Source organism: Musa acuminata, chromosome BXJ2-9 (genome assembly GCF_036884655.1).
Source record: "Musa acuminata AAA Group cultivar baxijiao chromosome BXJ2-9, Cavendish_Baxijiao_AAA, whole genome shotgun sequence".
NCBI lineage: Eukaryota > Viridiplantae > Streptophyta > Magnoliopsida > Zingiberales > Musaceae > Musa > Musa acuminata.
Window position 1 is genome coordinate 43,196,627 of NC_088346.1, and position 142,000 is coordinate 43,338,626.

Genomic DNA, 142,000 nt, shown 5'->3' on the forward strand with positions numbered 1-142,000 from the left:
TTATACCACATCCAAAGTCTCTCTCTAGCCTTTTCAAACGGACAATTTTTCTAGAAAAGAGGATTATTTTAGTGTTTTTTTCCAACAGTATAATCTTTTTTTTAATTGCATCACTTAATTCAAAAAATATTCAAGTCATATTTCAAAAAATATATTTTTTTATCCGAAATAGTGTTTTAATTTATTATAATATTTTTGGTTTATTATAGTATTTTAGCTATCGTAATAAAAACACTATAAATAAGTCAAATGGAATCAAAACATACTAAAAATTATTTTATATATGATTCAAATAGGTATTTATAATAGATTACGAATAATGTCACTCGAATAGAAATAAAAAAATAACTTATTATAATATTTTGTCCATGATAAAAATACTGTAAAATATATTTAAAAATTATTATAAATGATTCAAATAGACTTAAAACCTCAATTAAACCAATTACAAGCTTAAAAATATAATATCATAATAGTTTACGGGCAATGAAAATTAGAGAGATATAATATATTTATAGTATTTTCAGTATATCAATAGACATATTATAAATGTTATTAAAAAATACTATAAATGAATCAAATGAAAACACTCTAATGGTTCAAAACAAGCGAAAAAGAGGTGAAAGCACCAAAAATGAGAATATTTTCAAGATAAATGGCCCCTTTTGCAAACTCCTTGTAGCCACATTTTCAAACGGTTGACAATTCTCTTCCATTCTCCAATCCTTTAGAGCTTGTGATCATCAAACATATTCTTTTACATAAAAAATCAGAAACAAATTCCTAATGATATATTTTTACTTTTGTACTTTTTTAATGAGCATTACAAATTAAGCCATAATATTAGGCCACGTCTGCTTGTATTGGGTCCCAGAACTTGTGCCCAGTTGGCCACCGTCCCCACCTTCAGGGGTATTACTGTAATATTATTGCTCAATGGAAAACCCTAGACCGACTCCTTTCGCACTACGCCATATAAAGCTCCAGAGAAACAACGGCCGTTGCCGAAACCCGTGGTCGCATCGCCTCGCTGCTCGAGTTCTTCCAAGATGTCGAAGCGAGGTAACCCTCCCATCTCCATGTCGATCGATCGATCGATCGATCTCAGATTGTTCAATGATCTCCGGTGGCTTTTGTAGGGCGCGGAGGAACGGCGGGTAACAAGTTCCGGATGTCGCTGGGTCTGCCGGTGGCGGCGACGGTGAACTGTGCGGACAACACGGGGGCGAAGAATCTCTACATCATTTCCGTCAAGGGGATCAAGGGACGCCTCAACCGCCTGCCCTCGGCCTGCGTCGGGGACATGGTCATGGCCACCGTCAAGAAGGGCAAGCCCGACCTCCGGAAGAAGGTCATGCCCGCCGTCATCGTCCGCCAGCGCAAGCCGTGGCGCCGAAAGGATGGCGTCTACATGTACTTTGAAGGTTCGTTGGATGATCTCCATTTGCAAAATGCATGATATTAATTTAATTCTCCAGTCATATGTTACATTTATCGTTGCTGTTAATTAGTGAATAACATGTGAGTACGGGTTATTATATATGGAAAATCATGTCTCTTTACTGGGGACTGATAGAAGCATTATTCGATTTTGGGTCACTCCTCATAGTTGGTTTAGCTGAAAATTTTGTTCAAACGTGAATTTGCTGTGAATTCGAGATAGTTTGACTTGACCTGTGAGCATGGCATGTGTGTAAAACTTAAATCACTTTTACTGGCCAATTAATTCATCTAATGTTGGTAGAATAAAATAAGTATTTACTGGTTTTGTTGTGTTAAGAGAAAGAGAAGCGGTTAACAAAGTGCTAACACTATTCATAAACGCATGATCATATCAATTTATATCTGGATTCTTATTTTAAACTCCACAATGCTCTACCTGTGAGGATGAGGATGATACGGCACATGTGAATGATCAATGAATGACCATTATGGTTTTGTGAACAGCCAATGGCAATTAGCAATAAGTTACGTTTTATTTGTTTTCCTGTTTATTTTGTATTATTTTCCTATTTGATCAAGATACCTGGCTGCTGCTTGGCTTGCTAGTAGATGAAGCAGCTGTTTTTGCTTGCCTAAGTGACTATTGATGTTGCTTTCTTGGCTGGTTGCTGTTTGCTTGCCTGGTCCAGCGACTGTAACAATGGCTTTTGTTGCTCACACAACTAATGACTGCAATGGCTGTTTCTCTATTTTAGTGGCAAAGCAGGAACTTCAACTTTTCTTTATTTTTCTTGACATTTCAACTGGTTTTTTCATATATTTTAGCCATTTAATGCTTTATCTTTCATATGATACAGATAATGCTGGAGTGATTGTTAACCCGAAGGGAGAAATGAAAGGTATGTCAGATGGAATGTGGGAAATTTTCACTTTGAAAGATGAGACATCTTAAGGACAATTACAAACGAAGCTGTGTCATCTTAATCACTTTTTGAAACATATTGCTTATTGGGGCCTGAGCAGTAATGCCATCAGACGATAGACATGTGGTTATTGTTAAACCATGCCACTCATTCAGCCTATAATTGTTTTCGGGGTCTATCACATTTATGATTTTTGTTTCAAGTATTTGATCACATTTATGCCACTCATTAGAAATTGGCTTGCTTGCTGCAGGATCTGCTATTACTGGACCCATCGGGAAGGAATGTGCCGACTTGTGGCCAAGGATTGCTAGTGCAGCAAATGCGATCGTGTAGGGTCATGGTTCTTGGGGTCAAGAGCTGAGGTTTTGGTTTATGTTTATTTGTTTCAAGAAATAGTATGTATCAGTGTTGTTTGAGTTGGTTACCCTGGTTAGTGATGTTTACTAGAGTTCTTCATCTTATGGATTTGATGTTCTGCTGTTGGTCACATTTTAATTTTAAACGGTCTCTTTCTATTATTTCAAGTCTCAAGTGCATCAGGCAACTGGTTGTTGGTAGTGCTGGAAGATATGCTGTTTTATTGGACTTCTTAACGTTTGTTGTTCTAGTTAATCTAATTAGGACTCTAGTCAACACTCTATGGTTGGAATGTTTGGTGCTAAGAAAAATTATAGTTCTTTTAGATCTTACAGGCGCTGTTTGACAAATTTGAGGAGCAATGTGAATTATCCATGGGGCTTATTGTGAATTACATTCTGTAGCCATTTTTATGAAGCGTTGTAATTTCTCATGATATTTACTTAATTTAATATAGGAAAGCATGTTTATGTATACTTATATATGCAAGTGGAGTGTTTTCCTATATGAAACTTTGGAAGTAAATATCATGAACATCTTTGAGTTTCAGTGATTGGGTTATCGGGTCCATAAATTAAGTGATAAGGTGATCGGGTCCATAAATTTTACCTTCTTTCGATAGAGTTTTTCTATGCAGGTATCATGCACACTAGGGGTAAGACGATCGAAGTATATCATATTACACTTGCTTATCAAAGATTCAATGTGCCAAATGTTTTCCATAAATTTTACATATAAAATATTAACTCGATAATAATATATTAGATATATAAAATTTTAAAATATTATTTGATAAATTTTGTTACTGAATCCATTTACCAAATATTAAAGATTCAAAACTTCATCCAGCAAATCTTTATATTTAAAATATGAAATATGCGACTAGTGTAATATATTCACTTATCAAATATTAAAAACTTATTGTTAAAGGTGGAAGACCTCATTCAACAAATCTTTATATTTAAAATATTAATATGATGATGATTCAACGTATCCACTTACCAAATATTAAAAGGTTTTAAATCTTCTTCGATAAATTCTAATATTTAAAATATCAGTCGATGTCAGACCCAACTTGAATTACTTATATTTTATCAAAAAAAAATCCGAGGAGAATCGAGAAACGAGAACAGAGTAAACGGGCACGATAAAAAAAAAATTAAAATTAAAATTTCAAACGAAGGAAAAAAAAACGGGGGAAAATGGTTTCGCCGTCGAGAACCCTAATTTATTCCTGGTTTCCCCGTTTGATCCTTATTGATTCACGATTCCCTTTCGTTCGGCCTCACCCTTCTGTCGATTTGGTCCATTACAGGGTTCCGATTCGCTCCCCCTTCCAATATCTAGGGTTTCTTATGCCCCTCCTCTGCGATCACGCCACCGATTGAACCCCTGGCCTTCCATGTCGAAAGGCGACGACGCCTCCACCGTCGAGATCCGCGATGTCTGGGCCAACAACCTTGAGGCTGAGTTCGCCGTGATCCGGGAGATCGTCGACGATTTCCCCTTCGTCGCCATGGACACCGAGTTCCCAGGCGTCGCCGTTCGCCCCCTCGGCGACTTCAAGACCGTGGCCGACCAGAACTACCACATCCTCCGCGCCAACGTCGACCTTCTCCACCTTATCCAGCTCGGCCTGACCTTCTCTGACGCCGACGGGAACCTCCCGACCTCCTCGGCTGCCGGCGGACACCCTGTCATGTGGCAGTTCAACTTCAGGGAGTTCGACGTCGACCGCGACGTCAGCAATCCCGATTCCATCGACCTCCTCATCAGGTCCGGCATTGATTTGGTGAGAAATCGGGAATTCGGTGTCGACGCGATACGATTCGCCGAACTCCTGATGTCGTCCGGCGTCGTCCTCAACGATTCCGTCAGTTGGGTGACCTTCCACTGTGCTTATGATTTCGGGTACCTCCTAAAACTCCTAACTTGCAGAAGGCTTCCCGACACCCGAGAGGGGTTTTTTGAGCTCGTCAGGACGTTCTTCCCGGTTGTGTACGACATTAAGCACCTGTTGAAGTTCTCGAACAGCCTCCACGGGGGGCTTAACAAGGTTGCCGAGCAGTTGGAGGTCGAGAGGGTCGGCATCTGCCATCAAGCGGGCTCAGATAGCTTGCTTACTGCTCGCGCATTTAGGAAGTTGATGGGCAGTTACTTTGATGGGTCAATTGAGAGGTATGCTGGGGTGATGTATGGTTTGGATATTGAACATGGCATAAACACACGGTGATGTTTGCTGTAATTCATCAATGAATTTGAAAAAGAAAGGAAAAAAAAAACTGGTTTGGTGAGTACATGTTGTTGTATGCGTTGCTTCTTGCATTTCATTTGTACTTGCTTGGCTTTTGTTTTTTTCAACTTAGATCATCTGCTACTGTTTTTCCTTTTTACATGCTGTGATTTCATACTTCCATTGCATGCTTTATTCTGCATATTTCTGTTAATCATTTAACAAAATGTGCTGATGCATTTTTTTTAAGAATGTCGCAGTCTTGCTTCCTATTCTACTATTTTCCTGTTAGCAAGACGTGTGATTGAATTTAATACAAACTTGCTGGAGTCTGTATTTGTATTTTTATAGAAAAGGTAAAATTTTGCAATATTAAGTATGAGTTCTTCTTTATCCATTCTTTTAATCTTATTAAGTCTCGTTTCTAGTATATCTCAAACTTTGCACTATTGATTCGGTGGTTTATAACTTTATATGGTATGAACTTATTCTTTTCTTCATGTTTGAAGTCTGTAAGTCTCTTTGCCTAGTTTACCACATAACCTTTCTCGGGAAATTTTTACAACTTGAGCTGCTTTAATTAGATTCAGAAATATGAGTAGATGGTGAAAAAAGGGCACCAGTATTAAATGAATGCTAAGGAAGTGGGGTTGCCTCGTACGAAGGTATATAATTTACATTTTGACATTGTTATACTCATTTGTTGTTCCTAATGTAATAACTTTTTAGTTTTTGTTTTCATGAATTCTAATATGGTTATGGAAAATGTAATTAGTTTCTTTTAGTGTTTCTAAAAGCTTGTATGTACAGGGTTGCTCCCTCTGATTGTTTGTAACTTTGTATATCAATATATATGTGATAAGTGAGGAACTAATGACACTGTCAATCTATGGCTGAATACATTGGTTGATGTGGAAAATGGTTTGATAGAATCCTGGAGTTTGGAAATATATTTATTTAGGAATTGGTTTAATATACATTTATGAATATTTTGCTTTTAGTCAGCTGTTTTTTGATAATTCTGAAACATGGAAGTCTGAAGAACAAGTCATAAAACACAAAATAGATTGTAGCATTTTTGTAGTTGCATTATTATGTCATAGAATTCACGAAATGAGGTCCTAGGTATAATAATATACTGTTGTCAGAAGGAACAACACGTAGTACAAGAAACCTGGATAGAAAATTTGAGAAACTTATAATAATATACTGTTGACAGAAGGAACAACACTTGGTTCAAGAAACCTGGATATAAAATTTGAGAAACTTTGGTTAACGATGGTGCCATACGTGCTTCTAATTACCTCTGATATGGCTTTAAGCTCAATATTAGTGTTGGTGTGACATGGAGATATCACTGGATCAGCTAATGGAACAAAATCATGTGCATTTGTCTTTGTTACTACTTTGGGGCCTCAGGATCATCAAGTCCAGTTTATGTGGCTCAGTGTTTGTGAGCTTAGGTTTTCGTTGGATTGAAACTTTGAGCATTACAAACTCAGGGTCAATTTCTGTTGCTGGAGCTGCCACATCTTTCAGTTGAGCTTATCTTTCTGTTGCTGTGAGCCTTGGTTTTTCTCAGCTGGGGTTTATTTGAGCTCATCGGGAGGCTCGTCCCGGTTGCTCGTTTACTGCTGCTGCATTTTGGAAATCGATGGTAATTACTTTGTTGAGTTGTTCGAGACATATTCTGGAGTAATATATATTCTGCTCAAATTCTCTTATTTGTTTTAATAAGAAACGTTTATGCTACATCAAATTGTAAAACGTTATTCTGCAGTATCCTTGTATTGAAGGTTTATCTACTTTTGTCTTTGTTATTGTCTGATTCATCATCCCTCTCAGTTTGCTTTGCCTCTTTAGAAGAATGGAATAGTTCAATGCAGTATCAGTGGCTAAAGGATATCATTTTGTCACACAATGAGATTTTGGATGTACAACATGTTGATTACTTTAGAAAGTTGAAATAGTTCAACCACTTACGGACTTATCTCTTTACTGCCTTCGATTGTGACTTAAAACATGTATTCTAAGGTGGTACTGACGTAACATGAAGCTTGGAAGATCATTTGTCTGCATGTTTGCTGATGGTGCCATTTCGCCTTAGCATTGGACAGGTTCAGATGAGGAGGCAACTGCAATGCCACAATGGATCTTTGCATACGACGAAAGCTACACCTGCGAGCTGCTTCCTCTTCCTCCTGTAAATTTGTTATCGATTCGGTATGTTCGATAAACCATACCTTTGAGAACCTCATTCTTAAATGGGATTAAATACGGATAAATGCTGATTCAGATGGAAAAATTTATAGCCACGGTTAGTATTATGGTCGTTAGATGGTGTCAAACTCACGATCTAGGCCGCATAGTTGGTTTGCGAGTGACACGGGACTTGGGACGATTCGCGAGTCGGCTTGGTAAAATCACTAGACTCATCTATGTCTGACTCCAGCTTGCAGCGTTAGAGGGGCTAATTATAGATTAGCTTAGATAGGAGATATATTGACAGCTAATTATCCAATACGACACTGTCACATGGTGTTATAAGTCAAAACTTTCTTTTTGTCGTTTATTAAAGACAATTGCAAGTTTCCTTCATCCTCTTTATGATCAAATATAAAAGCTCGTCTTTAACATAGAGTAAAGAGAGATGACTACTCACATCCATACTCATATATCTCGGATTAATAACTTAAGCGTCGGAAAGACCAAGTCGGGAAACCTCGATCTCGGTCTTCATGCAGGTGACACATCGAGAGCACGATGTTTTCACCTTGGAGATACTTCAAACAATCCTATGCATACGAGTTTGGACCATGTCGGGTTGACCAAGACATCAATGATATTTTTTCCTAATACCATAACACTAGAGGGCATGATGTTGCAGGAACATCCACATGCCAAATGCTCTAATGAGGAAGCATTACCTCTAGCCTATAACACTTTTACTCAGGAGGGCAACTGTAATCCTTTCCACATGTGAATACGTTCACTTCGGTCTAGATGCCGACGAGGTACTATCATATGTTCAATAACCAAAGTCCCTGAGACGAACTCGAGCCACTTGCTCGTCTCAACCAAGGTGTTACTAAATCTCACCCATTAGGTACAAACGCTTGTGGGCATGTTGCATGTTATTGTAGGCTATCGTCCCTCTCCTATCTCAGTTAGTCCAATAAGCAATGCTACCATCTCAACCATGGTCGACACCTCAACTGTCACTGGAATTGGCATTGGCACTCGCCAGAATCTTCCCAACTGACGCAATGCCAACATCTCAGGATCACCTAAAGTTAATGAAATTGCCAACCGAAGGAGTGCCCCGCTCCCCAAGATGGAGTTCAACACACCACCGCTCTGCTCTGCTTGAATATAAAACCTAATCGATGGATTCAATGGATGACTACTTGAGGATCCAATTAAGGCAAATGGACCAACACCTAGATGAGATGCGGTGGGAGTTTCAACAGTCTAGGGGGAGAATCTGGTCGATCCCACCTCGGGTCAATTCCCATTCACCCAGAACATCCAAGAGTAATCAATTTCGACCAACTTTTGCACACCCAAATGTATCAATACGACACCTCGGATGCTTTGATGTGTCGCATGTTCCCAACGATACCGAGAGGCTCAGCATGGGAGTGGTACACTTATTTAAAGCCACTCTCGGTCGGCTCCTTCGCTCTACTTGCAAAGGAGTTTGAACTCTACTTTCTCAAAAATATATATCTGAGGTCATTAGTGATAATGTTACTTGGACTCAAGCAAAGGAAGGAAGAGACACTCTCCAACTTTGTCACTTAGTTCACCAACGAAATCCGAGGTGTGCAAGGAGTTCATCAATCACTCGTGATTCAAGTTTTCATGATGGGGCTTAGGCCCTCTCCCCTTTTCTATACTTTAGTAGGGAGGTCATCGACAAATGTACTTAAGGTCCTCTAGAGGGCCAACCAATAAATAGCTATCAAGGTAATGGTCATAAGAACGAGGACGCATAAGATGCTACAATAGGAGCAACCACCATTGGTTCTAACCTCAGGTCACCTCAATGAAGAAAACAAGATTGACTCAAGTTAACCCCCTTAATATAATGAGAATCGAGGTCTTCTTACAAATAAAAAAAAAAAAGATTCTCGAAGGACCTTCAGCTAATGAAGACACCATTAGAAAGGAGGGACAAATCTAAATATTATCACTTCCATCATGACTATAGCTACGACACGAATGGTCGTCGTGATTTAAAATAACAAATCGAGGAGCTCATTCATCGGGAGCACCTCGGGAGATTTGTTTGAAGACCTTGGGAACTTTCGCCCCCACCTCAAGACTCGGTAAAGAGGTAGATCGATGTTATCCTCAGGGGATCTACCTTAAGAGGGGATAATACTTTGAGTCACAAAGCTTACGACTGAGCCATCATCAAGAAGTGCTCGAGGTCAGAAGATAACTCAGAAATAACCTTCAAGGACGAGGAGATGGAGTACCTCGACTCAAACCATGATGATACCCTAGTGGTCTCCATAAGAATAATTAACGCCAAGTAAAGAGGGACATGATTGATATAGATAGCTCTACCGATATTCTCTACTTTGATGTTTTTCAAAAACTTATTCTATTAGCTAATGATCTCACTCCTATGACTTCTTCGTTGATGGGGTTTATGAGTGACTCCATCTCCCCTCTCGAGATTATGAGCTTGCACATTACGTTCGGTGATGAACCCTACTCCAAAACAATGATGACTAAGTTTATGGTAGTTGGCATCTCCTCGAAGTGCAATATGATCATAGGTTGACCCACACTTAATAGGTTGAGGGCTATAGTGTTGACCTATCACATGGTGATGAAGTTCCCAACAAATGCTATCTAATGGTCATTAGGGAGCTGAAGAGCGATCCGAAGGAGTCTCACTAGTGCTATCTAATGGTAGTCTCCTTACTGAAAAAGGCTCGACCTGATGTATTATTGTTGGACCCCTGAGATTTCACTAAGCCCCTTCCATATTCGAAGCTAATGGAGTCACTAGTTGAGGAACCTTTAGACAAGGTCTGTCCTAATCTGGTCGTCAAGGTCAAGGCGACACTCCCTCAATAGAAGTGAGTGTAGCTCGTAAACTTTCCCAAGGAAAACATCGATGTTTTCAGATGGTCATCGAGAGACATGCTAGGAATAGACCCCCACATGGCCTAGCACCACCTGAACATCTCCCTCGAGGTTAGACCTGTAAAGCAAAAGCCTCGTAAGTTCTTGTATGCTAGTAGACGATAAGGGAGGAGGTGAATAAGCTGTTAGGGGCAGGGCTTATTACCGAAGTGTAGTACCTCCAATGGCTTACTAACATTGTAATGGTTAAAAAATCTAATGAAAATCAAAGAATATGTATCGATTACACTGATCTCAACAAAGCATGTCCGAAGGATAGCTACCCTCTTCCTTGGATTAATTAGTTTGTTAATGTTGCGTTGTACCATAAGCTCCTCATCTACATGGATGTGTTTTTGGGATATAACCAAATAAGGATGATGCTTGAGGATCGAAAACATATTTTCTTTATCACGAACTGAGGTATATATTATTACAGAGTTATGCCATTTGGATTAAAAAATACAGGGGCAACATATCAAATGACGATGAATAAAATATTGAAGCATTAAATCGGGAGGAACATTAAGGTGTATGCGGACAATATGATAGTCAAAAACAGAATAACTAACTCGCATCTAGCGGACTTGGCCATGACATTTTCAAGTTTTGATGAGATATAACATGCGCCTCAACCTGTCTAAGTGTGCTTTCGGAGTTAGCCCGAGAAAATTTCTCGGATTTATTGTTCATTAGAGAGGAATAAAGTGCAAACCCCTAAAAGGTCCATGCCATATTGAAGATGCATCCATCTCAGTTGGTGAAGGAAGTGCAATAAGTAACATGACGAATAGTGGTGCTTAGTCGGTTCCTATGCCAGTTTGACGACAAGTGCCTGCCCTTCTTTCGGGCATTGCATCCAAAAGATTTCCTATAGACCGAGAAGTGCCAAGAGGCATTTGAGAAGCTAAAGCACCACCTCGCCAAGTTACTGTAGCTCTCCTTCATTCCGGGTAAAGTACTCAGCCTCTATTTCACTACCACCAAGCAGGCTATTAGCTAAATATTAGTGTGGGATGATTCGGGAGTCCAAATACCCATTTATTATGTTAGACGTGTACTAAGCAAAGTCGAGGAGCAATAGCCCCCCATTGAGAGGTAGACTTTTACACTAGTATTGGCGACAAGGAAGCTTTGTCGTTATTTCCAAATGTATCCTATACAAGTGATCACCGACCAACCATTTAGGTAGATCCTTTTGCGATTTGATGTCTTGGGCAATCTTGAGGTGGTTGATAGAGCTAGGCGAGTTCGAGATCTGATATTTTCTAGGGTTGCCATTAATGCTCAAGTATTAACGAATTTTATATCAAAGTTGACTCCCTCGCCCAAGGTCAAAGCTGATGAGCACATCCCCTTGGCACAGACCCTATTCATAGATGGTTCCACCACATCAAAAAGGGAGTGCTAAACTTATCATGAAAGGTCTAGACAAGCAAGTGCATAAATAAGCTCTACGATTCGAGTTCAAAATCTCCAATAACAAGACCAAATATGAAAATTTTCTCTTAAGGCTCCAACTCGCCCGAGAGCTCCAAATGCAAGACTTGATGGTTTTTATTGACTCACAACTGGTTACGAGAGAATTTGATAAGAGCTTCGAAGCCCAAGATGGGACTATGGTGAAATACCTTACCCAGGTGCGATAGTTAGCTCGAAGCTTCTCATGACTTAACATGTTGCGGGTACCTTATGTAGAAAATACACAAGCTGTCGCACTAGCTAGGTTAGCCTCCACCCGACCTTTAAGAAAAGACTAGTAAATAGTCGATATGTTGCCGACTCGAACTATTGAAGTGTAAGGAAATATAAGTGCGACATCACATGCATAGTGGAAAAACAGAAAACAAAAACCCTAAATTTTCAAAAAAGGTGTTCATCATCGTGCGAAGATTGGTGCGCAAAATCCACGAAATTGAAAATCACACGTGAGATAACTGTATTACCTAGGGAGATCATATATCCCTGAATCCCTACAGATCTATAAGAGAGGATAAAAGAGGTCAAGTGTCCTCATCTCTAGTGGTGATCCATATAATAGGGCTACAATGATGCTCCTCAAATCACTGCCTAAATCTCCACACCTCCTATCTGAGGAGGAGAAAGGGAGAGGAGAATATGAGATGACAACTAAGAAGCCTATGTCATATGGGTCTTTGGTTCCCTTCTATTTATAGAGGTCCCTTATTAACTTAAACCTAATAGATCCTACCCTATTGGGTATTGGATCTCCATCAAACTACCCAAGCCTCTTAGATTAGTGTATCTCTATCCAATAATCTCTCATTGGTTCTTATTGTATCTCATACATAGGATCTAATAATTTATGAGCTTATTAGATATCCAATAAGATATGGGCTCCGGCGTATATCTCATATATGAACCTCTATTCGTCTCAACGCTTACCATATGTGTATGACTCTCTAGGCCCAATATTAAGTTGGTTGTGAGTCATATCTATCAGAACTCATTCTGGCTCATTTTCATTGGACTCATCGACTATAGATGTACTAGGCCACTACATCGTAGTCCCCAGACGATATAGGAGAATCCAATCGTTTGGACATATTTATCCTCATTTACCGTATACCTATAGTCCCTCATCCATCTAATATCCTAGAGATCGTATACCGAGCATGCTGTTGTTAAACACATATGATTTCTACTCGAGTCTCACTCTAATTGGATTCTACCGGAGAACTCTTTCTCTCAATCTGAACGACCTTGTCCAAGGATTTGTCTGAGCAAAAACACATGAGATATTCCTCTCATGACACTGAGAGCGGATGATCCTCTATCGACACTAAATAGCCCTCGTAAGGTTGACTATCACTCCCGATGACGGACTGCGCTAGACCTAGAACTTCTAAACCTATAAGTCTGGTATTAAAGAGTGGAGTACTCATACAAGATATCCTTGATGTCTCAAGTCGAATGATTAGTTATACCACTGGGACAACAAAATCCTTGCCTAACAATAAAGTATAATTAATCATTCAACATTCTATGAATGAATCAATCAGTGAATTCATTCTCCAATGAGCACCTACACAGTAGCCCTAGTGTCCCCACACAAGCAGCTATGAGACCAACTGCCTCCATCATATGGACGGGTATACAACACACCAGTATGTTTGGTTATCTCAATGTTCCTCTCGAGTAACCTATGACCATATTTATTTAGAGTCTGTGTTTAAAGGTGAATCGGACTCATTATCGTGATCTCATCACGGTCCGATTCTTATTACATAGATCCATGGACATCACAATATATATATATATATATATATATATATATATATATATATATAACAATATAAAGTGATAAAATATCAAATTAAAAAAAAAATGCATATCATGTCACACATGTCATCACTCACGTGATTGGCTTGCAGAGCACCTATGACTAGCATGAAGGGCATGACGTGGCCATGGTCGAGGAGGAACTGAGTTGGATCGACAAGATCTTATGCTACAAAAGATACGGGGCACTCCCTATTGACCCCAAGGTGGCTTGAGGGTCAGGCATCAATCATCAAGCATGGTATTATGTAATTAATGATCGCTTATATCGTAGGTCATTTTGTCAACCTTGTCTTAGGTGCTTGACACCGTATGAAGTCGAGAGAGTGCTCGCTAAGGTGCATAAAGGTATTTGTAGGGGGTATATAGATGGATGAACCCTTACATTCAAAGTACTTTAATTGGGTTTCTATTAGCTGACGTTATGTAAGGACACAATCACCTATGTTTGGAGGCCACCAATGTCAAAAGTTTGCTCGGGTATCACACTAGCTGATGGTCTCTTTGAGCATGATTGATTGCACATAACCCATTGCCTAGTGGGGCATGGATATCTTGGGACCCTTGCCACTAGCTTCTAATTAGAGGAGGTTTCTCATAGTGAGAATATACTACTTCATGAAGTGGGTGGAGGTTGAGCCGTTAGCTTTAATCACCAAGAAGCAAGTCAAGGGATTTGTATGGAAAAACATCGTTACTCGCTTCAGAATCCTTAAGGCCCTCATCACCGATAATGGGACTTAGTTCAATAATGCAAAATTCAAAGAGTTTTGCAAGTCTTACAGGATTCAGTTAAGGTTTAGCTTAATATTTTATCCTTAAACTAACGGTCTCGTCGTGGATATCAATCGAGCCATCCTCAAAGGATTGAAGAAGAGGGTAGTCGAAGTGCAAGGTGCTAGTCATAGGTGCCTTGCAAGCCAATCACATGAATAATAGCATGTATGATATGATATACACTCTTTTTGCTTATTATATTATTTGATATTTTATCACTTTATATATATATATATATATATATATATATATATATATATATATATATATATATATATATATATATATATATATATATATATATATATATATATATATATATATATATATATATATATATATATATATATATATATATATATATATATATATATATATATATATATATTGATCTGTGCAATGAGAATCAGATCGTGATGAGATCACGATAATAAGATTAATTCACCTTTAAACACATCATAAATAATACCTGTCATATGTTACTCGAGAGGGACAATGAAATAACCGGATAGACATGTGTACTGTATACCTATCCATATGATAGAGGCGATTGGTCTCATAACTGCTAATGTGGGGATGCTCATTGGAGAATGAGTTTGATCCCTCACGAAATGCTGGATGATTGATGATGCCTTATTATCAGACAACGATTCTATCATTCCAGTGGTGTATCTGGTCCTTAGACTTGAGACACCAAAGATGTCCTATATGAGTACTCCACTCTTTGACACCAGACTTATATGTTTGGAAGTTCCAGGTATACTAACACAACCGATCATCGGGAGTGATAACCAATCTTATGAGGGCTATTGAGTGTCGATAGATGATCATCCTCTCTCGGTGTCATGGGAGGAATATCTCATATGTTCTTGCTCAGGCAAATCCCTGACTAGAGTCATTCTGATTAAGAGAGAAAGAGTTCTCCGGGAGAATCCAATTAGAGCGAGACTCAAGTAGAAATCGTATGTGCTTGACAGTACTATGCTCGGTATATGGTCTCTATGATATTAGATGGATGAGAGACTATAGATACATGGTAACTCTTGTATCGTCTAGGGACTACGGCGTAATAGCCTAGTACGTATGTAGTCGATGAGTCGAGTGAATTATTATGGAGATAAAAATTTATTGAGTCATAATAAGTTCTGACAGGTATGACTCATGGCTAGCCCGATATTAGGCCTAAAGGGTCACACATATATGGTAGGTGTTATGACGAGTAGAGGTTCAGATATGAGATATCCAACGGAGCACCTATCTCGTTGGATATCTAATAAGCCTCTGAATTATTGGATCATATGGATGAGATCTAATAAGAGTCAATAAGAGATTATTAGGTAGAGACCTATTAATCTAATAGCTTTGAGTAGTTGGGTGGAGATCCAATACCCAATATGGCAGGATCCATTAGGGTTAAGTTGATATGGGGCCTCTATAAATAAGATGGAATAGACAATATAAAGTGAGAGAATACCAATAATAATAATAAGCAAAAAAGACTCTATAGTGTGTCATACTTATTATTACTCATGTGATTGGCTTGTAGGGCACCTATGACCAATAAGGAGCTAGGTTGATACCCTCGTCGACCAATCACTCCTCATTTATCTTTCAGACTATCTCAGAGGAAGACAGTATCCTCTCAATTAAAGCATTTGATCCATCTCCTTATTCGACAAGGAGGGGTGTTATCAATGCAACGTATTAACCAAGTAAGGCTGAACCGTAATCCTGACTTAAACTCATGAGAAAGAAGCACTCCTTCCAACCCTTGTTGTTGGAAGGGGCACCGTTAACCTTGAAAAACCCCCCTCCCCCCGAGCGACTAAGTAGTAGCCACTTCTCCCCTTACACAATCGAAAATAAGTGGCAAAGAGGGTGCGAGTCAAAGTAATGTCGGCATGCTGATATTCCCTAATGAACATTATCAGATAGTGCCACGAGTTAAACATCATTTAGGAAAACGACATTCTCTATTATTGAAGGCATGACACTATCACTAGGTAAAAAGAAAGATGAAAGCCCATCTCAAGGACATAATAAGACAAGTAGAAAGTCCCTGGATAGCATCGAAGGGCGTTGATCAGGTTGGGAAACTTATAGGTTGAACTCGATCGAGATAAAATACCTAGTTCACAAATGATCCAAGAGAGGTGTGCTCACCATCGAATCACAGCCATGAAAACTTATGGACTCCAAGTTCCAAAGAACCCTTAGGATCATGGGAGAGGTCCCTTTCGATGAAGAGAACTCGACCTCCTTCATCCTCGGACTGTCTGAAGACAAACCCCAAACCTCGACCAACTGATGGCTAGAGGATCGAGAAGAACTTATATAAGAGAGGAGAGACATCATAACCTGAGATAGAAGAGTAAAACTGACGTCGGGCATATGAATCATCTCATGGTGGAGCGAGAACTCGAAGCCCACCATTACAAGAAGATTTAAAATCTGTCACGGTGGGGAGAGGATTTGAAATTTGTCACGATAGAGACATAAGATCAAGTGTACCTGAGGTATGTGAGTCGAGCAACTCGATTCAATCTTCATGTAGGTGGCACGTCAAGAGTACGATATTTTCATCTCGAAGACACTTCAAACAATCATGCGTATACGGGTCTGAACCACATCGAGCTAACCAAGATGTCAACGATATTTTCCCTTAACACTTCTGGTAGTTAGACCCTCTTAGTATTTCGATCCCTAGATTTAAAAAATTTATATTGACATCCATATATAGTTATAAAAGTGAGACATTTAACCTCATTTACTGCAATGTCATCGTCTTTACTAACGAAAGATATATTACAAAATAATACATGCATAATTATTGATTTTACCGATGGTAAAATGATCATTTAAGGCGTTATCGATTTTGCCATCTACAGTGATACCTTCACGTCATCGGGTAGGTTTGCCAATAGCCTCCATGCCCCGTCACCTTCATCCAGTAGTACCTCCATCTACTTCTCTTGCTAGTACATGCACATGCACATTGTCCTGTCTCCGCTAACCACGCACGTGCATTGGTACCTCCTCTCCGCCAGCTTCCCCTCCTCCATGTCATCTCACCTCTAGATAGCCACGTTGAAGGCCTTCGCGGTTCGTGAGAACTATGCATGTGGGCATCATAGGGAAGCCATCGAGGATGCGGAACACATCGCATGCAAACCCGCGACACTTGTCGCACTCCCAAGCCATGTCGAGCAGGTGGACCCACATGTCAGCTGCCACGTCATAAGCTAGCATGGACCGCAGTGTGCTCTTTCTTTCATCGTGCCCACCAACCACGAACGTCATCCGACACTCCTTCGACCCAACACACATGAAGGAGGAGTGCTGCATGCTGGGAATGGGAGCCCTATGGCACTAGACTCTCGACACCACGTCATATATGTGGACGATATCAGTGAAGGCCCAAGAGTGGCGATCCAATTCGTCGACCATCGCTAACTCCCTCTCGATGATGGCCAGCCTGCAGGAAAGCACGAGGCCATGAGAGCGAAGGGAGATCAATGGCAATAAGGTCTTGCTGAGGGTGGAAGAAGAGCGACTCGATGGGATACTATCATTGGTAAAATTGATGATTTATGAAATGATTATTTTGTCCTTTGATAAGATTAATAATTCTACGGTGTAATGTATGAAATAAGAGGAGAGAACAACTCGATGGGTATAAAGTAAGTAAAAGAACCGACAGAAATCGAGGCGTCGTGCGGCGCGCAGTAGGCGACGCGATCCCTTCTGGTACCGCTGCCGACGACATCGTCGGCCGACCACTCTCTGCTGGTGCTGCAGGCCGCCACCTCGCCGCTCCCGTAGGTACCGTTCTCTCCTCTCCTCCTCTCTCGTACTCTCTCGTCCCTTCTCTTCTTCTTCCGTTTTCTCTCCTCTCTTCTCCTCCCCTAACATTTGTCTGAAACCGAGTTCACGAATAATCACCTGATGCAACACAATTTTGCAGCAACAGCTTTCGGAACCACCAAAATCCCTCTGGTCGCCGGCCCGGTCGACCAACCTACGTCGAGATCACGCCGCCTCGGGTAATCTCCAACTCCCTCTTTCTTTCTTACCCTTCTTCTCACGATAGTTTTTGGTGAATGAGAGTCTTTGGCTTGTCGGATTTGCGATTCGGGCATATTGGTGGCTTCCAATGGTAACAAAGCCATCTATTAGATGTGGAGTAATTTGGATCTGTAATGGGAAAGGGTTATATTAGGTTTTGAAGATTCCCCTTCTTCTAGGGTTTGGTGATTGCATACTTTTGTTGGTTTCAGCGAAACAAAAGAAAAATATCACCTTCCAAAAGATCAAATTTTTGATGCAGATGCTATTCTTTCCTCTCGAGATACATTGACCTTCGGAGCAGATGCTTCTTTGCTGCATTTTTATTGCTCATATAGTCCTCTGGTATATGTGCTTTAAGCAGTGTTGCTCAATCACACAAAGTTGTGGTCTTTGTGGAACCCCACGAAGATTGCAGCTCTGTTTTGTTGGTCTGCAAAGGCGGCTAAATGCCATATTTGCGTTCCCAGGCGCGCCCGCCTGATTTAACTCAGGCTGGGCTGTGCCTGAGTCGATCCCGAGTCTCCCCAATTTGGTCTCTCGTTCGATCGAACCAAGCCTCGGTGCACGGTGGCTGACTTCGTCTCCACCAGCGAGCTTTTGTTGTTGCGGCATTTTCCTCGGCAAACGGCGGCAGCGGCGGCTTATTCCCCTCTTGGTATCTCTCGCTTTCTCCTCCTCCTCCTTCGCAATCACACACACTCGCTTCTTGTGTCTCATCCTCTCCTCTGATCCCTCCTCCCTCTTCCCACCTTGCCATGACACCATCCTCCCACTCCTTTCTCACCGTCGCAGCCCCTTTCCCCCTCCCACACTCCCACGTACTTCAGCCCCCTGTCCTAATGAACAATTGACCAAAAAAATTAGGAGTCTCCCACAGCCACCTTCTCTTACTGTAATATTTTAATATTTTTATTAACATAACTGTGAATTTTATATCCGTTAGTATTAATATAATCTTTTCATCAATCATGATATATAATTTTTAAATTATACCATTTGAAAGCACTTCATAAGCTTGCAGCATTGGATATTTAAATTATAATATTCAGGAGCGCTTTGCATATTTGGGCTTTATCTTGGCGCTAAGCGCCTTTGACTACATTGCCCTAGGATTACCAATGCTTTCAAAGATCGTTGGGTGCACAAGTTTTCATCTTTCTAATGGATTTCTGTCCTTCTTTTTGGAAGGTGAAACGAAGTTGAGAAGTAATAGGCTGCAGGAACATCTCCAAGATGAAGTGAGGATATTAACTAGGAAGATGACATGGCTTCTCGGACAAAGCTCTCTGGCTTGCAAAGGCAGGTGTTAGGGCTATACAGGGAGTTTCTTCGGGCAGCTCGTCTAAAGGAACCAGAAGAGCGTTTAAGGATTGAATCTATTGTCTCAGTTGAGTTTCGCCAGAATGCGATGAATGTCGACCGCAAGAATTTCCTATACATCGAGTATTTACTCCGTCGAGGCAAGAAGCAGCTTGAGCAACTGAAGAGCCCTGATACTCTGAGATTATCTACTTTGGAAGTAGGGAAAACACCTCAGTAAGTAAATGGTTTCTCTCGATAAGTTTTTGTCGTAAACCTTTTGACAAAGAGGACATGGACATTTGGTGATTCTATTATCAACTAGTGTTGTTACACTTGCTCACATGGATTAATGTAGTGATCTTAATGACTGGAAAGAGTTTTTACATGAGAAATCTGTTTCAGCTTACAGTAGTTTTCTTTGTGAATCTAATTACCTCTATGGCTATTCCTCCGATGCATCATGCTTTTCTCCTTCGGCAAAAACCATACGGCCTAGCAGTGACTACAACACATCAGGCTTCCGCGAGGTAGAGCAGTAGCTTGGCATGTCGGAGAAACAAAACAGTGAGCTACAATAGTTGGCCGTGCTTGAACAAGGCGAAGAGATAGGTTATCAGCAACTATTATCATGCTTTCGCAAAAGCTAAGGATACTTTTTTATATTGACTTCAAGGAAAAAGAATATCTCATAAAGATCTTGTAGGGAAGACTGTAATAGACCCAAATTGTCTTCTAATCTTTTAAGAATATTTCTACTAATATTTCATAGGAAAACTAGTTCATAATCGACCCGAACTACTTTTTAATATTTGAAAAATATTCTTATAAAATATCCTCGTGGATATGACTATGTTGACCTAATATGATGTTAATGACTAATTGATTACCGAGAAACAATATCAAAGAAGCTTCGGCAAGCGAAGGGGCACCTCAGCATGGGTGAGCAACAACACCGAAGATTGCAGCTGTGTTGCATCCCATGTCCGAAAAGGCATGTTGAACTGCAACATGCGACCGATGGTCTCGGAAAGACAAGATTTGGCCAGGTCGTAACTCGGCAAGGCTCAGCACCAATAACTCGTTCACCAAAAGCTTGGTGCCTTACTACATGATGCTACACCTAAATCACGTCATACCACCAAACCAACTGCAATTGCTTCTCGAGAACGACCATTGATGTTGTGGGGCTTCAACTTAATCCCATCTTCAAGATCCCATTTCTAGCCACAACAAGCCAAGAATCTTGCTTTAACGCTCTGTTGTAGGTTGTCCAACTCCTTGTGACCATGTTTGCTCGTAGCACACCGAGTAGTTCTCTCATTATACTTCTTATGAAAGCACGACGAACTCTAAGCTCATTCATTTAACACTACTAGCTATGGCTATTTCGTCAATGAAGCAGTTCGCTAAACAGAGCTTTAACCATATCCACAAGACATCCGAATCAACCCATGACATTGTTGTCTCTGACACAACTGAATCAAAAGCTATGAAGTGGCCTGTTATGGCCATATCCAACCAGAAACGTCCTCTATCTTCGACAAGGCTGGATCAAGCCATGAAGCATCCATTGATAGTGACGCGAATGAATACAATCTTGAAACATCCTATATCTCCAACATGACCAAACCTGGCTCTGAATTATATCTACAATCTTGAAACATTTGTATCTCTGACACACTCGAAACCAACCATACAACATCCCGTAGCTCCAACTCGATCGATTCTGGCCATGAAGACATGAAGCGAAGCATCCCTCGCTTCTAACATGCCAAAACTATAATACTAAGGTCCTGCATCCGCCATAAGTGACATGGCTACAAAACTGACATGTGAAAAATTGAAGACAATGTGTCACTATCAACTTGATACCTATTCAGACACCTGGATAATCCAACACATCAACCAAAGTATCTCGCGAAGTTGAAATGATGCATATTGCATGCCAATATTAACTACAAAACTTGATGATTATATCGACACTTCACGTCTAAATAACACCCAACAATCTCCTTAAACCATTCTCGTAAATTAACTTCACATTTAATCCCAACCATTATATTTAAGTTACCAACTTAAACATCACAAGGATTTTTGTTAGACATACTTTGACTTGGTTTTCAGGATCCTTTGTCACCCACTTAACAACTCCTGACACCAAGCTTACAACAAGCTATAAAGAAACAAGATTTGCTCCATGACCCAACACTTCAAACACTCGGACAAGATATCATTTGACATCAAAAAGTTAATTTATGATATATCCAATTATTCTAGCCTCCGATAATAATTTACATATGATTTCTAAGATCTTATTCATCAACTTTCATTTAGTAGAGTTAAGCTACATGTCTTTTTTTTCTTTTTTACTCTTATAAACTTTTAATTATTTACAAATAAAATTTTTTGGCAAAGGATAAGTGAGGATCCAAATCCAAGATCTTACTATGAACTATCAAAATATACCGGCTAAACTGATACCTTCAAAATATATAAAAAAAATTGAGAATTCAAACCCTCAAGTGAATCTTATACGATTTGCAAGTAAGTTACATAATATATGATATGATAAACAAGCAAGTTAGATGATATATGATCTGACAAAACTGTACATGATATGATACGACTCACAATCATATTGAAATCTTACATGTCAATTAAATCAAGAAATCTTAAGTGCCATGGAACTAGACAAAAAGGACATTTAGCTTTAGAAGTTCAGTACAATTACACCCAATGAGACCAAAACAAATTATGTGCGTACCATTTTGATGTCATACCATCACAGAGTCCAAAGCTTTTCAAAAATAATTAAAATCTCACAGGCTGCAGGCTGTATACTGTATCAGTGAAAGGTTTTGGTTTAGGGAACTCAAAATTGGTGGTGAGAAACTTGCAAATTATACACAGCTGATAACAGTTCTCAAGTGTAATTAGTCAATCTCATGATAACTACCCCAGGCATCAACTAACATCAATCATTTAGCCCAAACAGCTGTTGCTACTCACAAAGTGTAACATATATATATATATATATAGCTCTCAACCCACATTTTAAGTGCAAACAAAATGCTTTGGGCTTGAGCTATGTTTGGCTATGTCATGAATAATGAGTATTGTTCTAATTTGAAAGGATCAGCAGAGTGATGGAAAGAGCAAGAGCAGGGGATAAAAGGAGAGAGACTTAAAGTATATACCCAATATGCCTTAGATACCAGAGTGCACCTTCTGCAGCATGGTCTTGGGCGGCTTTCTTTTGTGGCCTAGGTTCACTGAAGCACTCCAAGCACACAGAAGACTCATGTTCGACTTCAACAGTAACCTTGTAAGTAAACCTGCATATATTTCAGAAACAATCATTTAACCTTACCAAGAGTCCTGCTGTAAGGAACAACAAAAACAAAGAGTTTGGGAGTTGATCCTGTTGAAGCATATTTTAAACAGATTAGCAGACATTTTTAGCTCCTGATGATGTTCCAGTCATCTGTGCATTTACTAATACATGCTTGAGAGTTTTAGCACCAATAACAATACATCAGTTCCTAACAAAAGCTTAGCAGAAAATATGGCTAAGAAAGGATGCTAATAACTTACATTTTCAGATGGCTAGGACCTTCTTCCTTACAGCATTCAAACAATGGATCACGCCAGTGGTTAGTAGCACATATCTCCATCAGCCGTGACTTGGCTGTTTTGTGAGCCAAAGCACCTTTAAGACAAAGGTTAGAACATTCCAATTGCATGTAAAATTCAATATTTCCTCTACAAGTACTAACTAGGATCATACCAGCGGTCTCCGTATGATTGCCACCTGGGGATGTTCCACTGATCTCAACATAATCACTCACTGTTTGTTGAATTTGGCCATGGTTTCCGTTACAAGACTCGCTGGCATCAGCTCTAGTCAATTCCTTTCTAGATGACCAGGAATTTCCACTGCAATTCAACAAAGATGCACCATTTGCTTTTTCAAGACCTAATGAGTGTGGAGTCTCTTCTGTAGTCTGGATTTGCAGTTTCTCCAAAGGAATGGAATCCAAATTGTCAATTACTATAGGTTCTTCATCATATCCTATTAGTTTGGGTTTGTCTTTTTTAGCTGACTGCACGATATCCTCCAGTGGTTTACTTTTAAGCTTGTAGCCACGAGCCTGCATGAGAACAAAATAAAAGGCTAATGAGTTTCAAGACTAGTGTGACTTTCATTACGAAAATAAGAAAAGTCATACCTTCAACATAGAAAGTACTTCTTGTGCAGCCATTCTTCTAGCAGTTTTTGAGTTTTTGTTAGTTGATGTGAACATCAAATGTTCATCTTTTACATCAGCTTCTACTTTGACACAATAATCTCCTCCAACTTTAACTGGATCTGGGAGCCTCATTGCAAAATTAAAATACTGACAAAGTTCACGAAGTTCTCTAAGAGGATTTATCTGAAAACTAGAAAAATCCAAGACAGGTCCGAGTAGGCTAAGCATCAAATTCCAGACAATCTTTAAGTTAAATCCAGTGTCCAGAAGTACAGCACCAACACAAGATTCAACAATATCACCAAGTACCTATATTATTTAAATCATGGTGAAAAATTGATCACACGAGAAAAAACAAAAATAACCTATTGAAAAACATCTACTAGAGGCTAAAAGTAAAATCTATAAAGAGTAACCTATGACAACAAGTGGACAAGCAAACTGAGGATGCATGTATTGAAATGATGTTGCTTATTTTACCTGGCATTGCATCTTGTAAGTTACTAAACACATGATTTCAATCTCCACCAGCATGCCTGTTCTGCTGACATGCCAGCACAATACAGCACAAACTGGAACTATACAGCAACTGAGTCAGCTAGCCATAAACCAGCATCATGAATGGTTCGTTGATACTGTTCACATGGCACCATATTGGTATGTAGGTTTGCCCAAAACTCAGAAACTTATTGTATTAAATGCAGATCAACTAATCATGAGAAATCTGCCTTTAATAACAATTCCAAGCATGGATCTTGTTTTTCAGACACAGAGAACTACAAACACGCATAAAACAGCAACTACAATATTCCGTAGGTTTCCCTAGAACTCTCCTTGAGCCACTAACCCTGAAAAACTCAGATCATCTAACCACAACGTCTATGTATCTCTTTTGAATATTTCCAATACCTTTCTTAGATAAAATTCCCCTTATTTTATCACCTGATGGGCTACAACTTATTATTCTTGTATAAAAACACTCCTCACTATATCTTTTTTGGTAGCTCCACGCATCCACCTCCACATTCTTATTGCAGCTTCATGGACATTTTGCAGTCACATGAATATCAAAATTGTCAGGTTGACACTATGAGGATAATAAGAGAAAGGCCATCATAGATTAATGTTAGGGCACTCAAATAATGAAGTAGGGGAAGAGCTAATAATATTGAAGTAGGTGAAGATCTAATAATATTCATTCAATGAAAAAGCACTCAAGACATTCACATTTTTAGTGAGACAACAAAAGCCCCAAACTATCAAATCTTTACCACAATTCTGATTCCCAATTGGAGAAAACAAGACCTTTCTTGTATGCTTATTAAATTCAATAGATAAAATAATTCTATTTCTTTTCTCATTATCTACCAGTCTTTGTGGTTTTGCAAGCAGTCTAAAAAAGTAAAAGAAGAAAATTCCAGATCCATAAAATGAACATCACTATATAAGTTCATGTAAACTTAAACCTTAAAAAGCAATTGATCATCAAACAACACAAGGTCCGATTTTACTCTTGCCAATTAATGCTTCAGAAGTTGGCTTTATCATATTCTTCGCTGAAATTTAGCATAAACAAGAAACGCAACAAAATATACACTACACAGTCAGAAAATTATTGTCCAAAGCAGTTTCTCTTTTACATTCAACAAATTTTGTAAACTTACATTGTCCACAGAAACAGAGGAAAAGATTGTATATGATATCAAGAACTAAAGTAGATGCAAGTCCTTTCGATTTAGTGGATTTAGATTATTATGGTAAATAGATACCAACAAAGAAAGCATAAGCCAAATGGAATACCTATAATATATAAAAAGTCTGCAATGAAGTGGATATACCTTCGGACATGCTGGTTCCTCAATCAAGTCCTTTTCTAGATCAGACAAAAGAACAAAACTTTCAAACTTATTTATGGCCTCATCGAGACTCCTTGCATCTTTCATTAGATACTTATGGAGGGACCGCCAAACTGCTACATTTGCAAAAGAGTTGTTGTTGACTGTTATTGACCGTAAATCTGTTATTTGACCTGGCTTCAATTCTGGGAAAACAGAATATAGGTATGATGTAATCAAGTACTCCAAGACAGCATCTCCAAGAAACTCCAGTTTCTGATCAGAATGATAAAAAGGCATATCAAATATCAAAGCAAAAAACATTTAAATAACTTTTAAACCTCTAAGTGAAAATTTTAATGCAGTCTCATTTAACAGCTTTGAACCTGGTAACATCCGCCAGAGTGCTTATTGTAGGAAGCATGCACGAATGCTTGAAGCAGAAGGCCTTTACATCGAAATGTATAACCTAGAATTTCTTCCAGCTCATTGACATTTCTATTACTGATGAGTGAAAGATTGCTATTACTTGACTCCCAAACTCTATAAATATTTGATACATCAAAATCAACTGATATCCCAATCCAGCGGAGAAATGCAATTGCACCTTTGAATCCACTTTCAACAAGGAAAGCTCCAACAAGAGCTTCGACAACATCTGCAATGGTTTTCCTGTGCAGCCAATGGTGGGATTTGGTGCATCTAAAATTATGTCCTTCAGCTGCAATATTCAGATTCTCATTTTCTTCTTGATGAATCACTGATTTTGTATCTATATTGCAAACCATTTTACAAGGACGGCCCAATGCAAAGAATTGTGTTGGATCAAACAGCTCGTCACGAATGTAGACCTGAAATTTGAAGAAAGATATGCATATGTCCAAAAATTAGAGATAGTTACCTTTGTTGGCCTACCAAATTTGATCACTACTTCATCATACTAAAAGAGCAATGAGTCAATTTAAAGTGCACATTTAGAATACAACAGGGAAGATGAGAAGTTTGAGAGCCAAGGATGAATTTACCTGATTACTTATGTTCTAATCAAAATTTTACCAGATAAGTTATGTTGAATTTTACCAGATAATCAAAATCGATGAGTTATGTTCGAAGTTTTACCTATTTACATATAAATAAAGAGAGCAAAGAAAATTTGCTCAATTTGTGTGTGACCATGTAAAAGCTGATTCCAGGACACAGAAGTGACTCCGAAAAAGATATTTTACCTGTAATTTTTTTGCAATTGCTAGCTCATACAGATTTGAATTATTCACAATACTAGATCTCCTCCTGGTCAACTGTCCTTCATCAAAGGCTTCATAAGTAAGAAAGCTGTGACGAGCAACTGCATACTTCAAGAAAGAATCACCAAGCACTTCAAACCTCTCAAGAGAGAGGCGTTCCAAGCACTTTTCTGTAGTAAGTGCTTCTAGTATCTGAAATTTGTTTGTTCTTATTAAAATAAAGAAACTTCAATATGCAAATGACAACAAATATAATAAATTACAAATTTCAAGCCTATAGATGTATACCACAATCAATCAAAATTATGAAAACATCTTACACGGTCTGCTCTAACTTCAGATGCCTCTGGGAAAGATGAGGATAGTACTTCCTTTAGTTCAATAGCAACAAGAAGATTTTCCATGCGATGCATCAGAGATGGCAATAAAGACAAAGTACTCCCAATGTCTTTTGAGAAGCCAACTATTTTTAAAGAACAAAGTTCTGGAGGCAACTCCACAAAATGCTCCACTAGTTCACGGGCTTCTGCTTTTGCAAACAAAGGATCAAAATGATAATCCTATGGAAAGTAAAACAACAAAATTATTTGACTAATAGGACAAGACAGGATCATGGAAGATAGGATGTTACATTCTGAGTACTATTCTTTAAGGGAAGGTGGTAACTTCCAAGTGACACTACAGAGGAGGGAGAAAAGAGGGAAATTAAAGAGAGAGAAAGAGTAGAGAGAAGAAAAACAAGAGAAGAAGAGAGGAGACAGAGAAGAACTGTAGAGTGTTATAATCTTATGCCTGATTTTAGCCTATATTTATGGGCACTCCTATAGTCCTATCTACCATCTCCTATTCCTAAATACAGTAGGATTTAACAGGGCTTACAATTATACACACTGTATGAAAGAAAGTACCAAATCAATTATGACATAATACTAAAATACATGCATGATTTTTCAAGACAGAAAAATATGGTCTAAACTCAAAAGATCTTGGACATCTGGAGGTAATACAAATTACTATTGTGTTGCTTCGTCAACCAAAATTGCAATATAATGTACCAATACATCTTGTACATGCAAAAATACATTTTCTTGTTCATTAATGTCATCTGCATCATCATTATATGATGAGAAAATCCAAATATCTAATGGATAATTGAAGTAATAGTTCTTTTAACTTTCCTTCAATCTCATGATATGCAAAAGACTTTAAACTGCCATTGAGTGCAAACTGCAGACCTCTTGGATCACGAACAAGCCATTTAGCATTAGCATAACTAGCACTTCCTCTGGTCAGAATATTACACGTCTAATCTACATTCTTTATTAAATGCATATATCCTGTTTGAGGAGAACCATCCACATAACATAACATAAACTGTATACTTCCTGTTTCAGGAGGAATTTGCAAAATAAAAATCAACAAAGAAAAAATCATACAGGCATCAACATCACATAGATACTCTAGAAGATAGCTTCATAGCTCAAAGTTGATTTAAATTTTAACAAAATTTACAGAATAAGAAACAAACTAAGAAAAGGAATTTGACATAGTACCTAAATAATCAGACAGAATAATCCAACTTCTTTAAAAGTATTTCCAGTGCAAATAATATGTATACATTGACCTGCAACATGAACAATGATAGAGAACATAATTATAGACAACTAAGTCACCTGTATTTGCTTGTACTCTGTTATGGAGTAAGTTCCGGCAAACAAAGAGCTGTTTGGCCTTCAAGAAAGGCTGTTCTGGATATGAAAGCTTGATATGGAACCTAAAATTTCAACATTGTAATGACTAAGTTAAATAAGCCATGAATTTCATCTCAACTATTAGACAGTATTGGAGTAAATTTAATCATAAACGAAAATTACAAGAACACAACAATGAGAACTAAGTGATAGGCAAACCAAATACTAAAGATCTAATCCATGCCAGGTGACCATTAAAAAAATGTGGGAGAACTCTTTAAAAATGAAAGGAGATCTTTGGACACATCAGTTAGATGAGATTAGCCAATTAGGATTAGCAGGGAGAAGAAAAGGGTTGATGAAGATAAGAAAACATCATAAGGAGGAACAAAGATATTTGGTGGCTCTACGTGTGACTGGTGACATTGCCCTTAGCGCAGGTATGATGGGAAAAGGAACACAAAATTGTAGGGATCTGATGGCTAGTTGATGATTATGAACTTGCTTTGTTGCTTACAAAGAAACATCTACCTCTTTAAGAAAATAACTTTGAATGCTTTTTAAACAAATAATGATTTCTATATAAAACAATGAAGATTATGAATCAATGAAGATGGTGAGCAATCAAGACACCCTATGAAAGAAGAGTCCACACTCATCTTGATTTTAGATAATGTGTCCAGATATGCTACAGCATCAGTGGGCATAGTTTGATTGATGAGGCTCAATCGGCTTTTGGTTTCTATTTTCCCTCTGATTCCATTTTAAAATTCTCCTCAAGTATAAAATATGTAAATAGGAGGATGGGATTTAGTAAAATTCTGAATCCCTAAATTGTCAATGGTAACCAATATAAATATCAATTGCAAAGCTTCTATAGCTACTCAATCAGTTGCACTAAGCAAGGAATGCAATTTCAATTTTCAAATTTCAAGTACCAGAACCATACCCATTCAATATGGATCCGGGCCATGCCGAGTACCAACACACCATTTACCATGTACTGTGGTATCATTTTGCTGGTAAGGGGGGAGAAAGAAGAAAGAGGAAGACGAACAAGGAAGATGAAAGAGCAGGAGAGGAGAAGACATGCCAGTTTGGCGACGAAAAGTGGAACAGAGATAGCAATGGGGATCATCGCGGAGATGGTGACAGAGAGCACAGTGGCGCTAGGGGCCATTAGCGTGCTCTATAAGCTCCACTGCTGCCTTTAAAAGTATAAAGCAAAAAACCGAGAAGTTGCTAAAAAAAATGGACTGGACCATCCAAAATGGAGTGGTCCACATCCCAGCTCATAATCGAACTGGTATTTACCAGTCAGGGTGAAATTTAAGTTTTCGCACTAAGTGCTTCTTCTGTATCATTCAACAGTAAAACAAGGACAAATAAGATATACAGCACAAAACATGCAGCTCTTTTAAGCGTCTTATTTGCCCGAAGACATAATGTCAATGTGACCACACAAATTATTGAGGTGTTCTCTCTCTTAATACATGAGCAACACTAATTTTTTATGTTGTTCTTCTCCGTATGCAGGTATTGCAGGGCTAATATTCAACCAGAGGTCTCTCATTATCCATCAAACTTACTAAAACATATTACCTCAAAAGTTTTTCCATGAAGAAAGCACGTTTTATCAGTCTCCTCCAGAAGGCACCTACATACTAAGATTATGGGTTTTCTAAAATTTGATTTGTCATTGTTTACTTACATGCAAGAATAGAAGTGATGTTCATCAAAGGTGAGTGGATTTTGATAGTACAGCTTAGTTACCTATCCCTGTAGTATTCTGCATAGCTTTCACATTTTGTACCCTTGTAGCAGCTATTAGCATTTGTTTCATAAAGAATCCCGTCAACAAAAAAGAACAGATTATTGTGTGGAGTGAAAACCAAGCTGTTCACGACATCAGTTTTATTTACTGAGCCATTGATAAGTTGTAATTTCTCACTTGTGCGACAAGGATCTTTCTCAAACTTGGCTGACACATCTATAAAGGCTGGTGATGTTAAACAACATCTCACAGTTGTCCAGTCAATCATCTTCTGTCCCTCGTAAAGTTGCTCAATGACTGGGAGCAAGAGATATGACTTTGATGAGCAATCTTGACTTGCATTGCACTTTCCCAAAGGAACAAGGTCTGAGTAAAATTCTGATCTGTCAAGTATAATTTTGAGAAACATCTCCTGGAAATTTTGTGCAAGCATAATCTGCAACAGCATAAGACGATGCCAGATAAGAATCTAGATGCAAAGAACAGAATATACCCACAAATTTGAGTAAGAGTCTTCTTTACCTCCTCTTTGTCAAATGTTGTCATCCCTTGAGGAGTGAGTGTTGTCTCAACAATTCTACCATGGGTAAGATGTAAATCAACTTTTAAACTTTCAGCTTCTTGAGGAAGAGGATTCTTGATAAAAAGACCAAACATCCGGTACTGTCTGTCTTTTGGCTTAGGGATAAATCTAATATAATAAAAATGCAAATTTATGTTAGTATCATCATTAGACCATGATCTTCTAAGAGCAGCTGGTACTAGCAACTCATAAAGCTCCTCTCTTGAAGATTCATCTGGACCAAAAAAAATTAGAAGTAAATGGTTACTGAACACCAATAACACTAAAACTTCAACAAGCTATGTGAATTAAACAGTCAAACCTTCAATGCTGTTGCTATTATACTCAGAATGGTGTGTTGCTGGTCCAATCTTTCTTCGAGGATTTATATCAGGCAAAAGATAATCTGTCAAAGCACCTCTCTCATGAAGCTCTTTACATGCTTTCAAACATGCATTTCTCTTAGCTTCATCCTTTGAGGAGCAGGGTAGACCATCAACCTGACGCAAGGGAGCATTTGGTGGAAGAATAATTCTGCAGATAGTCCCATTTAGGTCATCGACGTAATAAAACTTAGGTGAAGGAGTGAAATATCTGCAAAATTAAGTTACTGTGAAACAACACAGACTGCAAAATTCGCAGGAACTTCAGATGGCCAAATCTGGTCATGAAAGATTCAAAATAGTTACGTACTTATCCCGCGGAAGTTTGTCACAATAACGATGGAGGAGTGAAACACTACAACCTGTATTGATTGAGGCACCAGTACTACTGACTTTATAGTTAACCTCCTCCAAATCATCAAAGGTTTCGCTTGATGTTCTACTGGTAATTTCCTTGTTCATGATATCCTCACCAGCCATAAAATCATTCAGCAGTTTTCCTTCACGTTCATTCCCTCTGAGATAGTGAGATCACGGAAATTAAGGCCATACTATTATCAGTCTGCAGAAAATATATCAAATGCACAGGATTCAGAAAACATTTTCAGCCAAACAGATAAAGCACCTCTCTACGAGAAACACATATTCGGATATTGTCATCCGAGCACGTCCTCTAGACTGTATAAAACTTGCTACAGTTTCGGGCAGATCAAATCTCACAACAAGACAACAGGTTTGAATATCAAGTCCTTCTTCAGCTACATTAGTAGCAACCAGAAGATTCACCTAGTATGTTTATCAAAGCAACAAATGAAATCAAAACTTATCAGCTAAGGTACATAATAGAATAATATAAATTCCAATACATCACATAAAAGGTTCTTTTCAAATTTTCTTAGAATTTTGTGCTGATATATTTGCTATTTCCTTAGCATAGAATGAAACAGATAGTGTTTACCTGTAAGTTAAACATACTTGCTTAGTGAAATGTTAAAAAAAAAGGTTTTGCTGCTGAATAGATAAGTGGTGTATGGTTATATGCAATTTATACATTACAGATTAGATAAGTGGGTATTTTTTAAAGAATTGTCTTTTCTAGTTATCATCAACTAAATCAAGTACTGCAGTGTTTGACCATATGGTTCACAAGTTGACACATCCAGCAAAATGTAAGTGAAAGAAATATGCAGTAATACTTTTTTTTCTTGTGATCTAAATAAAATGTTCTCACAGAATTCTAAGGCGTACATATGTTATGTTCACAACACAATCTTCGCTCCAATTTGAATGCATAAAGTTCCAGAAGAACCCACTGGCCCACATGACTTAAGTATATTTTCCAATTACTTCGCACATAATTGCATAATACTATAATCAACTGTATGTGATAGATCAGCATATCCTGTAAATAACATGCACTACAAAAGTTTTATCAGGGAACATTATCACTAGGAATCTTCAGAATGGTACCTCCCCAGAAGAAAACCTTTCAACAATGGTGTTCATCTTTCCACGAGACATGCTCTCTTTTCCACCATGACAACCCACAAGGAACTCACATTTCCAAAATTTAAGAGACTCTAAGCTCCCAAGGATATATGCTAACGATTTTGCAACAATAATTCTCTTCACAAAAATTATACATTTTGCGGTTGCTTGTAACCTATAAAAAACACAAAGGTTTCATAAATTTTCAGATAGAATATCATAAGAAAACTTCAACAAGAAAATTTTTTCTCTTACAGAGTAAATAATCTAGTCAGACACATGCTCATGTAAGTTCTTGCAAAGATTGAAAGATAGAACCATCATCAATGCACCCAAAAATCTAACAATGTCCAACAACCCTGATTTCCAAGTTGATCACATTAATCAAATCATGCCTTGAAATTATAAAGCATGTGTCAGTCACAAAAAACATGCAGTATAAGATGCACATCAGAATGGTGCTAAAGAAAAATATATGTAGTTGGCCAGTGACTCAGGCCTGTTGGAACTAAACATTACTAGGCTCAAAGCCCATTAGACTATGGTTGTAGTTACGACAACATAAACTAAGACCAAACAGGAAACTTATATATAACCCTTGCAACCATCAATGTCTCCTTACTCTCATTTTCTCACAAGCAAACATTGATTGTGTTGGTCAACTATGTTTGAGTGGTAGAATTCATCATGAAGTTGTCCTTAGAGGAACATGTGGAGTTGTGCCTCAATAAAGATATGCTAGGTGAGATCAATGAGATGTAAATCATTATCATGTTGTTCCTTGATATGTTTTCCTTAAGATGCGCCAATCATGACTTTGTTATTTAATTGATTGTAGAATCCATATTAGGAGGTTTTATGCATAAACTCATTGAATTCCAAACATAGTGGCATTGGTAGATGCATGTGCACCCTCGGTCTTCCTTTACACTCTTCTCTTCTCTTTCGCGTCTCCTCTTTCGCAAGTATACTGTTAACAGCATGGTATACAATTTCGAATGGTACCGCCCGATACGGGCAGTACGTACCGGTCCGACAGCATACTGGTGCTACAGTGCTACAGTAAGAGGAAGAAATATTTAAAATCGTTCGGTAAGCCCTAGTGTACCGCTCGGTATGCCGGTACCGTACCATACCGAGCCAACCTCGAAACATCGGTACGGTACAGTATTGCTTACCTTGGTTAACAGTATACAGTATAATATATTTTATTTAAAATTTAAAATAATTATATTTATTAATTATATTATATATTTTTATATTTTAGCGTCTCACTTCGCTCGGGCGAGGGCCTAGTGCCTCAGGTATTTTTGGACCTTAGCGCCTTGCGCTTTTTAAATCACTAGGTATAATATATAGCTGGTACCTGAAGTATCTTTCACTCCGAAAACTTTGAACATTAACAAAGAAGACAAAGATAGGAGTCATGAAGCATTCCTATGATCCACTATAAAAATTAATAAAAAAATCAAGCATACCTATAGGATGCAAGAATACCAACAAGAACTGCCAACTTATTTGAGAAGAATGGCTCCTCTAAAGCTCCGATGGTTAAAGAATCAACATCATTATTACCTAATTAATTGCAAACAATACTTCGTTACACAAGTATAAATCAAATGTATGAAAATAAAATAATTTGCATAATAAGATTAGCAAAATTATCTCGGAAAATTCTTTTTCCTGTTTTATTTACTTGTAGAAGTATGTAGATAAAAAAAATTTATAGAAAAACTAAAAAATTATATGAGCAACAAAAAAAACCTGACTCCAATCCAATCAAAATCGTCAAGAAAGAACAAGTACAATGGCCAAAGGTTCTGAAGAGTCTTACAGTGTATAACGAACCCTATTGATTTATGTCTTCATTACTAGACCATGTTCTGTCATCAAGTTGTTCATATTTGTTTTATACCAAATGAAACCAAATAACATCTATTTTTACCACAATATTCTAAAACAAATGCAGTATCCAGGTGATGAAAGGTTGTAGCACAGTAGTGAACATTATTGCATAATTGAAGGCAGCAGTATATATTACACTAAGAAATGCAAAAGCAACTGAAGCCCAAATTAAAAGTTCATGTAACTTGGAAAGAATTTTATCAACTATCTAAAAGGCACGTACTACTCAATTATAAGGTACATAGATGATTGCAGAATCATAGCCCGAAAGTTCCATTGCAAGTTATGGCATGAAAGAGAGAATCCTCAGCTTTATGTTCCTAACTAAAATTGGCAACAGCCAAAAATTTCATGAAACTTCGAGATAGTTATTGCAGACTGTCCAGAAATTCAACGACAAGACAACACCAAGTAAAACATAAAGGACTGTCACTTGGAAGTATAAAATGAACCACACAACATAAGCTGTATCGAGAGGATATCAACAATGATACTGAGTACTAAGTACTAACTAGCTTCACCTCTTTCTATGCCATTTTCTAGTCAACCAACCAAAGTTATCCACTGCAGGATATGAAGGACTCTCTCTCTCTCTCAAGTATTTATACCATCTGCAAGTTTCTTAAAATCAACCATATCACTCATGATTAGTAAAATTCTAATCATAATTATACCAATACCATGATGAGAATGCCCTAAAAGTAAGTCTGCTCATAGTGTCATCAATAAATATTCCAAAAGAAAGACTGCCCATGAAAGTTCTCAAGATTATACCACAACAACAAAAAAGATATATTGAACAAGAAATATATGCAACTTAAAAGAGAAGAAGGGAAACATACCATCCAATAAGTCACCAATTAAAATAGACAATGCCTTAGTTAAATATTGATCTATAAGGAAGTTGTCATTGTTAATACTGACAATCTCTGTTTCTGGCATGTCAGCTTTTCTTGCAGCCTTTGTCAAATAATAGAAAAGAACAGAAAAATTAATCTTTCATCAGCATAAAAATAAAGAAATCTTAGATGCATGTATGCATGCAACAATTATATAGAGTTATTACAAGAAGAGCAGACCATATCATACATAAATATAAACAAAAATTGAGCACAGCAGTTTTATCAAAGAAAAAAAATGGATTTGTATGCTAGTAAATATGGTTTGTTGAAAAAATCGGCATCTAGAAGTTCAACAGAATTAAATATTGCCTACATTCCTGTCAATGTAAGTTCTCTCTTTTGTTGGGTTGGAGACCAGCTAGCTGATTCATGCAGAATGTCATATACCAGGAATCAGGCAATAACAATGTATTGGATATGCATAAATCCTTGATAACAACTGAGCTGATAGACCTAGGAATTGTTACCTGCTCTTAAGCTAAAACAAGAAGATCGAAGTTCAAAAACCATTTTCTATCCTTTATCAACAAGAAGGTGCAATTTCTAGTTATTCTCTACGAGTGATATCTAAAGGCGCTCAGGCGTGCCGAGGCTCGAGTGCCTCAAATAGGGGTTGGGTGAGCACCTTCAATTTGGTGCCGCTTAAGCACATGCCTAGGTCCAGATGCTAGGCGGCCCAAGCGCTCACCTAGCCCAATTTGAAGCCTAATTGAAATAAACTTGGCTTGAGTTGAACCGAAATGTTACAAATGGTTCAACCAAGCCAAGTCCCACCACCCAACCTGTGTCGCAGGTCCGTTGGAGGAAGAAACCTATTCTCATTCTCGTGATCACTCGCTTTTCCTTGTCGTCATCGTATCCCCTTCACCCGCGGCCATAGCTCCTCACCACCACCTCATCTTCAATAATCATTTTGTCACTCCTCCCTAAGGTCAAAGCACCTCGCCATCACTTCTCCCCACTACCATAGCTCCTTACCATCGCTCCTCGCATCCATGCGTAGCCCTCGAGCATTGGTGATACCTCCTCCTCTTCCTTTCTCTCTCTCCCTCTTGGTGTTGTGCCTCACACCTCTCTTTCTTGTTTGCTCTCTCTCCTTCCTTCGTTGCTGCTGTCATCCTCGTTAAGTCTCCTCGACACCCCTTGCCTCCTCCGTGCTTCTCTCGCTTCCCACCCCTCCTTCCCTCCCGCTATCTCTCTCCCTCCTTCGTAACTGCCCCGTCAACCCTCCTTGATATACCCCCCCCCCCCCCCCCCCCTCTCTCCCAACCCCGGCCGCTCCTTCTCCTTTCCTCTTGTTGTCTCTCCTCCACCATCACCCCTATTGAGTGCCCCCGACAACCCCCTCCCTCTTCCCTCCTCCTTCGAGCTTCTCCCCTTCCCCGCTATGCTTTTTTTTCACTATCATTCTCCCTTGTTCTCATCATCCTCTTACGTCATTGCCCCTAGCCTTCCTGACAACCTCCCTCTTTCGTGCTTCTCCCCTCTAATAGTCCTTTGCTACAATTAGCCATGGCTGACATCCTCACCCCCTCTCTGCATCTCCCTAGCAAAGCCGCCGAGCCTTCTTTTTCTCTAATTTTTCCTCAACTTCTTTCTTTCCCCAACAGTCCTGATCACTCTTGAATTCAATAGTAATGTTAATTATAGCCCACGGATTGTTTAAAGCATGGTATGCAATACCTAATGGTACCGCCCGGTACGGGCGGTACGTACCGGTCCAACAACATACTGATACGTAGACTGCCCGGTACCGCTACAGTGCTACAGTATTATACTGTAGTAGTGCTACAATGCTACAGTACAAAGAAAAATATATAAAATTATTCGGTATGCCCTGGTGTACCGCTCGGTACGCCGGTACCGTACCATACCAAGCCAACCTCGAAACACCGGTACAGTATGGTATTGCATACCTTGGTTTAAAGGATTAAATTTGTCATTCCCAATATTTTGAAGTATCACTATAGTTAACATCTTGAATCATGGCAAATAAAGTTTTAAGTTTGTTATTTGATTTGAATAATATAGTATTTTAGTGCTTAATGGATGGTTAAATGAATTTATTGGGATGTATTAGTGGTGATGTTTTGAATATGAAATAATATAAAACTCATATTATCCAATTTTAATTTTAATGATTGTTTTTCTCCTTAATTATATTTTTTATAATTTTTATATTGGTGAGTGCCTTGCTTTACTCAAGCGAGTCGGGAACTTTGAAAGCTTGGCGCCTTCTAGTGCCTAGCGCCTTTGACACCACTGGTCTCTATATCATGGAAATATATACAGTTCTTGAAGTTTTAAAGGTATGGCCTATAACATCAAACAAATAACCCTCGTCAAACTTCCAGAATAGGACCAGCAAATATTTGGTTAAAAGTGACCATATTCTAGCACCACAAGTCACTTAAACATAGTAAAGATACCATCATAGATATGCTTACATAGCTTACATGCAACAGAAACTGATAGATTAAGCAAAGGGATGATGAGTTTCCTAGATATTCCACAATGCTTCCTAGATAATATGCATCCTGAACCATGCCCATGCCTTTTTTAGCAATTTCATCGTTGGTATTACCAAGCCAAGAAAAGAAATCTCATAGCAACGAAGGGTTCCCAAATTACATAATGATGTTCTGGCATAAAACCAACATTTGCCTTCACTTCCTTTAATTTAGCATCAAATTCTGCCTACATACTTTCAAAAGGTCAATCTAGAACTGATTTTCAAAATTTGGTCTTTAGCTTGAACAATAACTACATAAAAACACTACACTTTTTACCCTTTTCATTAAGAATCATCTCTACGGCTATGTTAACTTGCTGATCTGTCACCAAGATAACAGCAAAGCCATTATGTCCCAACTATTTGGGTCGACTACAAGATCTTTTTCCGCCATTGAACCTTGTAAAATATCATATCCTTAGTTAAAATTAAGATTATTTAAATATTTATTTATACTTTCTATGTAGTCTTTTTAGCTTTCCTTCTATCTCTCCTCTCGTACCATTAATAATGATTGTTTTACCTCTTCCAGTTACAACATATAAAGATCTTCTTAACAAGATTTATAATACCACCTGGTATAGTACGATTCAATCTGTATTTACCTGTCCTGATACACAAACCAAGATAAACCAAATAGTATGCTCAATATGCTTAGTAGAGGACTTATACGAGCATCGGACAGTTGTTTTTTTTTTTTATTTCTTCAGATTTTTCTGAAACTCGGTACCAATGTTCCAACACTAGGAATGAATCTAGGAACAACAATGTGGACTCAAATGGTACCGGTCCAAATCCTTATCGACAAACTACCAAGTGAAATCAACAAGCACTCTGACGCTCGCCTAGGCGCCCAGGCGAGACGAGGCCCGAGTGCCTCAAATAAGAGTCGGGCAAGCACCCTCAACTGGACGCTGCTTAGGTGTGTGCTTGGGCACAAGTGTTGGGCGGCCCAAGCACTTGCCTAGCCCAAATCAGCTTTAAACAAGCTTGAGTTAAACCCGAAATAACTGATTCGGTTCAACCAAACCAGATAATCCAGCTCACTAATCCCCCATCCCCAGCCCCCCTATATTCGTGTGTGACCTACTCCTCTTGCTTTAACATAATTGTCGTGTTGTCTTCGTCTGTGTACAAGGCAACCGAATCAGCTCTTTCGAGCGAGTGTGCAAGCTGACGACTAATGTTTGTGTGCGAGCCGGCAATGCCTCCCCTCGCGAACGAAGGTATCTTCTCCTCTTTCTACTCTTTCCCTCTCCCTCTTTCCATTCCTCTCCACCTTCCATCAGTGCTAATCCTCGTGCTCCTGTTGCGCTATCCCATCCACATCTCATGGTCGTACCTCCCTCTCGTCTCTCTCTCTCGTCATGTTGTTCCCTCCACCTCTTATGGTACCTCTCTCTCCCGATGATTCCCAACAACCCCGAAGGCCAATGCACAGTCCCCTTCCCCCTCCCTCTACTTCTCCCTAACAGTATCACCTCCCCTCTCCCTTCGCTCTCTCTCCTTTTGACCCCCCTTGTCTCTATCTCTCTCTCTCCCGACAACTCTCAACATCATCGACGACTGATGGTACCGCCTCCTCCGTCTCCCCCTCTCTCTCCTTTTCCTATTTATCTCTTTGCTTCTTCCCCTGCCCCTTCCCTTGTTCGTAGCCAGCGTTCCTCTCCCACCAATGCCTTCTCCTCTCCTACTTATTTCCCTCCCTGACAACCCCATTAATTATTGAATTTACCACTACTAGAATTTTAAATTATCATTGTTATAATTCTTGGACTTTTTGTGTTAATTTTCTTTTGTTTTGTTATTTTTGTTATTATATTTGGTAAATTTAATACTTTAATGCTTTATATATGTTAAATGAATTACCAATGTTCTAGTGGTGATAATTTGATTGTGCATTGATATAAAATTTATATTTTGTCTAATTTTTATATTAATCATTATTATTCTTAATTATAAGTAGGACTTACGGTTTTGTTGTTATTGTTGTTGTCGTCGTCGTCTTTCTTTTTTATTATATTTTTCTATTGGCAAGTGTCCTGCATCGCTCAAGCGAGCACCTAAGCAAGCGCCTAACACCTCGAGCGTTTTAGAGCCTTAACGCCTTTTAGCATCTGACGCCTTTAACAATACTAATACACAAAATGGCAAACCTTAGTACATAGCTCATATCATATCATATCATCTTAAATGATTTTATTTCTCATTTTATCTGATATCGAAGCTACATCTAATTATTCATGAACGAGAATATCTCTTATCTTATCTTCCCTGGTAACTCCACATCCCCTCAGTATTCTCATCTTAGCAACACAAAAAATTTGAATTTATTATTTCTTAACCACCCAAGACTAATTTCAATTTAACAGGTACTCGATGATCATCGATCAAACACAAGACACCTAACAGTATTTTTCCCATGTTCATATGCATTCATAATAGTAAAAAATGTTCCAACATATTTTACTATTTTGTGTACATGAGTACACATATTTTTGAATATTTCGTGTCCATAGGCATTCATACTAGAAAACAGCCCATGAGCATTCCTAATAGTAAAAAGTGTTCTTGAACATAATGCAAATAGAAAGTATCCTTCTTCCTAGTTTTATCAAATCAATATAGAAAAATATCCAGAAAAGATCCCCTGAGATGCTTACCAGTGATATTCACACCCACAAAAATATCAAAAAATTCCTATGTCAGGGTTGGTGAAATTAATCTCTTACAATTTGGATGGCTACTTTGTCAACCTAAGTAGTTCCATTTGATTGATTTAGTTCTATTGGTCAAATAAATACTTGAACATTACAGGAATCAATCATTTGAGATGCAAGAGCAACTTGGAGGTCTCAGGATGAGGCATGTAAAAGAGAACTCCAAACGAGAGAAATAGGAAGAGCATATAATAAGAACTCTGTAATCTGTATAATATAATGTAACAAAGTTCATTAAAAATAGGAGAGACAGAATACCAGTACCACTTCAAAGAAAAGAACTTCAGCAGGAGAAGTCGGTGACTCGGTAAGAGTATAAATGGAAATATAATAAGAAAATAGTCAATGTATGATACTAGAACCATATAGTAAAACATAAATCCACTAAAAGCAAGACCTTAACATAATGAAGAAAGATTATAATAATGCTTTTAAGAAAAATATTTGCCATCTTAAAAAATGTTTTCTCAAAGAATAAATAAAGGTAGAAAGTAAAAAGCAACTAACAAAATTAAGCAGAAAAGTAACAAACAAACAGACTCACTCTTATAGCTCCAAAAAGTCCAATCTGCTCAAGACAGAAAATGATGTTATCATGCAACCTATGCAAAAGCTTTATCTGATTCTGACACTCTCTAAAATCACATAACTTGTCTTTAAGCATGGATATGCACTGCCAAAATCAGAAATATATATATACAAGTGAGTCCCAGTTGCATGTCATGAGAAAACAGATATTTAACAACTAACCTGGACTTTTATATCCTCAAGCTTTTTACTGTAAACGAAAGTGAGACTTGAAGCAGTGTAGAAAAGTGGACCATAGTAGTAGACCTTAATATCTGGAGAAGCAACAAAACCTTCAAGTTCCGATTCATCATCAACAGAGCACACCTATTTACCCAGGTAGTGACATCGACAACATTAGCACAATAAATCAGAAAATACTGGGAAAATGTATCCAAAGTCCAAATTTCATAACGATGAATTTTACCTTCGCATCAAGTAAATTCTCAAGACTGTTAATGCATTTGGTATAGTTTGATAGATCGGTTCCTCCTGTAAAACATATAAGTATCATAGAGAAAGCAAACAAAAACAAATCAAACATAACAAAAACAATCCTAATTGGCAGGTAATCAAGTATGAAATCAGCATTTATATTTCATAGAAATGATTGTTTGTATAAGAGACTTTTTGTCACAAATGCTCATGATCTTCAGGCAGTTGATCATGTGAAGCCTAGTAATTCACTATGTACTTCATTTTGACTTCGTTACCATTTTACTTGCTTTCTGGCTAAAAGGCTAGTCAAATTGTCCTCAGATTGGTATGGAGTGCGGCATAATATTAATAAAATGTATGTATTGGTCGGGGCATAAATCAAGATGCAGACAGCTCAATTCGCATATGTACCTTTTTTTTTAACCTCTGACTTACAGAAAGATACAGGAATTGTGGCAAGATCCTAACAAATCTTTCCCAGAATGTGACACCCCTAGTGCTTCTTGCCACCACAGACTGTCCGTGTCTCCTAGTACTCCTCTCCTCCTCTCCATCTCTCCCCCTAGGTACCATGGTATGTCAGCATATTCTGTATCAGTACGCTGGTATGGACTGGCCTCATACCAGTCTGACTGTGGTCTAACATGAGTACAGTATTGAAACTGCAAATGTTGGCACGTATGTTCTACGGTGCCAAGTTCAAAACCAAACTATACTGGTTGGTGTACAAATCAGTTTTTACTGGTCTTAGAAGTGGTCAGTATGTGAACTAAACAATTTCATTAAGACTGGGTTAATCAAAATTTGCTCAGTATATATAGATGTAACATAAAATAAACAAACCACCTTGTCATGAACTGTTCATAGGGAAGGTGTTCAGTGTAATATTCATGTTTTTCCTTTTTTCATGCATTAGACAACATCCAAGGGGCTTGCGGTAGTCTTGGCAGCCTCATTTTGTTGCCTTTTATGGCTATTCCTGGCTTGTAATTATAGCTTGCATGTGGTCAAACTCTAGGGTTTTTTTTTTCGCTTACATACACTCTATTCTTATCTAAATGTAATTTATATACTAATAAACTAGTAAGAAAAGACCCTCAAAAAGGGTTTTTTTTTATTTCTCCCATTTTTTCAAAAAACTAATATATTATTTTCCTTCATAAGAGGGATCCGCATGTAACAATAAAGATGGCATAACTCGACCAACCCCACATCGGAGTTAGTGATTGGCAAATCAAAACAACATTCACGAATCAAAATTTGACTACTCAACAGCTAACATCAAGAGACCAGGTAAGGGTTAAAAGGTGTGATGCAACAAAACGAGTAATGAATATGTAACAAGCAAGGAGATGCATGACAATGGCATTGAAGGAATAAGTGAAGAAGAATATTATGGATTTTTTATAGCAAAAGTGTTCGATGTAGCGTTTATGCTTTTCGATTATGTTCATGTCATAACATATAAGGGGCTACAAGGCTTGATAAACTCATTTTAATTGGCTTTTGATTGTTTTCGGTTTGTAATTACAAGTTGTGTGCGATCATTGTATGAAGAAATAACTAGCCAAAATGAAGCCTCAATCACGCAACTTGCTCGAAGTGTCTGGGGCAGAGATGCAGTGTGAAATGTCAACCATCTTAGACCTCTAGAACCTGGGCGGCACAAGCTAGATCGATCTCCGGGCTAGTTTCTAAGGATGATCCATTAGTTGGTTCTGTAATAGTGTCACATGGACACTTGTGCGTGAGGAATTGTACATCGAGAACTGCCTTGGATCCTTTGTTGCTCAATCGTTTAAAGCTTGCATAGTCTAACATTGTATTTTGTAGTACCTAGAAAGTGTTTGTTTTAATTTTTGCTTGCAAGATCCCAAGTTTATGCTTTGACAAATCGAAGATGATAGTTTGCTCGCATGTTCACTTGTTCACCAACCTATTTCTTTTCTTGCATGTCCTTAGGGGACCCTGTGAGGTTGTGGGGCCTCACCATTCACCGTTCGCCCAACATTGTTCTGCTTCTCATCTGACCCCAATCTCCTATTCTATGTTAGGATTCCAATGACTTGAAGGATGCGCTCAGGTACTCAGTGCTAATGCTATCGAAGCTATGGACCTCTTTGATCTCCCCACACAAATTCTACGAGCTTTGAGAGTTGGGATATCTATTTGATCTTGCTTGTAGTGAATAATGCTTGTGTAGAAGCTGGATCTTAATGTGTTTCTTTTTTAGGGACTAGGAAGATATGCGGGCCTTTCAGCCATACTGTTGGTATGCCTTGGTACGTACCGTACCAAGTAAGGCTCGGTACACCGATATGGACCAAAATTGCGAACCTTGCTAAAAAGTATATTTATCAAAAATATACAGGAGCCTAGCTTTATATGCTAAGAGTAGTTACCTTTTCCAATGATAGGGGAAGCTGTCATGCCAAATACACGGGGACACTTTGAACCATCACCTTTAGTTTTGTAGAATTCCTATGGAATTGCCAACACAAATTTGAAAACCTTGTAAGTTACAATCACCTAAAGTAAATGCTAACACTAAATTTAAGTGCTCAGTAGAAATACCCTCATGATTTGTGCATAGGGATGCCTCGTGGGTGCTTGTGCATGATGACATTCATCAAAAATGAGCAAAGCAACTAGATCCATCCTAATGAAACAATGGCGCAAATTTTGCAACAATATCTGTGGTGTCATAACAAGCACCTGCGAAGATAAAGAAGCAAAGATATGTCAAGTACCTAAAACTTCTCAAACCAAAGCATACACTGCATTGAAAATTATATAATGAATTATTGAAATTCAACATGACGAGAAGTAAATGATTGAAAAAGCCACGACTATGAGTTCTACAAATGACATAATTGCCAAGTCCATATGGTTTACACGAACCCAAGATTACCATCTACATAAGCAGAAACCACTTGGAAATGGTTGATCCAGAGTTAAAACACCCTCTTTAAGTTTTGTTTACAATTGATATGAACTAAAGTTTTGTGTTAATAAAAATTTAAAAAATTATGACTTCTAGGACCAAAATTCCTGAACTTAACTAAATAATAAAATGGCAAGATTACTTATTGAAACAGGATCATAGGCAGATACTTTGACGATCAGATCATTCAGATTCCAACAACCATTCTGAGAAACTCATTCTTTATTCAGATTCCAACAACTAAACAAGGAGTATATGCTAGCATAAAAGTGATAAGACTAAAAGGAGAGAGGTTTGCTTCTATTCTAAATACTAGTTAAGAGCTCTACCCCATCAACATTCATGGATTTCTTAAGCATGGCCCACCATCAAATCTGGACAAGCAACCACTGACTCAAAAATCTGAAGTCTGCATTAGCAAGCTGAAAGAGGTTGGAATCTTGATTTCAAAAATCTGAAGTCTTTGCTGGTCATGTGATCCAAATAATTTTGATTTCATCTAACCTATCATTGTCACTTAAAAGTTCTAAAATCGGAAGTACAACAGTTTGGAATCTTCCAGCACAAGACAGTTCAAGACAATACATTCAGCGCACACAGCTAAGATACGTCGAAAATAGGCACAGCTCGGCATCAAACCCCTATCAAAACTAAGATTCCAATCTTTGCTTGCACTTTCCAACAAATCAAGAAAATAATTTGCTAATCCATCCGCAATGGTTTCATTCCAATCTCTCACATTATGTGCCCTCTTCTAAGAGGACTAACCTCACTACTGAAACTAAGATTTCAGTAGCTGCTGGATCCTTCAGTTTCTTAACTATTGGAGCTCCTTAATAGAATTGAAGATTTCAGATAACACATGGAATGATCAAATCAAATGGAAATCAGGTTCAGACAGAATTTTCATTAGTGCCTCCTATTAGAGTCCAAAATTAGTGGAGTTCTTTTCCTTATCTCTAAAGCTTTATGGAACGTCCATCACATTGTATAAATACCTAGACCTAGTTCTAATTTACAGAATGCACTCTAGCCAACTGCTAATTAAGAAAAATTATAAAAAAGTTGGTACTTGTAAGCAAGGTTCGCAATACCGTACCGTACCGGAGTTTCGACCTGGGCTCGGTACCGGTACGATACGGTATACCGCTCGGTACACCCAGGTGTACCGAGCAGTATATTCAGGCATGCCAAGTACTGTAGCAGTATAGTGCTACTACAGTACCGGACCGGTAACATGCGGTCCGCGTACCGGAAACCTGTCGGACCGGTACGTACCGCCCGTACCGGGCGGTACGGACCGGTACTGCAAACCATGCTTGTAAGCAAGGTATGCAATTTATCAAGCGGTACGTACTGGTCCGTCAGCTGACCGGTACACGGACCGCCCATTATCGGACGAAACGGAATATATATATTATATATTAATAAATAAATAAATAAATATATATATATATATATATATTTATTTATTTATTTTATAAAAGGCGACGTCGCGTAGCCTTTTTCGGCGACATCGCCTTTTATAAGAATATTTATATATAAATATATATAATCTTATATGTATATATACATATATATATATATATATATATATATACATATATATATATATATATACAAACGAGGCGACGTCGCATCGCCTCGACGACATCACCTTGCTTGGGAGAAGGAAAAGGCAACGTGACGTCGCCTTTTTCGGCAACGTCGCCGAGACGACACGACGTTGCCTTTTATAAAAATATTATATACAAAAAAAAAAAAAATATATATATATATATATATATAAACGAGGCGACATCGCCCCGCGTGGGAGAAGGAAACTCGACGACATCATCTTTTATAAAATATATATATAAATATATATATATTTATTTATTTATTTATTAATTTATATATATATATATATATATATATATATATATACCAAGCGATATACCGAGCAGTATACAGTATCGTACCGTACCGAGTGAACGTCGAAACTCCAGTACGGTACGATATTTCAATCCTTGCTTGTAAGTATATTTATTAATCTAAAAACAAAAAAATAATATCCTTCTAAACTACCCCTTTGCAGAACAAAACTGGGGATCTTTGCCAACATCAAATTTAATCATCACTCCAGCAAAGTGCTTTAGTTTGGAACCAAAGGAGTAGGATAAGGATAAAAGGAATTGAAAGATTCTATAGCCAATATCAATATTATCAAAGGTGATAAGTGCTTAAAGGCACCAAGGTTTCAAAATACCCGAGACACTAGACAATCGCCCTAGTGCAGCAAGGCGCTTATAAAATTATAAAAAAAAATTAAGATCAAATATAATTATTAAAAAATTTAACCAAACTCAGCTTATGTAGATAAATTGTGTTATTGATGAGATGCTTCATTGAATCAGGCCATAGATGTTGGAGGTACAGAATAAGATTTGCATGGTCTGGATGCTAATCATAGGTGCCCTGTAAGCCAATCATATGAGTAATGACACGTGTGACATGACACGCACTCTTTTTGCTTATTATATTATTTGATATTTTATCACTTTATATTACTTGTTGCATATATGCACATATATAATGTGATGTCCATGGATCTATGCAATGGTAATCGAATTATGATGAGATCACGATAATGAAACCGATTCACCTTTAAACACAGATCCTAAAAAATCCTTATCATAGGTTACTCGAGAGAGACATCGAGATAACCGAACAAACTAACGCACTGTATACTCGTCCATATGATAGAGGCAGTTGGTCTCATAGCTGCTCATGTGAGGACACTAGGGCTACAGTGCAAGTGCTCATTGGAGAATGAGTTCACTGATTGATCCGCTCACAGAATGCTAGATGATTAATGATACATCATTGTCAGACAACGATTTCGTTGTCCCAATGGTGTACCTGATCCTTAGACTTGAGACACCAAGGATATCCTGTATAAGTACTATACTCTTTGATACCGGACTTATAGGTTTGGAAGTTCCAGATCTAGCACAGTCGGTTATCGGGAGTCACAGTCAACCTTACGAGGGCTATTGAGTGTCGATAAAGGATCATCCATTCTCGATGTCATGATAGGAATATCACATGTGTTCTTGCTCAGACAAATCTCTGGCCAGGGTCATTCGGATTAAGCGAGAAAGAGTTCTCTAAGAGAATCCAATTAGAGCGAGACTCGAGTAGAAATCGTATGGGTCTGACATTACCATGCCCGGTATACGATCTCTGAGATATTAGATGGATGAGGGACTATAGGTACACGATAACTGAAGACAGATATGTCTAAATGATTGGATTCCTCTATATCGTCTGAAGACTACAACATAGTGACTTAGTTCGTTCGTAATCGATGAGTGGAGTGAAATATTATGAAGATAATAATTCACTGAGCCAGAAGGTGTTCTGACAAGTATAACTCACGGTTAGCTCGATATTAGGCCTAGAGGGTCACACATATATGGTAGGTGTTGTGACGAGCAGAGATTCGGATATGAGATATCCGCCATAGCCCCTATTTTATTGAATATCCAATATGTCCCTGATTTATTGGATCCTATGGATGAGATCTAATAAGAAATTATTGGATAGAGATCCACTAATCTAAGAGACAGATAGTTGGAGGGAGATTCAATACCCAATAGGACAGGATCCATTAGGGTTAAGTTGACGGGGGACCTCTATAAATGGGATGAAACCAAAGACCCATAGGCTAAAGGCTTCTTGGTTGCCACCTCCTATTCTCCTCTCCCATTCTCCTCAGATAACAGGTGTGGAGATTTGGACAATGATTTGAGAAGCGTCAACGCAGCCCTGCTATGTAGATCACCGTTAAAGAGGATGACGCTTAGACCTCTTTTATCCTCTCCTACAGATCTGTAGGGATTCAGGGATATACAATCTCTCTAGGTAACACAACTATCTCACAGTGATTTTTAGTTTCACGGATTTTACGCATCAATCTTCGCACAATGATAAATATCTTTTTGGAAAATTTGAAATTTTTGTTTTCTATTTTTCCGCTACGTATGTGATGTCATCCCTAGATTTACCTACACTAGAGAATTCAGAGATCTTTGTGATATTTATAAATAATACCAAAGTGTAGATGGACAAGGATTGCTTGTTAAATGTGGCTCTGTCTGTTGTAAGTTCAGCATTCAACATATCCTAGATGAAAATAATGCAAAAAATTATGTTGTCTTTGTGGCAAGAATTAGAACAGGAAGTAGCAAAATAATGGCACCAATACATTATCACAAGATAATATAGACAAATTCAAGGCTCAGGTCACCTTGAATCAAGTACTTGGTGATGGGGGATAGACAGGCAATTGATAAAACAATGAAGAGGCAGTGAGCCGACAACAAAGAATTAGAGATTAAGACTAGCACAGCTGGCAACAACTCATAGGAGTAGGAGAAGCTTATAAATTGAATATTTGTCAACAAATAGAACAAGGTACCAGTTAGGCATGGTTCGGGCATGATGCAAGTGTGGATTAGGCGGTCTAATACGGGGCCTAGGCTGTGTAAGCGGCAATCAAGGAAAGGCACCTCGCTTGGAGAGGTTTAAGGTGCTCAAGCCTCACCTCTCCTTGCCTAAGCACCTAGGCAAGCACCGGAGAGCCTTTTGACAACACTAGTTAGCATTTTGAAGCAAAAGTAGCAAATCCCCCAACATACGCGAAGTTCTAAAGATTCTCCAAGCTCTTCCAACAGGTAAGGCTTGTCTCCAATGATTAATATACCAGCGAGGAGACTAAACAACTTTGAGATCACCTGTCTCTTGCTTCCAATTCTAAATCGTTCAAATCTACTTTCTAGCTCACCTCTATATGCTCCTTTTTTCTTTATTCTCCAATGTACTTCTTCCCCTCATGATGTTACACATTTTTCATATCCATGGTGAAACAATTTAATAAGCTCATTTTGACCTTTGCATCAAAAAAATAAATAAATAATCACTCAAATTCTTTAAAAAAATGAAAAATTATTGACCAGATTTGGGCTATGAAAATTACTCAGATTCTTCTAGAAAAAATTGAAGATTTGTTGACCATATTCTGTCCATGGCATCCCATGCCACCAGCCATGCATTGCGTATAATCATGGTCAATAAAACGATTACTAGAACCCATAATGGTTTGGGGTGATAAAACTAAAGACAAGGACTTGGAATCTTTGGGCATAAGCATTTTGTAGCACTCATGTATAGCAACATGTGGTGAGGCTCAAATGTTGCCCTATACCAAAACTTAAAGAGGGGTTTAGGGGTTTGAAACTTATTGAAGCTTCCCATTATTTACAAATGAAATGGTCAGTCTTTGAAACCAGGCTAGTCCAGTTAAGTGCTTATCCTTGTTATTTATTTTAATGCCTCCTATCCAGGTATTAGAAAACCAAGCAGCTTGTGTTGCATGAAACATCCCAAGATTCTCATCCTTTCCTATGCCCATCTAAGTAATACAGCTATTGACATCATGCACTTGTATACTATAGGAACCAATTCAACAATTAACTTGGATGACTCATTGTTAACCCTAAGATTTGAAAATAAAGAGGAAAGACAATAATATGCAATGGAGAAGTACCACAATTTTGGTACCACAGGATATCTAAGGAATGCTGGAACTTGCACAATATTACTACAGCAAAACTGTAATCAGTACTGGGAATTGTTAACTAGGAAGCCACTTACTATCATCAATTTGTAAATATTGTGAGACAAAAACATCGAAGCTACTGCATGTCATCTCTTCAAATAGGCAGCCTGTTATTGTCACTACTGACAATTTAGATTTTGCACTATGTACTTTTGGTGCTCTCCTAGTATAACTATTCAAAAGAACTTATCTGCTGTAAACATAGTGATTTTAAAACCATGCACAGTTATTAAAGATCCAACTACAATTTTTATATATTGGCAAAGCATTATATAACCATATCCTCTGAAGCTTAGTGCCCTCAAATAGTATTCTTGACCAGAAAACCAAGCCTTTTGATCAAGCAAGATCAGAGGTAAATATTAAATTGAATATCAGGGGATAACTAACATACAAGCGAGTACAACAACTTTAGAAATACTAAATAGGAATTGTGATTATTGACAAGATATTTGAATTCAGAAACCAAGAAGAAACCTATAAAATGTGACAAGAACATGATTTTGTGCTTGCAAGATATAAAGTTACAAGATACAGAAGTGCAACGTAGAAAAGATAGGACCCTTACCTTGTAAGTGTGCAACATAACTCACCTCAGATTGGTCAATTTCCTTATTCCAGTCATCATGGTCCTTTAAATTCTTCTGACTTCCATAGTGACAACGAACTTTGAAATCTGTGGAGCTCTCTATGACCATTGCTTGCTATAGAAAATAATAAATATTATATTGATCAAAATTTAAGTTGTATTAATTTAAAAATTGTGCTAGAAAACTTAATGACTACAAGAAAACTCACAACTGAATGAACATCCTCATAGACATTACAATGATATTACAATTACAATTTGATTTTATGGCAACCAAAAACTCAAATTACTACTATTGGAATAACATTGCCATGTTTACCCAGCCTAAAAGGCTTCAAGGGGAAAGTTCCTAACCAGAATATGGGATTTATTTACCTGTCTAACTTCTTCATCATCATGAATTAAAAACCTGATTAATTGATGTTATTGGCTTATTGGACACAGACATGTATCTAATATTCCCCATCTATGTATTTTAATTGTTTCTGTCTTGATAAACTATGTGGAGACAGATGGATGCACATGAAAATCAAAAAATAAAACGAAGGATTAAACAATTACCATATATTGATAATCATGTAAGTGTTCTCATTTTTGTGATTCTTCATTATGTGTGAAGTCTTAATTATAATCAAATGGTGATGGTAGCCCAGAGTTGTCTTCGGCCCATGTAATCAAACCACCAGTGTATAACCGAAACGTTTAAAACGAATGAATATCCAAATAAAGCAGAACACGAGCAAGGACAAAATAAAAATAAGAAAAAGAGGATATTATCTAATGTTAACTTATTATGTTCACTTTAATAAGAAATTCTGTCAAAAATGGACCAATGCTCTTACACTAGGATAATATATATTGAAATTTCAACAGTAAGATTACAACTCATTTCCGCTGCATACAGAACGCCAGGAAGTAAATATTTCAGATCATTGTTAACCACCACAGTATCTTCAGTAAAATCTAAAGATTCTCAAATATCTAGGACGATAATGTCATGTCAAGGTCGTCTTTAACTCGAGTAAGACCCAGCAACAGCTGAAGCAGCAAGGGAGGCCATAGTCACATTCGCCCGCGTCCCCATTACTAAAAAGAGGAAAAAGATCAAGAAACTGCAACGAGCAGAAGCGCAAACCTGCCGGACGAGAGGGACGGTGGGAGCGAGGAAGATGCAGATGCTCTTGCTCGGCTTTCGGATGAGATGACCGAGCTCGTACATGAGCAGCACGGCGATGTGCGTCTTCCCACACCCCGTCCCGAGGTAAACGATGATGTTCTCCTCCACGGCCCTCTTGCAAAGGTCCATCTGGTACCTAAGAATTCACCGAAGGACCAAATCGAAAAGAGAAACCCTCAGGAGATGATCAGACTGAAAAAACAGAGACGATTAGGGGTGGAAAGCCTTACTTTCTTGCTATGGTTCTCGGATCTTTGACTCTATTTGGAGCTGTCGAGTTGCCATCCATGGCAATCGAGCCCCGATTCCGCAAAACTATCAAGCAGACGGTGAAGAGACTGAGAGCAGCGAGCGAGAGAGAGGGAGAGCGGCGAGCGAGAGGAGACGCACTCTTACGCACGGTATACGAGGGGTCAAATAAATAGTCTTGTTCGCGTCGCTTTTGCCCTTTCCTTGTCGGACAGGGGAATAACTTCGGGCTTAAGTAGAGGGACTATACGCCGGGAGACCGAAGGGAATATAGCGTATGGAGTAGTGACGCGATGATAGCGCATACATACTAAGGCGGTTAATCTCGGATCTACCGTCCATTGCCGCACATGTGCAGAAAATTCTTATGAACGGGCGAGATGAATTTGATCAAGTTCCGCATAATGATTTATATGAGGTCGTATAGAGCCACGTACTCGCCCGGTACGACGTCCCTCGAGTGCAGGTGAGCGGACGTGACGAAATGGAATCGGATACGGGAAACGCACACGGGGAGGTTTGCGTCATAAATAAGCCTTTCGAAATTTGAATTGTAATTTTATTGGAGGAAGCAAAAAATTTGTAGTGGAATTGACCAAAGAGTGATTTACTCTCATAGAGATACTTTTAGATTCACCTACAAAAAGCAAAATCGTCTGAGAACTCACTGATTATAAATCGTCCCGACTCCTCCATTATAAACTTCGATAAGATCATATTTAATCTCATATAAGTTGAATAATTGAAGAATCAATCTCCGATTAAAAAGACCAAAGCCAAGTCATAGGGATGGTATTGCAGCAAAATTTGTATCGATATTCTAGATTGGATATGAAATATGTTTAGGATGAATTTGTCTCGGAAGGTAGGTATACTAACCTTCACCATCCTCTCTCTCTCATCGGGCATGAATGCAAGAGATTTTAATGCTCTTTGCTTCCATGAATGCGAGAGATTTTTTGGGTTGTTTTGGGTTCCGATGTTTTTGTTCGTGTGCTTCCAAAACAAAAGCCCAGCCTCTTCCAACCGGTTTCCCCCAGCCGGTTCCCAGCGAATATTCTTGTTCGCTTTGGTCCACTCTCGGACGAGAGGCGTCACAACACGTAACCGTGTGGGTGGGAAGGAAACGTGGGGCGCGCACGAAGGCGCACCGAGTGACAATGGGACCGTCGAGAACTGTTCTTCGTGCAATCCGCGCAGACGTTACGATCAGATACATATTCATACATACACATTCACACGAACTTGACACAGAGAATGAATCGATGAATGGAAGAGAAAGGGGGATCGGAAGCGCTCACGAAGCAACCGGGCGCGGCGGGGAGGGCGGTAGGCGGGACGAGAAGTTCCGGTACCGGTACGCATCCCCGCCGCCGGGGTGGCGGTCGTCGTCGTCGTCGTCGGGCCCCTCGTCGAAGTTGAGGGCGTAGCTGAGGGGGTCGTACCCGAAGTCGCCGGATCCGCGGCGGGCGTGGTGGTGGGGGTGACGGGGCGCGATCCGCGCCACTAAGTTCCGGCACCGACCCCCGACCTCCTGCAGCTCCTGCCCCCTGGACCGCAGCCAGATCGTCGAGGACCGGATCACCGACGCTGGCCGCTCGTCCACCTCGTCATCGCCGGCGGAGCCGCCGAAGCAGCAGGAGGAGCAGAGCGAGGAGCGCAGACGCTGAATGAAGGAGGGTGGCTCAGAGAGGGGAGAGGAATCGTGGAATCGGTTGTCCGATTGCATCGCGAACGACACCGGATAAGGGTTAGGGTTTCGGTGGCTGGAGTCGAAAGACGCGAGGGAGAGAATCGGGCTTCGGTGGTTGCGAGTGTAGCGGCGCGTATATATACAAGTCGTACAGAGTTGGCGGATAAGGATAAACGCGGCCTTGACGGAGTGACGGGAACGAAACGGCGACGTGTTCGCGCAGGTTCCGCGTCAAGTGAGCTGTTGAGGGTAACTTGAGCATTTCAATCAACTCGTTTTAATTAGACGATGGTGATGGTGATGGTGATGGTGATGATATGTCACGGAGGATGTTAAGCTTAAATTAGAACATCTTTTTCTTCATTAAATAGTATATCGTGCTCACGTCGGTAAGAGAACGAGATGTCTGTGTAAGCATAAAAATCTGTAATTATGCTAAATCAATTATGCGGAATTAACCTATATGTCAGGATTGAAATTCAATACATAGATCTAATTATACGATGTGTACCTTTTGATGCCATCCGTTCAAAGATCTTGTTTGATCTGCTTAGCACACCGTGATCCAAGATTGCTGCAGGCTCCGTCTTCCGTCTTTAATCCGATCGCGCTGCGGAATCTACAGGGAGTGCGAAGAGTAGACCCTTTCTCCTCTCTTCCTATCCTTTCACAGGATCACACAGATTGATGGATTTGGGGAGAGGGCTTTTGGGGAGAGAGACGAGAATAACTGAATTCCTCAACGGAGAGATTGATGGATTTGGGGAGAGGGCTTTTGGGGAGAGAGACGAGAATAACTGAATTCCTCAACGGAGAGGTGCGACGCTCTAACACACTAACCACGCTCTAACACACTAACCACCCACTCAACCACTAGAGATCCTGTCCGTTTATAGGCGAGAGCAGAGGGTCTACGATGAGATGAGATCTCAGAAGATTTCCTCCCATCAAGGATATCTCCGAGGAATCGTTCCGTAGTGGACTTAGTCTTGGCTAAAATATCGCAACGGAACCCAATTCTATTATATATCTTATTCAATAAAAGGCCACATATTCTAACATTCTCCCACTTGGCCCATTAATTGATAAGATATAAAAGAGATACAAAATCAAAACAAACAAAACAAAATTTGTTTGAAAACAATTTTACCTAATTGGATTCCAAAAATTTTGAAAAAACATTTTATACATGGTCATGTTTTTAAAAATAAGCCAATAAGTCCAATAAATACAATAATACTATATTAAGTCCAACTATCAATGCGAGTCATAGCGGTTGTATTTCATCAATGTCATACTCCCTTCTATGTACCACAACATTGTTAGTCTTTCCTAACATAGTCCATAATGACCCCTGTAATTTGTCTTGTCAAGACAATCCTGTTGTTACATTCAACCATAATATGCATAAACATAAATGTAAACAGGATAGCAGAAACAGATAACTTTTATTAAAAATGTCAATAATAGCATCCACATAAACATGCATCACCGTATCCTTTATGACTTGCTCACAAGCCCCATTCTAAGAACATGTTCTTTGAATATTTTGCACTGTAAGGCTTTTGCCAATGGATCAGCAATCATCATAGTGGTGCTCAAGTTCTCAATAGACACTTGCTGTTTCTGGACTCTTTCTCTAACCACCAAGTACTTTAACTCAATGTGCTTGGAACCACTAGAGTACTTGCCATTCTTAGAGAAGAAAACTGCTGCGGTGTTATCACAAAATATCTTCAGCGGCTTGGCAATTGAGTCGACCACACCAAGTCCTGAGATAAAATTTCGCAGCCATAAAGCTTGATTTGTGGCCTCAAAGCATGCCACAAATTCAGCTTCCATTGTTGATGATGCAATAAGCGATTGCTTTGCACTTTTCCAAGAAATTGCCCCACCAGCTAACATAAATACAAATCCTGAAGTGGACTTCCTGCTGTCGAGGCAATTTGCAAAATCAGCATCTGAATATCCAGTTACTTCAAGCTGATCAGATCTCCTGTATGTGAGCATATAATCTTTTGTCCCTTGTAGATATCTCATTACTTTCTTTGCAGCTTTCCAATGTTCCATTCCTGGGTTGCTTTGATATCTTCCCAGCATTGCAACTGCAAAACTGATATCTGGTCTTGTACAGGTTTGAGCATATAGTAGACTTCCAACTGCGCATCCATAAGGAATATTCTTCATTTGATTCTTTTCTAAGTCATTTCTTGGGCACTGGTTTTGACTGAATTTTTCACCTTTAGTAATAGGCATATCATTGGTTGAGCAAAGCTGCATATTAAATCTCTCCAAGATACGATCAATATATCCTTTCTGAGACAATCCTAATAATCCTTGAGATCTATCCCTGAATATCTCAATGCCAATGACGTAGGATGCCTCATTCATATCAACCATCTTAAAGTTCTTGTTGAGAAATATTTTGGTTTCGTGCAATAAACCAAGATCACTGCTGGCAAGTAAAATATCATCCACATATAAGACCAATATAATAAACTTGCTCCCACTTACCTTCAGGTATATACACTGATCAACAGTGTTTTCCTTAAATCCGAAGGAAGTAATGGTATTATGAAACTTTATATACCATTGTCTGGAAGCTTGTTTAAGGCCATAAATGGATTTCTTAAGTTTACAAGCCTAACTTTCTTTTCCCTTTTCTATGAATCCTTCAGGTTGTTCCATATAGATTTCCTCATCCAGATCCCCATTCAGAAATGCTGTTTTCACATCCATCTGATGCAACTCAAGATCATAATGAGCTACTAATGCCATAACGATTCTCAATGAGTCCTTTTTAGAAACAGGAGAAAAAGTCTCATTATAGTCGATGCCTTCCTTCTGAGAAAAACCTTTGGCCACAAGTCTGGCTTTATATCGTTCGATATTACCCGTTGAGTCACGTTTTGTCTTAAAGACCCATTTACAACCGACTCTTTTACAATCATTGGGCAATTCAACGAGATCCCAGACATCATTTTGTACCATTGATTTTAACTCTTCTTTCATTGCATCATACCATTTTTCAGAATCGTTACTTTCTATGGCTTGTGAAAACGATAAGGGGTCTCTTTTTATTCCTATATCATAATCTGATTCTTGTAGATATACAACATAATCATCAGAAATGGCATGTTTCCTTTTCCTTTGAGATCTTCTCAAATCTGCCAATTGTGATTGTTCTACAAGATCATCAGCGGCGACATCAACATCATGTGAGAGTTCTTGGATGTTATTTTGTTGTTCACCCTCATCAATACTCTCATTGATTTGAGGAACAACAATCTCTCGGACAGGAGATGATATGGGAGAATTAACCTGAATCTCCTCAATATCAAAATTAATCCTTCGAGATTTTTCACTCCCACTGATTTCGCCATTTTCTAGGAATTTTGCATTACCAGATTCTACTATTCTCATACTATGATTATGGCAATAAAATCTGTATCCCTTGGATTTTTCTGGATAACCAATAAAATATCCTGAAATAGTTCTTGGCTCCAATTTCTTTTCATGTGGATTGAATACTCTTATCTCTGCAGGACATCCCCAAATATGTAAATGTCTCAGACTGGGCTTCCTACCAGTCCATAACTCAAATGGAGTCGATGAAACTGACTTGCTAGGAACCCTGTTCAAGATGTACATAGCTGTCCTAAGAGCTTCACCCCACATCGACTCAGGTACAGAGGAATAACTCATCATGCTCCTAACCATATCCATCAGAGTACGATTTCGCCTTTCAGCAACACCGTTCTGCTGTGGCACACCTGGTAATGCATATTGAGCACAAATACCCCGTTGTTCTAGGAATCTAGCAAAAGGACCAATATTCTGACTAGATCCATCATATCTGCCATAAAATTCACCACCTCTGTCAGATCTGACAATTTTAACTTTTCTATCTAATTGTCTCTCAACCTCATTTATGTATACTTCAAGAGTATCAACGGCTTGAGACTTTTCATGTATTAGATAAACTTTGCCATATCTGGACAGATCATCTATAAATGTGATGAAATATTTTTCTCCACTAAAACAAGGAATGTGGAGTGGTCCGCAGATATCAGTATGAATAATCTCAAGGAGTTCTTTGCTTCTTGTGGCATTTTTCTTTATTTGTTTAGTTTGCTTTCCCTTAATGCAATCTATACAAATATCAAAATCAGTGAAGTCTAAATGTTCCAAAATATTATCCTTCACTAATCTTTCAATTCTTTCCTTGGAGATATGTCCCAATCGTCTATGCCACAATATGGAAGATCTTTCATTATTGAAACTACGTTTCAATCCAACATTTGATTGCAGGGTCATTAGTGTCTTTGCAAACTCAAGATCCAAATTAATTCTGTACAAACCATCACACAGAATTCCAGAACCAACTTTAATTGAATCGTAAAATATGCTGAGTTTGCCACTACCAAAAGAAATACAATATCCCAACTCATCAATTCTAGAAAGAGAAATCAAATTTCTAGAAATTGTAGGGACATAACATGTGTCAACAAGATCCATCAAGTGACCCGTCTCTAAGCGTAGACGATAAGTTCCCATTGATATCACTTTCGCTTTAAGACGATTTCCCATAATGATGAATCTTTCATGTTCTTTTGGTTTCCGAATTGAAAGGAATCCCTGCATGTTATTTGTAACATGAGTTGAAGCACCGGAATCTATCCACCAAGTGTTAGAAGGAACTTCTGTAATGTTTGATTCGAAACATACAAAGGTCGAGTTAATACCTTTCTTTTCGAACCAAGTCTTGCGTTTAATGCAATCCTTCTTCACATGTCCTTTCTTGCCACAAAAGAAGCACTTTACAGTAAAGGCTTTCTTTTCATTAGTCTGTTTAACATTTCCAGACTTAGCAAATCTCTTTGATGGATGATGCTTCAACTTTCTTTTCTTGTTACCACCTCCTTGAGTAGTCGTCATGACATTATATGAATTTTCCTGCCTTAATCTCAATTCTTCCTGAACACACATGCTAGTCAACTCATTCAAGTCCCACTTATCCTTATTTATATTGTAGTGAATCTTGAATGGGCCAAACTGAGAAGGAAGAGAATTGAGAATAAATTGCACAAGGAAGGATTCATCAACATCCATGCCTAATGTTTTAAGTTTTGCAGCTTTGTCAGCCATATTGAGGATATGATCCTGAATTCCTCGAGTACCATCATACTGAGCTGTAGTCAGTTCTTTCATCAATGTGCCAGCCAATGACTTATCAGCAGATTTAAATCTGTCTTCAATAACCTTTAAATATTCCTTTGCGCTAGTTGCAATCGGTAATGAAGTCTTTATGTTATTTGCAATTGTCATTCTTATGAACATTAAACTAAGCCTATCAGATCTTTCCCAAGCCTTCATTTCATTAACTTGTTCTGCAGTACTTTCATCAGTCAAGTCTACAGGCTTTTCAACAAGTAATGCTAGATCAAGATCTAACACACCCAGTGTAAATTACACATGCTCTAACCATTCTGAATAATTTGATCCAGAAAGTACAGGGACACTTGAAGCATATGAATGTATATGCGGAAGTACCACTGCAAAAAGATATATAACAACATTAATGCTTTGAGTTTGTCAAAAAATTGATGAACTATTGATATTATCTATATTACACCTTTGGGTGAAATATTGACATATCTAGTGTTCACTCAAGAATATTTTTGGAGGACTGATACCATCCTTGAGGAATAGGTATTGTTACCTTTGGGTATACAACCCTAAACTGCAAGGATATCTAAAATAGTATCATCCTACCCCATCACATAATTATTTGAATTAGATTCTCCTTTGGGATTATCTAAATCTCATAATTATATGTGCCATTATGAATATTATTTCTTTAATATCATTTAGGATTAATTCTTTAATATTATTTTATAAGTCATTAGTCCAGGTCACTTTGGTGGCTACAAGACTAATGCCATGATATAAAATAAAATGTCCTATAAATGATAAAACTTTTATTGTAATTCATATCATAAAAGTCTATCATCCTAGGCCACTTTGGCAGCTACTAGTCAGATAAAACTTAAGGAAATAAATTACAAATAATATTCATCAATAATTCTTTAATTTTGCTAAACAGTTCAATAATAAAATAACAATAATAATTATTGAACATTTATGTAAAGTAATTCAATAATAAATAACAATAATGATTATTGAAATTTAATGCAAAACAGTTCAATAATAAATAACCATAATAATTATTGAACAATAATGCAAAACAGTTCAATAATAAAATAACAACAATAATTATTGAACATAATGCAAAACAATTCAATAATAAAATAACAACAATAATTATTGAATATTAATGCAAAACAGTTCAATAATAAATAACCATAATAATTATTGAACAATAATGTAAAACAGTTCAATAATAAAATAACAATGATAATTATTGAACATTAATAAAACTCATATGATAATTTCAAGCATATACATGTGAATAAATAAATAAAAATTCCAAAAACAATAATTGGATTTTAATTTTATTTACCACATATATAATGAATAATTCATATGAGAAAACCATAAAATAAACCATAATTTATAGTTTTTTTTTATCAAAATTAAATCCAATCAAATAATCAAAAATTATAATCATGATTAAAATTAATCATAATTATAATAAATGATATTTATCAATTTTATAATTGAGAATTTAACCTAAATTTCTCAATTTCATAATGATAAAAAAAACGGAAATATTTGATAAGATATAAATCGAAAATATGCGAATGGCAGAACTGTAATTTGGCAGAAATTAGACCCGAGGGTAAAATCGTAAATATGTTGACAGAACATAATTACGATATTTGAAAAGGGTAAAACTGTAATTTTCAAAACCCTAGCCTCGATGGTAAAAACGTAAATATGCTAAAACCCTAATCTGCCATCGCCGCCGCCGCCGCCTGCGCGAGCGGCGCTGCCGCTGCTGCCTGCGGCCTGGCCGCCTGTACGCGGCTGCGGGTTGCCGCCTGTGCGCGGCTGCGGGCTACCGCCTGTGCGCGGCTGCCAGCGGTAGATCTAGCCTGCGCACGGCCACTGCCGCCACGGCGCTGCCGTCGCGGGGCATACTGCTCATGCGCGGCCACTGCCGCGGCGGTTCCTACCCGCGGGTGGCTGCTGCCAGCACGCGGCCGCCGCCTGTGCACGGCCAACTCACGCATGGCCGCCTCCTGGGCTGTCTGCCTGCGTGCGGCCGACCGTCGCATGGACGGATTCTGGCCGTGTGCGACCGGGGTTCTGTGATGCCGTCGCACGGACGGACGGGTTTCTGTGATGCCGTCGCACGGACGGACGGGTTTCTGTGATGCCGTCGCACGGACGGACGGGTTTCTGTGATGCCGTCGCACGGACGGACGGGTTTCTGTGATGCCGTCGCACGGACGGACGGAGTTCTGTGATGCCGTCGCACGGACGGAGTTCTGTGATGCCGTCGCACGGACGGAGTTTTGTGATGCCGTCGTGTGGACGGGGTTCTGTGATGTCGTCACGTGGACGGGGTTCTGTGATGCCGTCACGTGGACGGGGTTCTGTAATATCCGCATATGGGACGAGTTCTGTAATGTCCGTATATGGGACGAGTTCTGTAATGTCCACATATGGGACGAGTTCTGTAATGCGTACGCTACTCGGCGTAACCGCAGATTTGCAGCGAGGTCGACGGTGACCATTACTGCTTAGCAGTTCTTGGAAGATAAAGGTAATTATGCATCGTAAATTAATTTACAGATCTAATGCATGATTTCAAAACCGGGCTCTGATACCAATTGTAAGCATAAAAATCTGTAATTATGCTAAATCAATTATGCGGAATTAACCTATATGCCAGGATTGAAATTCAATACATAGATCTAATTATACGATGTGTACCTTTTGATGCCATCCGTTCAAAGATCTTGTTTGATCTGCTTAGCACACCGTGATCCAAGATTGCTGCAGGCTCCGTCTTCCGTCTTTAATCCGATCGCGCTGCGGAATCTACAGGGAGTGCGAAGAGTAGACCCTTTCTCCTCTCTTCCTATCCTTTCACAGGATCACACAGATTGATGGATTTGGGGAGAGGGCTTTTGGGGAGAGAGACGAGGAGAATAACTGAATTCCTCAACGGAGAGGTAACTGAATTCCTCAACGGAGAGGTGCGACGCTCTAACACACTAACCACCCACTCAACCACTAGAGATCCTGTCCGTTTATAGGCGAGAGCAGGGTCTACGATGAGATGAGATCTCAGAAGATTTCCTCCCATCAAGGATATCTCCGAGGAATCGTTCCGTAGTGGACTTAGTCTTGGCTAAAATATCGCAACGGAACCCAATTCTATTATATATCTTATTCAATAAAATGCCACATATTCTAACAGTCTGCGCCCACCAGCGGCACGCCGAAGGTTCCTTCTCAGACGGCTGAGCTGTGTCATCGCGCACAAGACAACTAAGACGGAGGGAGGCGGAGACGGTGTTTGGTCCTCGTCCTTTGTTCTACGACGAAACCGGGTCAGATGTCCGTAAGCAATTGCTTGGGATATGGTGGGTCGGTGATGCCGAAGACGAAGCTTCCCCGATGATGACGGGGCTCATCACATCTCAGCCCACCAAATCCAAGCTTCCATGTAGCCCATGTCACGATTCGTGAATCGACAATTGCGGAATTGACAGTTTCGATTTTCTAAAATTAGGAAGAGGTAGTTAATTTTTATTTTTAAATTAAAAATTTTAAAAATATAACAAATTATAAAATTATTTTTTAATAATTAAAATTAATGAATCAGACCGGATACCACCGATTTCGGTTCTTGAATCGTCAATACAATTTCGACTTCTCAAATCTAGAAACCAAAATAGAAATGTCCAAGGTCAACTTTAATTTAGTTTAAAATCTGTCGAGCCAGTTCGATTCTAGCTTTAGTTTAATTCGATTTTGATTAATCATCGAGAAATCATGTACCAAACTCGTCATGTCGAGTCAATAAGTGTTTGACTTGTGTCACACATGAATTCTAATTCATTACTCTAGATAGTGGGTCGGGTTATAAAACTCTTTACTTGACCAATTAATACTATCATTCAAATATTCTCACCCCTCCTCTTAACATTCAATAAATTTTTTATTATTGGTTATGTATTATATGTATCTTTTTATCCCTATTAAAATCATCCAAATGGGGTCGGGTCGGGTCTGGTTGACATTTGTTGATCCGTTAATACATCTTGAAGAGTTGCAACATAAGTTTATTATGTGTTAGGGTTGACAAGTACTTATGGATTCATTAATTAAAAATAGATTATCTCGAGGATTTCAAGTTAATAAATACTTATTAAACGAAGAATTTTTAAAACAATTAAGAATTAATTGCTCTGTAAAAATACATTATGTAATTTAAAATTTTGGATTGAATGAAAAAAAAATTATATATGATTTTTCTCTTATAGATGTGAAGAAATGAAGAGAAAATTCTTAGGATTTCACGAGAGAGTATAAATGGTGCTGAGTTTTATTTTTTTATAATTTGATTTTTTTACCATGAATATTGATAAGATATGCGGAACCACATAAATCATATATTTATGTTTTATCATTATGTATTCTTGTTGATTATCTTAATTGTTCTTTCACTCTCATATGCCTCTTCTTGCCCACATTAATCCAACCACCACAGAGCCAATACAATCGAAGTCTTTGCCAAACTAATCCAAAGTCATTGTTTGGTTGAACCACAATGGAGCTAATTGAACCCCATTGCCAACAAGACCTGTCCAACTACAAACCTGTGTGTTCAATGGATTAGTTCAACACTGAGATATTGTAATTGGGAACCACATGATGGTAGAAGGAAAGAAGGAAGGAGACAAGTATGGACTTATTGGCTGAACCGCTGGAATCACCATCTCTCAGCACAGAGGAGATCTGTGAGGAACACCTTTTCTCCTGCTCATGTTTCTGCTGGTGTGCACATCAGAGGCAGCCGCGGGTGATGTTGCAGAGATGCAAGGCCAGCTAGCCTTCCTGTTCATGATCTGGAAGCGAGTGCATGGCAAGCTCAACCTCTCAGAGTCTGATGACGCTGTGTGCTCATCACCTTCCACGATGGTGGAGTGAGTGGTCTCTTCATCCACATCATGAGGAATGATGTAGTCTGGGCTCAGCTGAAGAGTCTTGCATCTTCTCAGGTAAGGAGACAGATCCTGCTTCTGCCTCAGCACATACTCCACCTAGAGAATCACCACACTGAAATGGATGAGTTTTGGCTAGAACACAGTATGAGATGAAGAAAATAGTATGGATTAGAAGAAAGTTGTGTTCATTCATTTACCTTACAACCCAGAGAACAATGAATGAAGGGTTCCTGAAGGCTCCTATCACATGAAGTGCAGATGTTCCCTGACCCTTTGAACTGCCTGCTCTGAGGCCTCTTCTTCAGAAACACCACCTTGGAGCTGTTGATCGTATACGACTGCAGGAGACTCACACGCTGAGTTTTGCTGATGCTAAGGAATCAAGCGGATCGGTGCATGTGGAGCACACCAACCTGAACACTGGAGCAGTCGATGAGCTTCTCCAGGTCTTCCAGCCGCACCACGTCGTGGTACACGTACCGCCGCACCTGCAGCAGCCGGTGGCGGCGGTGCGACGACACGCAGTGCGGGCAGATGCTGGTGCAGCAGTCGAGGCAGCAGATGTTCTTCTCGTTCTTCTTGGCGTTCTCGTGGAGGCAGCAGCCGACGAAGAACTTCTGGGCGTCAAGCGCTTCCAACCACGCCGGCTTCCGTATCGCCTGTCTACGGAGAAGAGGAACGAGTGAGCCCTGTCGCATCTACGGAATCCAAACTAAAGCAAAAGAGCCGAGAAGCTTGCCATGATCACACCGACATGAAGGTTGATGCAGAAGCGGCAGCGCCACCAACATGAACTGCAGAACGAGGACGGAGGTCATCAATGGACGATCAGGCGATGGCCGAGAGAATATATACTACATTTCTATCAAAAGCGAGGGGATCGGTGTGATGAGGAGGAAAAGAAAGAGGTGAACGTGGGTGCTGTTCTTAGTGTTTCCCATCCATCTTCTCCCCGTCCTTTAACTAAGCTCGAGCTCTCCTTGCCCGAGGAGCTTTGATTCCTTCTTTGCAGCCATATGTGGGAAGAGAGAGAGAGAGAGAGAGAGAGAGAGAGAAAGGCTTTTCTTGGGCCACATGAGGCCATGCATGGCCGAGGAGTACGGACATGTGTTGCCTCCTCTTGATGCGTGTAATATTGCTGTTCTTTCTCTTTATAACTGCTTTATTAGATATAAGTTAAACAATGGTGTTTGGGGGGATATAATAGAGTCTAATCTTAGCAAATTACATAAATTATTTGTTTCTTAATTTCCGAAATTACAAGCTATGTTTTATGTTTTTATAAAAAAATTATGTAATTATACCAAAAACAATTCACATAAAAATTTGAAATCATATGAACCATAAATTGAAACACCTAAATATTTACCGATCAAATCAATGTTGGATTGTATGGTTTACTATCAATGTATCTCAGCATCCATCTGATTAATCACACTGCATCGGTATGGCCAAATCGGAGTGGCTGTGTCTCAATTGACCTCGAACGTATCCGAGAAAAATCCGGTGACACCAACACCCAACAGTTGCAATCTTTGAGCTTATCTTTTCAAGGATGTGTCGTGCCTCGAAACAAATAAAAAAGAATGAAAAGGGGGGAAAAAATAGGAAGACGAAGGAGCTCTTTAAGAAGAGGACGGCATAAACAAATCCTCGGTGACTCGCACCACCACGTGGTGGATCTTGACCGGTCAAACCACCTCCCTTTACGACCGAGGCCAAAAAGAAAAGATCGAGTGGTGGTGGCTGGTGAATGGTGACTGCCACCCACGTGCGGGGGCGGCGTCACCCGTGTGCACGCACGTCGTTCCCCTTTTCTTTCTTAAGGAACACGAAGCACGCGCAGGTGACGAGTATCTCGCAGGTGCGACGGGCAGCATTGGATGCTCCGCACGTGAGTAGATGCTTAGCCTCGACGCATGTGAGATGGGGTCACGTGGAGATCGTACCAACTTCCACAACGCGTTGAGCATTTCAAGTGTCTCGTGTCTGCTTATCCATACTTGCTCTATAGCATATTTGCTCCTTCAAATTTTAATTTTACATTACATATATATCTTAAAATATATAATATTTAATGTACATCAACTCCTATTACCATCCCTCTAATAAATCATTGTTTTTTAAAAAAATAGAATTGAAAATAGTTTTATTACTTTTACCAATTATTTGACCCATTATGTTCTTCTGATAATTTTGAAAGAGATGTTAATATACATGTGAATTTCAACATCATTATTTTATATAGATTAACTACAGTAATATACATAACTTCAATTTAAAGGGGCAAATATAAAATTATATATATGTATTTATATTTATATATTTATATCTCAAGCTTTAAGTGGGATAAAATACTTATAATAGGATTTTAAAACATGTATGAACAAAATAACAGATATTGAAGATTAAGTTTTGCGATGGATTCTGATACCTGAGCAGTCAATCAAATTTGGATAGGATAAGATTTGCTACCATTTCAAGCGGAGCTTTCTGAGGGTTGGCACTGACAACATATTACATTAGCTATCATGAACGAAGAAGCTACCTGAAAGATGAATAAGATTGTAACATAAGCCATCTTCACTTTGGTTTAGGACATAACTAGGAATTAAAATTTGTAAGAATATTTATTGTGCTTCGTTGGGTAAAAGGAAACACACAACAATAAAAGAATAGTCGACAAAAGCTCGATTTAGGAGCATGCCTCAAGCTATCTTCAATTTGCAAGGCTACCATATGATGCTTATAATTGTAGAGAGTTAACATAAAATATCCAATTTTTGCTGAGGTACACACAATACCCATGATATTTATTTCCTTGATATATTACTGAGAAGTTCTGAATCCTAATATATTTCAACCAATCCAAGGAAGGATCAATAAAACACATAAGTGAAATAATAATAACTATAATAACCATAGGATTCTACTTTGCATGATCAAACCAGCAGTTCATTTGCTTCCTTCTCAGCATGCATAAAGAGATCATATTATTAGCACCAGAACAACCAAGGACTTAATTGATAGGTTTGTACTAATTTGTGAAGACATAAGATCTGGTGATCAACTTTCAGTTGACCACAATTTCCTTAGGTGCTTCGAATCTATTTGTTAGCAAACTCATCGACTTGATCAGACAATTCAAGTTAAGTGTATCTTTTTAATTGTATGTAAAAGTCTCACGTTTGCAAAATGATGAAAAGGGAAAGAAATCCACAAGCATGTTACGTACCATGTTTGTGCCTGTGTCAATTGCAGTTGATGGCGTACTGCATTGCCCTTTCTTGTTGAAGCATCCTGTCATGTTGAATGTTGAAGTTAGAATGGCCCTTAAGTGAGTTAACCACATTCTAAACTGACAATTGGTCCCTAAATCTTGTGGGATGATTGGAAATTTCATGGGCATCAGGACTTTCGGATGCTTCAATGGCAGTGGGCACGGTCCTGTGACAGTATACTTGCAAGTAGAAATTTCTTTGATTGAACTAACTATAACACAAGGTTCAGAGCATACTAGACCTGCAAGCAAATAAGCAAGAACATATTAGAAAAAGTCAAAAGAACTACATGTCATCAGCAGCATCCTGACTAATTATCAAATCAGAAATGGTTCCATTTGTATACTGATTAGCGTGACGTGATACCTGCTAAGAAGTAATCAGCTACTTACAGTTGTCCTTTCAGATGTTTTGAGTAATTCGTTAAGTCAAATTCTCTGACATTGATGTTGTTTACGGCTATGAAGAAAACTTTACCTTTTGTGAGGAATCTTAAGATGGAGGGTCTTTATGTGTACAAATATCAGACTGATTCTGGTTCAAAGGAGCAGTGGCATCAGTGTCAAGCATGCACGAAAACAAATTGTTGAAGCACAACTTTTTCCTGGCCATCTTCCTGTACAAGTACAATCCCATCGCTTAGAACTCCAAAATGGAATTTACTTTAGCAACGAAAATGGATATTTCTTGTATAAGAGGAAAAACCTATGACCTTTAGCAATATAGTTTTAGAAACCATACTAAAGAGAAAGCAGATGATGCAGTGTTACCATGAAAAAAGCTATGATCAATAGATAATGAGAAGTTAAAAGTCATAAGTATTCATTGTCAGCAGAATTAAGGTGCAGATTTAAAACTTTTGGCAGATTTTAATGGTGCAAACTCAGTGAAACAGAGTCATCAGAATTAAGATTCACTCCACTGATCGTGATCCATGCCAGTATAACAGCCTGTAACTAAAAATTAGACCTTTCTTAAGTCTCTTATTCATGAACGAATATATCTTGATTCCTATTAGACAGATTCTTGAGGATTTTTGGCTGCAAACCACAAATATATCCTTCCACCACCATCTGTTCCTTCTTGTTCTCCAATAGGCCATTTTGAACCAGTTTTCTCCATGCAACCACGACTGATGGCATCCCTTGTCAGGACAGTTGAGGGATAGAAACTGCCTCCTCATTGTTGATGGAAAACAAGGAAATATATATCCAAACTCAAGAATTGCTGGTTATCGAGCCAATGTTAGCACCCATGCGATCTTCAGCCCAGTCATTATCCAAAAGGCATCAACACCAGCATAACAACCTTTCATGGCAGACTCTATTAGTGCCAAAGTCCACATATCTAAGGTTGCATACTAATATGACATATTTCAGCACCATCCACGTGGCAGCGGTCGGCGACCACGACGACGCGACACTTCAGACCCGAACGGGGCAACCACTTGCCCTCTTACTGTTCGGTGCCGCATACCACAGAGCCGTTCCGGAAAGCTTGGAACGACGCCACACAATACGGGTTTGTACAGGTCGGCCGGCGCTCGTTTGCAAGGTATGAGCCAACCGCCCGAGGAGTCGACAACCATTAACGGACCATGTACGACCGACCATCGTTCGCAAGTATAAAAGCCAACCCCTTGACCAACGCCAGGGGAGGATTTTTAGAGCATTCAACTCCCTCTTACTCCACTCAACACTAACTTAAACTTCAAAGGAGTCGAGTCAGGAAAATCCCCCTTCCGACTTCAACATGTGTACAAAAGCTTGGCGACAAAGAAGCAGGCAACCTGCCAAGGGAGAAGGTGATCCGGGGAGATGAGGCTCGAACCCAACCTGACCCGACGCTCACTTCCACCATTCGAGCATCCGCGTGAGCAACTTTACACATCCGGGATTGGATCGAGCCATGTTGACACCTCAGTCACGGTGTAAAGGTTTCCCAACATTTTGGCGCTATAAGAAGGGCCTGATGTCGCAAGAACGCCCCCAACCAAGCAACCCAAGCGAGTGCCCCGGAGAAGAGCCACCCGCGACTCACCCAACCTTCGGGTTTGGAGGGCAGTCCCCACTTCCTCTGAGCTTAGAAGGGAATACCTCGACCGCGACCCCGAGCCGTTATTGGCGGTTGTTTAATGATCTCGGGCTGTCGCCCCCTGGGACCACCATGGGACAGCCTACCGTCTCAGTCGAGGCGCTCCTCAACCTCACACACCAAGTCCAAGTGCTAGCAGGGATGATGCAGACTATCATCCCCCTCGTCCCCCAGCTTGCCCAACAATCGGCATTCCCCCAACCGTCACCACCACAAGACCAGCCAACCCCCATTACCGCGCCACAAGAATTTTCTCCGGTCCCCTAGCAACCCAGAGCAACGGATGTTAATCCGTCACTGGACGACCCATCGGGAAACCCGAGGCCGACACTACAGCACGGCGCCCCAGGTCTCCAACGCACCTCCCTGAGCTGCCCCAAGCCCGACACCTTATCATCTGACTCGGTGGACTCTCTCCGGGCTCAGTTGCGCTCGGTCAATCGACGCTTGGACGAGGTCCAAAGGGAGTTCCACAAGTCCAAAGAAGAGCTCGAGGAGGTTTCCTCGACAGGGTCCCCCTTCGTCTAGGAAATCCAAGACAAAGTAATGCCATTGAGCTTCCACCTCCCTACACTTGAGGCTTACAATGACGACTCCGATCCAACAGAGCACGTCGCCACCTTTCGGGCTCGGATGGCCCTATATGGCACTTCCGACACCCTAATATGTCGGGCATTCCCTACCACTCTCCGAGGTTCGGATGTGTGGTACAACCGACTTAGGTTGGCCTCAGTCTCATCTTTTGACCAGCTTGCAAGGGAATTCAAACTCAATTTCCTGGCCAGTGCAAAGCTAAAACCGTCTGCAACCATGCTCCTCAGTCTGAGTCAGAAGGACGACGAACCCCTTTCTCATTTCATCGCCCGCTTCGTCACCGAGATCCGAGGAGTCCCCAACGCCCACCCCTCATTAATCATGCAAGCATTCTTGATGGGCCTATGACCGTCCAGATTCTTCTGGTCGTTGATCGAGCGACCAACGACGACCATCCCCGAGATGCTCCAACACGCAAATCAGTATGTTGATGCCGAGGTGCTAGTGGCGAGAAAGCACGAGGAGCACAAGAGGCCTCGCACGAAGCAATCTCGAGGGCAACCCTCGAGCCCACCAAGAAGAAGACTCGACCGACCCGAGCCATTGCTCCTGAGGCCCCCTCTCCCACCCTTGAGTTCGTCCAGAACGGAGATCTTTCTCCATATTAAAGAGAAGGGGCTCCTAAGAGCGCCCAACCCGATGAAGACTCTGCACGATCTCAGAGATCGCTCCAAGTATTGCCGATTCCACCGTGACTACGGTCATGACACCGAGGAGTGTCACGACCTAAAGAACCAGCTCGAGGAGCTCATTCGCAGGGGGCATCTCAAACGCTACCTTAAGAAGCCGTGAGAATCCTCCCCGCACCCTCGTGGCCCCGTAGAAAAACAGATTGATGTCATCATCGACGATCCAGCTTCCGGAGGAGACGTGTCAGGACAAAAAGCTTATGCCCGAGTAATCATGGAAAAGCGTCCTAGACAACGAGACGAGCCCGAGATCACCTCCCAGCGGGGGACACCGAGTACCCTGACCATGATGATGCCCTGATGATTTAAAAAGCACTAGGCGCCAAAAGGCGTCAAGGTTCAAAAACGTCTGAGGCACTAGGCGCTTGCCAGAGCAAAGCGAGACGCTAAAATATATAATATAATTAATAAATATAATTATTTAAATAAAAATATGATATTAAATTAAAAAAATCTTGCAAAATCACAATATCACATTAACAAAAAGTCTCAAAATCCAAAACAATAACAATAATTTCAAATAAATAAAAATTAGCAATATTAAAATCAAAATAATTTATTATTAATCTAATAAATAAAAAATATTGTTACTAGTATACAGTTAATAGTATACTGTTAATATACAGTTAACAATATACTGCTAATATACTGTTAACAGTATACTATTAAGTTGATGTGAGAAGAGTAAGAGTGAGACAGCAACAGCGAGCAACAACAGCGGCAACAATGGCAAGCAACGATAGCAGTGGCGAGCAACGATAGTGGCAGCGGCAGCGAAAGCGCAACATAAGAGTAAGACCAATACTGCTGACTGAGAGTAGCGGCAGCAGTAGCAGGAAGCAACGACAGCGGGAGCGAGAGCGACGAGCAACGACAGTAACGATAGTGGCAGAGGCGAGAGGCAACGACAGCGGAGAGGAAATGTCGACGACAGAATAGCGAGCAGGGTTAGGGTTTGAGAAGTCACGAGAGGGATGCTGGGAGGTTGATATAAGTGCTTTAGTTGGTTCGATTGAACCAACTAAAGCATCGGGGTTGCCTGGTTTAACCCAGGCGCTCGCCCAAGCCCAAGCGCTGAGCACTTCGGGCGAGCGCCTAAGCGGCGCCTCTTTAAAGCGCGTCGCCCGGATATGAAGCAAGGCGCTCGGGTCTCGCCTCGCCCGAGCGCCTATTGAAATCGTTACGTGGATCGATGAACTCCCGAGCATCCTATAAGCATCCCAGACTACAACAAAAACTGTCACGGGAGAGTCACCCTTCAATCTGGCGTTTAAAACTAAGGCAGTGCTCCCACCCGAAGTAGTTTTTCCGACCCCTCGGGTCGAAAATTTTGAAGAAGGTACATCGAGAGAAGGGCTCCGAGCTAACCTCGACCTTATTGAGGAACGAAGGGCTGACGCGCACCTCCAAACCTTGGCCTACAAAAGGGTCGTGGCAAGACTCTACAACCGAAGGGTGCATCCTCGGCCAATCAAGGTCGACGACCTAGTCCTGCGAAAGGCCGAGATCAGTGACCCGACCCAGTTCAAGCAACATGAGGCATTTGAGAGACCGACGCAAAGTCAGGATGGTCTTTTCCTTCATCTGAAGAATCTGCAATAACCAACAGGGATCAACACAACTCAGCCAACCCCACACTAGAGTCAGAGTCATTGGTGAGTTGAAGCAGCATGACAGATCAAAAGTTCGACTACTCAACAACAGTAGCTGAGAGCAGCTGGGAGCCAAGAGGCGCATTGCAGTTGGAGCAAAAGATTAAAGACTCAGCAAAGGTGAGGAGTTGTAGTGTCGGCAAAGGCTTCGACGAGGACGTCGAAGGGATGGGTGGGAGAGAATGTCACGGACAAAATTCTAAAGAGGATGTTTAATGTAATACTTATATATGTCCGTGTCTTTTGGTTTGTTCATGCCTTGCACAACATGTAGAGGAACGGTCGAAAGCTTAACAACCCCATTTTAGTTGGGTTTGGTGGTCGTTTTGGGCATGTAAATAAAGGTTGTGTCATGTGGACACTTGTGAGAGATATTCAGTCTGTAGTGGACAATTTTGACCCTTTGTTGTGCAACCGTTCAGAGCTTGTAAAGTTTGTTTGCAATTTGCATTGGCTATGAAGTGTTTTCTAAAATGTTTGCTTATGGATCCCGAGTGAGGTGCTTTCTCTAACTCGTTTTCTCTTTTGTAGGTCCTAAGGAACTATGGGAGGTTTCGGGGAGGCTGATCTTTGCGAACGGACACGCAAGGGTGCCTCACGACCTAGGCAAAACCAACTAAGTCCGTGACAAGCTGCTCGGCCAAACATGAGCCCAAGTAGTGTTGCTCGGACGGGTCCACACCCAAACAACGCCCCTCAACCACCTGAGTGTTCGAACAATATCATTTAGCCAGTCCTATATCCAAGTTATGCTGATCGGCTAGCCCCATCCCCGAGTGATGTTCCTCAACTTGTTCAACCCCGAGTGGAAGTCATCGGCCAACCAACGACCAAACCACTAATCCCAGCACGACAGTCGACCCAACCAACAAGAGGCACCAAGACATGCCCCGAGCCCCTACCCGAGGAACCCAGTGCATGCCCCTTTAGGGTGGGGGAAAGAATGATATGACATATTTTAGCACCATCCACGTGGCAACCGTCGGCAACCACAACAGTGCCAACAAAGGAGCTCTAGGCTGGCACAACGTGAGACTTCAGACCCAAACGAGGCAACCACTTGCCCTCGTACTGTTCGGCGCCATACAAGTCGGCGCCACATACCGCAAAGCTGTTCCGGAAAGCTCGGAACGATGCCACACTGCGCGGGTCCGTACAGGTCGGTCGACGCTCATCCGTAAGGTACAAAACAATCACTCAAAGAGTCAGCAACCATTAATGGACCATGTACGACCGACCCTCGTTCGCAAGTATAAAAGCCAACCACCTGACTAACGTCAGGGGAGGATTTTTGGAGCATTCAACTCCCTCTTACTCCACTCAATAGTAACTTAAACTTCGAAGGGGTTGAGTCAGGAAAATCCCCCTTCCGACTTCGGCATGTGTGCAGGAGCTTGACAACGAAGAAGCAGGCAACCTGCCAAGGGAGAAGATGAACCCAGGGATACGAGGCTCGAACCTAACCCGACCCGACGCACACTTCCACCATCCGAGCATCCACGTGGGCAACTTTGTGCATCCGGGATTGGACTGAGCCATGCTGACACCTTAGCCACGGCATAAAGGTTTCCTAACATATCTAAGGTTGCATACTTATCTCACTATTTCTAACCAGTCTAAGCTCCTTCTGTCTCCTGAAGCCCATAATTTAATAGTAAAATTCATCAAGACAAATCCTGAACACTCTAATTTTCCCTCATGTTCTCCTGGACAATCTCTAACTTACTACAGATGAAACCATTCTCTTTCTTTGTTACACCAATCATCCATCTTAAAATCCTCATATTATTTACATAAAGAAACATTTTATAATAAAAAATCAATGAATTACTGAAAATTCTATGGGAAGCATTGGACTACAACTTTCTATTATCTAATGTTGCTATTAAAAAACAAGCAAGCACCAGAAACCTAAGTTGACCACAACCATTTATATTCTTTTTGAATAACAAGAATTTTACGAAAGGAAACTATGTTTCTGAAATGGTAACTCTACAGAAAATGCACAAGATAACACTTTAGACAATGTAACATGTTCGCTGAATAAAAAGGAGAATGTTGTAGGTGGAACTCAACCTCGTAATTTGGATCATGAGAACTCCAATCAAATCTCCTGTGGACAAAAGATGAAGGATAAATCAATAAACTACTAAGAACAGTACCTATACTTCGTTCTAAATCCTTTATCTATAGTGGATTAAAATAGACTGGCTCAGTGCACAAATCTCTCTCCAATAGAGGGCCTACAGAGGATCAATGCATACAGTCTTACTCCCCCACAAGAGAAGATGCTATTTTAACAACTCGAAAGCGAGTCATCTAGATTGCATTAAAGCAACCTTTCTGCGACACCAAGGCTCGCCCTCTAGTACTCACCATAAATATGAATATACAATTTGTCATGTATTGGAAACATACTGTACATTGCTAAGTATATTTATGAAAGAAATCATGTCTATGTTTCAAAAGAGTTCGTGAATACATAATAGTTTTAGCTGATATTTCTATCTCAAACAATGGTGGTAGTTTTTTTTCAAAAAATAATGTTTACAGCAAATGTATGCATGTAAGTTATAATTAACTGACTGGTTTGGATATAATTCAGTAAAGATTGAAAAGAGGAGCACGATCATAACGATGATAATGAAACATGACTAGTTTAAGAACTTGACATTTTAGATAGCTGAAACACCAAAGTGCCTCTTACAATCACATCTCAGAGTCTCTTGGGAGTATGTTTAGGCAACTAAAGCAACTAAATTTAAGTATCTTTCAATACAACTATCTAGAATTATAACAATCAACATGAAACTAACAGCCAAAAGGCATGTATTTTCAATCAAAAGTTCAAGCATGTCGACCAAATTTCACAGAAAAGCTGCAGTAAGACCGAGTCTTTTTCATGAGCTTAGAGAGCAGCAGGAAAGCGAATAAATGGCATGGACTCCCGATTCTGCCTATTATGAGCTTAGAGAGCTCTGGCTAATTTTCATTTGACTTTTTCTTACACGTACACACCCTCCACAGAAACAATTTCTAACATATGTGGATTCTCAGTATATAGAAGACACACAGACAAGATAATTGTATCTATCAAGAACCATCTATCAATTAAAGGCAAAGTTAAATCTCCTAGAATCTAAACTCCAAAACAATGTCTTAAGGTTGATGAGCTAAGAAAGAAGAATTCATGAAAGATGTCCATGTCTTTCATGACTACTAGTCTCTTCAAAGGGTGTAATGTTAGAAAAATGTCCTCTTCAGTGGTTGTGCTTGGTGATCATAACATCATACAAAAGGCCTTTGTCCAGAGTTACTTTAAGCTTCATTATCATATAGTGATTTTCTAGTAGGCGGAACACATAAATGCTAACGTACTTGAATTAGTTGAACCAAATGACATCAACAAGAAAGTTGCATCACTAACATCTCAAGGTCACCCCTGGATGACACGCCCAAAAGGTGCCTCCATGAGATACAAGACTGGCTACTTGACATATCAAAATTCAAATTCTTAGGTGAACTGAAGCTTCTTATACCTCAACACCAAACTTGAGACAAAAGAGAAGCCTTCACAAGTTTACTACGAGAAACAACTTTTGTGATATAAATTAGGCGACTCTAGATAGGAGACAGAGCAATAAGCTACCATTCACTAAATTCGACATAACGTTACCATGAAAAGTCTCGTCAAAGATTTGATCTTTCAATTAACCTATGAAAGAGAAACAAACCAGAAACATACAGTTTACAGGTAAATCTCAGAAGGCGTGTTACTAATGTCATCTTGCGGTGCATAAATTAGATCTGAACTTAGAACCAGCAATCCAAACGAAAGGAGGGCGGAGGCCGTAAACGACTGACAACGCTTGCTCATCGGAGAAGCAAAGGAAGATTCGTGAAGAGCAGCGGGTAGAGAAAAGAATACCGACTGGGATTCGTGAAGATTTGGTCGGTCGAGACGGAGCTGTGAAAGAGATTATCGAACGAAGTAAGGCGAAGGCGACGCACAAGAATCTCGCGACTCCCATCGAAGAGAAAAGCTAGCGGCGGGGGATTTCGCGGGCTTCCCAAAAGACGATAGTGGAAAGGGCAGCGGTGGACCCGACCTAACGCTTGCTATCGGATCGGATTTGGCATCGTCCGACCCGAAAATCTGATCCGGATATGGACCGGCAATATGCCTCATCAACCAACATCACAGATTTGAGTTGGGTTGTGGCTTCCACACACTGTTCATGACAAAGAGAAGAATAAACATCACAAAGATTCTCCACTGTATACTAAAATGTTCTGAATTTTCTTTGTACAAAGATTCTGTACTGTACTGTACGATTTTTATTGATATACCAACACATAATACATTGAACATTTTAAGGGAATCGGATCAAATCGTCCGAAATAATTGATCAGACCGATAAATATAGTTCGGTATATGCTGATCTGGATCAGTGACAAACTTGTGAAGGATGGATATGAAGCAGTGACAAATGACCATATCACAGTTTGATGGGTTCAAATCACAATCTTTCACTGACACAACAAACTCTACCATGTATTTGTATGTTCTGGGAAGGCAAAAAGAAAACCTTCTGAAACCTATTCAAAGAATTAATGCTAGCTCAAACACAATCAAGGGCATAGTTTTTTTATGACCAACCAGCATCAAACAGGTCATATAATTCATCCAGTTGAATGCAAATGATGATCTCCACAAAAAAAGAAAGAGAAAGAACTAGGATTGAACCAGCCATGCTGCAGAAGACCTGTAGGGACAGCAATGGTTTCTTGTTAATGAGAGACAAATGTGAAAAAAACACACACCACATATTTAAGCAAGAATACTAAAAAACTCTTTCTAATAATTCCATATATAGCAAAATAGAAAGAGAAAATAATTCATGATGCAACAAGGACCATTGCACTGCCCATTGGATAGTTAAGTAGATGTGCATTTTGTAGGGCAATCACTAGGTACACATACTCATTCTAATGGATTTGAAGCAATTATGCTAGTATTCATGTCACTTTGGGAACAACCATGTCAATTAAAGCACTAACAGATGTTAAAAGCCATTCTACAGCAATAGATGGCTTATAAGTGTATCTACATCATCCATGGCTAAATATGTAAATGATACATAAGTAATGTTCACCCAAAATTAAACTTTCATCTGTGTACCATCATTTAGAGCAAATGACGCTACAAGCGCAGATTCTACTAATTTCTCTTTGAATGTTTTCTTACTGCCCCATGACCAGGCTACCCCAGAAGATGAGTGGATGATATCAGTTACATTAAGCATGAGAACGGAAGTGATATCAACACAATTAATAAAACTATAATAACTAATATTTTTCTTACTGCTCCATGGCCCAGGCTACCCTAGAAGATGAGTGGATGATATCAGTTGCATTAAACATGAGAAAGAAAGTTATATTAACACATTTAGTAAAACTATAATAACTAATATTTTTCTAACGCATTGTCCCGAATAAATGAAAAATAAAGCAGCATTATGACTAGAACTATCTTAAAGCAATAAAACTGATTCTTGTAGAGCTGTGGTCAACTATGTATGGAACTAATAGAGTTTAATAAGAGCAACAATAGTCTTCATCCATCTGTCAATATTTCAAGGTTAATTTTTTGGCAAAGCCGTGGATATATATTTGTGAGATGAAGTAGTTGGAGGCCTCACAAAATTGCCTAATTAGATGGCTTCATATGACCCTCGATGGAAAGATATGATTCATATTTCCAGATTCCTGGAAACACTAGCTTGTGCAACCATAATGGGCATCACCAGTGTCCATTCATGAAGAAGCTACACATAGGTTGTTTGGTTTCTTAATTCTTTATGGAACAGACAATATGCTTTTCAAGGGCTATTTAACTGCCAAGTCAATATAAGAACCACAGTGTTATGTTTGCATATGGCAGAAGGCTCACAAGACTGAGAGTCTCTACCACAACTGAAAAGCATAAGATCGATAATTTAGAGAATAAAAACTTACAAATGTTCGTTGGCCATCATAAAACATTCATAATAGCTACCATTAATCCCATATAAAATTGCTAAAATATATTACACTTATAAGTTGGTAAAAGTCAATAATTCAGAAATGCTGGAAAACCTATTGTTTTGTATGAACATAACTGATTATAAGATAAGACCGGCCATTAGGATCTGAATTTGATGTGGCATTTTCACTTTAGACATTGTTCTCTCTCTAAATACTGGTCGATGAAAATACCGTATTCCCCCATCTACCTGCTAAGGGCATCATCATTCATTTCTACAGTTGTAGTCTACTTAGAAGGTGGAATTACTTGAGAACGTTGAACTCCAAGCAGTTAATCTCTCCAAGGTTGTACTACCAAAAGGACCACCCTGATCATTCTATAAACTGTGCTTCATTTTATTATTTTACAAAATTATGATGTCACTAAATTAGAAAAGCAATATAGTATATCAAACATCTTTATAAGCTCTTACAGCATTAACACGTTAAGTTCGTTCCCTTAAGATTTTATTGGTTTCCCCAGCATGAAATGTAATTTTTCAACAAATGACATGATACAAGACAAATAAGAATTCTCAAGATGTAAGTTATTTTGTACGGTGGTAACATAAAAATTTAAGTAAAGAATAAGATCAACTCTTCTAGAAGGTGGAGAGCAGATACCCTCAGAAGAGTACACTGCAACAGCAGATTATACACTAAGGTAACAATTTATAAAAATAAAATAGACATGTGAACTTAGCAATATTAAATATCAAGACAAAGCCAAAGGATTACCTATGTTCACCTCTGACAACAGACACCTAAAATATGTTCCACTGTTCTCATCAGTGCTCATTGTTTCTGACTGCTGGTGGTAACAATATATCATAAATTTTCTAAAATATGATGCAACTTTCAAATTTCAAACCCTCCGGCGAAACAACTGCTCAAGCCGAAAAGATGGGACACCAATCATCCACCTTTTATCATCATGAGTTTCATGCCAGGCTTGCACTATCTCCTCAATCATGAAGGTTGACCCTGTAATAAAGGAAAGGAACTTAGCAATTTAACCAGCACTGCTGAAAGCGGATTCCAGGGTTTCTAGTAGGCGCTTGTAAATTGTAAGTGCTTAAAGGTCATTTTGGGATGAATGGAGAATGAGAAGATGTTAATGAGGCATCTAGATGCCAAGGTCCATTAATGTAGCAGCTTAAATGGATCTGACAAGAAGATAATGAGGTGCCAAGGTCACAAGTTGAGACATCTTAAGCAACACTTCCAACGCTATCCAAGGACTTGTGAGATGTTTGGACCTCCATGCATATACCATATGTGTGTGAATTAGCACAAAACATTAGGTGAAGATCCTTGTTACTGTAGTAGTTTCAGTTGAGTGGTTGTCAATGCCTAACACTGCAATATTGTGAGGTTAAATTGCATTTTTATTTCTCAGTACAAAACTAAGTATAAGATCATGAGACTGGTTGTCTATGAATCCAATGTGTCATTGCTATTGCAAAGTTTTACTTGTACTGTGGCACTTATACCTTTACCTATTAACTTTGCAAAAATCAAAGAAGCATAAAATAATAAGGAAAAATGTGTTTCATAAATTTGAATGCACAAAAGCAACATATCATATCACATAAATGAACTGGAGATCCGTTTTCAAGTATGGAGAAAACCTTTTAAAATTTGCACCCGCAGAATTAAAGTGTCTAAAATATGTTCCATCATCCTTGACAAGGAAAAAATTAATTTGATGCATGATCTTGATTAGAAATACTTACCTTCTTGGGAAGTTCTATTCGCACAGTGGTTTTTTGTTATAACAGCAATGTCGACAGGGGAAACTCCGGCTAGTTTAAATTTTTCAACAGCTGCCACAAGGAACTCTTCCCAAATGGGAATACCTAATTTAAATTCCATAACAGACCGTTCATAGAGAATAGTGCCCCATATTCTGTTTATCTGAGACCTCATGTTAGCAGCCTGTTCTGCTGTTTCATCCATAGACAGATCCTTAAAAAAACCATCTAAACCCATCTTCTCCAAGAGGCTTTTATCATCTTTGAGTTCAGAGAGTTCCTTTATCCGTTGCTCCTCCATTTTTTCCCACATGTTTGTTCCTTTTTCCATGTTATCCTCAGCATTGTTATATAACTCGATGAGTTTTTCTGAAGCCCAGGCCTCTAGGTCTACCTTGCTTCCGAGAACATGACACCATGAAAGTTTTGCTCGCTCAAACTGTTGCAGACCAAGTGCAAGAAAACCTTCATAGAAGTCAGGTTTAATTTTTAGGGCATCTTTGTATCTCTTTCCAGCCTTAATATATTCATCTTGAGCCCACTCATATGCATCTTTCATTTTTTCATGTATTGATTCCTTGGAAGCATCTTCTGACAAGAATAATTTCTTCCTTGCTCGACACAGATGAATATTTCCCCAATTAAACAATGCAAGTGCTGCCATGTCCTGAAAATTCCCTTCAGCAAGTTCAAAAATTTCCTGGGCTTCTTCACTAGTGATGGTATCTTCTATTGCCTCAGAGGAGAGCTTCATACCAAGCTCACGAAGGTTCACATATGAATCAGAACTGAAACCCAAATAGTTCTTGAATAAGTGAGCAAATTGTATAATCCAGTCATCAACGTAAGTTGGTGAACTCTTCTCCTCATCATTCATGATGCTATGATATTCTGCAACAACATTATGATTTGTTCCTTGCACTGTCGAAGAAGAATTAGTTTCCGCATCTTCAAACCATGGCGCACACTCAGGACTAACTTCTGTTAAATACAGTCGGACTGAACCCTGTGGTTCTGCAGATTGCCTAGCCCACGTTAGCTCTTCAGATGTAGTGATTGTCACCAAGTCACCCTCTCTATCCCTATACTTGATAAGGATGGCCTTTAAGCTTGGAAATTTCCTACCAACGGTCTCCCTTAACCGTAACATGCTGCAGTTAGCTGGTATCTGGGCCCATCTTATATCCTCTGCAAAGACTAGCTTCACCACCCACATAGGTTGTTCCTTAACATCAATGTGTTTCTCCTCTGTGATCACCTTCTCCTCAGCCTTGTGGCTTCTCTTCTTCTTCTTCTTCTTCTTCTTCTTTAGCTTCTCTTTCACTGCTACAACTTCCGTTAGTGAAAGATCTGCATTATCATCTAACACGAAGCCCTTCTTCTCCATCACCTTCTTTACCCTTTCAGATATCTCTAGTGCTGTGATGTTGTTAGGCTCCAAATTCAAGACAACATCAACATCTTTACATGCCAAATCCAATCTACTCAAAGCCTCGAGGCATCTAGCCCTTTTCAAGAGGGCTTTACTGTACTTGGGTGATGCCTCAAGTGCTAGATTACATTCCTTGATTGCTCGGTGGTACTGCTTTGGTTCCATCTGCATATAACAAGTGGCTATGTTGCTGTGTAGGTACGCTATGTTGGCGTGGTTCTTGGGAAACAGCTTAATAGCATTTTCATATTTAAGCAAAGCCCCTTCATAATCTCTTTTCTGAAATAATTTGTTGCCTTCCTCTTTCATGTCATGTGCCATGTCCAAAAAAATTGTTGTTCCCTCACCGAAGACTTTCGGGTTGTGCTCATTGGATCTGGGATGTTTTGATTCTGTGCCATTTTTACCTCCCGAATTCTTCTTTTTCTTTCCTCTTGGCTTACCCATTTCCAATTATCAAGTTCAATATTTTCTCTCTCCTTTTCTCTTAGAGGACAAAGAGACACAATCTGAACCTTCTTCACAAGAACAATCAATAGCTAGCTTGTTCTCAAATTCAAAGTTGCTTGCTTCTTATGTTCAATGATTTCAATAAGCAACAAAATATATAGACAATGCTTGAAGAAGGCAGAAAATGGGATTTCACGAGGACAAACGGGTTTTCCACAAAATAAGATCTAGAAAATCCTAATCTAGTATCAAAGAACCCATATTTCCCTCCCTAATGAACCGGAAACACCCTAAAAATTCCTGGAAGTAATTTAACAACCCAAATTGCCATAGAATATTTGATCGAAACTCCCTGCGGACCAATAAAAAACCTAATCTTGCACCCAGAGACCAAACTGCTCTCACACAAATTTCAGGGAAGAGCCAGAATTCATTCAAACAATAACAATATGATAACTTATCTGTAGGATGGCTCCTCCGTGCCTTCCTTCTCCAAGATCGGATCTTTCAATTCGACCGAGCGTTTTTTTTCTGAGGAAATCTATGCCACGAAGAAATCACTTGGAAAAAACCTCACCTTCCTCCTGCCGACCAAAACTCTCGACTCCTCTTAATCGAAATCTCGACATTTCAACACCGCCACACGCAATCGAACCATTTCTTCTTCGTGCGGGGGTGGGTGGGGAGGCTTGGAGAAGTCGGCACGGAAAGGTTTCCCCTACCGGTTCGCTTGCGCTATTCCGGGGCCTTGGGATCGATCACGTATCCTAGCGGGAGAGCGGTCTCGTTTCCACTCCCTATTTTTTGGGGGTCAACGCCAAAAATAGCCAAAGAAACGGGTTGACTATTATTCTATTTCCACGTTATGTTGACTTCTTTTTACCATTCATGGAACGAAAAGACAGCAGTCTTTTTTGTCCACTTCATTGTATATATAAATATATATATATATATATATATAATATCTAATATTTTACTAAATGACAACCTTATACATCAACAACCATAAATAATAACCTTATAATATATTAAAATTTTACAGGATAACAAAAATAAATTATCACATATAAATCAATATGCAACAATCAACACCCGAACATCGAGTATAATTTAGAGGGTGATCGATAATTATTTATAGCACCTCATTTCTACATAAATGAAGCCAATATTTATAGGTCTTAATTGGTAATTGTTATTGACAATTTTCTAAAAAAATATACTATTTTGATTCCTTAATTATCAATCTGAAACGTATTCTCACATCATCTTATTTCATCTATGGAAAATCTAGTTGTGTCCACACTAATTGTGTCTTGATGCTTGAAGGGAAAATGGTGCCATAAATATAATAAAATTGCTACTTAGATAAGGTGGTCAAATCTCGGATTGCCACATTTGCGATGCACCCATGACACACCCAACAAGTCCAGGTCGAGCCAATCGCTTCCGGATCCAAACTATAATAACCCAATCACAATCCGAACCCGATAGGCTTGAGAATGCGGTCGAGTTGCATTGGCCCAAGCCCACACCTAAAATAAGGCCAGATTGGGCCAACAACATTCGAGCTCGATCCTGACCACGTCGAGGTCGGGCCAACAACACCTAAGTCTGACCAACCAATGACGGGCCAACACCTCACTACAGCCCTTTTAAAGCGTTATTGTGGCTCTATATATATAACTAATTAGTAGTTAAACCGCTTTAATATTTCGATCTTTAAATTTAAAAAATTTATATTAAAATTTTTATAATGATGAAAATAAAATATTTAACTCCACTTATCCTAACGTTGTTGATTTTAACAACAAAAGATACAATACACGACAACACGTGCATGAATGATATAAAAATGATAAACAAAATGATAATTTAAATGATGATGATGAACAATAATACTATGGGTGGTTATAGTCGATGAGAATGATACGATGGTTGTTTTTATCGACATTGATCCGAACATCGATGATAAGAAAAAAGATGAGGTAAAACAATAAGGCATGTGCGTTAACGCCAAAATGACGAAGAGAAGGGAGGTGAGATATTGGATAGTGCGCATATCGCTGTCTTCTATTTCTCCTCCGATATCGTTCTACATCTACGTCAACACCGAAAGATGTGGTAAGTAAAGCATTCGAGTCATACAAAAATTTATTCTTCGGTGTGTTGATCATGTTATTAAAAATTTGTTCGGTAAAGCCGTGATTGAAGAATTTGTTTTGGAATAAATGTTGAAACTTTCAGAAGTAAATTTCTGAAATTGAGAGTTTCTTAAGATAAGGTGATGTATAGAACCTAAAATTCATGAAATTTTGATATGTTTATTAAGTGCAAGCCACGTGGTATTGGTAAAGCTGCCGCTGCCACGTGGCACTTCTTCTCGATGTGTACGTGGCACTAATCCTTTGCTCCTATGGTGGCTCCCACCAACTTTTTAAAAGAAACTGAGCCAACTGAAGCTGGAATCTGATGGTTGCACATTGGACATATATTTGAGATAAAATTTTCTGATTATTTATTTTAGATCTTTTACTTATACTCAGAAATAAATAATAATTTTTAAGAACTAAATGCGAGATAAAAATATAAATTTATGATAGATATTATTGAGTGATTACATATATTTTTTTATTTCAATTATAGTTCTTCTCTCATTTTTTATCATACTTAATTCATCGATCGTATACGAAAGATAAAAAAAAAAAAAGTAAAAGACGAGTCTAGTTTTCTTTATAGATCGATATTATTATAATTTTTCGATCCAAAGACGATGTCTCTACTGATTAGATAAAGATTTTTATAGATGATATTTAAAGATATGTATTATAAATCTAATTTATTATTATTTAATTTTAATTTTAAATTTAATTTTTTTTAATATTATATTTTTTATGCTTACATAAAAAAATGAGCTAACTTCCCCCGAAGCTGGAATTACATTATGATGGTTATAATGGGATATAAACAGGAATAACCTTTGTATAGGAACAAATACTAGAAGACCAAAATATGCAGCGGAATAAAATGGAAACACAATCAAACAGAACACCAAGATATACGTGGAAAACCCCTTTAATGTGAAGGGTAAAAATCATGGGGCAAACTAGAGATAATCCACTATGAGAATAATGAATGTACAAATCTCAATCTCTTGCCCAAAACCCTAGCAACAACCACAAGATAATAATTGGGATACAAGGATCACGTCACTGCCCACAATATCTAAAATCTCCCAAGTAATCACAGCAAGAGCCTATTGTAGATTTGATCTAACCAGAGATGAGAACACTACTAGATGATTGAGAACAGTCTCTCTGCGTTGTCCTTGTCTTCTTCCCTTTCTTTCTCTTCCTTTTCTGCTTTGTTCTCCTTCTTCTCTTTGGAATCTCGTGGCTACAAAGATCTGCCTCGTTGCTGCCTTTTTATAGCTTTAATCTGCATCTAAAACGCAGCCACCACACCCCCCTAATCTTAACTAGAGTTAGGTTAAGAGGGGGTGTGGGCTGTGGGCTGATAAAGCCCACATGAGCTGAATATGGGCCATCAGCCCAACAACCTCCCCCTTCAGCCCATAAGGGAGGCTGTCCCATGACTCCTCAATGTGAAGCCATACCGACCAACTGTCGGCATATCTCTTGTCTTTCTTTTGGTAAGGTCTTCGTCAACATGTCTGCTCCGTTGTCATCTATATGAATTTTCTGAAGCTGCAACTGCTTCTCTTCAAATACATTTCGAATCCAGTGGTATCTGACATCTATATGCTTTGACTTGGAATGAAACATTGGATTCTTACACAAATGGATGGCACTCTGGCTATCACAATGCACCACATAATTTTTCTGTTTCAGCCCCAATTCTTGTAAGAATTCTTTCATCCATAACATTTCTTTGCATACCTCTGTAGCAGCAATATATTCTACTTCTATGGTAGAGAGAGCAATACACCTTTGCAACCTGGATTGCCATGACACAGCTCCCCCTGCAAAAGTAAGTACATAACCTGAAGTAGACTTCCTCGTATCTATATCTCTTGCCATATCTGTATCTGTGTAACCTGTTAACACAGGTGGTCCACCTCCAAAGCTTAAACAAACCTTAGAGCTCCCTCTGAGATATCTAAAAATCCACTTCACTACTGCCCAGTGCTCTTTGCCTGGATTTGCAAGAAATCTGCTAGTAACACCCACTGCATATGCGATGTCTGGCCTCGTACATACCATTGCATACATTAAACTTCCAACTACTGAAGCATAAGGAACCTTTTGCATTTTCTCCTTCTCCTCATCACTTGACGGACTCTGTTCTTAGCACAACTTGAAGTGACCTGCAAGAGGAGAACCAACTGGCTTAGCATTGCTCATACTAAATCTTTCCAATACCTTCTCGATGTATTTCTCCTGTGACAATCAAATCTTCTTGTTTTTCCTATCACGGGAAATTTGCATGCCTAGTATTTGTTGAATCTCGTATTTTGATGATGAAACTACTTGATATATATTTATGATTTAATCTGCGTTTTGAGTGACGCAGGATGCTTCGATCAGGATGAGACAATTAAAGTAGGAAAATCATGTTATGCCGAAGGAACATGTCAGAAGATTGGACGTCGGGCCAGTGGATCGGTCAACGTATCGACAGAAGGCTTCGGGCCGTGGACTCGGGCATCGGGCCAAGAAGAGCGGGTATTGTGCCAAGGATATCGGAGTTGCAGAGTCAACTGGCCGATTGGGCAATAGGCTGCAGGAGAGGACGATGCGCCGAAGAATCGGACGAAGCGTCGAGGGACCAATGACATGCCGGACAACTTGGTTAAATTGCTTAGGATTAATTGTCTCGATCGAAGTTTTGTTTTAAGTGTGCAGGATTAACTACGATGAAAGTTAGACAAGCAGCATGAGTTGCGCCGGAGTCAAGATCATGATCACGTTGGGAGTTCAAGAGTTCGACGGAAGTTCGGACGGTCATCGGAGGTTCTGCGAGAACAGATCCGAGAAGTCCAGAAGCTTGCCAAGCGAAGCTCGTCGGAACTCGCCAAGTGGATCGTCGCAAAGTCCAAGAGTTTGCCGGAAGTCCGCAGAAGAATCACCGAGGGTTCATCGGATGATCGACGGAAGTTCGCCGGAAGAAGCGATTGACGCATCGGAGCAAAGCTGCAGAAATTGTCTTAGATTTAATCGTAGTTAGCACGTTGATTAAGTTGAAAAATGGGAGGTGATCCCATTAGCTTAATCTTGGGGCAATTGGGCCCTTGAAAAGATTGAAATTGGGCCGAATGGAGCTAACCATTCGGACCCTGATTGCACCAGGAGGTGCAACCGCCTAGGCCAGGAGGTGGCACCGCCTGGGCTAAGTCTCCCAGCTAGACTGGGCGGTGCAACCGCCCCAGCCAAGAGGTGCAACCGCCTGAGCTCAGTCTTCGAGCTAGACTGGGCGGTGCAACCTCCCTGACAGAGAGGTAGCACCGCTTGAGCTCGATCTTCGAGCTCTGGCAGAGAGGTGCAACCGCCTCAGTCAAGAGGTGGCACCGCCTAGGGCTCAGTCTCCGAGCCAGACTCAGGCGGTGCAACCGCCCCTGACAGAGAGGTGCAACCGCCTGGGCTCAGTCTTCGAGCTCTGCCAGGCGGTGCAACCTCTCCAGTCAGGAGGTGCAACCGCCTGATCCCGGAATTCCGGGATTTGATCGTTTTGAGCTCCAAATTTGAACTGGGTTGGGGCCTATAAATACCCCACCCATTCAGCACAGAAAGAGCAAGAGACCTACACCGAAATCTTGATCTTCTCTGTGATTCTTGAGCTCAAAATTGTTGAAAAGCCTTTAAGTTCTCCTCCTTCTGTTCTTCAAAGTCTTGAGTTGTAAAGAGAGGAGAGAAAGGTTCTGTAAGGGTTGTCTCCTGATCCCATCAAAAGGAGTGAAACTGTAAAAGGGCAGTTGGCCTTCGCCTATTGAAGGAAGGCCTCTAGTTGACGTCGGTGACCTCGTCGGTGGAGGAAGCCAAAGTGGAGTAGGTCAAGACTGACCGAACCACTCTAAATCTCTAGTTTGCTTTTACTTTGAGCACTTTATCATTACTGCAAACCTCCTACATAGCTACTACCCTCTGCGCTTTTACGAACAAGTCTCTAAGTTTTGATTTTTCTGAATCTGCATTCAAACGTAAATCGGTGTTTTCGTACGATCTTTACATTGCAGTTTACGTTTACGTTCTGATTCCATTTATAACTGCAAACTGTCTTCTGTGCTTTTACGAACGAGTTTCTAAGTTCAAATCTTTCTAAAACTGCGCAAATTGCGTTTAGACGTAAAACTACGTTTAGACGTAAAACTGCGTTTAGACGTAAAACTGCGTTTAGACGTAAACTGCACAAACTGTGTTTAGACGCAAACTGCGTTTAGACGTAAACTGAGTTTAGACGCAAACTGCGTTTAGGTGCAAACTGTGTTTAGATGCAAACTTCGTTTAGACGTAAACTGAGTTTAGACGTAAAACTGAGTTTAGACATAAAACTGCGTTTAGACGCAAACTGCGTTTAGACGCAAACTGCGTAAACTGCGCTTAATCTTAAGATCGGCTTTTACATCGAAATCGCTTTTATTGAACAAACGCAGCTTTCGTTTTTAATCGCTGAAAGATTTCCGTTGCACTAATTCACCCGCCCCCCCCTCTTAGTGCTCTCGATCCTAACAGTATTTGCTTTGCTGGCCCCATGTCCTTCATTGCAAAAGACTCACTCAGTTCCTTCTTCAATATGTCAATTTTAGACATATCTTTCTCAAGAATAAGTATGTCATCAACATAAAGTAAGAGAATAATAAAATCCTCACCAAACCATTTGATGTACACACAATGATCTGAAGCCGTTCTTTTGTATCCATTTTCTGTCATAAATGAATCAAACTTTCTGTACCACTGTCTTGGAGCTTGCTTTAGCCCATACAAGCTCTTCTTCAACTTGCAGACAAAATTATCTTTACCTTTGACTTTGAAGCCTTCTGGTTGCTCCATATAAATTTCCTCCTCCAAATCACCATGAAGGAAAGCTGTCTTCACATCTAACTGCTCAACCTCCAAGTCCTGGCTAGCAGCAATACCAAGAGCAACACGAATAGAAGACATTTTAACAATAGGAGAAAATATCTCTTCAAAGTCAATACCTTTCTTTTGACCAAAGCCTTTCACAACCAATCTAGCTTTGTACTTTGGTTGAGAACAATATTCTTAAGTCTTCAACCTAAAAACTCACTTGTTCTTCAAGGCCTTCATTCCATTTGGTAGCAGCACCAAATCATAAGTGTAGTTCTTCTGAAGAGCATCCATCTCTTCCTGCATAGCAACTAACCACTTCTCTTTCTGCTCTCTCAATTGCTTCCTGGTAACTCTCTGGTTCACCTTCATCAGTAAGCATCACATACTCATCTGTAGAGTATCTTCTGGAAGGTTGACGTTGTCTAGAAGATCTTCTCAACTGAGGTTCTGCGGGAACTTGCTCTCCTACTTCTTCTTGCTCAACATGTCCTGCAGGTAAATCAACATCAGGCTCTACACTATTTTCCTGCACATCTCCCCCATCACCCTGATATACTGGAGGAATAACTGGGTCACAATCTGCTAATCCTTCTGCAGAAGTCTTGGCTGGTGCCTTCTTCTTCAAATCTTCAAATGTTTGATCCTCAAAGAAGACCAACTCTCTGCTCCTGAACACCTTCTGCTTTTCTGGATCCCAAAGCCTGTAACCAAACTGATCATGTGAGTAACCAAGAAAAATACATTCTTTAGACTTACCATCCAGCTTGGACCTCTCATTATCTGGAACATGTGCAAATGCACGACAACCAAACACTCTCAAATGCTTGTAGGAAACATCTTTCCCTGACCATACATGCTCTGCAACATCACCATTTAGGGTTGTACATGGTGATAAGTTAATCACATCAACTGTAGTCCTCAAAGCCTCATCTCAAAACCTTTTGGGTAGCTTGGCCTGTGAAAGCATACATCTGATCTTTTCCATGATGGTGCGGTTCATCCTCTCTGCAATTGCATTATGCTGAGGTGTACCAGGAACTGTCATCTCATGTTAGATCCCATGTGACCTGCAATAGTCATTAAACAATCCCGTATACTCACCACCGTTATCTGATCTTATGCATTTCAATTTCCTTTCTGTCTCCCTTTCAACCTTCGCATGAAACTCTTTGAAGACATTAATAACCTGATCTTTGGTCTTCAAAGCATAAGCCCAAACTTTCCTGGAAAAATCATCTATAAAAGTGACAAAATAAAGTGCACCACTTATACCAAGAACATCAACAGATCCACAAGGAGTTTTTGTCCTCAAAGGACCACATACATCTGTATAAACACGGTCTAAGACATGCATTTTTCTAGACAAAGCAGCACTAGCAAATGAAACTCTATGTTGTTTACCAGCCAAACAATCAATACAAGGGTTCATATGTATACCTCTGAGATATGGTAATACCTCTCTTTTGGAAAGAGCTTGCAGCCCCTTCTGGCTCATGTGTCCTAATCGCCTATGCCACAACTCCATACTGAAGTCTTTCTCTGTAGCATTTAACTGCTCACCATAAGCTTTAGCCTGCAACCTGTACAAAGTATGACATTTCTTTCCACTAGCTATAACAAGAGAACCCTTACTGAGCTTCTATTGCCCTCTGTGAAATCTGCTTTCATACTCTTCATCATCTAGTCTTCCAACTGAAATTAAATTCAGCCTCAAGTCAACCACATGCCTCACATCCTTAAGTACCAACTTGCAGTCAAGGTTGGTCTTTAAATGGATATCACCCATGCCAATGATGTCTGTTGTGCCATAGTTGCTCATCTTGACAACACCAAAATTTCCAGACCTGTATGTAGCAAAAAACTCTCTCCGAGGTGTAGCATGATAAGAAGCACCTGTGTCAATCACCCACTCAAGATCCTGACACACACAAGAAAAAATATCATCAGAAGGAGACAAAATCAAATAATCACCACCCTGCACTGTAACTGTAGTATTATCCTTTGACTTTGTAGACTCCACTTCTTTTCCCTTTTTCTTGTTCTTCTTAGGTTGCTTACATTGGTTCTTGTAATGTCCTTTCTCACCACAGTTATAGCAAACAATATCTTTTCTTGATCTTGACTTGCTCCTACCCATACGTGAACTGCTTCTAGACTTTGACCTTCCTCTATTCTTTGAGATAAGTGCCTATGAATCATTATGAGATGTTGCTGAACTCTTTCTTCTCAACTCCTCATTCAACAAACTGCTTGTTACTTGACTCATATTGACAATACCATCTGGTGCAGAATTACTGAGGGAAACCACCAGTGTCTCCCAACTTTCTGGTAATGAACTAAGAAGTAATAATGCCTGCAACTCATCATCAAGTGACATTTTCATAGAGGATAACTGGTTAGTAATACTCTGTATTTCATTCAAATGCTCAGCAATAGAAGCACCCTCTCTATATTTTAGGTTCACAAGTTTTCTGATCAAAAAAGCTTTGTTGCCAGCTGTTTTTCTTTCATAGAGACTTTCCAATTTTTTCCAAAGAGAATATGCAGAAATTTCAGTAGAAACATGGTGAAAGACACTATCATCAAGCCACTGTCTAATAAACCCAATTGTTTTTCGATCGAACCTCTTCCACTCATCATCTGTCATAGTTGTAGCTTTTGCACTATCCCCCTGCAAAGGTCCATACAAATCTTTGCAATACAAGAGATCTTCCATTCTTAGTTTCCATATCATCCAATTATTTCCATTCAAACTAATCATGCGAGAAATATTACTGGCCTCCATGTTCAAAAACAAAAATTAAATCACCAAAACCCCGCTCTGATACCAGTTGATAGGGATATAAACAGGAATAACCTTTGTATAGGAACAAATACTAGAAGACCAAAATATGCAGCGGAATAAAATGGAAACACAATCAAACAGAACACTAAGATATACGTGGAAAACCCCTTTAATGTGAAGGGTAAAAACCACGGGGCAAACTAGAGATAATCCACTATGAGAATAATGAATGTACAAATCTCAATCTCTTACCCAAAACCCTAGCAACAACCACAAGAGAATAACTGGGATACAAGGATCACGTCACTGCCCACAATATCTAAAACCTCCCAAGTAATCACAGCAAGAGCCTACTGTAGATTTGATATAACCTGAGATGAGAACACTGCTAGATGATTGAGAACAGTCTCTCTGTGTTGTCCTTGTCTTCTTTCCTTTCTTTCTCTTCCTTTTCTGCCTTGTTCTCCTTCTTCTCTTTGGAATCTCGTGGCTACAAAGATCTGCCTCGTTGCTGCCTTTTTATAGCTTTAATCTGCATCTAAAATATAGCCACCACACTCCCCTAATCTTAATTAAGGTTAAGTTAAGAGGGGGTGTGAGCTGTAGATTGTTAAAACCCACGTAGGTTGAATATGGGCCATCAGCCCAACAGTTTAGTGCATAGTAGACGTAACTGCGAGATCGATTAGAGAAAACTTAGTGATTGATGGGATGCAAAGCAATGAATAATGATCGTTGGAAAGAGATGAATTCTATCATTCTGTGCCATAAGACAGCGCAGCGTCAGTCTTCTTTCGTTGGGTTTGCAGAGTGTGGAGTAGCTTGTGCGGCTGCAACCGGTGGATAGGGACCAGACAAAAGGCAGCCTTTGGTTTGTCTCATTAGTGATAGGCGATGAACCCGCGTCGCTTTATCCGACTCTCTCTGTCACTTCGAGCTCCCCACAAAGAAGTTTGGACCACGCCACCAACCACTGTATCGGTGGCGTCCACGGCGTTCGGAGTGCCTTTCCGATCGTGTTCTTCAGGAAGTGACATTTTGGGCACCATCCAATCCTTGTAAGGTTTTATCTTCACTGGCCCAATAATAAAAAAGGACACTCTACTTTGTCCCTTTCATTAAAAACTGCTTTCTGGAATAGGTTAACATTGAGATAGGATCTAAAGAATGATTTATTGGACCAATTATATCATTGCATATTGATTTCTTTTCGTTTTAATTTGAGGTGAGGTGGATGATCTTATCGACTCAAATTTTAAATAGATTTATTGTCCTCTCAAATCTTATCAATTCCATAAAATTGATGATATTATGAGATTCAATTTGCTTGGATCCATCTCAATCTTTGGATATCACTGAGTGCAGTGGGTGGTGTTTGTCTTTAAATCAGAAAAAATCCTCACAAATCTTTACAAAATAAAAAAAATAAAGAAGTAAGATTTTTTTGCTGTGATGAATTTTATATTGGATGTATTGATCATTTCTATATAATATCTAATAGCAAAATTATGTAAGAATCACATCTTATTTACATACGCATGTGGATTAATTACATATTATCTTTTATAATTAGTTATATTTAGTATTTTAATTATTATACTTTCTAAAATTATATTGTGATCCATATACTTACGAAAGTATAACATTAAGATCCTTATACAATATTAAAAATATAATTTAATAAGATTAAAAAAAATTTGTTGGAATAATAAGTTAAATGTTTCACTTTCATAAGTATATGAATCTTAATATAACTTTTGAAAATATAGACATCGGAATACCAAATATAATTAATTATAAAAAATAATATATAATTAGCTCATATGCATGCATACAAAGATGAATTATCGCTTAGATTTCTATTTTTTATTACTTGTTTTCTTGTTTCTCTTTGATAAGAGTAAAATTTGCAACACATAATTAGAAAAAAAAAGAGTTTTGTTTTGAGGGAACCTCCTATTTTGATTTATAGGTTAAATTTATTTACAAAGATTAAAAAAAAGCAGATAAAGGAACACTAGTTATTTTTTTTTACAAATACATAAATCATGATATTGAGATAATCAGTAGAAAAAATATTTCATATTTTTTGTATTGAAAATTATATTCCATTTGTTATTATGTTTTACGATAATTATACCAACTACCCCTCATTATCTATAAAAATAATTAATATTTTGCTCATCTCACTTGCTGATGTGTTTACAACTCAGTATTAGATTTCACATCGTTTATAAAACATTATATTGGTCATAAACAAAGGACCAGTATAAGCATCAAAAAAATAAGTCTAAGATGAACATGAACAAAAAGAAAAGGCAATCAAATCAATGTTAAAACAAGTTCAAATATTTGTATATAGTTAATCAGTTCCTTCTAAACAATAATATCTGATTTATCAAATAATTAAACCTATGCGACTCACTTAAGTTGTTTGAACATGTTTTTTAATTAAATTTGAATAAATCTAAAATAGATTTAGTAGGTAAAATTAATGGATATGTAGTTTTAGACATTCCTATATATATATATATATATATATATATATATATATATAATTTAGAATAATATAAATGGCTTGTTGACATGGAGCCAATAAAATAAAGGGGCAAGTGTTAAGATATATCAAATATATTATGTTCAATGTTGCTACGTGTTTCCTCGTTGAGCAGTCGAAGAAGATGGTAGCAGCACATTTCTGACAGCTAATTTTTTATTAGCTTACGGTACGAAAAAGATGGTAGCAGCTAATTTTATTAGCAGTCGAAGAAGATGGTAGCAGCACATTTTTTATTAGCTTAAGATATATCAAATATATTTTTTATTACCTCCCTTCAAGGAAGATGTTTTCTTTAAAGAACAACATTTCTGACAGCTAATTTTTTATTAGCTTACGGTACGAAAAAGAAGAAAAAAAACAAAAAAGTTTTGAGGAACTGAGTCTTCTATTTTGGTCTTTTTGGCTCTGTTTTTATCCCTACTCACTACTAAATATTGATTGCATTTCTGATTTCGAGTTTTTTTTTATAATATTGGACATGATTTTATTTTTTAAATAGTGAAAGTAAAATTATTCACGTTCAATCAAAATTCGACACATTACATCTTAATCAATAAAAAAATATATTATTTTAATTTTTTTCATCATATTGGATATGATTTTATGATCGAGTTTTTAAATAGTATTATTTGTTAAATATAAAATATTTAAAAATATATTCATCATACTCTATAAATTATTTCTCATGCTAGTAGGTACCATAAATTGATTAGAAAATATCCACACGAGGTCAAACCTTATTACTCTTACTTTCATATCTAACTTAATAGTTAGAATGAAGGTATACAATACTGTATCGTACTGATATTTCGAGATTGACTTGGTATAGTATGATACTGACGTATCGAACGATACACTAGGGTTTATCAAATTATTTCCTCTTACTATAGCACTATAACACTACTACAATATATTACTATAGCACTCTAGCATGATTCATCCAGTAGCAAGCGGTCCACATATCGATATATCATCGGACCGATATGTTTTGTCTCGTACCGGGTGATACCATTCAAAATTGTATATCCTAATTAGAATACCATCCGATGTAGATTAACATTCATATCAAATTCTAAGGCTCTAAATATAAGTCCACCTCAACTAACTAGTGCAAATATTTTGACAGAATTATCATATATATAATTGAACATAATTTTATAAAATTATTTATTTATTTATTTTTAAAAAAATAAAAAAAAATGATCAACACCATTTCATTGAATACTTACCTCAAACTCTTTCTTGTTTGAAGAAAGAGTTTTGAGTTAACTATTTGGTAAAATATAAAATATTTTACCAAATATAGTGTTATTTACATTCAATAAAAGTTTGATAAATATAAAATATTCAAAAAATATTCATCAGGCTCTATAATATTTCTATCAAACATTTCACACTTTGAGATCTAAAATGGTATCCCGTAAATTGACATTCATATCAAATTCTCATGTCTAAAGGCTCTAAATATAAGTCGACCCCCAACCAACTAGTAAAACTATTTTAACAAAATTATCACATATAAAATTAAACATAATTTTATAAAAATATTTTATATTTATTTATTAAAAAAAATAAAAAAAATGATCAACATCATTTGATTGAATAGTTACCTCAACTCTTTATTGTTCGAAGAAACCCTCCCCTATTTTTCATGAAAACAGAATCAAATGAGTCAGGCTGATTAGACATTCCAAACCATCGACATCTTCCCCTAAAGTTATATAATATATATTTAAACCTTAAAAAATTAGCATAATATATGACCAGCAATTAAGAAATTCTCCATCATGGTGATCGGTGACGCCTTTGAATTTTAAAAATAATAATATAAAAATAATATCATAATAAAGTTTAAAAAGTGTATTATCTTCGACTAGAATTTAAGTATCTATGCTTAGTAAAATGACCATCAACTAAGGAAAATATATAAACTCACATATATACATATATACGCAAGCTGTTCTATTTTACAAAGATAAAATAAAATCAAATAATTTGAAGGGATGCATATATATATATATATATATATATATATATATATATATAATTTTTGCACAATTATAATCACTTTTGATAAATTTTTTATGGTCATTCCAACAAAAATAAGAAAGAAAAAAGCTTTTAAACAAAAATACAGAAATAATTAAATTAACTTGAGAGCACCTTTTCTTTGGTCCACTATTTTGATGCAAACTTATTCTTGGAGAGTGATAATTGAACTTACTGTAGCAGATTCCATCAGCATCTTTTAATCACCTGTCTTACCACATAAAATGTTCTGCCCATCTGCAATGGTATGAGATTCCTCTTCACCCTCTTCTCCTCCTCCATGATTTATTATTTTTCACTTGACCCAAAAAAAAAAGAAGAAGATTTTTTTCCATTTTGTGATTGAAATCCATGCCATTACTGCCACAATGGCTTTTAGATTATTTTTCCTTCACTCTCCTGTGGGAAGTCCAAAATATATGAGAAATTATTTATCAAGCAGATGATGATGATTCTCTGCTTGATAATTTTAAAGGGAATTTAATTAATTAGTAATAATTATTCTTGTTGTATTTATTTGTTTATTTCTTATTATAACCTCAGTGTCCTCTCAGTTACAGAAACGAAAAGGTGCTTACCGTAAGGTGCGGGCGAACTGACGCTTAACGTACGCGGATAAGCGTATCGCCGTTGGATTCTTATACGTCACGAATCTTAGAGCCAAACAACGCCGGAGGATGCGAATGACACACGAATCTTCAAGCCGAAAGGCTGAACTCCAATGCTGTGTTGTCTCCGATGACCACCGGCAGATTCCCAAGAGCGACGAACCTCGAATCGTCGTCGTTGATTCTGATGGTTTGCTTATCTCGAAGCAACAGTTTTCATATCCAACGGTCGAGAATGTTGTTCGCACGACCCCATTCGTGCGGTCTGGTCACGCCGTGTCGTTGTGGGGGACGCTTCTCTTCCCCGTGTCTCTCGCTTCTTTCTTACATCGCCGCACATATATTGATTGCCTCCACCCGAGAGAGAGAGAGAGAAGAGAGAGAGAGAGAGAACTTCTCCTCCTCCCTCTCCTTGTTGTCTCTTCTGTTCTTGTCAGTTCGATCATGGCGGGGAACGATTGGATCAACAGCTATCTGGAGGCGATCCTGGACGCCGGGCCCTCCATCGACGCGGCCAAGTCCTCGCTCTTGCTGAGGGAGAGGGGCCGGTTCAGCCCCGCCCGCTACTTCGTGGAGGAGGTCATCACCGGCTACGACGAGACTGATCTCTACAAGACCTGGGTTCGGGTACTCGTCACTGCCCATACTTCGTTTATCGTCTCAGGTCTCTGTTGTCGGGGGGATGAAATGCTCTCGTTCTTGGGTTTCTCATAAAATCTGTGTTTTTGGGGGTGATTTGATGTGGATAGGCTGCGGCGATGAGGAGCCCGCAAGAGAGGAACACGAGGCTGGAGAACATGTGCTGGAGGATTTGGAATTTGGCCCGCAAGAAGAAGCAGGTGTCTTTTCTTTTCCCCGCATCTGCTCTCTCTCTCTCTCTCTCTCTCTCTATGATTTTTTTAAGTTGATGTCGGCTTTCTTTCTCTGTCCATCTTTTCGTAAAATGAGTTCAGCGAAATATCTTTTTTTTTTTAATATGAAGATAGCGATTAAGATCTGAATTATGTACCATTTCATGACCTTTTTTTGGATTTAATTGGTCATTCTGTTTAATTAGTTGATCGTATCCTTCAACTCGGAAAGTTTTGTTTTTTTGGCTTTAATCTGCCAAAAAGGAGTTTGATTGTGCTTCTAAATAAGTTTCTTGTGCCATCCACTTGTGTTATCAAGGCCATGGAATCCGTGTAGATGGACTTTTTGTTCTTTTGTCTTCTTTGAGTGATTTGCTAGAACATTGTCGCAGTAGTTAGCACGATGTAGCATCGTTTTGATGGGATTTTATGTTGTTTAAAAATGGTTATGTTGTTGCATAAAAAGGTAAATTCCAGGGGGAAAAACATCAAGTGAAACAACTACAGGCATCCTTAATTAATGATGTTACGAGATCCATATCATTTAACTGCATTGGAGATGTTAGGTGCAGGGGTAGTGACAACTCTAGTTTATAGAGTATCTTGGTCAATAGCATTATATTTGCTCATTTATGTTTTTATGGATCAATGAGGTCTGCCTTACCAACGAGTACGAGAAAGGCCTTCTGCTAGTTTGTCATGGGAAAATATTCAGATGACATTCTTTATCTTTGAACGCCACCTATCTGAATCACTGTTCTTCCTGGTAATGAGAAATGGGACAAATTTGCAGACAGTATCCCCCACTTTTTTCTTTCTTGGTGTTGTGGGCAGTTGCACATATTTATTTCTCCTTTTCTTGCCTGTTGTTTGGTCTTGTATCATGGAGGCTTTTCATTCTTTCTCCAAGGTCATTGCTTTATCTGGTTTGAGCTTATAGTGGTACTTATTTACTCGGTAGAGTTTGCACCATCTGAATGTCGAAAGAAGAGAAGCATCAAAAGGATGAAAGAGAGTTATGTTATACACCCTGACGAATTGCTAAATTGATATGTGATGATCCTGGATAAAACTACATCTATTTTGTTCATTGTCTTCAGTGATCTATTTAAATTGTTTGTATCTGGATGCAACAGGATTATGTCAAACCTTTTATTCATGAAATTAAACATTCATGGAGCCATGAAATTTAATAACCAATAGTTCAAGAGAATTGAATTCCACCTTTGCCAAGTAGGTTAAAATCTAGGCAAGGAAGCTGAATATCAATTAATTTTTCACTTGAAAAATATCATACCTCACAAGTTAGGAAAGAGTGAACACATAAATGCAAGTCAACTTGGTGAAATATCTAGGAACAAAGCTTACTCAAACTCAAGTGTATGATAGTCTATCGGGTAGTTTTAAGATAACTACACCAAGGTATTGGTTTTTCTTAAAGCTTTGGACCCATGTTAATTGAACATAATTTATTTTAAAAGATTATAAATAATTATAACATGACATAGATGTACTATTCACAGGAGATGTCTAAGGGGTACATCTTTATTGGTTAAAACACTTGTAATAATGATTGGGGTAATAATGATTGTGGTTTTAGTGTATAAAACTTAGTAGCTGGGTATAGAACTGTATATTATTTATAGGCAGATTATTAATATAGGGAATAAGTTGTCATACACGTTTTCTATCTTCTTCTGTTTAACATTATTGGAAAAGAGTAAGAAACAAGTGGCTTGTTTTCATGACCACTTAATACTGGAACACCCTTTAGCTTCCTCTAAAAATGACAGAAACTTGTCTGTAATGGTTGTTAGTGTAAATGAATGAAATTTATGGTCCTGTGATTTTAATTTATTTTGTAGATATTGTTAATGCTTGTTTGTGTTCTGGTCCTTTGATGTTTCATTTTGGCCTTCAAGTGCAGATTGAGGGAGAGGAAGCTCAACGTTTATCTAAGCGTCGTCTTGAACGTGAGAGAGCTCGCCGTGATGCAACTGCTGATATGTCTGAAGACCTCTCTGAAGGAGAGAAAGGCGAGGCTATTGGTGATCTATCTGTTCATGGTGACAGCACAAGAGGCAGAATGCCAAGGATCAGTTCAGTTGATGCTATTGAGGCTTTGACTAGTCAATTCAAGGATAAAAAACTATATATAGTATTGATAAGGTATGGATAAAATGTACCAAGTGTGCAGGCTAAGACATCTATTCGACTGTTCTATAAGTTTTTTTCATACTGTTGCTATCTTCCAATATCTTCTAATCTGCTGTTTGTGAATGCATTTGAAAAATATAATCGATGATTTTTGGATCCTTGATGTTCTCTGTATAAATGATCTTTAGCCCTTTGCACTTTCTGTGCTGTGGATGTCATCATGATGGCGTCGTCAATGTGAATTTTTTTGTGGTAAGTGGAGCATAGGTAATTACATATGTTACTTCAAGCCCTGATCAACATTTTGGAAGCTAAAGACCAGATAATTCATTTTCATGATGGTTATAAGAAGCATGCATTACATACAAGTGAAGAACTTCAATTTTCTGTTTTTTCTTTTTCTTACAAAATTATATGAATAGCACACACAATCCTTGTTTTTACTAACCTCGTACCAAATTAGCAAATATGGAACCTTGCTTTGAGGGCCAGTCCCCAGTGAAAAATTGCATATATTTCTTTCTCTTTCTTACTTTCTTGGTTTTCGGTAAGGTAGCATTCAGGTGTGTTTTCTATGCGTCAAGTGATTAAAAATAAGAAAGAACTGTTTTCATAAGTTGTTTACTAACTGCAAATAATAGCAGTCAACAAATGTTCATTTAAATCATAATTTCAAATTTAAATTGTTGACCTGGTCCTCAATATCACAATGTATGTTTGGAAAAACATCATATTAAATATTGTTAGATGATATATCAAATAAAAATGTTATAATATTTGATTTGTTAGTAAAAAATTATGGTTTAGTTATATTTTGTATTATGCCTCATAAATATTTTGTTTCTGATTTTTTAGAGAATATGTAATAGTTTTTGATAAATTTCAACTAACGGATCATGGGCACATTCGACTAAATAGTTCATGAGAAATGGTTATGTTTCATTCATAGATCGTGTAAACAAAAACAAAGATGTCATGTGCATGCATTTTATCTTTTCTCCAGGTCATAAAATTATTAGTATCAAAAGTTGCAGATTTTGTGTAACCAGGTTATCCTAAATGTCAGTGGGCTACCCTTGTACAGGAATTGGCTCTATTAGTATTTGCTTGACTAGCTAAAGCAGTCATATGGGTTGAAATGAAGAGTGGTCTGACAAAATTTTGAGCATAAGAAAGGCCTCACAAGATTATGATAGAAGAATATTGTTTTCCACTTTTAGACTTACTTCTGATAGGCTGATGATATTCTGAATCTGTGCAATGGAAAAGAATTTGCTTTATAAAATTTTTAAGCAATTACTCAAATGGGTTGAATTTGCTTTATAAAATTTTTAAGCAATTACTCAAATGGGTTGGAATGAAGAGAATACTGATAGTATTTTGGATGTAAAGAAGCGTGTGTGTCCTTTTTACTTGTAGTTTTACTAATATTTTGATTGCAATTTGAATCTACACTTCATAGATAGCTCATATATCTTACCAAATGCCAACAATGTCAATGATCCGAGAATAGATAATGTGTGGGTATTTTGTGTTTGTTTCTATGCTTGATTGTCATTTTCTTGTTATTTCTGACAAAGATTCTTCAATATGCAGCATTCATGGTCTGATACGTGGTGAAGATATGGAGCTTGGTCGTGATTCTGATACTGGTGGTCAGGTATGTACAGCAATTGTCAAAAGGCTTTTATCTTTGTTTCTTTAATGATATCTTAGAGATCCTTGAAGTGAGATGAGTTATGATTTCCTATCAATTTTTAGACAGGAAGATGCAATGATGTTTCTTTTTCTGATACTAATATAATTTTGAAGTTTGAAAAAAATGTAGTCACTACAATGTTTGTGCTTGTTGGCTGCTGGCATGCATCACATATTTACCGGATCATAATGTCCTTGGCATGGCATTGATGCCAAACTGTCTGATGACTAACTACATTATGATATACAATAACTTTTTTAATGTTTGAAGCAATTCTTGTCAAAATAAATTTCTGAGTTTTCTGCATTTCAATCGATGGCTAGACTAGTTGCTGATCTGATATATGATGTGGTGTGTTAGGTCAAGTATGTTGTTGAACTTGCAAGGGCATTGGGTTCAATGCCTGGAGTATACAGGGTTGATTTGCTGACCAGACAGATATCAGCACCAGATGTTGATTGGAGCTATGGAGAACCAACAGAGATGTTAACTCCCAGAAGTTCGGACAGCTTTATGCATGAGATGGGAGAGAGCAGTGGAGCTTATATCATCCGTATTCCATTTGGACCAAGAGATAAATATATTCCTAAAGAATTTCTCTGGCCACACATTCAAGAATTTGTTGATGGTGCACTCGGCCATGTTTTGCAGATGTCAAAAGTTCTAGGCGAGCAAATTGGTGGTGGGCAGCCAATATGGCCTGTTGCTATTCATGGGCATTATGCTGATGCAGGTGATTCTGCTGCTTTATTGTCTGGGGCACTAAATGTTCCTATGCTATTCACGGGCCATTCTCTTGGCAGAGATAAATTAGAACAACTTTTGAAACAAGGGAGGCAAACAAGGGAAGAAATTAATGCAACATACAAAATAATGCGTAGGATTGAGGCAGAAGAAATAGCTCTTGATGCCTCTGAAATCGTTGTCACAAGTACTAGACAAGAAATAGAAGAGCAATGGCGCTTATATGATGGTTTTGATGTGGTATTGGAGCGAAAGTTGCGAGCTAGAATAAAGCGTGGCGTAAGCTGTTATGGCCGTTATATGCCTCGTATGGTTGTAAGTATTAATTATTCCATTTATTTATTTAAGAAATACATTGTATATCTTCTTTTGATGATGCTTTGTTTCTTGTAGTCTTACGCCCCTGTGTAAAGGTCGTATTTGCTCAGCAAAAGAATTAGTTGGATTTCTACTTTATGCATCAACTTAAAAGTTTGCTATTTGGCTTTGAGTGTTGCTATATACATTATTTGGCAGATTATCCCGCCTGGTATGGAGTTCAATCATATTACTATACATGATGGTGATGTGGATGGTGAATCAGAAGGAACTGATGAAAATTCAGCAGTGCTTGATCCACCAATTTGGTCTGAGGTTTCCTATTTATTCTAAACTCCATTTTTGGATAAAGCATTTATTTTGATCTCTCTCATAATGTAGATGCTTATATACTAATATGTTTTGGATACAAAATCCACTATATAGAGTGTTTAGGTGTCAAAATTCAGATCATGGTGATTTATTAATTTTACAGATAATGCGATTCTTTACAAACCCTCGCAAGCCTATGATTCTTGCACTCTCAAGACCAGACCCTAAAAAGAACATCACAACACTAGTGAAAGCTTTTGGTCAATGCCGCCCACTAAGAGAGCTCGCAAACCTTGTAAGTGGAAATTTGAACTCTTATGTTGTCTACTTATTAAAATTATGGATGTTTAACACCTTTACTATAAATTCTTCTTTCCTTGCCACTTGTTTCCGAGAGTTGCTAGTGATTTCATGTTTGGGCTTTCATAAGTTGCTAATATTTAATTTGTTTCACAGACACTTGTAATGGGTAATCGTGAGGATATTGATGAGATGTCAAGTACAAATTCTTCAGTTTTGACTTCCATATTAAAGTTGATTGACAAGTATGATCTTTATGGCCAAGTGGCATATCCGAAACATCACAAACAGGCTGATGTTCCAGACATTTACCGTTTGGCAGCAAAGACAAAGGTATTCTTTCCATCTAAACCTTGACAACATCAGTATGGTTTTTAGCAATGTTTTGTATATTGTTGTTGGAAAATGAATGGATTAGAAGAAATGAACAATACAATATGTTCATCAGTGAATTTGCAAAAGAGTGACCAGGTTTTATGAGGTGCAAACAGATAATTTTTATTTTTATTTTTTTGGATTTAACCTCTGCAAGATTAATTTGCAAATGAACAATATCTTATCAGCTGTTGTATTTTTTCTAGAAAAAGGATTAGCCCCAGAATCTTATGAAGTTCCTTAACATTAATTGGAAATCTTTTTATGTGATTTGCATTCTAGTTGTTAATTCTATACATTCTTTCTTTTGCACTTTATAATATATTAAAGTATGAAATTTGGATTAACATTATGGAAATTGTCATTTTCCGTATTCTCTAATTTAGAAGTCTTTATTAACAATTGGTTATCCTTGCTTATGATGAGTTGTCTTAAAGTTTTTGGTTGATGATACATAGTATTTCCATCCCTAAAATTATAAATGAGTGGTTTTGAGAAATTTCCACAACACATCTATTTGGTGGAGATGCTCTATATGGCTATCTAAAATACTGGAATCTGGTTATTATGCACTATAAAACAATGATATGCAGTTATGATTGTCAGGAAAGTCAAGCACTAAATGTGTTGATATTATCTTTGTACTAACCTGAAGTGTGGAAAACATTTAACAATATATTGTAGATTGCTTTTGCAAGGATGTTTCTATGGCATGGAGGTGTACTGGTCAACATGCCTTTGTGAATTGTGATGGTTGTTACAGACCAAAATTGGCCTAGCTATATATGCCAAAATATGCACCATTGACTTGTGCTGATATGTGTAATTCGCACAGCGATAATTTGGTTTGTGTAGGCACACAATACTACTTTAAGTCTTACTAGTCTCCCATTCGGGCACAACCTCGTTGCTGAATTTGACTAATTGATTAAAATGAATTGTTGCAACATTGAACTTTTAGCTAATATGTGGCAATTCTCTTTTCTTGTTAAAGTCTATCACCTTTCTTTTCTCTTGTTTCTATGGGTATACCAAAGTACTAGACTCCTGATTCTGTTGTATGGCTTGCCCCTTTTGCAGGGTGTTTTTATCAATCCAGCTTTCATCGAACCATTTGGCCTTACCTTGATTGAGGTTAGTTTCTTGATGCTGTCTATTGCTTTAATATCTTATGGGACAAACTGTCTATTTGTTCAGTATAGTTATCCTCTTTCTTAAAATTCATTCATACATCCTGTTTGTGGGTGGAACAGGCTGCAGCAAATGGTCTACCTATTGTGGCTACAAAAAATGGAGGCCCTGTTGATATACATAAGGTTCATTAATGGACTGTACACTCTAATGTTTACATGAGGAAATTTTTACAACTTATATTTGGTTTCTGTTCCAAAATTATGTGTTGTAAGTGGAGCAATTTGTCCGTTATTAACAATGGATTTTGCTTTAGGTTCTTGACAATGGTATGCTGGTTGATCCCCATGATCAGCATGCAATAGCTGATGCACTCTACAAGCTTGTTTCTGACAAGCAGCTCTGGACACGGTGTCGGCAGAATGGTCTGAAGAATATTCACCAGTTTTCATGGCCAGAACATTGCAGAACTTATTTATCAAGGATAGCTTCTTGCCGACCAAGGCATCCTCAGTGGCGAAGGAGTGAAGAGGGCATCGAAGATTCTGAACCAGATTCACCAAATGATTCCCTGAGAGATATTAAAGACATATCTTTAAACTTGAAGCTTTCGTTAGATGGAGAAAAAGGTGAAGATGTCACTGCTAATGGAAAGAGTAATTTGGAGAATGATATTGTAAAATTATCAAAAGGTGTTACGAGTAGTACCCAGAAGGATGGGTCCAGTGAGAGAACTGATAACTATTCAAGCAAGCTACCAATGTTGAGGAGAAGGAAATATATTTTTGTAATTGCTGTGGACTCAGTTTGTGATGCAGATCTTGTTGGAATAATCAAAGGTACATTTGAGGCTTCAAGTGGGGACAGGATGTCTGGTTCTATAGGATTTATATTGTCAACGAGATTAACGATATCGGAGATACATTCTCTTCTCATGACTGGAGGCATACCTGCCACTGATTTTGATGCTTTTATATGCAATAGTGGCAGTGATGTATATTATCCATCTTCAAGTTCTGATGATCTTCTTTACCCTTATGAACTTCCTTATGCACTTGATATAGATTATCATTCACAAATTGAGTATCGGTGGGGTGGAGAAGGTTTGAGAAAGACTTTGGTTCGTTGGGCTGCGTCAATTACTGACAAGAAAGGAGAAAGTGAGGAGCAAGTTGTTGTTGAAGATGTGGAACGCTCTTCTACCTATTGTTATGCATTTCAAATGAAGAACCCATCATTGGTAATTATCTTTTTTTCCCTATTTTTTATTTTAAAATATTGTGCCTCTAGTTTCTTTGTGATAAAAAGCTGTCAAGCTTGTCATGTGGTATCAGATCCCTTGGTGTGACAAAACAAATTAGAGTTTAAATGGTTGTATTAAATTTCCCGTGGAAAGTCTGAAGAATCCTATGTAAAGCAAAGTTATTCAAGCAACTGGAATAGGTCATATTTCATCAGAGCTCCAAGAATATCCAAATAGGAAATACTCTTAAATTGGTTAGTATATAGGATACCAGCTACCTCTAAAATCATGAATTAAAAACCAGCAAATTGACAGTCGAAGTAAAATTACAAGTTCGTTCCAGCTATTAACTATTAGTTAGAAATGTAACTCGCTCCAGACTTTCTATTGTTTTAGCTACTTAATGCTACAAGTTGCCACATGCAGTTGATAATTAAACGTGTATTTACACTATCTGAGTCAAAAACATTGAAAAGTTTGACTAATTAATCACCAATTATCTCTATCAGCAAATGAGTGAAAAAATTAAAATTAAGAGTACTAATAAATAGGATAAAGTGGAAAGAAATAGTTCTGAGGGCTTAAAAATGATGGCTAAGACACCCTCAGTGGAACATGAATAGAAAATGAAGCTTGAAATGGAGAAGTTGGATAAGTTTGGATTAAAAAATAGGTTTAGGAAAAGGGTGGAAGAAAGTTCAGGTAGAACAAAAGAAAAAGAAAGGGAGTTGAGGAAAAAAGAGAAGGAAAGAAGTTCAGAAAAAAAAGTAAAAAAAGAAAGAGGCATGGTGGTAAGAGTTGCTAGGCTGGGAAGGTATGTCTCAGCACCCTGGCTTGACTCTTCCAACAAGGATAGGAGATGAGCAAAGAGATGGATGTTATCTTGCCAGATACCAGAGTGCATGATGCATTAATTGTTGACTAGGCTGTGACTAGTATATTTATTATTATAAACTAGCCCCTATGAACATTTTTGGAAATTAGAAGAAAAGTAATACATCCCAAAGAAGTTGATTAGATTGTTAGATGAATTGTAAAACCTTGAAATTCTTTTGCCTGTGCAGTGGAACTGGATGAAATGCTTAGACATTTAGCCGGTCACTTTTGGCACACTCATAATTTGCCTGATTTCCAAGAGCGTTTATGTTAATTTTATTGAGTTGTAAGTTACATGAGTCAAATAATTATTGAGTTGTAAACTTGCTCTATGATTGTGTAACTACTGTTTCTTGTATTCTTTTTTTTAGGTTCCTCCTATAAAGGAGCTCCGGAAGCATATGAGAATCCAGGCACTTCGCTGTCATGTCCTATATAGCCATGATGGTAGCAAGCTGCATATTATCCCAGTCTTAGCTTCTCGATCCCAAGCGCTAAGGTATAAATGAAATGCTGATGATGCCATTAGTTTGACTCATTTATATATTTATCTATTATGCTGAAATGTTTTGAATTTGTTTGCCATCTTTTTTTCTTAGGGAATTACATTTCTTTTATTCATCAATTTAGCTATCAGTTGATTAAGGTTGTTCAATTTATAGCATCAAGGGTATCATTACCATGCTATTACTGTTAAGTCATTTTACGAACTAACGAAGTCTATGCCAATAACGCAGTGATGTTGTATGGATTATCTTGTTAAATGTTGACACACTGCACTTATAAGGAAAACTAATTTCTTGTTATAGCATATGGATTTTCTGGTTAAATGTTGAAACCTGCTGCAGTGAGAGCAAAACTAGTATCTTGTTTAGTAGTAAACCCTTTAGAACATTCATTTTTTGAAAAAAAGCTTATAGGCTATTTATATTGTTACATTCTTATAGAAGATGAAAAAAAACTGCTTTAGATTCATTTCTTTGGAATGATGTAACAGAACATGGGATGCTCAGAGTCTTTTATTGATATATCGTTAGAGCTTATGAACCTTTCTGTTCATCAAGATAATTTAGATATTGAATATTGTTGTCAGCATCTAATGATTTTGTGGTTGTCATTGCTTAACCTTTAATTTATTTCTGTATAACAAATTTTCTCTGTACATGTTGATAAATTCACATCTGCTTTGGTTTATTGAGCTTATTTTAACTAAATATAAGCATGACAGTGATTATCAATGTTAAACACTAATTTTGCATATATACATAATATTAAACTCATACTTCTTTGAAACTGCATGTTTGGGTTACCATTATGCAATGCTGTTCAAAAACAATGTTGCTGGTATTGGATAACATAGTTCTAAAGATTTGCTTTAGCTTCTTGGGTTGATGTTCATTGTCAACTTGTCATCAATTTTTATCATGTGTTCACATCTAAACATATAGTGTTTTATCCCCTACTATTACTCCTAGCGTGTTTACATGTACTAGTGAGTTAGCCAAAAACCAATCCTGTAGATAGCAGTAACACTGTCAAGAAAGGTACTTTTGAGTAACTATTGTCAGGAATGTGAGTTCATTTTCTGAAGTATGGACTCAAATACTGTCTTTTCTTGCACATTGTGCTATAGATAGCGAGACTTCACCAAAACCTAATGATGTAGGTAACAGTAACACAGCAGAACAAGGTAACCCTGAGTAACTACTGTCAGGGATGTGAGTTCATGTTCTAAAAAATGAATACAAATCTAGACTTATATTGCACTTGAAATGGTTTCATCATTCTACTGGACCTGTTTGGTATTAGTATATCAGGCAGTATACCAACATGAACCATCTGGTATCATCCGAAGAACATATAATATCAATTGGTATCGCATCATATAAAAAAAGATATGATTTTAAATACTGATCAGTAAAATGGCCACTGGTATACGAAACCATGCATGAAACAAGTATGCTCGATCCTTGCTGCTTGCAATTTATAGGGTATGACAAGTACCAAGGAAATGCAATGAGGAGCCAAAGGTTTGCATTCCCCTGACAATCAGTCTCTGTTTTCTACCTTATTCTATGCAGAACTTAAAGTGCAGTGATTTTCATATTTGGTACCTCAATTATCTTCTGTTTAACTACTTTCTCTGCAGGTATTTATTTGTTAGGTGGGGCATAGAGCTCTCAAACATGATAGTATTTGTTGGTGAAAGTGGTGATACAGATTATGAAGGATTACTTGGTGGAGTGCAGAAGACTGTCATTTTGAAAGGTGCATTCAACACTGCTCCAAGCCAGGTCCATTCGACCAGAAGCTATCTGTTGAAAGATGTTGTGGCATTCGACAGCCCTAATATTCTTCAGATTGAGGGTTGTGGCACCAATGACGTTCAGTCAGCCCTAAAACAGCTGGGTATACTGAAGAATTAGCACTCATCTGCAGACACAGGAGGAGAGTTAAGAGTTTTCAATAAGTTGCAGAGTTTTTACTGATATTTTTCAAATATATTCCTTTTTCGAGGTGCTTTTTATGGAATAAAAGTACCAGAACTCAATGCTTACATGCTACCATGGGGCATTATTGTAAATGTAAAACAAATACCTGACACTCTCTTGTGGAACATTTGGACTTCAGTCCATGTCTTCTGTACTTCATCCTGCTGCTTGCCTATCTTATAAAGCCTGGCTTTGTATTAGTCTTGATGAGCTTGCTGGGGTCTGCAGGCATTAATGTTCATAAAAATCTCTCAAGTGACTTGTTTATAAAGTTTAAAATGCCATTGGTATGATTGTTTGCAGATAAATATACTCCATTCTGTAATTCTTTTTCAGCTTCACTCCAATGGTTGTATAAAGTTGATGCATGAATAGGGAAGCTTTTGTTTGGTATTCCTATTCGATATGCTTGATATAGAATTCGATCAAATCTAAAGCTGATGTGCTGGTCATGCTTAAACTGCAAGCTAGTGTGCCTGTGTATGCTTACTTATGGATGTTATATGATGGAAGGCTTAGCTTGGATCAGATATTGACCCATGTTTGTAGATTATACATAAAAAGATAAAATCTTGTTTCATGGACAGCACTGCATGGAAGCAGAAATCTGAATACATTGACTTCAATCATTTTACAGCATCAAGGCAGCCAAGATAGGAAGCGTCATATGACACGGAAATTACATCAGTTGCAATCTCTAAGCATCAAACAGAATGAACATTGAGGCTAAACTAGAGCCAAACACCAGCTCAAAATACTTCCAGATACTTGAAGGATTGTATAGGTTTCAGGAAGAAAATTACAACACAGTATCAAGGAATCTCCAAATAATTGGTGCCCACAAACCATTTCAAGTTGTCTTGCATTTTTCCAATCATAAAAGGTTCTCCTTTAAAAGGAAAAACCATGAATTGGTACTTTTTTTCAGTAGAACATCATTCATCGATCATCAATGGTTGTATACTAGCTCTCTCGGAATTACCAGAAATGGTTTCAGTTGAAGGACCAGCTCCCTTTATTCTCTCGTTTTCTGAATCGTTCTCAATGCCATCTGAACTGTCCTGAGAACTAGAAAGGCTTTGATGACAAGCGGCAAGGTACGTTTTGAACAACTCGTCATTTTCCAGATTCAGAAGCTTGTCCTTGGACTCTTCTTTAAGCAAGTTGATTACATCAAGCATTGTGGGTCTCTTCTCTGGCTTACTCTGGGCACAGATGAGTCCTACAAGCACCATCCTCCTCAATTCTGACTCCACAAAGTCCCCTTTGAGCTTTGGATCTGCCATTTCTTTAAATCTTCTTTCTCGAGCCAGCGGAAGAGCCCAGTCTGTTATCGGGCGCTTCACAGTGAGGCTCAACTTCTCTATGGGCCTCTTTCCAGTGGCAAGTTCTAGAAGCAAAATTCCAAAACTATAGACATCACAACTCTCTGATGCTTTACCTAGCATGGCATACTCTGGTGCAAGATAACCAAGAGTGCCTTTTACCCTTGTGGTAACATGCGTTGCACCATCAGGAATTAACTTTGCGAATCCGAAATCTGAAACACGTGCCTGAAATTCTGAGTCTAGTAAAACATTACTTGCTTTGACATCTCTGTGGATGATGTGTGGCATTGCCTGATGGTGAAGATACCTGTGAAGTAGATCTCAGTATCATGGCTTCACATGTTATTGAATAAATGAAAGTAGCATTAGAGTGCGTAAGTTTGTAAACTTACGCAATTCCCTCGGCTGAACCTATAGCAATATTCATACGCCTACCCCATCCAAGGAGGCCTTCTCGTGCATGTTGACCATGGAGATGCGAGGTCAAACTCAAGTTGGGCATATAGTCATAGACTATGAGGCGTTCTTTCCCTTCAGCACAGTATCCACGTAAGTTAAGGAGATTCTTATGCCTTATTCTTGCCAAAACCTCAACCTCAACAGCAAATTCCATCTCTGCTTTGTTGCTCCAAACTTTTAGCCGCTTGACTGCAATCTAAACAAAATGCAACTTACCAACAATACGTGGACAAACAATAAATTTTAACATCATATCGAAAAAAAAATTGTAAACTGGGGAATAGAACAAAATATGGTAAGCCTTAAACCTATATGCTCAGTCCCAACTGGCACAAACATGGTGTTATCTAATTTGAGCTGAGCTCAAGCACAAGTTTGTAATAAGCACAAGAGGGAGCTACTTGCCACTGAAACATACTCACCAAGCTAAGCTTCAACAAATGGTTTCATACATCAAGCCTGGCCATCTCGTGAGCTAATCACATTTGATATTTAAGCTCTCTTTTCTAAATGGATAATGAGAATATAGCGAACAGCTCTTTCAGAAAAGCCCAAGTGCTTAGTGATACTTGACAAGATTACTTGCCATACTTAAAACTTCTTGAAAAAATTACTTGAACAGGTTACTTATTGGAGCTGACTAAATTAATTTAATATTCTAGTCTCAATCCCATAAGACAATCTGTGTACGAAAGCAATCATAAATTTCTGAGAAATATTATCCCAAGCAAACATGACTATATCACAGAAAACTTCTTTGCATTAATGTATGATTTAGAGTAAGACAAATCTCAAAGGAACTTTAGACATATAAAATATCAGTAATAACTAACAGTCAAGAGAAACAGGCATAGGTAACCCAAGTTTAATTGTCGTAGTTCCAACAGGAATTGAAGCAGGCAGAGGTACTGCAAAGTACACTAAAATGAAGTCATCTGATGATGGAAGAGAAAATATGAAAAAAAAGGAAAAAAAACAATCAACAAATTTGGCCATTGACCAGTGTAGCAGGCTAGCAGCTAACTATAATTATCAACACATATGTGGAAGCCATAATTTGGACATGCTGATATAGATGGATTTAAATAGGAGAAACAAGTTCTTTTAAATAAGTGAAGTGCAGTATAACCGAATATAAGAGGATTTCAAATGACTGGAAAAAAAGGGACCCTTAGAAGTGTTTTCTAACAGATTGCTACATCATGATTAGTCATGTATTCTTTAGAAGATGAAGAGGGAAGCTGTTGGCTTTGATGTACAAATTCATGAAAAATGAAACTGAAATATCTGCCATCAGAAAGTTTCTCTAATGGCCATGTAGACGTCGAAAAACATCTCAGATACAGTAATATTAGCATCCCTTGTATGAAGGTGGGGTTGAAATGAAGCCCATAGCCTAGGATTAAACAGCCGTTCTCTATTTTATCCAATCAAGCAGTAAGGTCTTCTTAAATGTATTTAGTGACAGATTAATTACTTCCATAATACTTTTCCGAGTCGTGATTACTGAAGATAACACCTTGTCAAACCATTTGCACATGCAAAATGAGTCAATTGATGAGGCAAGCCAAGCCCAAAAATGAAGAAAATTATGAACAAGTAGACAATTCTTCAAACTTGGAATAAGATGCATTACTAATTAATAGCAAATTTGCTACTGGCATAAATTCTCAAGCTTCTAGAGTTCAGTACTTAAGTAAAATCTGGAGATGCAGAATACAAACTCGACGACAACTCACAGTAAACTTCCTATATATTTGTCAACTGCTTTTATTGGCCATCCGAGTGCCATATACCCGCAAATAATCATATCATTCTCATGTTAGTAACGACATACTGTTCAAATCCATAGCAAATCAATTAATCAAGTACTCCGCTTGATTTCAATCGGCTGCTATAATGATTTTGATACTAGAGAACAATTCCACTGGGCTGCAAGAAAACAAGAGCAAGTGCACATCTGCATGATCATTAAGAAGCATGACCAGCATAAAACCTTCACCGATATTCTGCTTCAGGCCTTCATGTTATACCATCGATCATGCACAAAGCTTTCTATACAAATTATTATTGCAGATGTTATAAATATTCTCTTTAGGTGTTCTTCCAAGTTCCAAGATATAAGGCCAATTACCGTCATCTCTAGCCGCAAACATCAAATTTCAACATATTTTAGAAACCTAAACAACAAGAAGGGAGAACATGAATACCAGTTCGGCATAATACCTGAGATCCATCCCGAAGGTGACCGCAGTAGACACTGCCGAATCCACCCTCGCCCAACTTGTTATCATAATTGAAGTTATTCGTTGCCGAATACAGCTCCTTGAGCGAGAACACTCTCCACGTCGGCGATCCCTTCTTCCGCCGTTGCCGCCTGCAACCCAAGGGGGAAAAAAAAGAGAGCATCTTTTTAGCACCAACGAACGGTCGGACCACGAAAACCCCCGTACGAGAACGCACCCATTCGCGGATCTCCCACAGCAAAACAAGGAGCCGAAGGCCATCTGCCGCGAAGTCCTTCCGCCCCTTGGCTCCTCTTAATGGTCTTCTGAGCTCCGTCGGTGGAGAATTGGCGACGGCGAGACCTCCAATGCACGCGCCGCCTACGCCGCCGCACCGCGTGGTTGACCTTTTCGGTGACGGAAGTCTCTTTTCCATACGGGTCAAAGAAGGAAGGTGACGGGTCTGCTGACCCAGCGCGATGACTTTAGGTGGAAGTGATCCCAACTACGTGGCGCTTTATGATTCGACTATTTTGAACACTGGGAGCGGCGGTATGAACATTATCGATGGAATTCAGAATATGTTTGAGAACATTTGTTTTTAATCTATTTTTAGCCTTTTTTGGAAGAAAAAAATAATTTACTAAAAAAGGAAGGCAATTAGTTTTGGAAGTTAACTTGATGTGAACAAAGTTGCTTCGATAACCGATCACGTCACAACTTAAGTTACCATAACACGAAATATTTTCTTAATTGGAGCTTATAATTTTCTTTTACATTAATTGGAACTATTTCTATGTTTTGAGTTATATAGGACATACCATTCATATTATATTTTAGTTTTACGAAATGATCTTTGTTGATCTTAGTCAAATGATCAAAATTAAATTGAGTGATTTTCTAAAAAAAATCTCTCATTTTAGATTTTTTAACTAATGTATCTTATTTTTTGTAATGTCCCTCGTGGCTCGTTCCTTCTACTAAAGCTCTTGTTTGTTATGATCGTTATATTCTCACATGTCTCCCTTAGTGTACCGTGTTCTCGCTCGACATTACAAAAACATCGTGAGGCCCTTACCCTCCTCGGCGCCTCAGTAGCTTCATCATTAGCCTCTCTTCACCGTTAGCATTAACCCCACTCTCTATAACCAATAGGATGATGCCATTAGCCTCCCCTCATCTTCAACGACAGTGGAAATGTCAAGGAGGTCTAAATAATGATGGATAAAGGCAAGAGTGAAGGAGTCAAATGAAATAATGATGTCAATAGTAAAAGAAGACAAGAGCAAACTTAAGGATGATAAACAAGAACAAGAACGAAGGAGATAGACAAGAGACAAACGAGGGACTTAGTGACAATAACGATAGATAAAGACAATGATAAAAATGATGATTGAATTACAAGAAATAAGATGCACTATTTGAGAAAAAAAAATGAAAGCACCTATTAAGAAATATCCAAAAAAAAATATTTGAAGGAAAATCAACCAATTATATTTCTCTAAAAGTATTGATTAGAGTGCCGTTCAAATGTTATTTGTATAATAATTTATTCTCTCAGGAATTAGTGGACACTCCAATCAATCAAATTGTTGTTGTTGTCTTTACCTTAATATTAAATCGAGGCCTTTCTTTAAGGCATCTCATAAACTATATGCATAATATAATTAATCATATTGCATCAATGATAGTTCTAAAAGTTTCTATGAACATCTAATAATTGATTCCATCTAGCAGCTAGTATGCTAAATATCAAGTTAGGTTGTCTCATACGCCATATTAATTGTTGGCCGATATATATATATATATATATATATATATATATATATATATATATATATATATATATATAATTGAAATTGGAGCTTGTTATCTACTTTGGTCTCCTAACTTTGTAGGATGATGTATACTTTAGCATGTAAAATAACACCAAGTTGTTGCAATGGGTCTTTCATTTCCACACTAAGCTGGAGATGATGTAAACTTTATAGTTGAATATATATATATATATATATATATATATCTTATTTGTTTATGTGACCACATTGATGATATCCATTTTAGTGATCTACCTTAAAAAGGTATATTATAAATAAACATGAATTTTTTTTTCTTTAATGTCATTTGTACTCTTATTCATATTAGTAAGATTCGATTTATGAGTTTTTCCTAATCCAAACTCAAACTCGACTAGTTTTATTAGTTGCTCGTGTCGAAACTAATTAACGAGTATCTTAAATATTTTTAAAACTACATATATTATACTAAAAAATAAATATTTTTTAAATAATACATATATATATTATACTAGAAAATAAAGAGATGAAATTTATATTTATATATATACATATATTAAAAAGAAAACATTAGTAATGTTGCAAGAAGCATTTAAAGTCGATCCTTAAATGCAATCTTCATTTGCTCCAAGGCATTGATTATGTTTCACCTAACGACATCACAAAGTGGCTATGGCTTGGGATAATAAGATTTAAAGTGGGAATTCGACGAGGCTCTCATGGTGTATCTCTCAACCTTTTGCTTTCAGTGAGGTCTCATGTGGCAAGAGAGAACAACGCTACCTCCAAGTCAACTTGGAAGAATAGGAAATGAATGATGTTAATGGACAAAGGTAGGCTTGAATGATGATGAGATGAGGTGACATGTTACCCTCAAATCAAAATAATTTATTTGAAGAGAATATTTAGCATGAGTGGAAATGGAAAAATTGGTCAACATGAAACAATAAATCCATGGTGGGAAATGGAAAAGAAAGAAATAAACGAATCCATGATCATATGCTTTGCCAAGCATGCCATATTTGACCAAGAATTGATATGATAGTGAGTTGGGTTGGAGTTGCCTACAATTTGGTTTAGTTTTTGGACTGGAGTTTGGTTGGGATTAATATTGTCTTTGGATTTGAAATATGAAATAATTGGGCATGATTGAAATATCAACAATTGGTCTTAGGAACAAACATGTCTAAGTTAAAATGATGATATTTTTTTGGTCACATCATATCATGATTAAATAATTCATTTATTCTTCATAGAAAATTTGTTTATACTTTTTAAATAATTAATATAAAGGCTTTTTTATTACTTACTCTTCATTACTTATTCTCGAAAAGAAAATATCTTTTAATTTAAATAAAATGACTTACATAAATTAGAGTACAAAAATGGAATATAATTATTAAGGAAGTCTCTCCTTGCAAGAAACTACCTCTTTGAGCTCTCTCCCTGTTGATGAGCTACTTAGTTATATTCACAAAAAAACAATAATTATATGTAAATTTAATAAGATTAAATATGGTAATAAGTTAGATACATCATATATATATATATATATATATATATATATATATATATATATATATATATATATATATATATATATTCATGTGATTTGCTAAAAGAAGAAGTAGAATATCTGATAATTGAGTTTGAGATGGATATTTATATAGATAGAAATATGAAAATAAAATGAAAATATAATTTACAAAATGGATTAGAACAACATGTATTTGGGATCAGATTCACCCCTTGAATAAAAGGAAGGAAAAAAAAAAGGTAAAGCAACAAAGAAAGAAAAGAAGAAAAAGAAGGTGAAGGTGAAGACAGAGGGGTGAGGTGTTGAGCATTGAGGTGCACAAGGAGTATGTGTAGGCCAAAGATAAGCCTTCAGCTTGGCACACATCACAGTCTTTCATCACCTTCTCCTGCCACCCTCTCTCTCTATTTCAACTCTGGAATATTAGTAGCGGGGGAGGTTCAAAGCATCATCACAAAGAGGGGTAAAAAGAAGCAGGAAGAGGGAGAAAGCCATCTCATTTCCCCCGGTTTCTCTTGCTCTCTTTCCTTCTCCCCCATTTCCTTTACAATCGCCACCTCCTTCAGCCGATTCCTCCTCTTCTCAACTCTCTTGAACCATCGGAGGCATCCCTTTGCCTCGATGACCGTGTGGCTGTTTATATGTTGTTATTGACGGCAGAGCGGTGGAGATTGTAGGGAAGGCGCGAAGGAGGCTTCTTGCTGGTCGATCTTTGAGATTTCTGGATCGTTTTTTGCTTCAAAGGTGAGACCTTTAGGACCCGATCCTCCGGAATCCTATGTAAAAGTAGGATTTTTATTGAGATTTTAGTATCGATCTTGTGGCTTCTTTATGGGAAAAGGAACGGTTTTTGTGCTGGGTTTTGGGGTTCCATGGCGTGGTAATTGGTCTCGGATTCGTTCTGGTTTCCTCCTTTTTGGAGGTCTACCGATCTGCGTCTTAGCTGCTGTTGTTTGTTTGATGTTTGTGTTATTTCCCTTTTGTAGGGTGATTAGATCCTGTCTCTTCTTATGGAACCTTGAATTGTCCCAGACTAATTACGGAAATTAAAACCGTGACCATTTTGATTGCATGTTTGATAAACTGTTGCTTCAACAAGTTTCCATCTATGCTAGGATTAAAACTAAGATCTTTCATCTACTATCTCTTTCTTGTAACTGGTTTTCATCTGCTTTCATTTAGTAAATGATTTCAGGGATAAAATTTTGCTGGTTGAATTGGTCATGTGGCATTGGTCCATGGATTTCTAATCATTGCTTATCAGAAGAATGAAGTTAAATGGTTCCGCTTTTTCATGCTTTTGAATAATGATGAAGCGTGAAATCAATTGATATCTGGCATGAGTATGGTCTTTGAATTCATTATCAACGGGAGCCAAGAACAATGAAACTTCCATAGAACGTATAGAAGCTTGGTTTAAATTTATGAATTGAGAATGTACCTAGATAAAGTACATTAGATAATAGCTCATGCAAGTTTTATTGGTTGTTGACGGGCCAAAACCTGAGCAGAAGTTTCAGTCTTCAAGTATTTTTACTCTTAGGAACTTGTGATTTCAATATCTATTGACCTGTTTTATAAATTCTTTGGTGAAATTCAGATTCCTCTCAGATATGCAGCACATGTAACCAAGGTGTATGGTTTACATGAATCAAATAAATGCTTATTTGCATACATATGTTGTGGTTTTGATCCATTCTGGTTCAATCGAGTCCTGTTTCCAACTCCAGTATGTCGAATTTGGAAAGCCCAAATGCTGACTCTTGAAGTATGTCTCGACAATTGCAAATTCTTGGTAGTACAAGTTACGTCAATTATATTGCTGTTGATTTATTGATTGATTATGCTAGTTATGTTCATCGAATGAAGAATTAGGAAAGGAATATGTACACATGATTACTAATAGGATAAGAACAAAGCCTTTCGTTTTACTTTTCAGTTCATTTGTAAATAACCTTGAATCTGTGCCTATTGCAAAGTAGTCATCAACAGAGACCCATTATAAGGAGAGAGTAAGCCTTTTTATTTAAAGGCCTATGAAGCTGTGAATCAATTCAGTCTCTTGGCTGATTTCAACATTGCTGTGAAATCCCTAGGAAAATATTTTATTGAATGATCATGTTCCACTATGAGAAATCAATTCAGTCTATGAAGCTGTGAATCAATTCAGTCTCTTGGCTGATTTCAACATTGCTGTGAAATCCCTAGGAAAATATTTTATTGAATGATCATGTTCCACTATGAGAAATCACAAGTTTTTTGCTTTATTCGTGCTTTTCCTCATGTAGCCTATAAATTATACATGTTATGATTATAAAATTTGTTGCATTTATTGCATATAATTTTTTATTATCTGATTATTAACTATGCAGTATTCAAACAGTAGTTGAGTTGCTGATAATGATTCTGTAGTGACTGGTGAGCTACACTTGAATACATCTTGCAAGGGTTGCAAGCAGAGGACATACAATCCCTGATGCAGGGGCAAAGGAGTAGTTTTCAGCCCTTTTGTGAGGCTTTTGAATATGATCGAGCATCTGGTTCAAGTAGCTCAGTCATGGATCAGCAAATGTTTTGGAACAACCTTCTTTTTAATTCAGTAGAGAACCATGATTTACCCAGCAATCCACTATCACCTAGTGGTACTAACATATCCCGTGGAAATGTAGTTTGTCAAGGGAGTGCCAGCCTGAATATCTGGGATCCAGTTGGGACAAGCTCTAGCATGCCCTCATTAGACCAAGGCAGTAATGATGAAATAAAACAGGAATGTGGTTGGACCTTTTCTCTAAGTAATCGAGACAGTGGGCCAAGGATATCAGACGATAGATCTGAAGGTAGCCATACTCTTTCTTTTCAGAACACGGATGCTGAACTTAACGGTAATCATGCCAACAATGGAGAACCATTTTCACAATTTCTCAACTTTCGTGAGCTCCCTCATAACTTGGACTACGGTTCAGCTCATGTTGGAATGAGTAGCCAGGTTCTTGAATCAGGGCAACATCAAGAACCGTATAATCCAGGTTTAATGCAATATCAACCTGTTTCCTTCTCTGGAAGCTCTTCAGGTACATTTGAGAGTTCTTCCAGAGCTATTGATTTCTTATCCAACAATGATAGAAACAGACAACGAGTTGCACTGGATGATCAAAGCTTTTCACACAAGAGAAAGAACATTGAACGATTTCATGGGGAGTCTTCAGCTAGCGGAAGCTCTAGTAACTTTAATGAAGGTGAGACTAATTTGTTGCCCATTGTTCCTCTTCATTTTCCTATATCTACTTCAAAAAGCATCTGTCCTATCTATGTACTTATCAGGTGTGAAACATGCGGAAGAAGAAATAAATGCTGGAATTGGCACAAGCACTAGGGTTGCAGCTTCTGAACACCAGTACTTTGGTAGTGCAGCAGTAAATGATGAAAGCTTCCAAAGGAATATTCGCACTAGAGTCAACCATGCAGATCTAACTAATGCTACCATACCTAACCTATTGCACCAAGAGAATTACATTACTCAGTATAATCTTTGGCCTGCTCAACAGCCATCTCTGACAATCCAATCAAATCAGCCATCAAATTCTAGGTTAGTCGGTAGCCATATGGGGCCACGTAGGCAGCCTCTTGTACAAACAATTCCTGGATTGTCTCCAGATCTGTACCCTTTCCCACAGAGTGGAACTTCCACTAGAGAAGCAAACAGTTCTTCAAGTTCTCCAGCAATTTCAGTTGATGGAGCATCTAGGGAGCTAAACTCAATGAGTGTTTCAAGTAATCTAGTAGAACAATTGTTTATTCCCCCACCTAACACCAGGCAATTGGTGCAAAACCAGACAAACCGGGGCTTGACCATTGGCAACACAACGTTATCAGGAAATGGAGTGCCTACATCACAAGTTGGCACCAACTCAGGTGTTTATCAATCACCAGGTGCAAACTGGGTTCCTCACCACCAACATCGGCGCTTATCAGAAACTATACTTGGGTCTTTTTTATCATCAGTTTCTGAATCTAGAGGTTGGAACATGAGCCTTCCTCCACATAATGGCCATTCTTCCACATCACAGGAGGTTGGACGTCATCCACCTGGAGCTGGTCCACGTAATCATCAGCAACTATACATGAGATTCCCAAATATGTTGCACAGGCAAAATGATGGTGCTTTGAGCAATCCCTTGTCCATGCGGACTCTAGCAGCTGCAAGAGAACGCAGAAGCAGGACGTCAGAGGTATGCAATGAAGGCTCCATCTATAAAGAAAGTGATTTGAGGATTTTGTTCAATATCTTTTTGCCTTTTCAGGAATTACTTCTTTTGGTAGCAAAACATGTGCTGTCCGGCATTTGACATTTGATAATCAAACTTTTTTAAGGTTTAGCTTGAACTTGGTACCTTCATGAGACTATTGCATGACCTAAGAACATATTATAAGAACCTTCATGGTCGATCTCTTAAAGCTTTCCAATTTGTATTTTTGTGCATTTGATGAACATTTTGACCAGTATGGACTGCATTTCATGGATATAAGGAAACAAGGACTAACTGGAAATTGTATGCCTGCAGCACTAAATGGTATGCTGGCGCTAGGGAAGGAAAGAAAACATCAAACCAATTTTTTATACCGAGGAGACAAACAGATACCTTGAGAATCCCACTTTCTTGTCTCCAGGCTCATCAGATGATGGGTGTTGTGATCTGGTTGCCATGTGGTGCTTTGAGCATCAAAGAGTTAGGACAAAAGCTTAGGACTGACTAGTTCACAAAGATATTTAAAAAATGGGATAGGCTTGTATGGGATCATGATCTAATGATATCATGCTCGGGGCTGTGTGCAGGTAACAACCAAATTGAAGTTTAGAAATGAAGCCATATCAAGCTAAAAGAACTTCCTGACATGATATTAGTAACAAGATAAGGCATATCTGGTAGGTGCTGACCATGCTGGAATGATCTGAATCAGCTGACAGGGCTGGCACTACCTAACAGCACATAAATATATTGTTTCTGACTGGAATAAGTGGGTGGAGCCTGGTAGCATCAGAGCAAATTGAGACCTGGATATGCATGGTGATTTTCTGAAATTTTGGATGAACAGACAAGACTCAGTAGTATTTCAATCATCGCTTTGAACTCTGATGAAGATTTTCATGGAGACTTGGATGAATACAGGTTCCCTCTTGGGAATAGTGGATTAGTGGTGAAGAAAATTTTGTTCCTAAAAGGGCAAGCTCAGTGTACGAAGTTCTTACCAATGCAAGGTCTTGGAATAATTATTTGACACTGTTGTTCAAATATCATGCCCCCTCTCTATGGTTATCATGAAGGTTTTATGAGTTATGCAAGTTGGAAATTCATTGTTTGTGTAAGTAGAATAATTCCTTAGTAACATACTATTTGAGTGGCTTCTTTGCGGTCTAGGCGTCTAGGTTTGAAGTCATAGAAACAACCTAAATTATTCTTTAGTAACATACCATTTGAATGCCTTCTTTGTGACCTAGGTGTCAAAGTTTCAAACGATCAAAACAACCTCTCTGCTTGTAGGGGTAAGGTTTCTTATATTGAACCTTTTTAAAACCTATATTAGCAGAAACCTCATGAACTGGGATGCCCTTTTACACATGGTATGAGCTCTTCACTATCTTAATAACGTCTTTGAAATTCTCCAGTCAAGCAGCATTCTGAAAACTTTTTCCTTCATATGTGGTTTCCAACTGTCAACACTATCTGCCAACTGTTTAAGTTTGTATTTTATGATGAGAAATCTTGAGGTTTTGGTAGCCAATTAGCTCGAGTGTTTCTTTGAACTTCCTGTTGGCAATCAAATTTCTAGTCTTTTTGTGAATGGATCTGATATTTGACATATTCTCAATCCCATATACAATCATCAGATATCTAAATTTTACAAGAAGGAAAGCATAGATAGCTAAATTTTACAAGGAAAACATAATTTTTAGTAAAGTAAAGTATCAGACAATGACATCTTTTTTTCTCTGCTTTCTCATGGCCATACTTTCGAGTGTGGGTTAGCTAATCTTTGTTGACATTTAAGTAAATGAATCTTGTCACAGTGAGTCCACAATTTTTGATATCATAATTTTATTTCCTTTTGTAGCAGCGGAAACATACATGTGCACTTGTGAATGAAGCTATGGTTCTGGAAAGCATATTTTTCTTTTAGCTATTCCTGCTATTCTAGACATTTTCTTTCCAAGAATTGACAAAATTCTCACATTTTACACAAAAATGCAAATATGTTTCCCTTGAGACCAGAAATTTCATGAAATATGTTCAGATGTCCGGTTGTCATTTGCAAAACTGGCAATTGCAGCAGGACTGAAGATTTAAGTTACCTGCTTACCTTTTCTGGAAGATTGCAGCAGGACGAGGTGTTTTGTAGGAAGTTTATTTGGTTTTCTTAATTCTACATGAGATTAGTAGCTTTAGAGTGAAATTTTTATTTCATATGAAATTGTCTATTGCTACTGACTAGTTATTGTCTAGCATATTTTTTTAGTGAGAAAATGTTTGATAGAATATTATTTTAGTTTCCATATTATTGACCGAGATGATTTTCTCCTTAACAGATTCGTAATGTTTTTGATCTCATCCGTCGGGGGGATACCTTGCTGCTTGAGGTTAGCTTTCATTACTTAGCATCGAGCTTATGTTTCTACACCTTTTTCTCTTTCCCTTTTTAGTCGTATGGTGATAAATTCTTTCATGCATGATTGAGTTATCTTACATGGGTATCGTTAATTAGTGAGCATGACTTTATGCTCCTTATAGCTTGGCTTTTGTCTGATTGAGTGGCATGTGTCTAGGCTGTTTAAAGTCATATTGAAGCCTAAAGAATTTATTTTGATCTCCCAGGATTACCATTCAGTTATTTTCCTATCGCCATAACATGTAATGTAGTTGTATTGTACCAAAACCTCCATGTCTGGCCTTTTATTTTAAATTCTAGAAGAAAAGACATGTTCATGTTGTAACTTCATTTAATTGCATGTATTTTCCTTTCTCATTTAATTGCATGGTTGCTATTTATCAAACAGCTAGCCCATGTCTATCATAGCTACATATCTTTTTTAGTATTTGGTAAGGTTCACTTGTTGACATGGGAAAAATATCTAAATTGCAAGTGATCTTAGGCGCGTAAAATTTGCTCATTTACTACAAATGTGCACATCAAAACTAGGCTAAACAGATATTTTCCAACCATTATCTTTCAGTTTAGGAGGGATGGGGGGATGGAGTGAGGGCTTCTCAATGTCTGATTTATTTTTCGTTTGTAGAAGTTAGTTTCTTTTTTTTACTTCTCGCAAAGTAATAATATTGCTAATGTAAGTCACTTCTCATTCTGGTTGATCTGAAGGTTCAATTTTAGCAATGCCCTTTTGAAGTGTAGTTGCCTCTTTCTATCATGTTCTGGAAGTCTCTCTGATCTCAAATTTTTGTTGTACCTGACCAAGGGATTTCTGTTTCATTTGGGTCGTGATTAAAATTTAATGTGGAGATTTTGTTATTGACCTTTATCTTTGTAAAACCCTTTGTACGTGAGTACCGAAGTAAAGCATCCTTTAATAGAAAACTAGTTACTGGCGGACTTTAAAAGTGAAACTGGTTGTAGGGTGTCCTACATTCTTATACACGCAATCCAAAACACTATACTTTGCTGTAATCCTGTAAATTCCTATAGAGATGTAAAGAGTCTATGATATTGAGATTGTAAGTACCCTTGCCTGGCTGGTTCAATAAACTTGAGTCCAAGTGTCAGAATGATAGGACTGGACTTATTCTGATGATTCTTGGCCAGGATTTCTTATCATTTGAGCAGTCAGGATATGTTGGGGGCACCAATTTTCATGACAGGTATAGAGATATGCGGCTGGATGTGGATAATATGTCTTATGAGGTAATAATCTTTTGTTTGACGAAGAAACTTTGAACTATAAATAAAACAATTTTGTTCTTGCAGGAACTGTTGGTGTTGGGAGAGCGTATAGGAAATGTCAACACTGGGCTCAGCGAGGAAAAACTCCTGAACTGCCTACGACAACGGAAGTATGTATCTATTGCATCAGAACCATCGGGGGAAGTTGAACCATGCTGCATCTGTCGGGTGAGTCCACTTCAGGCCCTTAGGCTTTTCCTTAACGGTTGAACTCAGAAACAGTTTGTGTCCTGTGGCAGGAAGAATACATGGAAGGGGCAGAGTTGGGCCGACTCGATTGTGGCCATGACTTCCACACTGCTTGCATCAAGCAATGGTTGATGATAAAGAATTTATGTCCCATCTGTAAAACAACTGCCCTGAGTACCTGAAAAGAAAGGATAGACTCTGCCGTTCCATCTCGAATTAAGAGGCAGTGACTTTATACCACAACAAAAGATAGCATTTTCCTGATTTTTTTTCTTCCTCTAAAATTTTCGAGTCACATTATAGATTTTAATGCTTGAGTCTTATATTGCATGGTATATGACTCCTGCCACCTACATAGGAGGAGGTCAGGATTGTTGGAAGTTTGAGCTTTACTACTATGGTTTGCACTATTTTACCCTTCATTTATGTTTGTTTCTTCTCCCATAGTTACAAATTGCTTCCAAAAAATTGACCTCAGGGCTCCAAATGGTTTAGATAGCATAAGATCTGAAATAACCTAATCCAATAACCAAGTCCATTAACTTTTGGATTATTTGTTGATCTATTGTTTTGGCACAAGATTGTTCTCTCTGTGTTTTATCATTTCATTGGGTGGATGATGTTGCCATGACCATGAATGGCACAGCTTTGTCATACAGGTTGAACTATGCAATGTGAGCCTTCAAAGACAGTTGCATTATTAGTGTGGTCAACCTGGATTGCTGCTATGCTCTGCAGTTTCATTTTTCTGGCATTTTCTTATGATCCATCTCTACCTTTTCAGTTTGCATAGGATGCTGATCTAAATTGTGCCTGAGGGAATCAATGAGCACATGAGAAGTTTCTTCCATCTCTAACCTTGTTATGCCTCAACAACTAAACACAATTCTTCCCTGGCAACTCTTTTACCTTTCACTTTGGTTTATTTTATCGCAGTTCGATTCGAATCAAAATCGAATTCGTCTGTTTTAAATTGAATCGAAAGAAGCCATCTATCTTGGGTGGTTCAATTATGGTTTTGAAGTCTTTGGATCGATTATTCCTATCGAAATATATTTATTTTTCAAAGCTTGAACTTAAAATTATGAATTTTATTTTATTTTTAATTAAAAATAAAACAAATCGATGATTGGAATTGAAGCTGAAATCGAAATCTTTCCAAACAGACGACATGTGTTATTGATTGAAACTGTATTTATATCATATTAAAATGAATAATCATATACTTGAAAGGAAATATTGATATAAATTTTCGGGTAAAACGAGATTTCAATTATTGTATGTATCATTTTAGGAGTCAGTGATGACCAAAGTACTCTTTGGAACATTTTGTCCTCTACCTAAGCTTTCACTGTGGTTGATGTGATCATGCACTCGTCCTTGTTGACTACTTTGGTCCTCCAATCCAGCTTTGAGTGTGATTGATGTGCTCGTTGGCAGTGACAGTATGTGAAGGAGGAATTGCATTTACTCTTTTTTATATTCTTTTGAATTATTCTCTATTTCTCATAATCTTGAGATAACTGAGCAATTTCGCCACAATTCATGGCTGTATCAATTCAATTCTTTAGTTATAATATTTTGAAATATATTTTATAATAATTTTAAATATATTTATAGAACTCAATATCCCACCATGTCAATTTTAAGCCATCTTAAGGCCCATAGTTTATGTTTGTTTCCAATATCAGAGAGTGCACTGAAAGATATCTCATATCCTGAAGAAATCATCTGCATGCATACAAGTTCTTCTGCAAGCCAGCAGCAGTAAAGCAGGATGTGTCTCCTCCTCCACGTACTATTTCTGGTTGCTTGTGGTTGGAGTTCATTGCATGACCAATGGTTGGGTCAAATCATCTCCTCGAGAGGGAAAAGCTGAAGAAATGCTGCTCCCATATGAACAGTGAAGATTGATTGAAGTGACATAACTCATGCCGATGACTATTTATGGAGGATAGACTTCAGTACATTTAGGCTTTTGACTGTATTCAAGTGTGACTTCAGACTCAGAGATGAGAGCGGATAAGTTTCTTGAACTCAACTATAGTAAGTTTAGGTTGTCTTGTGGTTTACAGGGGTGATTACAGCCTAAGTATATGAAGCGATCCATTATCGAAAGAGAGAGAGATTGCAGCAGCAGATGCTGTTGCAGAATGCGCTCTTCTTTAGATCCGTAAAGTAAAAGACGCTTCTTGCCTCTTTTGCTTCCTTCCATCTTCCTCCACCTTCCACTTAACTTCGTTCAATTGTCGACGTCTGGGTTGGTAAGACGATAGGAGATGTTCTCCTATGTAGATGGTCGTTGGCTTGGGGTCCGACGATAGGTCATCCTCCGTGATGCAGCATCGATTGCAGGAGTTGCTAAAGCAACAGTTGCTCTTGGACGAGGAGGACGCGACTAGCTCATCAGCTCGACCATGACTTGTTGAGTGGAGAGACGCAATGCAGTAGCTCAAATCGCCATCACCAACGTCATCAGCACTATCTCCATCGACAACTGTGATGACAGTATCGAACCAGCTTTTTTCCTTTGCTTTCACGTTGTAAGCGAGAAGTTTATATAAAATTAATAAATAATAAAATTATCTTTTTATCTTTTTTTATTTGTGTTGTTTTACGTGAGTATGATTTTTTTTAAAATTAATGACGTGAGAAAATTTGAGATTAAATGTCTCATTTTTATAAATGTAAGGATCTTAATATTATTTTTTTAAATATAAAAAAATTTAATTTTAATTATAATTAATTACAAAGATAAATACGTAATTATCCCTCGAAATTATCAGTTTAATTCTAATTCCAATTCGATCCACTGGTTTTGATCAATACAAATAAAAAATAAAAAAATTTCTATCAAGATTGACGATTCCAACTTCGATTTTAATTTCTAGGAACTAAATTGGAATCAAATCATTGATCCAATTCGATTTCGACTTCCAACCAATACAATTTCGGTATGAATTGAACCGTGTCCATCCTTAGTTGGAAGGTCGTTTTCTTGAAATCTATGGATGACTAAGCGACATGGTTTCACATATATCATCAGCAAAGGAACCCAATAATGTGATGCCGTCTACGGACGGAGGTAGTGACCAGCGACACATCCGACACACCTACATTATTCAGGAACCGAGTTCCCATCGAATGGCAAATCCAACCCCACCAGTTCTGAAAGATGTTGACCCTCCTCGTCTATCTCGGACACTACAAGATAAAAGCACATTGTTGATGAACTAACGTGCCGTGTCCGAGGAGTCAGCACGGTTTGGTCTACGCATTAATGTCCAGAGCTTCTACTTGTCACGAGAAATATCTGAGCTAGCTGGGTTGAGCCGTCGACTTCATCTTTCGAGAAGGCGTCCCTCGGCAAGGGGGTTGAAGTTGGTCGGATCACGAGGTCGATAAAATGACGCTGTCTCTAGCTAGGGTGTCTCTCGATTGCAGTTGTAGAGCGGTCGAGCTCCTGCACAAAAGGCCATCGTCGGGGGGTTCTCAACTTTGGCCCCTCGGAGGTTAAGTTAGTAGTTTTTTTTCTCTCATTTTTTTTTCTCTCTCTCCCTAGTCAGATGCCAGTTAGGGGTGTTTATACTATAACTCGAAGATCGGTCGTACACGAATTTGGCACGGCAACCGATCCCCGAGTAGCAGGATAGTACCTTCGTGCAGTCGTCGCCCCAAGCGCACGAAACGACGCCCTACAGCGCTGCCCCAAGCTTTTGGGATAGGACTTGCCGAGGGGAGCCTCTGGTATGGGTTTCGGGTCGGTGCGGGGAAGTACCCCTCGTGCTAACTTAGTAGGGGTGTGACGTGGCGCGGGTTATGATGTGGCTGGGGTCCAAAATATGTCTTATCATAACTTCTCCCCCCATTGAGGCATGCCACGGGGTCCTTGCTAGAGGGCGAGAGGCGCGACTGGTTTGTTTGTAGGAGTGCTGCGAGTCATTGGTCAGAGGATCGAGCTGATTCCTCTTGTGAAGGGTAGTCGGGTTGATTCATCGTGAGGCCGATCGGGGGACCGAACTACGTGACTTGGGCAGAGACTGAACCTGCTGGCCAAGCAACTAGACTCGGGCTCAGGTTGGGACTAGTGAGTCGTTGGTCGGAGGATTGAGCCGCGCGACTCGGGCAGAGACTGAACCTGCTGGCCGAGCAATCGGACTCGGGCTCAGGTTTGGACTGGCGAGTCACTGGTCGGGGGACCGAGCTATGCGACTCGGGCAGAGACTAAACCTACTGGCCAAGCAATTGGACTCGGGCTCAGGTTTGGACTGATTTGAGCGATGATCGTCGGGAGGCACGTCGGGATACGTGCGTGGTATCGCGCGCGGGTGTCAGAGTGCTCGTGCCACAACGAATGGGGAAGCGTGGGTTCTGGCAAGAAAATTCCTATTATGAGTGGGCTTTTTGGTGGGAAATTTCCGTCATGAGTAGGCTTATGGTGGGAACTTCAAGACGGGAGGATCTAGAGAGATTCAGGGAGTTATTATTAGGAAAAGAGTTGGCAGTAAGAGGGGGAGGGGGGGGGGGGGGGGGGGGGGGGGGTGAATTAGTGCAGCGATAAAAATTATGTCGGTTCAAAACTTCGTTGCGATTAAATCCGTTTCCGATGAAAAATCGTTTCATTAAGGTATTAACTTTGGAAGCATATGAAAAATCGTAATAGATGTAAAGCAAATAAAGTGGTTTGCAGCAAAGTAAATTGCACAAGAGAAACACAAAATAGATTTTTATAGTGGTTTGGTTGTCGTGACTTACATCCACTTCACTGATTCCTCTTCCGTCAAGGTCACCGGCATCCATTATCAGTCTTCTTTCAATGGGCAAAGACCAACTACTCTTTTATACCCCTCTTCTCCTTTTCACAGGTTTAGGAGACAACATTTTATAACTCTATTTTATAAGGTATCCCTCTCACACCTCCCTTAGAACTCTCTCTAAGCTTTGGGAAGAGGGAACTCAATTTTCTAAGGTTTACAACTTTAGAGTCACAGGGTTTTGCTCAATATTGCTTATCTATGTAGGAATAGCTGGGGTATTTATAAGCCTCAAATAAATTCAAATTTGGAGCCTAAAATTTAAACCCCCAAAATTTTAGGGTACGGGCGATACCACCGCCTACAACCTGACACTGGGCGGTACCACTGCCTAAACTATCTTGAAGATTGAGTAGTACCACCGCCTGACACAGTCTCAAAGACTGTACCATGACGGTTTCACTTGTTTGGTCACTGTTTGGGTCTTTCTCTTAGCCCAACACAGTCCAAACTTGGCCCAATTATCCCCTAATTGGGTTAACCCAATCCTAATTCTTATTATATGTTAACTATGAATTTTAAGACATTTGTTAAGCTAAACAAAGTCTGTAAGTCTAGGTTTCTTTCGGCGATCTTCTGACGAACTTTTGACGATCTCTCGGCAATGTTCCAGCGGAATCTTGGCAAGCTCCTGGACTTCATGATGATCTTCTTGGCCAGTTCTGACAAGCTTCTTTGGCAAGCTCCAGGACTTCTCGGTCAATTCCGACAAAACTTCCGATGAACGTCCGGACTTCCGACGAACTCTCAAACTCGCAACAAAATCACGTTCTTGACTTCGGGACTTCATTTTGCTTTATGCTTTGCTATCGTAGTTAATCCTACATATGAAAAAACATACTTCGATCTAGATAATTATTACTAAGCATGAATTATGTTGTCCGGCATATCATTTGTCCATCGACGCTTCGTCCGATTCTTCGATGCATTGTCCTCTCTTGCGGCCTATTTCCTAATCGGCCAGTTGACCTCCGCAACTCCGATATCCTTGGCATAATTTTTTCTCTTCTTAGCCCGATGCCCGAATCCATAGCCCGAAGCCTTCTGTCGATATGTTATCTGATCCTTCGGCTAGACGTCCAATCTTTTAACATGTTCCACCGGCCCAACATGATTCTTCGTACTTTAATTGTCTCATCCTGATTGAAGTATCTTGCATCACTCAAAACGCAGATCAATTCATAAATACTTATCAATTGGTTTCATCATCAGAATTGAAGATTCAATAGTTATGGCGGGTTGACATGCTGCGACCATCTCTTCCCTCGGGGAGCCCAAACGTCGCCTCAAGGTGGATTCGTGCCTCTATATAAGTTCCTCCTGGAGCAGTTGCCGCAACATTGCCCATTCTCCTGTTCCATGCCTCGGCTTCTTTCTCCTAACCTTGAGGTCGGGATGTCTCCGTCTCCCTCTTCCTCCTGTTTATCTTCTTCCTCCTCTTCTTCCTCTTCGAGTCGGTCGACTATTAGGATGCATGAGTCGTCCTCTGGAGGCCCAAGGGTAGAGGTTATTGATTCATCCTCGGGCAGCATACCCCTGGGAGTCATGAAGGCCTCCGCGGCCCTTTGAAAGAATGCAGTAGTGGCATGACGCTGACTTGGTGGTGACTGAGGAGCTTTTGGGTCCGATTTGGGATCGCTACTGCATCCCAAGGAGTTATGGGCTCTATGCCCCACTGCCCGATTAGCGGTCGTATGATCCTTTTCCTGATGGGTTTGGGTTGACTGTGGATGCCCTCGAGGTGGGATTACAATTTCCGTTGGATCTTGTGATCGAGGCGTGTCTCCGTAGGTGTGGAATTTCACCATCCCAAATAGTGTCGAACTCTTGGTGCTATATGGTAGCCTTCCTCGGGGAGCGGGAATCGAGCCAACCCGGACACTCTTCCTGGCCTATTTCCGTTTGAGTAGGGGCCGAGGAGGGTATTACCTGGCTGCCCTTGGTGGGTTCAAAATCAACGATGGTCCTTCCAACAACAAGGGTTAAAAAAGTTACTATTTTTTGTGAGTTGTAGTCAGGGGTGGGGCTTTGACGTTAGATGGTCCTCCCGAACCATCAACAATGTTCCCCCCCTTTCTTTCCAACGTGGAGACCGAGAGTGTGGATCGCCTAAAGAAGATTTTGTCTTCCTCTCAAGCAATTAGGGGAATGACCGAGGAATGGCTAGTCGAGGTAGGATTAAGCCCGGCTCCTAGGGGTACGGTCCTGGCTTGACCAACTTTATGCCCTGCGGCATTTACCTCACCTCTGGACCGACTGACCAACTATCTTTTTGTTAGCAAAGATGGTGAACCTCCATTCGCTGAACGGGATGCCTAGTGCCCAAGCCCCCGCGTAGTGGCCTCAAGAGGTGGAAGGTCCTGGCCTCGGGGACACTTCAAAGAGGGGGACACCGAGGAAGGTATTAGGGTCGGTGGAGACAAGTCGACTGAAGAAGAAGGCGAAGGTTGGGACTCAGAAGATATTCGAGGGCGTGTCAGCTCATGAGAGAGCAAGGGCTGCTCCCCTAGGCGAGGGCTCAACGGACGTGAGAGGGAAGGGAAGAGTCGGGTCCTCCGGCGATGACCCCTCGGGGAGGTCATCGACCCGCCCAAAGTCGATGCACGACTTGCGCCACATTCGGCCTAAATTCGAAGGCGAGTAGTTCCAGGCTCTGAGCATGGCCGACCTTCCAATGGGGGAACTAGGGGCTCCTTACGCTTCACGTGGGTGACCCTCAAGACCGACAGTCAAATCTGGTCCGACTGGTTGGCTACTAAAGAATTTTCTCGAGGGGCACTTCACTCGGTGCTGGCGAAGCAGCTCTACTACTCCCCCTCTGTAGTGTTGATGGATCGGGCAACCAAATCTCTCATCTAGGTGAGTAGAGGTATTACCCTACCCCCCGTTTTCCTTTTCGTTTATGCATTCCGACGTCGATCCTTATACAGGGTCAGCATTACACCATGGCGCTGATCGACCAAGTTTATGACACTAGCGGGGTGATTGAACATCTGGGGGAAGCCAACTCCAGCCTCCACCGCAAGGTTGAGGATATGAAGAATGGGGCCGACCCAGAGGCTGTGGCTGCGACCGAACAATGCGCCTCGGACTTGGAATAAGAAGTGAACCACTTGAGGGCCGAGCTGAAGGAGAGTCGAGCCCGCATTCAAACGCTCGATGACGAGCTACTGACCCTCTCCCGGGATGTCGAATCTGCTAGGACTGCTTCCTGGTCTGCCGAGGAGGCTCTGAAGGAGGAGCACCTCGGGGTACCCAGGAGAATTGAATAAGCCATTGCCGAGTACAAGAAATCTCCCAGGTTCGAGCTTGGACTACAGAGGTCAGGGCGAGTGACATACGAGTTCGAGTATCGAGTTGCCTTCGCCCGCTTTCGTGCGAAATACCTGGACCTGGAGCTGGAGTCGAACCCGTTCATCGACCTGCCAGAGAATCAAGGTTTCAATATGCCGGCAGACATCCCCTTCGACGACAGCCCTGAAACCCTCCCGAACTAAGGGGTGTAATTTTTCTTTTATCTTGGTTGGGTCAGATTTTGGGGTTGTATTGCCCTGATCGCAATGTGTTCACTCTTTTTTATTAATGAAAATTGGCTTTTCGGAATCTTGACTCTTTACTTTCATGGGTAAAACCTTTTCAAGTTTGATGCATTCCAAGTCCTTTGGAGGGGACTCCCTCCCATGGTCTCGAGGCGATAAGTTCCTTCTCGGACCACGTCATAGACTCGGTAGGGGCCTCCCCAGTTTGGCGCGAGCTTTCCTCTTGCTCGGGTTGGGGCCCTCCTTCTAGCGCCAAAAATATTGATGAATTAATGCGCCGTGTTCGAGGAGTCAGCATGGCTTGGTCCATGTGTCGGTGTCTGGAGCTCCTGCTTGTCGCGAAGAATATCTGAGCTGGCCGGGTCGAGGGTCAAGCCGTCAGCTTGGTCTTCCGAGAAGGCATCCCTCGGCGAGGGGTTGAAGTCGGTCGGATCGCGAGGTCGATAAAATGATGTCACCTCCAGCTGGGGTGTCTCTCGATTGCAATCGCGGGGATGACCAAGCTCCTGCACAAAAGGCCCTCGTAAGGGGGTTCCCGACTTTGGCCCCTCGGAGGTTAAGTTAGTGGTTGTTTTTCTCTCCCTTTTTCTCTCTTACTAGCCAGATGTCGGTCAGGGATTTTTATACTACAACTTGAAGATTGGTCATACACGAATTTGGTGCAGTGGCCGATCCCCAAGTAGTAGGATAGTACCTTCGTGCAGTCGTCGCCTGGAGTGCACGGAACGACACCCTGTGGTGGCGCCCCGAGCTTTCCGGGATGGGACTTGCCGAGGGGCACCTCTGGTACGGGTTCCGAGTCGCTCATTTCGGTCTTTCGAAGGATGAGGTCTCTGGCCTTGATCGGTCATGGGTGGACCCTGTGATTGTAAAGTCGGGCTGTGGCTTTTTTGTATGCCAGGGTGCGTAGGTGCGCCTCAGCCCTTCTCTCTTCGAGAAGGTCTAGGTTAGCCCTGAGGCCCTCCTCGGAGTTGTCTTGCTCGAAGGTGATGGTGCACAAGGTCGGGAATACCATCTCGGGTGGAAAGACTGCTTTGGTTCTGAATGCTAGGCTGAACAGGGATTCCCCTGAGGCAGACTTGGGGGTCGTTCACAGTGCCCATAGGATGCTAGGGAGTTTGTCCACCTAGGCCCCAAGCACACCCATGACCCTCTTCTTGAGGCCTTCCAGGATTGCATGATTCATTACTTTGGCCTGGCCATTGGTTTGGGGGTGTACGACCTAGTTGAACTTTAATTGTATTCCGTATGACTGACAGTAGGCCTTGAATTTGGCGTTGTTAAATTGGGTTCCATTATCGATGATGATAGCGTTCGGGATTTTGAATCAGGTGATGATGTTTCTCCATGTGAAGCCCTGAAGTTGTCTCTCCGTGATGGACGCTAAAGGTTCGGCTTTGACCCACTTCGTGAAGTAGTCATCCCCGACTATGAGGAAGCGTCATTGTCTTGAAGCTGGAGGGAAGGGCCCGAGGAGGTCAAGACCTCATTGGGCGAAGGGCCAGGTCGCATCTATCGGGGTGAGTGGGACTGCTGGCTGGTGTTGTAACCGGGCATGCTTTTGGCATTGTTGGCACCGCTACACGTATGATAGAGCATCTTGGCACACGGTCGACCAATAGTATCCCTGTCTGAGGATCTTGAAGGCCAATGTCCGACCCCCGATGTACTCCCCGTAAATTCCCTCATGGAGTTCGGCGAGTGCCGCCTCGGCCTCATGTGGCACGAGGCAGCGTAGAAGGGGTTGAGAGAAGGCTCTTCGGTACAACTTTCCATCGATATCATAGTACCAGGCTTGGGTTCGTCTTAATCGTCGTGCGATCGTCGGGTCATCGAGTTGCATCTCATCCCTCTTGAAGTGGAGGATTTCCTTCATCCAGTTCGGCGAGACCTTGGTCCTGACGACGTCGTGGGTCGATATTGTCGGGGCTATGATGGATTCAGTTGTTGGAGCTCCTCCCGGGTCATGAGCGGAGGCCAGTTTGGCCAGGGCATCGGCTTGCGTATTCTGCGCATGAGGTATCCTTGTGATCGAGAGGCAGTCGAAACGATGAGCGAGGCATCTCACTTCTACCAGGTACAACGCCATGGTTGGGTCTCGGGCTTCATAACTCCTGTTGGCGTGTCCCGCCACCAGTTGGGAGTCGCTGAAGGCCTCGAGGTCGCCCACATGCATCTCCAAGGCTAGGCGCAGTCTGTGAAGTAGCGCCTCGTACTCGGCTTCGTTGTTGGTTTCTCCGATCGGGCTCTTGAGTATGAGTCCGGCTCTTGCTCCTTCGGTGGTTGCCGACCCGTCCACATACAGGGTCCATGCAATCCCGCTATGTCCCTATCCAATAGCACGATCTTCGGGGGTTAGTTCGGAGATGAAGTCGACCAATACTTGGCTTTAATGGTCGTTCTGGGGGCATATTGAATGTCAAACTCATCGAGCTCGACTGACCACCACAACATCCGACCCGATGCATCAAACTTCGAGAGGATTTGCCGCAGGGGTTGGTCGGTTATCACCTTGATCTGGTGGGCTTGAAAGTATGGTTGCAGCTTTCGGGCTGTCTTTATCAGCACGAGGATCAATTTCTCGATCGGGGGATATCGTACTTTGGGTCCGATGAGAACATGGTTGATATAATAGATGGGTTGCTGTGTTGATGGTGCCTCTCAGGTTAACACCGAGCTGACCGCTTGTGCTGAGGCTGCAAGGTAAAGACCGAGAACCTCGCCCGGCTCGAGTGAGGTGAGTCGGGGCAATCGAGTGAGGCACGCCTTCAACTTTTTGAAGGCTTCCTTGTATTCCGAGGTCCATGCGAAGCTATCGGCCTATCGAAGAGCTCGGAAGAAGGGGAGGCACTTGTCGCCTGAACGCGACATGAACCTACTGAGCGTTGCTAGTTTTCTAGCGAGGCGTTGCACTTCCTTGATCGAGCGGGGAGGCTGCATCTCTATTATGACCCGAACTTTTTTCGGGTTGGTGTCTATTCCTCTCTGGTGGATGACGAACCCGAGGAACTTGCTAGTCATAAGTGCCCAACAAGCCAATCACGTGAGTGATGACATATGTGACTTGACATATAGTCGTTTTACTTATTATATTTTGGCATTTATCACTTTATATTGACCATTGCATATATGCATGTATATATTGTGATGTCCTTGGTTCTATGCAATGGGAGTCGGATCGTGATAAGATCATGATAATGAGACCGATTCGCTTTTAAACATAGATCCTAAATAATCCCAGTCATAGGTTACTCGAGAGGGACATCGAGATAATCGGACAGACTAGTGTGCTATATACTCATCCATATGATGGATGTAGCTAGTCTCATAGCCGCTCATGTGGGGATACTAGGGATACAATACAAGTGCTCATTGGAGAATGAGTTCACTGATTGATCTGCTTACGGAATATTGGATGGTTGATGATGCCTTATTTTTATACATCGATTTCGTAGTTCTAGTGGTGTATCTAGTCTTTAGACTTGAGACACCAAGGATGTCCTGTATGAGTGCTCCACTCTTTGATACCGGACTTATAGATTTGGATGTTTCAGATCTATTACAGTCGGTCATCGAGAGTGATAGTCAATCTTACGAGGGCTATTGAGTGTCAATAGAGGATCATCCACTCTCGGTGTCATGAGAGGAATATCCCATGTATTCTTGCTCAGACAAATCCTTGGTCAGGGTCATTCGGATTGAGAGAGAATGAGTTCTCGGGGAGAATCCGATTAGAGTAAGACTCGAGTAGAAACCGTATGTGTTTGACAACACCATGCTTGGTATACAGTTTTTATGATATTAGATGGATAAGGGACTATATGTATATGGTAACTGAGGACAAACAGGTCCAATGTATTGGATTCCCCTGTATTGTCTGGGGACTACGGCGTAGTGGCCTAGTACGTCCGTAGTCGATGAGTCGAGTGAATTATTATAGAGATAATAATTCACTGAGCCAGAAGGAGTTCTGAAGGATATGACTCACGACCAGCTCGATATTAGGCCTAGAGGGTCACACACATATGGTAGGCATTGCGATAAGTAGAGGTTCGGATATGAGATATCCACCAAAGTCCCTATCTTATTGGATATCCAATAAACCTATGAATTATTGGATCCCATGGATGAGATCCAATAAAAGCCCATGAAAGATTATTGGATAGAGATAAACTAATCTAAGAGGCTTGGGTAGTTGGATGAAGATCCAATACCCAATATGGGAGGATTCATTAGGGTTAAGTTGATAGGGGACCTCTATAAATATGAGGGATTCAGTGGTTCATAGGCTAGAGCCTTTGCTTGCCTCTCCTATTCTCCTCCCCCTCTCCACCTCAAAGCATACCTGGAGTTTTGAGAGCGTTGTCACTGCCTTACTATGTGGATCGACGTTAGAGAGGAGGGCACTTGACCTCCTTCACCCTCTTCTAGATACTTGCAATGATTCAGGGATATACGATCTCCCTAGGTAACACAATCTGTTCTATATACAGTTTTAAGTTTTGTGAATTTTTGCGCACCAATCTTTGCACGATGACAAACACATATTTAGGAATTTGGAGATTTTATTTTTCTGTTCTTTCGCTGCGCATGTGATGTCGCCCCCAAGATTTCCCAACAGAACTTCCCCAAACTGGCCTCGAAGACACACTTCGAAGGGTTGAGGTGCATGTTGAATCGCTTGAGGGTCTGGAATGCCTTCGCCAAGTTGGCCAAATGTGTGCTTTCCAACTTGCTTTTCATGATCATGTCATCTACGTACACCTCCATGTTTCTCTCGAGTTGTTGCTTGAATAGCTCGTTGACCATTCATTAGTATGTCGCCCCGATGTTTTTTAGGCCAAAAGGCATTACCTTGTAACAGTACACTCCTTTGTCGGTAATGAAGGCGGTGTGCTCTTGGTCTTGCAGTGCCATCCGGATCTAGTTATAGCTTGAGAATGCGTCCATGATATGAAAAGTTCGTAACCTGTCATGGCATCTACTAGTTGGTCTATCCTCGGGAGTGGGTAGCAATCTTTGGGGCATGATTGGTTGAGATCAATGTAATCAACACACATCCTTCAGCTTTCATTGTGTTTCTTGACAAGGACTACAATTGACAACCATTGGGGGTATTTCACCTCGATTATGAATCTAGCCTTTCTAAGGCGACGGTTTACTTTATCGCTGATTGCTTTTTGTCGGTCGGGGGTGAACCTCCTCGGCTTCTGCTTCACAGGTCGAGCCTCGGGGTGGATGTTGAGGTGATGCTGAGTCACTCCCGGGTCGATTCTAGGCATTTCTTTCAGGGACCATGTGAATACATTAGCATTTCGCTTCAGGAAGTCGATAAGTTGGAGTTGGTTCGCTTCAAGGAGCATTGTTCTGACTTTCACGGTCATGTCGGGTCGATCCCTCTTTATAGGCACCTCAATGATTGGTTCAGGTGGCTCCAGGTGTATTGGCATCCTGGCTTCCTCGCGCGGATCCGGGGCTTGCTGGGGCGACGACTTCTCCGGAAGAGTGACCGTGGCAAGATAGCAATGCCTTGATTCTTTAGGATCGCTTTGGGATACCTCGACCCCTACTGACGTTGGGAACTTGATGGCCCAATGATAGGTGGAGACCATCGCTTTTAATTTGTTGAGTGTCGAGCGGCCAAGGATGACGTTATAGGCCGAAGGAAGGTCGACTACCATGAAGGTAGTCATCGTCGTCTTGGCTCTCGGTTCCTCCCCAATGGTAATGGGGAGGGTGGTGGTCCCGAGCAGAGAGATGGAATCCCCTGTGAATCCGGTGAGTGCTGATGCCATGGGGGTGAGGTCCTCGTTGGTCAGACCGAGCTTCCTGAAGGCATCGAAGCACAGCACGTCGGCAAAGCTACCGGTGTCGACCATCACCCTTTTGACCTGAGCGTTGGCGATTCAGATAGAGATTACCAAAGCGTCGTCGTGGTGGGAGAGTTTGACTTCTTCAGCCGTGAAGGTGATTTCGGGCTCGAACTCAGATCTGGGATGCTTCTCGACCATGCTGCAGGCATAGGCCTTCCTTGTAGTTGTGTTGCTGCCACCAACAGTCGGTCCATCGGTGATGAGGTCGATTTGTCTCTTGACGGGACCCCTAGGGTGCGACAATGCTTCTCTCGGTTCCTTGAGGAAGCGCCCGAAGTGGCCTCTCCGGATGAACTCCTCAATTTGGTTCCGGAGGTCGTGGTAGTCTTTTGTATCATGGACGTAGTCTCAGTGAAACTTGCAATATTTGGACCGATCTTTATGAGTGGCTTTTAAAGGGTTGGGCTATTGCAAGAGCCCCTTCTCCCTGATCTAGAAGAAGATCTCAGTGCGCAAAGTGTTCAAAGGTAGAGGTGGGGTCCTCGGGAGTAGCTGCTCGGGTTGGTCGGCCTCCTACAGGGTTGCACCATTGGTGGCCTCGAAGTCACTCCTCGGGCCTGCTCCATCCTCGACCTCTTGCCATCCTTGCACCTACCTACCATTAGGGCTTCGGCGGCAATGTATTGGTTGGTGCATTGGAGCATCTCGGGGATGGTTGTGAGTGGCTTCTCGATTAACGACTAGAAGAACCTCGAAGGTCTTAGGCCCATCAGGAATGCTTGCATGATCAGAGAAGGGTGAGCATCTAGGAATCCCCGAATTTCGGTGGCAAAACATGCCATGAATTGAGAGAGTGATTCGTCCTCGTGTTGGGATAACGCGAGTAGCGTGGCTATGGAGGGCTTGGGCTGCACACTTGCCAGGAAGTTTTGCTCAAATTCCCTTACGAGTTGATCAAAAGAAGAGATTGAGAACGACAGCAGTCAGCGGAACCACGCCCGTGGTAGTCCTCAGAAGGTAGTTGGCAACGCCTGACACATCAGGGCGTCGGAGGTGGCGTAAAGGGCCATTCGTGCTCTGTGGGGATGGAGCAACCATCATATGTTTCTAGTGCCAGGAGTCTGAAGTTAAGCAGCACAGGCTTGTCCTGGATCTCCTGAGCAAACGGGGATCCACCCGAGTTGCTTTTGCTCGTCTCGTCGCGCGACTTCTAGAATTCACGCTGGAACTCGTTTAGGCGACGGTTGACCGCGAATAACTAGACCCTGAATGGGTCGTTTGCCAAGTTCGATGATAAGGTGTCGAGCTCGAGGGTGATGGAGCGACTCGGCGAGGCGCAGGTGCCCTTCATTCAGGCAGGTTTCTTGGGATGGCCATCGACTCTTGGGCTTCTCCCATCCCGACTTGTTCCCTAGTTGGTCGTTGCTGTGTCGGGTCGGTCGGGGGACTTGCTAACTGTACTATCTACGGGATGAGTAGGATGACTGTTTGTATCATTCCCGCCAAGGTCTGTACTTACTTGGCCAGGGCATGGAATGCTTCTGGCGAAACGACCAAGGATCCTACAGCATATCCGGGGGGGAGAGTCCCGGATCGTTGAACAGACGCCAGTAATAATCCGACATCATAGCCGGGATGCCCCCATCCCAAGGGATGAGGAGGGGCTGATCACCGTGTCTGAAAGGGGGATGTTCAACCGGTAGTTCTCCCTTGGGGTGAGCTCTTGGCGGGTGCTCCCGAGACATCGGCCCTCCTTCTAGCACCAAAAATGTTGATGAACTAATGCGCTATGTCCGAGGAGTCAGCACAGCTTGGTCCATGCGTCGATATTTGGAGCTCTCGCTTGTCATGAGGAATATCTGAGCTGGCTGGGTCGAGGGTCGAGCCATCGGCTTCGTCTTCCGGGAAGGTGTCCCCCGGCAAGGGTTCCCGACTTTGGCCCCTCGGAGGTTAAGTTAGTGATTATTTTTCTCACCTTTTTTCTCTCTCTCCCTGGCCAGATGCCGATCAAGAGTTTTTATACTACAACTCGAAGATCGATCGTATGCGGATTTGACACGGTGGCCGATCTCTGAGTAGCGGGATAGTACCTTCTTACAGTCATCGCTCGGAGTGCACGGAACGGTGTCCTACGGCGTCACCCCTAGCTTTTCGGGATGAGACTTGCCGAGGGACGCCTCTGGTACGGGTTTCGAGTCGATGCGAGGAAGTACCCGTGTGTTGATTTGGCAGGGGTGTGACGTGACATGAGTTATGATGTGGTTTGATCCAAAATATGTCTTATCACATCAAACATGTAATCACATAGTATGATCTTATGTTTGCTTTGGTCCACTCTGCATGTCGTCATTCATGAGTTCATCTCCATGGTCAGCAGGCAATTTTATATGCTGCGTTCCGGGAGTAATGTTCTTTCTGTAGCTGTGTGTGATCCCAACTGGGGGGACCGAAGAGATAGATGTACTGGTCGTATTTATTATATGGATTGCTTGATGATGATGTTAAACTGCATCTGCAGGTGTGTCCCTGGTC

The 142,000-nt window shown here is 39.4% G+C and overlaps 9 protein-coding genes and 1 non-coding gene across 22 annotated transcripts; 5 read left to right on the top strand and 5 right to left on the bottom strand.

Moving 5' to 3' along the window:
• The first annotated feature begins 933 nt into the window (after window positions 1–933).
• On the top strand, window positions 934–2,893 carry LOC103998679 (large ribosomal subunit protein uL14x/uL14z/uL14y). The gene is made up of 4 exons (XM_009420220.3): window positions 934–1,062; window positions 1,140–1,424; window positions 2,301–2,342; window positions 2,620–2,893. Exons 1-4 carry the CDS (start codon window positions 1,050–1,052, stop codon window positions 2,700–2,702), a joined length of 423 nt encoding a protein of 140 aa, XP_009418495.1. The 5' UTR covers window positions 934–1,049; the 3' UTR covers window positions 2,703–2,893.
• A 915-nt stretch (window positions 2,894–3,808) lies between these two features.
• LOC135623494 (probable CCR4-associated factor 1 homolog 7) lies at window positions 3,809–5,023 on the top strand. Its single transcript, XM_065126523.1, has one exon. It carries the CDS (start codon window positions 4,129–4,131, stop codon window positions 4,957–4,959), a length of 831 nt encoding a protein of 276 aa, XP_064982595.1. The 5' UTR covers window positions 3,809–4,128; the 3' UTR covers window positions 4,960–5,023.
• Window positions 5,024–17,604: 12,581 nt separating this feature from the next.
• On the top strand, window positions 17,605–19,959 carry LOC103998681 (uncharacterized). Its single transcript, XR_010491419.1, has 4 exons — window positions 17,605–17,755; window positions 17,835–18,003; window positions 18,146–18,224; window positions 19,438–19,959. It is a non-coding gene; the product is annotated as an uncharacterized LOC103998681 (transcript).
• LOC103998682 (endoribonuclease Dicer homolog 4) lies at window positions 19,894–53,459 on the bottom strand. Of its 6 annotated transcripts, XM_065126524.1 has the most exons (27): window positions 52,425–53,459; window positions 52,153–52,330; window positions 51,022–51,132; window positions 44,397–44,537; window positions 44,225–44,303; window positions 41,812–41,876; window positions 41,568–41,711; window positions 41,362–41,490; window positions 35,526–35,643; window positions 34,257–34,353; window positions 32,761–32,953; window positions 31,916–32,076; window positions 31,601–31,807; window positions 31,230–31,501; window positions 30,868–31,142; window positions 30,345–30,781; window positions 28,554–28,654; window positions 27,201–27,406; window positions 26,863–27,072; window positions 26,023–26,487; window positions 25,640–25,912; window positions 23,781–24,110; window positions 23,339–23,702; window positions 23,146–23,260; window positions 22,749–22,886; window positions 22,316–22,391; window positions 21,040–21,376 (listed from the first exon to the last, which is right to left on the bottom strand). In XM_065126524.1, exons 1-26 carry the CDS (start codon window positions 52,481–52,483, stop codon window positions 22,334–22,336), a joined length of 4,926 nt encoding a protein of 1,641 aa, XP_064982596.1. In that variant the 5' UTR covers window positions 52,484–53,459; the 3' UTR covers window positions 21,040–21,376; window positions 22,316–22,333. The 6 variants fall into 6 exon arrangements, with proteins under 6 accessions (XP_064982598.1, XP_064982596.1, XP_064982597.1 ...); XM_065126526.1 differs by lacking the exons at window positions 21,040–21,376; window positions 22,316–22,391 and adding an exon at window positions 19,894–20,090; XM_065126525.1 differs by lacking the exon at window positions 22,316–22,391.
• Window positions 53,460–53,646: 187 nt separating this feature from the next.
• LOC135623495 (uncharacterized) lies at window positions 53,647–54,172 on the bottom strand. Its single transcript, XM_065126528.1, has one exon. It carries the CDS (start codon window positions 54,170–54,172, stop codon window positions 53,741–53,743), a length of 432 nt encoding a protein of 143 aa, XP_064982600.1. The 3' UTR covers window positions 53,647–53,740.
• A 9,613-nt stretch (window positions 54,173–63,785) lies between these two features.
• LOC135584792 (protein RGF1 INDUCIBLE TRANSCRIPTION FACTOR 1-like) lies at window positions 63,786–74,695 on the bottom strand. 3 transcript variants are annotated; one of them, XM_065126530.1, is made up of 8 exons: window positions 74,668–74,695; window positions 68,040–68,178; window positions 67,517–67,803; window positions 66,716–66,829; window positions 65,021–65,075; window positions 64,695–64,940; window positions 64,479–64,619; window positions 63,786–64,377 (listed from the first exon to the last, which is right to left on the bottom strand). In XM_065126530.1, exons 5-8 carry the CDS (start codon window positions 65,021–65,023, stop codon window positions 64,057–64,059), a joined length of 711 nt encoding a protein of 236 aa, XP_064982602.1. In that variant the 5' UTR covers window positions 65,024–65,075; window positions 66,716–66,829; window positions 67,517–67,803; window positions 68,040–68,178; window positions 74,668–74,695; the 3' UTR covers window positions 63,786–64,056. The 3 variants fall into 3 exon arrangements, with proteins under 3 accessions (XP_064982602.1, XP_064982601.1, XP_064982603.1); XM_065126529.1 differs by lacking the exons at window positions 66,716–66,829; window positions 67,517–67,803; window positions 68,040–68,178; window positions 74,668–74,695 and adding an exon at window positions 65,196–65,214; XM_065126531.1 differs by lacking the exons at window positions 66,716–66,829; window positions 67,517–67,803; window positions 68,040–68,178; window positions 74,668–74,695 and having other exon boundaries at window positions 63,805–64,377; window positions 65,021–65,273.
• Window positions 74,696–76,845: 2,150 nt separating this feature from the next.
• On the bottom strand, window positions 76,846–83,089 carry LOC103998685 (protein PHOX1). The gene is made up of 3 exons (XM_009420231.3): window positions 80,394–83,089; window positions 79,396–79,641; window positions 76,846–77,357 (listed from the first exon to the last, which is right to left on the bottom strand). The coding sequence occupies exons 1-2, from the start codon at window positions 82,288–82,290 to the stop codon at window positions 79,523–79,525; spliced, it is 2,016 nt and encodes a 671-aa protein (XP_009418506.2). The 5' UTR covers window positions 82,291–83,089; the 3' UTR covers window positions 76,846–77,357; window positions 79,396–79,522.
• Window positions 83,090–97,674: 14,585 nt separating this feature from the next.
• Window positions 97,675–110,018, top strand: LOC135623496 (probable sucrose-phosphate synthase 1). Its single transcript, XM_065126532.1, has 13 exons — window positions 97,675–97,947; window positions 98,070–98,159; window positions 100,099–100,340; window positions 101,925–101,988; window positions 102,388–103,086; window positions 103,288–103,404; window positions 103,565–103,696; window positions 103,858–104,034; window positions 105,157–105,210; window positions 105,330–105,392; window positions 105,524–106,447; window positions 107,698–107,825; window positions 109,476–110,018. Exons 1-13 carry the CDS (start codon window positions 97,765–97,767, stop codon window positions 109,750–109,752), a joined length of 3,150 nt encoding a protein of 1,049 aa, XP_064982604.1. The 5' UTR covers window positions 97,675–97,764; the 3' UTR covers window positions 109,753–110,018.
• Window positions 110,019–110,414: 396 nt separating this feature from the next.
• LOC135623497 (PTI1-like tyrosine-protein kinase At3g15890) lies at window positions 110,415–114,252 on the bottom strand. Its single transcript, XM_065126533.1, has 4 exons — window positions 114,069–114,252; window positions 113,832–113,982; window positions 111,539–111,801; window positions 110,415–111,453 (listed from the first exon to the last, which is right to left on the bottom strand). The coding sequence occupies exons 1-4, from the start codon at window positions 114,110–114,112 to the stop codon at window positions 110,754–110,756; spliced, it is 1,158 nt and encodes a 385-aa protein (XP_064982605.1). The 5' UTR covers window positions 114,113–114,252; the 3' UTR covers window positions 110,415–110,753.
• Window positions 114,253–117,458: 3,206 nt separating this feature from the next.
• LOC135623498 (probable E3 ubiquitin-protein ligase HIP1) lies at window positions 117,459–125,724 on the top strand. 6 transcript variants are annotated; one of them, XM_065126537.1, is made up of 8 exons: window positions 117,460–117,907; window positions 118,764–118,967; window positions 119,576–120,399; window positions 120,485–121,392; window positions 123,747–123,797; window positions 124,976–125,074; window positions 125,138–125,281; window positions 125,353–125,724. In XM_065126537.1, the coding sequence occupies exons 3-8, from the start codon at window positions 119,640–119,642 to the stop codon at window positions 125,482–125,484; spliced, it is 2,094 nt and encodes a 697-aa protein (XP_064982609.1). In that variant the 5' UTR covers window positions 117,460–117,907; window positions 118,764–118,967; window positions 119,576–119,639; the 3' UTR covers window positions 125,485–125,724. The 6 variants fall into 6 exon arrangements, with proteins under 6 accessions (XP_064982611.1, XP_064982609.1, XP_064982608.1 ...); XM_065126536.1 differs by having other exon boundaries at window positions 118,764–118,931; XM_065126535.1 differs by lacking the exon at window positions 118,764–118,967 and having other exon boundaries at window positions 119,536–120,399.
• The last annotated feature ends 16,276 nt before the right edge of the window (window positions 125,725–142,000 follow it).

What these genes read in the sequence shown, in the direction of transcription:
- LOC103998679 (XM_009420220.3), top strand. An exon ending in CGTCTACATGTACTTTGAAG is followed by an intron (nt 1,425 to 2,300) that starts GTTCGTTGGATG and finishes CATATGATACAG; the next exon opens with ATAATGCTGGAGTGATTGTT. An exon ending in CCCGAAGGGAGAAATGAAAG is followed by an intron (nt 2,343 to 2,619) that starts GTATGTCAGATG and finishes TGCTTGCTGCAG; the next exon opens with GATCTGCTATTACTGGACCC.
- LOC135623494 (XM_065126523.1), top strand. Translation starts at nt 4,129, where the DNA reads ATGTCGAAAGGCGACGACGCCTCCACCGTCGAGATCCGCGATGTCTGG.
- LOC103998682 (XM_065126524.1), bottom strand. Translation starts at nt 52,483, where the DNA reads ATGGATGGCAACTCGACAGCTCCAAATAGAGTCAAAGATCCGAGAACC. An exon ending in TAATAGCAACAGCATTGAAG is followed by an intron (nt 31,143 to 31,229) that starts GTTTGACTGTTT and finishes TTTTTGGTCCAG; the next exon opens with ATGAATCTTCAAGAGAGGAG. An exon ending in CAGAGTACAAGCAAATACAG is followed by an intron (nt 27,407 to 28,553) that starts GTGACTTAGTTG and finishes TTGCAAAAGCAG; the next exon opens with AAGCCCGTGAACTAGTGGAG.
- LOC135623495 (XM_065126528.1), bottom strand. Translation starts at nt 54,172, where the DNA reads ATGCAATCGGACAACCGATTCCACGATTCCTCTCCCCTCTCTGAGCCA.
- LOC135584792 (XM_065126530.1), bottom strand. An exon ending in TCGACTGCTCCAGTGTTCAG is followed by an intron (nt 64,620 to 64,694) that starts GTTGGTGTGCTC and finishes AGTCTCCTGCAG; the next exon opens with TCGTATACGATCAACAGCTC. An exon ending in ATTGTTCTCTGGGTTGTAAG is followed by an intron (nt 64,378 to 64,478) that starts GTAAATGAATGA and finishes GTGATTCTCTAG; the next exon opens with GTGGAGTATGTGCTGAGGCA.
- LOC103998685 (XM_009420231.3), bottom strand. Translation starts at nt 82,290, where the DNA reads ATGGGTAAGCCAAGAGGAAAGAAAAAGAAGAATTCGGGAGGTAAAAAT. An exon ending in GAATAGAACTTCCCAAGAAG is followed by an intron (nt 79,642 to 80,393) that starts GTAAGTATTTCT and finishes CCTTTATTACAG; the next exon opens with GGTCAACCTTCATGATTGAG.
- LOC135623496 (XM_065126532.1), top strand. Translation starts at nt 97,765, where the DNA reads ATGGCGGGGAACGATTGGATCAACAGCTATCTGGAGGCGATCCTGGAC. An exon ending in TGGCCCGCAAGAAGAAGCAG is followed by an intron (nt 98,160 to 100,098) that starts GTGTCTTTTCTT and finishes CTTCAAGTGCAG; the next exon opens with ATTGAGGGAGAGGAAGCTCA. An exon ending in GCCCTGTTGATATACATAAG is followed by an intron (nt 105,393 to 105,523) that starts GTTCATTAATGG and finishes ATTTTGCTTTAG; the next exon opens with GTTCTTGACAATGGTATGCT.
- LOC135623497 (XM_065126533.1), bottom strand. Translation starts at nt 114,112, where the DNA reads ATGGCCTTCGGCTCCTTGTTTTGCTGTGGGAGATCCGCGAATGG. An exon ending in ACCTTCGGGATGGATCTCAG is followed by an intron (nt 111,802 to 113,831) that starts GTATTATGCCGA and finishes CATTTTGTTTAG; the next exon opens with ATTGCAGTCAAGCGGCTAAA. An exon ending in GGTTCAGCCGAGGGAATTGC is followed by an intron (nt 111,454 to 111,538) that starts GTAAGTTTACAA and finishes TCTACTTCACAG; the next exon opens with GTATCTTCACCATCAGGCAA.
- LOC135623498 (XM_065126537.1), top strand. Translation starts at nt 119,640, where the DNA reads ATGCAGGGGCAAAGGAGTAGTTTTCAGCCCTTTTGTGAGGCTTTTGAA. An exon ending in CTCTAGTAACTTTAATGAAG is followed by an intron (nt 120,400 to 120,484) that starts GTGAGACTAATT and finishes TGTACTTATCAG; the next exon opens with GTGTGAAACATGCGGAAGAA. An exon ending in AACCATGCTGCATCTGTCGG is followed by an intron (nt 125,282 to 125,352) that starts GTGAGTCCACTT and finishes GTCCTGTGGCAG; the next exon opens with GAAGAATACATGGAAGGGGC.